This window comes from Acinonyx jubatus, chromosome C2 (genome assembly GCF_027475565.1).
Source record: "Acinonyx jubatus isolate Ajub_Pintada_27869175 chromosome C2, VMU_Ajub_asm_v1.0, whole genome shotgun sequence".
Classification (NCBI taxonomy): domain Eukaryota; kingdom Metazoa; phylum Chordata; class Mammalia; order Carnivora; family Felidae; genus Acinonyx; species Acinonyx jubatus.
In genome coordinates, this window is record NC_069384.1 from 71,179,262 (window position 1) to 71,317,828 (window position 138,567).

At 38.8% G+C, this 138,567-nt stretch overlaps 1 protein-coding gene and 2 pseudogenes across 1 annotated transcript; 2 read left to right on the forward strand and 1 right to left on the reverse strand.

The window, feature by feature from the left end:
- The first annotated feature begins 4,572 nt into the window (after window positions 1-4,572).
- On the forward strand, window positions 4,573-97,797 carry PAK2 (p21 (RAC1) activated kinase 2). The gene is made up of 15 exons (XM_027061119.2): window positions 4,573-4,711; window positions 46,556-46,763; window positions 65,642-65,742; window positions 66,099-66,246; window positions 69,038-69,069; window positions 69,856-69,963; window positions 71,003-71,135; window positions 72,513-72,576; window positions 75,533-75,581; window positions 76,070-76,182; window positions 77,273-77,390; window positions 78,953-79,052; window positions 82,071-82,267; window positions 93,578-93,715; window positions 94,173-97,797. Exons 2-15 carry the CDS (start codon window positions 46,577-46,579, stop codon window positions 94,257-94,259), a joined length of 1,575 nt encoding a protein of 524 aa, XP_026916920.1. The 5' UTR covers window positions 4,573-4,711; window positions 46,556-46,576; the 3' UTR covers window positions 94,260-97,797.
- On the reverse strand, window positions 30,461-35,094 carry LOC106987893 (40S ribosomal protein S21-like; annotated as a pseudogene).
- LOC128315210 (NADH dehydrogenase [ubiquinone] 1 alpha subcomplex subunit 5-like) lies at window positions 46,770-55,418 on the forward strand (annotated as a pseudogene).
- Window positions 97,798-138,567: the final 40,770 nt, after the last annotated feature.

A 138,567-nucleotide genomic window follows, 5' to 3' on the forward strand; every position in this document is an offset into this window, starting at 1 on the left:
GTACCTCTTAAGAGTATATGTGGAGTAGAGGGCAGAGTGTACATATATCTTTATTTTCTTTTGCGTATTAGCACCAAGTTTCATCAGTATTTAAACAAGTTTTCAAGTTAATATTTGAGATGGTGGTTTGGAACATGATTCAGCCACTTACGTATTTATACAGGTATTCAGAAGTGTAATAAAAATGTGAAAGTAAGTGAAGAGTACTTTCATATGACTCTTCTTGCCTAATAAGTGGTTGCTAATGACATTACTTTTGATACAGTGGAACATTTCTGGTTTTGAACTCTTTATATTATCTTCTTTGGATGCTTAAAAAATGAATAAGCACTTTATTTTTTGTAATTAAAAAATTTTTTTAAATTAAGCTCTATTCCCAAGGTGGGGCTTGAACTGATGTCAAGAGTCACATGCTCTGTCTACTGAGCCAGCTAGGTACCCCTAAGCACTTTATTTTATTTATTTGTTTGTTTGTTTGTTTTTATTTTTGAGAGAGTGAGTGAGAGTGTAAGAAGAGCAGAGAGAGGGAGAGAGAGAATTGCAAGCAGGCTGTGTGCTGTCAGTGCAGAGTCCAACAGGGGGCTCAGTCTCACGACCTGCAAGATCATAACCTGAGCTGAAATCAAGAGTCAGAAGCTTAACCATCAGAGCCACCCAGGAGCCCCTAAGGAGTTTACTTTTGTAATCAGTTTTGTAATTCAGTGTATGGTCTTTTTTGTTTAAGCTAAGAAAATAGGTACTGTCCTATTGGTCATTCTGTTCCAGTATCTGCTCCACTTTTATGGTTTAGTTTTCTTAAAGTAATATGTTCTTTTGGATGAACATAACAGAGACGTGGGTTACCTCAACTAAGGGTGGTGATGGGGCAGAGATTATTTGAGAGTGTGTGTGTGTGTGTGTGTGTGTGTGTGTGTGTGTGTGTGTGTATCTAAGCCACTCTACCAAGAATTTACATTATTTAGCTAGATCTCAGGGAAGATGGTATAATATATGACTTGGGAACTGGAAAGATCTATGGCAGCTCTTAATGATTTCAGAATATAATGAGTTTAAGGACTATTCTAGTAAGATATTCTACTTCAAGCTACTCACCTATATTTTCATAATTAGTGCTTATTGGTAAGATAAATTAGAGTGAGGTGACCAACACCTATCTGCATTATCCTCCAAACTTACAAAATATTCATTTGGCAGGTTGTTGAATGTACAGTTGAGAGAATGAAATAATGTGGATTAAGTATGCTCTTCAGGATCATCCTAACCAGTGATAGGATGAGTAGGTTTAGCTATCTATCTGATTTGCATCTTAGACCTTACTTCTAGAATCCGTTTCCTCCTGAAGTGTATCTTTTTAATGAGTTCCTTTAGTAGGTCCCTGTTGTTGACAACATCTTTTTTTTTTTTTTTTTTTTTTTTTTAGTTGAAATATAGTTCACACACAATGTTACAGTTAGTTTCAGGTATACAACACAGCTATTCCACAAGTCTATATTTCATGCTATGCTCACAAGTATAGGTACCATTGTCGCAATACAATGCTACTACAATACCAGCAACATTTTTGTTTGATGATATCTGTATTTTACCCTCATTTGACCAATAATTTTGCTACACATACACTTCTAAGGTTGGTTATTTTATCTTGGTGTAATATTTTGGTAATCTTGGTAAATATTTTTCCATTGTCAACTGGTACGCATTGTTGCAGTTGAGAAATCTTCAGAAGTTTAATAGTTATTTCTTTGTAGGGTAGGTCTTTTCTTTCTAGTTGCTTTATTTTTGGTATTCTGCAGTTTCACATTGACATGTTTGAAAAGATGTCTTTTCTTTACCCTGGTTGGGCTTCACTTTGCTTCCTGAATCTGAAGGATCTTGTCTTTATTCAGTTCAGGAAAATTCTTGGCCATTATCTCATTATATACTGCCTCTTTTGTCTTCTCTCAGAGTTCTTGCTAAGCATATGATAGACCTTTACAATCCATCCCCATGTCTCTTGATCTTTCTTTCATATTTCCCTTGTCTCTGGGCTATTCCCCATAATTTCTTTAGATCTATGGTCCAGTTTAGTAATTCTCTCTTCAATATATAATCTGCTATTTAACTGAAACATTGGCTTTGATTTTAATTATTAAATTCTTTATTTTTAGAAGTTCTACTTGGTTACTTCTCAAAATTTCCTGGTCACTTTTAAAAAAAATACTATCTTGTTTCGGGGCACCTGAGTAGCTCAGTCATTTGAGTGTCTGACTTCAGCTCAGATCATGATCTCATGGTCCGTGAGTTCAAGCTCAGCATCGGGCTTGCTGCTGTCAGTGTAGAGCCCACATTGAATCCTCTGTTGCCCTCCCCATCTTGCATGCTCTCTCTGAAAAATAAACATTAAATAAATAATATCTTGTTTCTTGCTCCTGTATTATTTTGTTTAATCAGTTTAATAAACTCATTTTCTATTCTGTAACCAATAATTCGACTCTCTAAAGTTCAGACTTCATTATTTTGTTCACAGTTTCTGCTGATTCATTTATGGTGCCTTATTTTCTCAGGTATATTGTAGTTATATTTTGGGTGCTCATATTTAGCTTTTGAAATCCTGTTTATCTTTGGGAATCCTTTGAGTCCTGGGTTAAGAGTGAACCTGTGTGGTGAGGATTTGTATTTGTTTCTTCCAGGCCTCCAAGCACTACCAGCCTGGGACTACTTTCTTGTCCTGAAGTTTCCTGGACAGTATAGGTAATGTCAGTTTGAACTTTCAAACACATGTGAGGGAAAGTTTCTGATTATGAATTCTAAAGAGAAATTGTTTCCCCCTCCATACCAAGTCCAGACAAACATACTAATGTCTGCTTGTCTCCCAGGGCTGGTGCAGGGGATATTTTTTATCCTCAGTCTATTCTTGGAGGGCATAGCCCTTTGCGTTTCCCAGTCTTATGCAGGATCAATGTCCCAGCTCTTTGTACAGCCCAAGGCCTTGTCTTTGCTCTTCTGTCCAGCCAGTAAAAAAAACAAAACAAACAAACAAAAAACAAAAAAAACCCAGAAACAAACAAACAAAAAACTATTTTCTGAGATAGGTATATACCCTCAACACAACCATAGCTTCACTGTCCTGCTTACTACTCAGGTTTTTTGCTGTCTCTTTGGGTTGAGTGTGGGGTTTGGAAGACTGTCAGAGGTATTCCTCCTCCTTTCTTGAAAGCTTAGTTATGCCTTCGAAAGGATGTTCTATTTTATCCAGCATTTCGGTGTGTTTAATAATGGGACTGTTTTTCAGGTTATCTAGTAATAGTGTGCCATATTGGTCTTTGATTCCTTTCTCTCTATATCAGTTTGTATTCTACATGTATAGATAAACACAGTCTAGCTACCTTTTTCCAGTTCTGCTTTCTCCTTAGTATCAGTCATGATTACAGCCTTTCTAGTTTATTTCCTTCTATTCTTGCATCTATATACTCCATTCGCCGCACAGCAATCTAGTGATCTGAAAATGTAAGCCAGATAAAATCACTTCCCTGCTTAAAACTCTTTAGTAGCTTCTTGGAATAAATCCAAATTCTTTAGCATGGCATTCAAGATTCTTCTTGACCTGAATCCTGTCCACTCTACTGTTTTATCACAGTACATTACTCTTCTTGCTCTAAGCTCAAGCTACACAGGTCTTCATAACTGACCATAGCAAGTCCTTTTCTTCCTCCTGCCTATAATGCTTTCTCCTAGGGGCTTCTCACAGCTCTCTCCTGTTCTCAGCTTAAATGCCCCCTCCTTAAAGATGCTTTCTCTGGCCACCGGATCCAAAGTAATCTCCCCAGTTGTCTCCTCATACCAGATATCACTAGTTTAATAATTGTGCTTGCATATTTGTAAGCTGCACAAAGGCAATGTGACTCATGTTCACCCTTGTATCCCTGATAACTAAATGTCTGATACATTTTAGATGCTCAAATGTTTGTAGAGTTACTGAATACACTGATGGACTCCACTGTGGATAAAACACGAAGGCCTTGATTTCAAGGAGATGGGACTTATTTTAGCAGCAAGACATAGTAAGAGTTTGTAAGTAAAATGCAAATGGGTAATGGATGAGTTCCCAGAAACAAATGTTCTGGAGCAGGTTTATGTAACAGCAGTGTCAGTCAAGCATCTTTGGTTGGCACAGACCTGACTGGAGACCATGCTAAGTTAAACGAGGAACTGGCTCTCCTTCTCAGTTTAAAGAATATTCCCTAAACCCCGTCCCCAAAAAAAGAAAGAGAAAGGCGAGAAAAGCAGACTGCACGTCTCCAAACTACGACTCCCAGCAGCCCCGGGCGAGCCCGCCCAGCGGGAGGTGGTGCCGGTCTCCACCCCGTGGAGCTCGGTGCTTGGGCCGGCGAGGGGGCGGAGTTCTGGCCCCGCCCCTACCCGCTCCCCGCCGTCACCCTCCCCCAGGGTTGTGGCCACGCGCAGCGGCGGCGGTTGTTCCGCTTCCCCTCTGGCCCGGGCCGTCGCCATTGCCGAAGGCTCCCTATCCTCCCCTCCCGGCGCCCGCGGGGCTCGGCTGCCGCTCGGCCTTGCGGTAGCAGCGGCTGCGCTCCGGCGCGGCTCGTCTTCCCGCCCCGCTTCCCCCTCCCTCCCTGCCTGCCCTGCGCCTTGCGCTTGCCCGGGGCGGTTCCAGAGCCCGCCGGGAGCTCGGACCGAGGCGCCTCGCTGGGGCGGGGACCTTCCCTCGCCTGGGGTAAGTGTGCAGGCGGGCCGGGACGCGGGCCGTCGCTCTCTTCCTCCTTCTTTCTCCGCGGCCTGGCCGGCGCCAGCGGCCCGCGGCAGCCTACCTGCTCGGAGCAGCGCCGGGGCAGCCGCCACCTGCGTGCCTGGAGCCGTGGCTCCCGGGGCGGTGGCTCATTGTCTGCTCCCTAGGGCTGTTTTCTTCGGCTTCAGCCCGAAATGGGAAGCTTGCTGGGGTGGCGAAGTCTGACTCTTCCTGGACCCAACCCTGCCCAGGGCCGTGTCGCGCCACAGGCTCTGCCCACTCTCGGTCTCCCTTCCCTAGCCTTTCAGCTTCCTCCTGTTCTCAGTTTACTTTAGTGTTCGACCTAACGACTCAGGTTTTAGTCCTCGATGATTTTTCCTGAGTCCCAGCTCCTCCTTGCTACCTCTCTGGTCATCATAGTTTCATTGCTTAGGCATATATGGTCTCTAGTCCCTTTACTCTTTTCTAAACTACAGTGTGAAATCTCTTCCATATTTCGTATTGGTAGAAACATAGTTTTCCGAGAGTTTGAGGGCCTCACCTAACAACCGAACTTTTGGGTCTTCTCGTGATTCTTGTTTGATCTTCAGCCAGGAGGTGAATATTTGCTTCTTTAGGTAATTTAGGTGAAGGTTGGCTTTTCACCATGTTTGGCTTTCTTTAAATCAAGACACATACGACATTGCTGCAACATCCTCGGTGGACTCAGCCTTTTCAGTATTTCTTTAAAGTCATCCCAGAATTAAAGTATGAAAAGTAATAATTTCTGTTGTCGGTTGGTGTGGGGCTATATCCTCCTTGTATCTTCATTTTAATTGGAATACTCTAGGCAATTGTGAGCGTGATTTGTTTCCTCTTTGATAAATCATGTACAACTTCCATTGATAGTTATTTCATTTCTCCTTTAAAAGTGATCTATAGTTGTTTTTTTCTTTTTAACCTCTGTAAAAGACAATCAAAATGGTTAGGCCTAAAATTAGACTCCGACGAACTGTGTTTTGGATCAAGGTTGTGCACGTCACGTTTTTTCCCCTGCTCTGTTAGACTCTTCCGCTCTTATAAGTAGGCAGGATATTGAAATGTACAAGAATTTGCTTGGGGGGGGGTTTAGTTTTGTAGAGTTATCCAAAAAAATAACATTAAATAAAATTAGATTGGGTTGAAGGCAGTGAACAGTAATTTTTGAAGCAGGTTACAACTTGTCAACTCTGCCAGAAACTCTGTGGCATTGGTAAAACACACTCATACTAACTTCTAAATGTTTTTTATGTGTGTATATGTATATACACACGCATACACATATTATATACACACTTATAAGTGGAAAGCTTTGTTCATGTTCTATTAAGCTATTAAGGGTATTGATTTAAGGCAATTCTTTCGTCCTTGGCTTTTAAATCTTTCTAGCTATTAATTATACAAGAACACTGATGTACATTGGGAAAAATGAACCTTAAAATGTTTTTGAACTGTAATATATGTAGGTATTAAGCCTACTTCCAGGTTTTGTTGAAAGTGGTTGATGTAAATTCAGCGAATTTTGTTTTCATTAAATACTCCATTTTTACCTAAGTGTTAGTACTGAGCCTTAATGCTGTCATCATTTGATGTCAGTTGTCCTTAACTTAATTGAGAGGTCTTGTTGCAGGTATAAAAATGATAGAGTGTATAATTTGGTGTATAATGCCAGCTTTTCTGCCAGTTTCTATAAGCAGATAGTTGGTTTTTTTTTTTAATATTTATTTATTTTGAGGGGTGGGTGGGCAGAGAGAGAGGGAGACACAGAATCAGAAGCAGGCTCCAGGTTTTGAGCTGTCAGCACAGAGCCTGCTATGGGGCTCAAACTCATGAACTGTGAGATCTGTGAGATCTGTGAGATCGTGACCTGAGCCAAAGTCCAACGCTCAGTTGATTCAGCCACCCAGGTGCCCCTATAAGCAGATAATTTTTACCAAGGAAGAGTTCCTTATTCCTCTTCCCTTAGGGCCTTGATTCCTGGTTTACCATTATTCAAAAGGAGAGTTACTCTTCTCGACTTTGTGACATTCATTACTAACCTTGCAAACCTAAAATTGTAAAGTAATGGTAAGTTTGTACTTGAGGTGTATCTACTAAACAAATGAATTGGGGTTCCTATGGTTCTCTGATCTTTATGATAGGCAGGTTTCCAAGTAGACGTGATTAACAGTGGTGTATATTTCTTTTTTAGTATACTTTTTTAAAGAAAAAAACTTAGAACTTGTTCAGGTAACTAAGGATAAACTTTCAGTTATTTTTTTTTTTTAAAAGAGAACTTGTTCATATAGACTAAAATAAGTAGGTACTTTTAAATCCTTATGTTTATTCTGTCAATATTGATAATTCTAATATTCAAGTATGTTTCTTTTGATTAAAACTTGAAACTGGACCTTGTTGAAGGCTTTAAGCCTTTGGGATTCTGATGTTTGTTTTCAAAAGCCCTCCCAGTTAGAGAGCTAATTCGAGGCCAGTCAGAGGGCTGGTTAAGTTGCTGACAAACCTCGGTTGTCCCTTGTATCCTTCTGGTACCTTGGTAGAAACTGAAAGAAGAAAAAATAGCCCCCTTGGCTTTGAAGAAGTACTGATTGTTTTCTTCTGTGATCAGAATTTTCACTGCTTCTTCATTTTAGGATCACTAACCTATTTAAGAATAGTCATTCTGAACATTCCTGCAGGATTTCAGAGTACTAGCCTATTATTATCTCTGAGGTACATTAGCACTTACCATTTCATGTATCTCAGACAGTTAGATGCTGGAGACCTGGGTTTGAATCTTGGCTCTTCTAGTTGACTCTGGGTAACATATGTTCTCTTTTCAAGATTTGGTTTTCTTCATCTGTAAAATGGGGATTGATAGTAATAATCATATAATACAAATTTCATGGGGCTATTTAAAGTAAATGAGATAATGCAGGTAAAGTACTTTGTGAATGTAGTACTTAAGTCGTTTATAGAGGTTAGTTAATATTCCATTCGAAAATAGGCTTTACATTTAATTTCTTCTGTAACAAGCTCCCAAACTTAAGTTTAAGAATGCTTTCTGGAAGAGGTTGGAATCTCAGGACCAAGTTTCTGAAACCATAACTGTTAAAATTATTTTTTGGGAAAAGTTTTGCCACAGATATAAAATATAGGTTTTCTAAGTACATGCTTTTCAGATTTTAAAAAGTATGTATATTTCTCATAGAAAATTTGGAGAGTAGTGAAGATTGTTAAGAAACAGGACAAAAATCACTTTAGCCTCAAATAACCATCATAACAGACTAGTGCTTTTTCCCTTATTTTTAAATTCCAGAAGCGGTTTTTGCTTTTTATAAAAGGTTCCAGCAACTCTGGGTGGCTCAGTTGGTTGAGCGTCTGACTTCGGCTCAGGTCATGATCTCGCGGACCATGAGTTTGAGCAGTGCCTAGAGCCTGCTTCAGATTCAGTGTCTCCCTCTCTGCCCCTCCCCCGCTCGCATTCCCTCCCTCCCTCTCTCCTTCTCTCTCTCTTTCTCTCTCTCAAAAACAACTCAATTATTGGGGCGCCTGGGTGGCGCAGTCGGTTAAGCGTCCGACTTCAGCCAGGTCACGATCTCGCAGTCCGGGAGTTCGAGCCCCGCGTCAGGCTCTGGGCTGATGGCTCAGAGCCTGGAGCCTGTTTCCGATTCTGTGTCTCCCTCTCTCTCTGCCCCTCCCCCCATGCTCTGTCTCTCTCTGTCCCAAAAATAAATAAACGTTGAAAAAAAAATTAAAAAAAAAAAACTCAATTATTTACAATAAAAAAAAAAATGAACATTACTCTTTCCTCACTTTCTAGTCCCATTCCCTACAGGTACCCCTGCTAACAATTTTGTTTTCTTTATGAAGTTAGGAATAAGCATTATGTTTGTGGGTTTAACCAATTTTTTTAAAATAAAAGATCTGGTCATTATATAATCTTTTCCATCCCAATACACACAGCTGTACTTCATCTTTTTAACAGTCATGGTGTAGTCTGTTGTATGGTTGCACTTTATTCATGGTAATTTATGTTACAGTGGTCCTCCCTTATCCATGGAGGATACGTACCAAGACCTCCAGTGGATTCCCGAAACCAGGGATAGGCTGAACCTTATATATACTATGTTTTTTCCCATGTATACATATCTGTGGTAAAGTTAGTTTATCATTTAGGCACAGTAAGAGATTAACAACAATAACTGATAATACAGTAGAACAGTTATTACAATATGCTATAATAAAAGTTATGTGAATGTGGTATATCTCAAAATATCTCATTGGATTCTACTAACATTTCTTGTGATGATGTGATGATAAAATGCCTATATGATGAGATGAAGTGAGGTGAATGGTGTAGGTAGACACTGTGATGTAGTGATAGGCTATTACTGACCTTCTGACCAAACCTCGGTAGTAGGATCCAGGACTGCGGTTAGACTGCTGGCAACTGAAACTGTGGAAAGAGAAACCGTGGGTAAGAGAAGACTACTGTGCAGATCTTCATCAACTTACAATGGGGTTTTGTCTCAATAAACCCACTGAAAGTTGAAAACATTGTACGCCAAAGCATTATAGCTCAGTCTAGCCTACCTTAAATGAGCTCAGAACACTTAGGTTAGCCTACAGTTGGGCAGACCCCTCTAACACAATGCCTGTTTTATACTAAGGTGTTGAATATCTTATGCACTTTATTGAATAGTATACTGAAAGTGAAAAACAGAATGGTTTTAAGTATTTCAGTTGTTTATCCTCTTGATCACGTGGCTGACTGGGAGCTGCTGCTTGCAGCTACTGCCCAGTGTCATAAGACAGTGTGGTACTGCATATTGCCAGCCCAGGAAAAGAGCAAAATTCAAAATATGGTTCCTACTGAATGTAGAAACTTCACTTTCATACCATCGTAAAGTCAAAAAACTGTAAGTTGAACCATGAGAAGTCAGGGACAGTCTGTATTCTCAATTTTCAGCAAGTAAAACTGGAGCCTTAGTGAACTTACTATATCTTTGTGCACATGTGTGTATACACAAATATTTCCTTAAATAAGATTTTTAAGTGTGCATTTTAAGTTTTGATTGATGCCAAATTGCCATCCTAAAAGGCTATATCAATCTATACTTCTTTATTGAATTGTCGAAGCTTTTCATACATGATAGATAATAATCTTTTACTTTCTGTTTAAGCCCTTTCCCATTGCATGTTTATCAAAAACATTCTTCTTAATTGTTGTATTGGGGTGCCTGGCTGCCTCAGTTGGAGGAGCATGCAACTCTTGATCTTGGGGTCATGAGTTTGAGCCCCATGTTACGTGTAGAGTTTACTTAAATATATAAAACTTTAAAAAAATAATAATTGTTGTACTATCCTTCTGGAATTAGTGTCTGTGCACAATAGGGGTAAGGAAGAGTTTTAACAATGTAAAATAGCTTGGCTATTGAAGTGAAATATGGGCATAGAAAAAATTTTAGGAGTTTTAGGTTGCTGTGAAAATGGATTATAGAGATTCAGGGTGTAATATTGTAATGGTTTTATTGTAAGCATCACATCTGAAAAGCAAACAAACAAACAACCAAAAAGCCCTTTTATCCCCATCTTTTGTCCTCTACTGATTTCATCCTCATCCTTCAAATTTCCACCTGTGTGTGTAGCTCTCTTTGGCAGTTTTTCTTGAGCTCCACTCTGGTTTAGGTATTCTTATTGTTCTTATATATTTTCTTAACATGTTAATCCATAATCTTTATTTGCAGTGTGGGGAAAGCCTGAGTTATTCATCTAGAAATGAGAGTTATTTCTCAATTTTTGCCAGTTGAAACTAATCAAAGAGGGAGGTGTAAGGAAGAACCCACTAGTGTTAGTTAAAAGTAATACATGTACTGGAGCCCCTGGGTGGCGCAGTCAGTTAAGCATCTGACTTCTGATCTCAGTTCAGGTCATGATTTCACAGTTCATGAGTTCACGCCCCCCATCCTCATGGGATTCTGTCTCTTCTTCTCTTTGCCCCTCCCCTGCTTGTGCGCACACTCTCTCTCAAAAATAAATAAACTTAAAAATTTTTTTTTTTTTTTTTTACATTTATTCATCTTTGAGAGACAGAGAGAGACAGAGCACAAGAGGGGGAGGGGCAGAGAGAGAGGGAGACACAGAATCCAAAGCAGGCTCCAGGCTCCAAGCTGTCAGCACAGAGCCCGAGGCGGGCCTTGAACTCCTGAGCCGTGAGATCATGACCTGAGCCAAAGTTGGATGCCTAACCGACTGAGCCACCCAGGCGCCCCCCCAAAAAAATTTTTTAAGTGCTACGTGTACATATGCATGCAGAGCACTTTTAGCTTGCACTACTGAGTTCTTCCTCACATCTTTCTGATCAAGCTATTGGTAATGTTTTTTCATGTGAATGTTTATTTAATAGGTTCTGGAAAGCTAGAAGGTTTCATTTTGGCCTTTTATTTCATTAGGACAAGGTGATTTTAAGGTGTATTCTCAGCTTTGAAATTTTTAATTTCTGTTCTTAATTTATAGGCTTGTGAACAAAACAAAATTATTATATAATAAAAATATGAGCAGCAAAAGGTGGGTAAAGCATTTAAAGAAAATTTCAGGTGCTCTAAAGAGTAAATTATTAAAGAAGGGAAAAGTCACATTGGCACATATAATAGTGGAAATAGAACTAAATGTTTGATACAGTATCTCTATTGTAAATTGTAAATTCTTACTGAACTTTTTTCACCTTCCTGATTAAATACTTGAAAAGAATAAAGTTGCTTTTTTTTAACCCCTTATTCCATTATGTATGGATATCAAAATACTGTTGATATTTTGTTATGCTTCCTGCCACTATATATGTATGTATACATACACACACAAATATATATACACACATATACATACACACATATATATATACACATGTATACACGTACCTATATATGTGTGAGAACAGTTATATATATATATATGTATACACACACATGTATACACGTACATATATATGTGTGTGAGAACAGTTACTTTTATAAAATTGGAATCCTGGTTTTTATAATTTGTTATCTTGCTAAATCTTGAACATTTCCCTTTGTTCTTAAGATCATTTTTTAATGTGGGGCGCCTGGGTGGCTCAGTCGGTTGAGCGTCCGACTTCAGCTCAGGTCATGATTTCGCAGTTCGTGAGTTGGAGCCTGGCATCGGGCTCTGTGCTGACAGCTCAGAGCCTGGAGCCTCCTTCGGATTCTGTGTCTCCCTCTCTGCCCCTTCCCCGCTCATGCTCTGTCTCTCAAAGATGAATTAACATTAAAAAAAAAAAAAAAAGATCGTTTTTTAATGTTTGCCTAACATTCCATTGTACAGCTGTGCTGTATTCTTTTCCTATTGCTGAATGTGTAACTTATTTCCTCTTTCTCTTTCTGCCCCTCCATTGCTGGTGCTCTCTCCCTCTCTCTCTCTCTCAAAATAAATAAACTTAAAAAAATGTTTAAAAATTTTTTTAAAGAAGAGAGGTAATAATTGTCATTCTTAGAATGTCTCTGGTATTTTTACAATTAAGGATGGTGGCAACTGTTGGTTTTAGAGAAATAGTGTTATTTTATTCTGTTCCTACCTTACAACAATAGGAATGGCTTCTGAATTTTAGCAGATGTTTTTATGACACTTTTTAGGTGTTGATAAGGTTTTCCTTCTTTTAACTACAAATAAGTGTACATATCATAAATTTGCTAATAGCCAAAGGTATCCAAAGGGACATGTTATGAGGAACCAAAACCCCACTCATATTAGTCAAATGTGTAGAATTTATTGAAAGAGTAGAAAAGAATCTCAGAAATTTAGTTTAATAGTATACAGGCCACATGGTAACTTACATAGTTAGTTCTGTAGAATCTTGAGGAATCCTTTCTTTTTCATGAGTCAGTTTTGATAATTTGTATTTTCCCATTTTATATTTTTAAGATTTTCAAATTTGTTATATGGATGTATGTAATATGTTATAATTAAAATCTGGTATTTCTACCTTTTTATTAGTGATTTTGTTATTTTTCTTGATTTGATTTCTTTCTATGATTCTTGATTTGATGTTTGTCTACTTAGTTGTTTTTAATAACCAACTTTGAGGTGAATTCTTTTGGTTTTCTGATTTCCTGATTTCTACTTTTCTCATTTTGATCTTCTTCTTTTTTTTTTTTTTTTTTTGAGCTTTTTCTACTCAAGTTCTTAGTTCCTCTTTTTTTTTTTTAATAATGAAAGCATTGATGCTCTTAATTTGCTTTTGAGGACTGCTTTGGCTGCACTCTAAAATTTACATGAATCATGTTCTTATATTCATTACTTTCCAAATAGTAGCTCTAGTTTGATTTCCTCTTTGACTCAAGTGATATTTAGGACAGTTCTATTCACTCTGTTTTTATAGTCTTTTAAATTATTTTTTAAGATTTACTGGGGCACCTGGGTGGCTCAGTCGGTTAAGTGTCTAACTCTTGATCTTAGCTCAGGTCTTGATCTCAGGGTCATGAGTTCAAGCCCCATGTTGGACTCTCTGCTGGATGTGAGGCCTACTTTAAAATTTAAAAAAAATATTTTTTTAATTTACTGAGAGTTTTGTGCATGTGTGTATGATTTAAAGGATAATCCAATTTGGTGAATGTTCTGTGAAACTTAAAAACATTTTCTGTTTGGGTACCTAAGTGGCTCAGTTGGTCTCACAGTTTGTGAGTTTGAGCCCATATCAGGCTCTGCGCTGACAGTGTGGAGCCTGCTTGGGATTCTCTCTCCCTCGCTCTGCCCCTCCCCTGCTCCCTGGCACTCTCTCTTTCAAAGTAGATAAGCTTTAACAAAAAAAAAAACCACTTTCTGTTTTCAGAGTATATATGTAAAACTTTATTCAAATTCTCTTATTTGGTTTATTATTCCTTCTTAATAGTTCTTATTAATTATAAAATTTAGTCTTCATTAATTTTTAAATCTTAATATGTCAAAGACTGACAGGGTAGCATTGTTTTTAAGAGCCTTATTTTCACGTTGGGACTTTTACATTTTTGTTTCTTCTGCCTGAATCTTCATACATTACTGTTTTGAAGGGGCCTTACCTGATCAGTCTACTAAAATAGTCCCCACCTAGCCCACTTGGTATCTGTCTTCTTGCCCTTCTGTGTCTTGTTTTGTTTTGTTTGGTTTGGTTTTTAACAGTAGGCTCCATGCCCAATGTGGGGCTTGAGCTCAGGACCCCGAGATTAAGATTCACATACTCTACTGACTGAGCCAGCCAGGCATCCCTTTTTGTCTTTCTTTATAGCACTTTCATCTGAAGTTATTTGGTTTCTTTTTCTTGTTTCTCTGTTACTTTGCTATTCTACTTAGAACACATGAGCTTGCAGTAAGTACATGTTGGTTGGTTGTCGGTTTCTTTCATTTCTAATGATTTTTAATATTTAAGTTAATAGACTTTATATATCAATTTTAGGTTCGTGGCAAAATTGAGTAAAGAATACAGAGTTGCCATATACCCTAAGCTCCCCTGTACTGCCAGCACTCCTTCCCCGACAGTCAATATCTTGCCATGTGTGGTATATTTGTTATAATTAATGAACCAACATGGACACATCAAACAAAGTCCATAGTTTACATCAGAGTTCACTCTTGATATTGTACATTCAATGGGTGTGGACAAATGGTGGATAATGAAATGTATCCATCAGAAAAACAGAACAGTTTCCCAACCCTAAAAATCGTCTGTGTTCCACCCATGTATCCCTCCCTTCTCCCTAATTCCTGGCAACCACTGGTGCTTCTACAGTCTCCATAATGTTGCCTTTTCCAGAATATCCTATAATTGGAATCATATAGTACGTAACCTTTTCAACTTGGAATATGCATTTAAGTTTCCTTCATATCTTTTCATGGCTTAATAGCTCATTCATTTTTAGCACTGAATATTATTCCATTGGATGTACTACAGTTTGTTTATTCATTTACCTGCTGAAGGATATCTCAGTCGCTTTCACATTTGTCATTTATAGAGTTGCTATAAACATCTGTGTGTATTTATTTACTTATTTTGAGAGAGACAGAGCATAAGCAGGGGAGGGACAGGAGAGAGGAAGAATCCCAAGCAGGCTCTGTGCTGTCAACACAGAACTTGACACCGAGCTTGAACCCAAACTGAGTTGAAACCAAGAGTTGGTCACTGAACCAACTGAGCCATCCAGGTGCTCCTGTATTTGGTTTTTGTATGGATAGAAGTTTTCAGCTGATTTGAGTAAATACCAGGGAGCACAATTGCTGGATTGTATGGTAAGAGTATATTTATTTTTGTAAGGAGCCTTTAAATTGTTTTTCAAAGTGTCTATACCATGTTGCTTTTCAACCAACAGTAGGTGAGGGTTCCTGTTGCCCAACATCCTCATGAGCATTTGATGTTGTTAGTGTTTTAGACTTTAGCTATTTTAATAGGTGTATGTAGTGGTATCTCATTGTTTTGATTTGCAGTACTCTAATGATTGATGTTGAGCATCTGTTTTCTTTTTTTTTTTTTAAGTTTATTTATTTTGAGAGACAGAACGTGAGTTGGGAGAGGGGCAGAGAGAGAGGGGAAAAAGGGAGACTCCTAAGCAGGCTTCAAGCTGTCAAAGCAGAGTCTGACCTGGGGCTCAAACTCATGAAACCATGAGGTCATGACCTGAGCCAAAATCAAGAGTTGGATGCTTTGGGGCACCTGGGTGGTTCAGTCAGTTGAGCATCAGACTTTGGCCCAGGTCATGATCTCATGGTTTGTGAGTTCAAGCCCTACATTGGGTTCTCTGTTGTTAGTGTGGGCCCACTTCCACCCCTCCCCTACTTGCATTTTTCTCTCTCTCCCACACAAAAAAAGTCAGATGCTTAACCGACTGAGCCATCCAGGTGCCCTGAGCATCTTTTTACATGCTGCTTTTCCATCTCTGTATCATTTTTGGTAAAGTACCTCTTCAGATCTTAGGCCCATTTTAAATTGGATTGTTAATTTTTATATTGTTGAGTTTTAAGGGTTCTTTGTATATATTCATTAACTGTCCTTTATATATCAGATGTTTCTTTTGCAGGTATTTTTCTCCAGTCTGTGGCTTGTCTTCTCATTCTCTCAACTCTAATGATTTTTATCATGTATTCTGATGCAGTATTATTTGATGCATGTGTAAGTTCTCTACTGCTAAAGATCTTCATTATAGATTGCACTTAATCAAAAATAATCACCCTGCTTTCTGAGTCTTGTATTTTACTTAAATTCCTGTCTGTCCTAAATTTCTTTGTTCAATAAATTACCCAGCTTTCTCATTCCGTGCCATTTTGTTTTAGTTGTGTCTCCTTTTTTTTTTCTTTTTCTTTTTTCCTTTAAAGTAGGCTCGAACTCAATGACCCAGAGATCAAAAGTTGGATGCTTCACCAACTGAGCCAACCAGGCACCCCTAGCTGTGTCTCTTTTAAATTACATGTGGTTTGTTTTTGTTTTAATTCAAGGTAAATGCTTAAAGTTAGTTTATTGTCATAATGAATTATGTTGGGTGTGTTTCTATTATTTTATTTTTAATGCTTTTGTTTTTAATGATTAATTGCTGCTTTAATTGTTGTAAAATACACATAAGATAAAATTACCGTCTTGACCACTTTATATAAATCTTTGACATTAAGTACATGTACATTTTGTACACCCATCATCACCATTCATCTCATCTTCCCCAACTGAATCTCTTATACTCATTAAACACTAACTCCCCATTCCTCCCTACCCGCAATCCTTAGTAACCTATCTGTGATCTACTTTATGTCTTTTATGATTTTGCCTATTCTAGATGATTCATATAAGTGGAATCATACAATATTTGTCCTTTTGTGTCTGGCTTATTTCACATGCCATGTATAGCATGGATTGGTACTTCATTCTGTTTTAAGGCTATTTATACTCCATTGTATATATATACTTGACCCTCGAACAATATGGGGATTAGAGGTGTCAACCCCCTATACACAGTTTGCATCTCACTTTTGACTCTCCCAAAATTTAACCACTAATGCCCTACTGTTGACCAGAAGCCTTAACCACTAATAATACCCTACTGTTAACTGGAAGCCTTACAAATAACATAAACAATGATTAACACATAATTTACACATTAAATGTATTATATATCTATATTCTTATAAAGGAAGATAAAAGAAAATGTTACAAAGGAAATCATAAGGAAAACATATCTATTGTACTGTACTATATCAAAAAACTGGCATATAGTGCACAGTTCAAACCTGTGTTGTTCAAGGGCCAGCTGTATACCATATTTTGTTTATCCAGTTGTCTGTTGATATTTTCTGTCTTTTGCATTGTAAATTATATTTGGGTTGCTTTTATCTCAGATATTTGGAATTTATACATCCTGTTTTTAAGTCCACTATTTTATAGTTTATATGAATTCAAGTGTAAATCTAGGTTAAAAAAATAAACCTATCTGCTTTTTCAGTCTGAAAAAGAAAATTATACTTTGACTCCTTCTATATTAGAAGACTAGCTTCTCAACTCTTTTTTTTTTTTTTTTTTAGCTTCTCAACTCTTAATCCACTTTCACTTTATCTGTGTTTTCACTCTATGGTGAGCTTGGAACTTCATATAGTTAGTATATTTTTTACCCATTTCATGTTTTTAACTTATCTTTCAAGACTTTTCTCTTAGTAATTACATTGAATGTTAACACAAATTCTTTAAGTTTTGTTTAAATGGAGTTGGTGCTCATTGCCAATTTTCTGTAATTTTTTTTTTTAATGTTTACTTTTGAGAGAGAGAGAAGAGGAGAGAGAGAATGCCAAGTGGGCTCTGTGCTGTCAGCGCAGAGTCCCATGTGGGGCTCAGACTCACGAACTGTGAGATCATGACCTGAGCCGAAATCAAGAGTTGGACACTTAACCGACTGAGCCAGCCAGGCACCCCAACCAATTTTCTGCCTTAACATTTAAGTTGATTGATCATGTATGTCAACCAGAATTTTCAGCTAATATTTTTAGTAAGAGTAACTAGAAGACATATTTAATAATTACTAGATCACTAACATCCTCAAGTTCTGTAGGTGTCGTTCTGTGTTGTCTTGCATTAATCATCTTGCTTCAGAGCTTCCTGTGCCTGGTGGTGATAAAGATTTTTCTTTTTACTGAAATGTTTTGACAGATTATATCTTTTATAAATGTTCATTAATATTGCCTGATACGTTAGTGCCTTATAATCTTTGTTCTTCATTCTTTTTTCATTTCCAGAAATGTTTTTGGTTATTTTGATCTAGTTCTGTTTTCTTTCTTGAAAATACTTGTAATAATTAGGCTGGCTTATCATTTCTGTCTTTTCCATGAGCTTCTCAAAATGTTTGTCCTTATCACTCATTTTATTTTCCTTTATCTCTTCCGATGTAGGCTTTATTTCTGCTATTGAAATTTTAGCTTCTTTACATCCTTTAAAAATTTGCCCTACTCCCTTTTCTTCTACTCTGGTTTTATCATTGTCTTTTCTCTCCATATATGCCTGTTTCATAGAGTTTGCCAAACTGGAAGTTAGTTGTGTCTTGAGGTTATTTACCATCTAAATTAGGCTCTGCTTCTATGTGATGGGTAATTATCTCTTGTGCTACATTATTTTTTGTTGGAACCAACAAAAATTGTTGAATATATTTTCTGCTTCTTCATCTTTGAATTATAACAGTTATATAGTATCAGATATGCATTTGTTAGAAATGTTTGTGAATTATCCTTGCTATAGTTGACTGGGATTCTGGTTGAAACCTCTTCTTAGGTGTATTGCTGAAAGATAACACAGCTCCTAGTCTGAGTTCCAGTGATTAGTAGATACTCATCTAATATGATAGTTCTGGTGGGATCTTACCCTACCCTGGTTTCTAATATGCACTGTTAGGGCTCTTTGTGATTCTAGCATTCTACCTACAACACAACACTTTGCTTATATAGGACTATACCTCCCAGGAAGCCGTGCGCCAATCCGTGTTTCTCTGTACTTACACAGCTCCACCTGAACCTTACATACATACACACAGGCACATAGACACTTCTTGCTTGTTTTCTGGAAGTTGCATGGTAGTTTCCTAAATGCATGTAGAAAGATCAGACAGGAAAATGAATGCTGGCTGCCACAAAACCCACCTCTGCATAGCAAGAAACAGCTTAACTAGACTGGCTGATTAGTTTGTTTGTTTGAGGCCGACTTTGGGTCTCTAAATAAAAGGTGGCTTGCAGAGAGGACCAGATATCTTCATATTTTCTTTTAGGCAGATGGTTGAACTTTCTTATATGAAGCAGAGCATGGCTGGGTCATGAATCTTTTCTCAGTTAAGATTGACCTTATAGCTAGTGGAAATCCTTCAGAGATCTGATATAAATTGTTTTCATGGAAATTTGGGATAGACTACATGGGTGGCTTCTGATTTGATACCATTTTTTATGAGGATAAGCTGGCTCCAATTTTTGTTTAACTTAGATAACCACCCAAGGAATTGACTAAAATCGGTCTGCTATTGGCCATTTTTCAGTAAAAGGTCTTATTTTAGATTGATAGATTATCACTTTGATGGTAGGAAATGGTATCTTGTTCCAGTTTGCATCTCTCTTTTCATATATTTATTGCCCTGCTCTTTTTTTTTTTTTTTTTTTTTTTTGCTATTTGGTGTTTGTGACCAAAACTTTTTTTCTTTTTAAAGTAGTCTTTGTTGTTCCTTACTTCCCCATTCTCTACCTTACAGGCTTTTTGAAGCATTTTCTGAGTCTTGACCCTTCTTTCATGCTTGGTCATTGTTTCACTTTTTTAGTGTGGTGATTGGGTGAAGGCCTGGGGGAAGAAAAAAAGGATCACATTTAGACTACAACATTTCTTTACATCCTGCTTCCTCTGTGTATAGAGACCTTCCTCTCTTTACTTGCCTGGCAAATTTCTTCTCATCTTTCAAAAGACAAGTCTGATTTCTTGGCCTCATTACTCATATGAATGGGAGCTGTGGGTCCTGTTTTCCATTGCATTCCACTCATCCCTATTGCTCTTACCTTACTTCACAGTAGTCATCTTGTTATTACTTTTCCCACTGACAGCAAGCTCAGAGGGGACACTGAATGGTAGTTATCTTTGATCTCTAGCATCTGACACAATGTAGGCACAAAATAAATATTTGAATGACTTAGGAGAGCCTGAGGGTGTTTTTCCTTTAACTGTGTCATTTCCCTGCTTCTAGTATGAAAATATAAAAAACAGGTCTTTCTGGGAAGTGGAATTTAGATTTTATTCTGGTCTGGGTTTTTTTGTAATAATCATGTACTACTTTTGAGAATAAGAGATGAAAATAAAAAATACTTGGTTTTTTTTTAACTCATTTTTTATTAAAATTTTTTTTAATTTTTTTTTTTAACATTTATTTATTTTTGAGACAGAGAGAGACAGAGCCTGAATGGGGGAGGATCAGAGAGAGAGGGAGACACAGAATCTGAAACAGGATCCAGGCTCTGAGCTGTCAGCACAGAGCCCGATGCGGGGCTTGAACTCACGGACCGCGAGATCATGAGTTGAGCTGAAGTCAGACGCTTAACCGACTGAGCCACCCAGGCGCCCCTATTAAAATTTTTTTTAATGTTTATTTTTTTGAGAGAGAGAGAGAGTGTGAGCAGGGGAGGGACAGAGGGAGAGGGAGACACAGAATCTGAAGCAGGCTCCAGGCTCTGAGCTGTCAGCACAGAGCCCGAGCAGGGCTCAAATTCGTAGACTGAGATCATGACCTGAGCCGAGGTTGGATGCTTAACTGACTGAGCCACCCAGGTGCCCCTAAACTCATTTTTTTAAAAGTTTATTTTGATAGAGTATGCATGTGTGAGCAGGGGAGGGGCAGAGAGAAATGGAGAGAGAGAATCCCAATCAGGCTCACACTGTCAACATGGTGCCCAATGCGGGGATCCATCTCATTGTTCAAGAGATCATGACCTGAGCTGAAATCAAGAGTTAGATGCTTAATCACCTGAGCCACCCAAGCACCCCAAGAATAAAAAATACTTAAAACCAAATCTCTCAAACTTCTGGTGCTCCCAGTTGCCCAGCACCTGTGACTTTTTGGCCCCATTCAACAGTCTGACCTTTCACTACTTGCTGCCATATGTCCTCTTGTCTCTTTGCTGTCCCATAAATTAGATCATACTTACATGTTCATACTTGTTCCTTTTGCCTGGAATCCTACCTTCTGAGTAGGAATATGATCTGTTGTAAATTGAGGAATTCTTGTAATAGGGATCGAATCGTGAGAATTTAGACTGTTTAATGTCCTGCTGGTCTTATCCTGAATATATATGGTTGTTAAGGTGAGATTCCTAGATCAATTTTATCAGTTGTGAGGATCAGAATAAATAGAGCGTTTAATTAGTTGTCTTAGTTTTCTAGAATAGTGACCTGAAAGAAGACAGAATAGTGACTGTATCTTCAAATTTTGCTGGGTCCCTTCTAGCCTAAAAAGGAAAAAACCTTTACTTGACTGTGATGCCATCATAGATAAAACTTTCATTGGTTTATTTATTCAGCAATTACTCGTGTAAACAGATGAACTGGACACAATTTTAGGTGATGAGGTGGTCAACAAAATAATGGATCCGTGCTTGTGGAGTTTATAACATAGTAAGGGAAGACACATTAAAAAGGCAAATCCAGTGTGATGAATGTTAACAAACGAGATAAAATAAGATACATGGGATGGGAGTGAAGAGATGTTAGAGAAGGTTTTCTGAGAAAGTGACCTGTATGCCAATACTCGACAGGTGGAGGTGGTAGACAGAAAATAGGCTGACCAACTCAGTTGTAGTTTGCCACAGGCTTTCTTGGGTTTAGTATTGAAAGTCCCATGTCCCAGGAAAGCTCCCTAGTCCCAGGGAAATTAGGATGACTGTTCAGTGAACAAAAAATCTTCCTGGAAGGTCATGTGTGAAGGCCTGAGATGGCCGTTAGAAAAACTGGAAGAATGGATAAAACTTAAAGCCCGTAGAGGGAAAGACTACAAAGAAATGAGTCTGGAAAGTTAGGGACCTTATCATGCATGTATTGTTGGGCTTTATCTTCAGTATCCCACTTGAAGCCTTTAAGTAGGACACTGAAGTGACAAAATTTAATGTACTTCAGGGTTGCTCCCTGCAGTGTGAAGATTAGACTGGGAGGGGCTGAGAGTGCATTTAGGGATAATAACTGATTAAGTCATGGGCTGCAGTGACTTAGAAGTTTTGAGAGGCATGGATGATTTTGAGAATTAGGGTATTATGATAAGAGTGTGAAAGCCTGAAACAAATGATTTTCAAAATTGTTTTCCTCCAAGAACATTAATTTCTTAAAGGAAAAACTGAACATTTTTACTTCCATATTTTTATGTCACCTGATAGAAATTTTACTAGCAGAACACATAATCCAGACAGCTGTTATTTTTCGGTGTTTTTGTTGTTGTTGTTGTTGTTTTGTTACATGATAACTATCAGTCTTTTTCTCACATATGAAGAACAGTAGCATAGAATGTAGGAGGAATGGCTTTGAAGTTACGATGATTCATTTTCTGAACACAGCAAGAAGTGTGACTTTAAATAGTTTTGTCTCCTGGAAAGCTGTCCCATTGAAAGGCTGTATGATCATTCCAGTGATGTTTCTATTCTTCAAATCATTTGTTAGAAATCTTTTTTTTTTTTTTTAATTACTCTAGGAGGCTGCAGCAATTTCTTCAGAGTAGCTTCTTTACCAGAAGTAAACCCTCCATCTCTGCCTCTGTTTCTGTTATTCCCTTTCTGCATCTATATGGCTTCTTTTCCTTTAAATTAAAAAAAATGAAATATAATTCATCTATGATAAAATCCACCCTTTAAAGGGTATACATTTAAATGGGGGTTTTTGTGTGTTATATATTTTAACTGTATTCATAAGGTTACCTAACCATCACTACTTTTTAATGTTTGCATTACCGCAAATAGAAATCTTGCACCTAATAGCAGTCACTTGTTTTACCCCAACTGCTCCCCCCTTGTCCCAGGCAACCACCAATATGTTTTCTGTTTCTATAAATTTGTTCTGGATATGTAAGTAGATTCATGGAAAATGTCTTATGTGGTTGGTTTGTTTCATTTTAGCACAGTGTTTTCAAGGTCGATTTGTAGTGTGTATGGATACTTCCATTTCTTTTTATGGCTAAATAATATTCCATTGTATGGGTACACCACATTTTATTCATCTACTCATCTGTTAATGGAAATAGGGCTGCTTTCACTTTTTGACTGTTAGACAAATAGTGCTTCTGTGAACATTTGTGTATAGGTTTTTGTGTGGACATACTTTCATTTCTTTTGAGTATATACATAGGAATGGAATTGCTGAGTCATAGGGTAACTCCATGTTTAACCTTTTGAGGAGCTAACAGGCTGTTTTCCAAAGCGACTGTACCCTTTTGCAATCCTGCCAGCAGTGTGTGAGAGTTCCAATTTCTCCACATCCTCACTAACACCTGTTATTTTCTTTTTGATAGTAGCCATCCTAATGGGTGTGAAATGGTATCTTGTGGTTTTAATTTGCATTTCTGTGATGGCTAATGACATTGAGTATCTTCCAATGTGCTTATTGGCCATTTTTATATCTTTTGAGAAATATGTATTCAGATCTTTGGGAAAATATCTTGTGTTCAGCGTTGAGTGGTTTAGAACAGTGCCTCTCAGAATGTTTTGGTACTGGACTAACAACTTTTGTAAAATACTATACAATGGAAATGAAAGAAAAATTAGACATACAAAATACAAGCCCTTTTTGTTGTTGTTAGTGTCAATAGCAAATTACTGTGAGAGTTTCTAAATTGAGTTTCTCTCAATTTTTGTATTTCATTGAGTACTGGTAGAAAACAGTTAGCATAACTCTTTTTGAGTGGTACTGTTTTACATTACTAAAAGGCATTTGAAAAGACACGCAACTTTTTCTGTGTTTGAACTCAAGGCAATTGCATGTTTCTTATATTTTCTGTACTTCCAGCTATGACTCCCAATTCTAACTTGCTACTGAGGTAATCCCACAGAGGGTTGGTTTTGAGGCTTGAGGAAAACACGCATTTCATACAGATTTTACACAAGCTAGTTACATTTTACTGGGATAAGCTAGAGTGTACCGTTTCAGCAAAGATCAGGCAAATTAAGTTTGGGGCCAGTGAGGATAGCTTTCTGACCCTTTCCCACTTTCCCTCATAGGACATACTCTCAGTGTTGATGATACTGTGCTTGTTAGAGGGGGGTTTCTGCCAGGTTTCCAAAAGCACAGAGGGCCGCTTTACCATAAAACCTCGTACTCCTTTATTTTACATCCAACCTTATCACCCTGAAATTCCAATGTAGTTATGTTACTTGTTTGTAAATAACTTGTCACTTGGCTGTTTAACATCCTTGTTCTGAGCATAATTTTTTACCTTATTGTTTCCCATTTATACAAAAATAAGCATTATTCATCCTCAGCCTCTTTCTGACCCTGTAGCCATGAAAAGTCTGTGAGCATGAGCAGTTCATATCTCCTATCTTACTGGGCCTAGGAGGTCTAAGCATGTTGGCTGTTCCAGTCTCTGAAACCTTGTAGTCTAGGGACACCAAGGAGTACATTCTAATGCTATCCTGATTATTTATGGTTTGGTTGGTGAAATTCTGAAACCATTGCAGATCATTAAAAAGTGTTTTATTTGTTTATAGCGGTCTTAAACTAATGAGGGTGTATAGAGTATTTATGAATCATGTGAAGTGAGTTTAAACATTTGTTAGTCCCTCTGTATTAAAAGAATTATATTGGACAGCATCAGATTGATGCAGCAAATTAAGAAAAATGTTCCTTGCCAGCCATGAGTTTAAAATCTTATAGAGGGGCACCTGGGTGGTACAGTCAGTTAAATGTCCAGCTTTTGATCTCGGCTCAGGTCATGATCTCACAGTTCATGAGTTCGAGTCCCACATTGGGCTCTGTGCTGATGGTGCAGAGCCTGCCTGGGATTCTGTCTCTCCTTCTCTCTGCCCCTCCCCTGCTTTTGCAGTCTCCCTCTCTCTCAAAATAAGTAAATAAACTTTAAAAAAATATCTTACAGAAAGAGAGAAGAAAAGTTAGATGCCGGGTGATTGAAGTTCAAAGAAGTGTGTAAGTGTAAAACACAGATGGGACTCTATCATTCTGGGTCCAATCAGAAGAGAAACCACAGAATCATTTGAACGTGGAACGAATTATTGATTATAACAAGAGGGTAGAATAATGACGCGTGAGCTAGTAAGAAGTAAATACAAGTCTGAAGAATATAGTAATAGCAGATATAAGGAACAGCTGCTACCTAGGGCTCATAGCTCACTCGGCACCTAGGAAGGAACCCTCCTTCCCCCAGAGCTGAGATCTAGACCTTGTTGGAGACAGCATGCCTATGGATACCTAAATAGCAGTGGTGCTGTGTGGGCAGAACTTGCTGAACATCTGTTCTCTAGGGTACCAGAGAAAGCTGTTGACAGGGAGGTGTTAGTTAACTCCACTACAAAAGCTCCCAAGAAGAGAGTAGGGGGAACTGGTGGCTGCTGGGTATGCTGCTGGTCACCTTGCCGAATACAAGTCTGATGCTGGAGGAGTCTGGTGAGCAAACACACCAGAACCAGGAAGCAAAACTTTTCTCCTACAATGTCTCTCCTGCGCCCTCTACTGATAAAGCTTAACATCGTGCCCGCTGGCCAAGGAAAAACTTTAAAAGTCCCAGGTCTATTTTCAGAATAGACAGACTGGGTGAACTTGGAATTGAGAGGCACTAAATCAGTAACCAGCAAGGGAATGGTATTAGTGCTGTCAGAGCTCATAGGAGTAGAACTTCTATGAGATTATGATAGTTGAAGAAGTAGTAGTATATGAGCAGGGCGCCTGGGTGGCTCAGTCAGTCAATCCTCTGACTCTTGATTTTGGCTCAGGTCATGATCTCACGGTTTGTAGGATGAGTCCCACATCAGGCTCTGTGCTGACAGCTTGGAGCCTGCTTGGGATGCCCTTTCTCCCTCTTTTTCTCTGCCCCTCCCCCATTCTCACTGTTTCTCTTAAATTAAAAAAAAAAAGTAGTAGTATATGAAGCTCTTGTAAGATCAATAGGGTTTTTTTTTAATTCAGCTATGATTGACATACAATGTTATATTGGTTTCAGGTGTACAGTATAGTGATTTGACAATTCTGTATATTACAAAATGCTCACCACAATAAGTGTGGTTACCATCTGTCACCATACAGTGTTATTATTATAATCTGATTGATTGTATTCCCTATACTGTACTTTTCATCCCTATGACTTATTTATTTTATAACTGGATATTTGTACCTCTTAATCCCCTTTACCTTCACCTATTTCACCTAAAGTTTTTATTTTTTTTAATTGAAGATGACAGCTATTATTCCTCATTACAAAAACAGTACATGTTCATTTATAAAAATTAGAATATAGAAAAGTATTTTTCTCCTTGTGTATTGTAGAAACATGGGAAAAACATTCAGGTCTATTACCCTTAAAAAGAATCACTGTTAATCATTTGATCAAATATGGCTAGGTAGAGGAGATAGTTGGGAGGGAAAGCTTTCTGTGGTGGTGCTTGCTGCTGCTTTTGTATATTTGTTTACAGAAGAAATTGGCTTTGAAATATAATAATGCAAAATGATATATACTAGCATTTGGAGGAAATTTATCTTTGGTGTTTATGCAAAATTTATTTATGTAAGTACTTTAAAATTTTTTATTATATTTTTTGTATTATTATTTTTAATTCCAGTACAATTAACATACAGAGTTATATTAGTTTCAGGTGTACAGTATAGTGATTCAGCAATTCGATGTATTACTCAGTGCTCATCACAATAATCCCTTTCACCTACTTTACCCATCCCCCCTGCCCCACCTCCCCTCTGTTGACCATCAATTTGTTCTCTGTGTTTAAGAGTCTGGCTTTTTGTCTGTCTCTTTTTTGTTGTTTGTCTGTTTTGTTACTTAATTTCCATGCATGAGTGCAGTCATAAGGTATTTGTCTTGTCTGACTTAGTGTACTTAGCATTATATCCTCTGGATCCATCCATGTTGTTGCAGATGGCAAGGTTTCATTCTTTTTTGGGGGGGTAATATTCCATTATATTTATATACCACATCTTTATTCATCTGTATAAAAAAAATTTTTTTTAATGTTCATTCTTTTTTTTTTTTAATTTTTTAATGTTTATTTATTTTTGAGAGAGAGAGAGACAGAGCATGAGCCGGGTAGGAGCAGAGAGAGAGAGGGAGACACAGAATCAGAAGCAGGCTCCAGGCTCTATGCTGTCAGCACAGAGCCTGATGCGGGGCTTGAACTCACAAACTGTGAGATCATGACCTGAGCTGAGGCCGGACGCTCAGCTGACTGAGCCACCCAGGTGCCCCAATGTTCATTCATTTTTGAGAGACAGAGTGTGAGCAGGGAAGGGGCAGAGAGAGGGAGATACAGGATCCGAAGCAGGCTCCAGGCTCTGAGCTGTCAGCACAGAGCCTGATGTGGTGCTCAAACCCACAAACCGTGAGATCATGTGCCTGAGCCAAAGTTGGATGCGTAACTAGGCACCCCATTCATCTATTGATAGACACTTAGATTGCTTCCATAGTTTGCTATTGTAAATAATGCTGCAATAAACTTAGGGGTGCATATATCTTTTTGAATTAGCATTTTTTATATTCTCTGGGTAAATACACAGTAGTAGAATTGCTGGATCATATGGTAATTCTGTTTTAATTTTTTGAGGAATCTCCATACTGTTTTCTATAGTGGCTCACCCAGTTTGCATTCCCACCAGCAGTGTACAAGGGTTCCTTTTTCTCCATTCTGACAGGTGTGAGATGGTATCTCATTGTGGTTTTGATTTGCATTTCCCTAATGAATAATGATGTTGAACATCTTCATGTACATCTTCATGTGTTCTTTTGTTCATGTCTTCTGCCCATTTTTTAAATTGGATTATTTGGGTTTTTTTGGGTGTTGACTTACATAAGTTCTTGATATATTTTGGATACTAACCCTTTATCAGTTATGTCATTTGCAAATATCTTCTCCCATTCTGTAGGTCATCTTTGTTGTCTTTTAGTTTTGTTGTTTCCTTTGCTATGCAGAAGCTTTTTATTTTGATGTAGTATTTTTGTAACTTTTTATAGAAGCTTGTCAAATAGACAATCTCTAGACATTACTTTGGTGTTCTTTAAATGACCATCAGGAAGTTAATCACATTGTAGTTGCAGTGTAATCACATTGATGGAATGTTGCATCTTAGAAGTCCATCATGCTTTTCTCCTCTTTGCTCAAAGATTTTCATATGAATGCACTTCTTAGTAAACAGGGTTCTGGAGGACTTAATCTGGGAAAACAAATTGAAAACTGAATTTTGCCCTTGTTGAGATATAGGAAGTAATCCTTGCCTAGATGTCAAAGACTGAAGGATTCTCATGAAAGAAAGCCTTTATAATTCCATATCACTGTTTATTGGCATTTACACTTTAAAAGTTGGACAGTAATTCTAAAGAATGAAAGCAAAGTTCTTGGGTGTTAATTCACAACTGGGCTTATATAAATAAGTGGCCAGGATATATAATGTTAGGCCCATTTTCAGAGATATATTCTATACTACTAAATCTAGACTGGTTCTTGTTGACTTGTCAGCCTTTTAACCAAGTTGGTACAGAAGTGAATTGTTTGCTTTCCATTTTTGATAAACTTAAGGAAAACATTAAAACTTTATACTAAAGTTTAGTTTTTGAACCTTTTCGGTATAATCTTGACTTAGAAATATCTTAATATTAAAATAACCACTCTTCCTCTGACTGTATATGAGTGGTTGTATAGAAGGATTTAGAATAGTGCTGTTCAACTTGAACTTGTTGCCATGATGTAAATGTTCTATATCTCTGCTGCCCAATATGGCAGCCACTAGCCACATGTAACCACCGAGCATTTGAAATATGGCTAGTATGACTAAGTATCTGAATTTTATTTCATTTTAATTAAATTTAAATAGCCATATATGTCCAGTATATCCACCCATATTAAATAGCGCAGTTTACAGAATGGTATGTTCATACTGAAACAAGTTTTATTTACTTTTTTTAAAGATTTTATTTTTTTAAGTTTATGTATTTAGTTTTGGGAGAAAGAGAGTGGGGGAGAGGGACAGAGAGAGTCCTAAACAGGCTCTGTGCTGTCAGTGTAAAGCCCCATGAGGGGCTAAAACTCACAAACTGTGAGATCATGACCCTAGCCAAAATCAAGAGTTGGCCGCTTAACCAACTGAGCCACCCAGGCGCACCAAAGTATTTAGTTGTTGTTGTTGTTGTTCTTTTTCTTTGTTTTTAAGTAGGATCCACATGCAACATGGAGATTAATTTCACAACCCTAAGATTAGAGTCATGTGCTCTATGGACTAAGCCAGCTAGGTGCCCCTTGAGTGTTCAGTTTTTTAAATCTCTGTATGTAATTTGATACTGCTTAGGAATATATATGTAATATATATATTATGTATATCTCCATAATTTTTCAAAAACATTTTAAAAAATTATTTTTTTTAATGTTTATTGTTGAGAAAGAGAGAGAGAGACAAAGTGTGAGCAGGGGAGAAGCAGAGAGAGAAGGAGACAAAGAATCTGAAGCAGGCTCCAGGCTCCAAGCTGTCATCATAGAGCCAGGCAGGGGGCTTGAACCCACGAACCGTGAGATCATGACCTGAGCCGAAGTCGGACATTTAACCTACTGAGCCACCCAGGAGCCCCAAAAAACATTTTTCTTAAAGCAAGGAGATATTTTTTTTTTGTCTGTCTTTGCTGGATTATTTTATTTCATACCCTCCCAGAAGTGGAATGCAGCCTCAGAATTCTAATCACAGCCTACAGGAAGATGTGGCAGCCAGCCTCTCAGGATCATTCACAGTCAGTCTGTGAGGTGAAGCGTGTTCACTGTGATCTATAGGTAGTACTGGAGTATCCTTCCCCCATTTTTTATCTGTGGAAACTGTCTATCTTTTATGTCATTTATCAAGTCAAAGTCATGCACTTTCACAAATCATTTTGAGATGGTAAAAATGATCTCTTATTCCTCTGTACTCATGCATTCATTCAACAGATATTTATGGATTGCCTTGCATGTGGCAGGTTTTGTTGAACCATGAGTAAGGTATGTCACTTGTGGACTGAGACAGTTAAAAGCCCACATGCTCCCTTAGTCTCTCTCTTCCATTTCGGTGACAACTTGTTAAGATGGTAAACTTTAGAATCACAGCAGCCTAGATCCATAAATTATCTTAAGGAAAAATAACTTCCTCAAGCTTAGTGTCCACTAGAAATAAACCTTCTTTGTGTTAAAACATTAAGATTTTGCAATGTTTGTTATCAGCACACAGCCTGGCATATAAAGGGTTGTTTTTGGTCTTTTATTGGTATAACAGTACTACTATAAATATTCTTACAATTTGCATATGTGCAAGAGTTTCTTGGATTTATATCCAGGAATAAAACTGCTAAGTTGCAGAATGTAAAGGCAAACAACTTTACAAGCTAATACCAAATTGTTCTCTGAAGTAGTTTTGCTACTTTGCACTCCTGCCAGCAGTTATAAAAGTTCTCTTTGCATCTTGGTAGCATTTGATTTTGGTCAGCCTTCTTAATCGAGAAGATGTAAAATGGTATCTACTAATGGCCTTAACTTACATTTCCGTATCTACTACTGGCCTTAACATTTCCATGATTTTTTATGAGGTTGGGCATGTTCTCATGTATTTTATTCACTTGTCATCTTCCATGAAATGCCCATTCATGTCATTTGCCCATTATTTATTGAGTTGTCTTTTACTTATTTCTTTTTTGGGGGGGTGCTATTTATTCATGACAAGTATCTCACATCCATGATCTTCTTTAGTCAGAAGTTCTTTGAAACGATGCCATCGGCCTTGACCAGAGTGGAGTTGTTTCTCTCACCCATCCTGTGAATGGCGCCACAGATAGCGTAGGTTTTAAACTGGCCATTGAACCTGCCCGTCACCTTGTCAGCTTCAGCCACTTTCATGTGAATGGATGCGTGGTCCTTGGTGCCGATGATGCAGTTGCTAGAGGAGCATTTTCACAGCACATATAGGTTACGAACTCGCTGGCATCATTTTGCCTGCCAAGGGTGCACCTGCTGCCACTGCCACTAGCGCAAGTACAGAACGTATTTCTTTATAAGAATTCTTTCTATATTCTGGATACAATTTTTGTCAACTTCTGTTGCAGATATCTCCTGGTTTATGGCATGTCTTTTTATAGTATAGAATGTAGTCTTATTTATCATTCTTTTCCTTTAGAGTCACAAAAGGTATTCTTCTACATAAAGATATCCTCCTATATAATTTTCTAAAAATGAGAATTTTACGGGGTGCCTGGGTGGCTCAGTCAGTTGAGCATCTGACTTCGGCTCAGGTCATGAACTCACTTTCGTGAGTTCAAGCCCTGCATCAGGCTCTGTGCTGACAGCTCAGAGCCTGGAGCCTGCTTTAGAATCTGCGTCTCCCTCTCTGCTCCTCCCCTTTTCATGCTGTCTCTCTCTCTCTCTCTCAAAAATAAATACAGATTAAAATAATAATAATAATAAAAATGAGAATTTTCCTTTCACGTTAAATCTTTAATCCATATAAAATTTTATTTGATATGACATAAGGCAGGGATCTTTCTTCGCCTGGATTCACCAGAAGGCAGAGCTTGCAGCAGAAGGCTTATGTATCTTTTCATTATTAGGAAGAATATATCCCAGGGAGCAGAAATAATGGGAAAGAGGGAGTGGAGCATACGTAGAGTGGTAGCCCATATGGAAGTGTAACTGATTGCTCAATCCCATTGTACTGTCCTCCAGGAAGTTATAGAAAGTTTGTCACAGGATCATCCAACACAGGATAGAAAAAGGATCTGTCTAATGAGATGGGATGTCTTCTCATCACGGATAGTTATAGGTTCACCCCTGCACTACCAGATTGCACGTGGGTGGGTGGCAATGTACGCAGCTCAGGAATGAAGTGAGGCATTGTTATGTATGCATTTAAAAAATGGCCACGTCCATTCCTCAAAAACCTAAAAATAGAACTACCCTACAATCCAGCAATTGCACTACTAGGCATTTATCCACGGGATACAGGTGTGCTGTTTCGAAGGGACACATGCACCCCCATGTTTATAGCAGCACTATCAACAATAGCCAAAGTGTGGAAAGAGCCCAAGTGTCCATTGATGGATGAATGGATAAAGAAGATATGGTATTTATATATAATGGAGTATTACTTGGCAATCAAAAAGAATGAAATCTTGCCATTTGCTACTACGCGGATGGAACTAGAGGGTAATATGCGAAGCAAAATTAGTTAGAGAAAGACAAAAATCCTATGACTTCACTCATATGAGGACTTTAAGAGACAAAACAGATGAACATAAGGCAAGGGGAAAAAAATAATATAAAAACAGGGAGGGGGACAAAATAGAAGAGACTCATAAATATGGAGAACAAACAGAGGGTTACTGAAAGGAGGGTGGGCTAAATGGGTAAGGGGCACTAAGGAATCTACTCCTGAAATCATTGTTGCACTATATGCTAACTAATTTGGATGTAAATTTTAAAAAATAAATAAAATTTTAAAAATGATAAAAAAAAAAATAAAAAATGGCCACATCCAGCATAGAGCTGGTTGCTGGAGTAGCAGCTTGAATAAGAGACAGGTGAGGCTAAAAGGATTGGAAAGGATGCATAAGTGGTGTGGTATCTGGTACAGGATCCAATTTCTTAGATAAAAAATGTTTATAGCAGGGCAGGTCTCTCCACATGATTCTATTTTGGGAGTGTCTTTGCTACTCCTGAGCCTTTGTTCTTCTGTATAGATTTTAGAATTAGCTGTCTAGTTTATCATAAAACCCATTTGGGATTTTGATTAAGATTACTTTGGTATTTTTTGTTTTGTTTTGTTTTTAAATTAATTTATTTTAGAGTGAGTGCATAAGCAGGGGAGAGGAGGGGGGAGAGAGAGAATGAATGAATGAATGAATGAATGTCCCATTCAGCATGGAGCCCCACACAGGGCTCAATCCCACAACCCTGGGATCACAACCTGAGCTGAAATCAAGAGTCAGACGTTCAACTGACTGAGTCATCCAGGTACCCCTGATTAAGATTACTTTGAATCTATAGATTAATTTGAGGAAATTTGGCATCTGTACAGTTTTGAGTGTTAAAATTCATAAACATTAGTATCTCTCTCCATTTATTAGTTCTACTTAATATCTTTGAGTATATTTCCCCTCTGTGTAAACGTTCTAATTACATGGTTCCCAAACTGATACCCCACTGAGCTCAGAGCCACCATGGGATTTTAAATATTAGAGGGTATCGGTGATTGACATCTGTTGAGCACTGTGTGGACTTTGAGCTCTTGGGAGTTCACAGTTTCAACATTAAGTTGTGATACATTTGATAATGTCTGTCTTTATGAAGCAATTGCTGAGATTAAAAGTACAAAGATCAGCATGGAGCAGGAAATGAGTGTGGGCAGTGTCTGAGGTCTTGAGTTGTGCAGTGCCCATCAGGTGCATGTTTCCCAAAGTTGTTTGGACCTAACTACTAAATAAATGAAACCATTTGGAATTTCTTTTGTCATTGTTGAATAATTACTGGGAATAACAAGGGCACCGTGAGTTGAGAAGATTTGGGAACCAAGTTCTAGGAACTTGGTATTTTTTTATTATGTTATAAATGGTATCTTTTCCCTTTCCCATTTCACTTTGGGAAATGCAGTTGAGTTTTGTATATTCCTCTTTATCTTGGCAAAATTTGTGTTTACCTTAATAATTTATCATAGTTTTGTTGGCATTTTGTAGACAATCTTTTTAGTTGTGATTAATAACACTTGTTTCTTCTACCATAGCAAAACCATTGGAGGAAAAGAACTAAATGGTAATAAACCCAGATAAAAAAATTTTCAAAGCATTTTTCACATCCTGCAGTCTCCTGTCCCCAGTCACTTCAAAAATAGTAATTCAGGTATTAATACATTTTATAGGTAATTGAATTGAAGGACTAGAGAGATAAGTGAATTGTCTTTCAGTAGTCAACTTGATTAGTTGCAGTAGTTTACTTGCCTAAACTGGCTAACATTGTTTATGTAGGTGAAAAACACATTTTGGTATTCTACGATGTTGACATATACGTATATAACACTTTGCCAGGTGCTGTTGGGGAGTAAAGAGAGAGAGATAAAATTAGTACCTTCTCACAAAGGGAGTTTGGTAGAGGAAATATGATACATCATAATAGTTCATAATAGAAGCAGTGTCATAACCTGGTTAATGAGTATTTGCTAAATGTGTAACACATAGTGAAGTTCCCATTGTAGATGTTGTAACCCCGAAAGATGTAAGAACAGAAGAAAATGGGAATTTTTAGCCTCTGCCAAATTGCATTTAATTTTGTACAGTGGTCTTTGTTTCACTTAATAGTAAAGCTAAATAAGTTTCACGTATTGTCTGTGAAGTGAAAAATGCGAGGACATTTTTAGCAGCCAATGGATTATTAGATTGGGTCTCTGTGGTATCTTATTTATGTCAAGTAGTGGTATTCATTCTACTTTTGTTGGTAATTTATTGAGGGGGAGAGAGAGAGAGAATCCCAACCAGGTTCTGTGCTGTCAACTGTGAGATCATGACCCAAGGCAAAATCAAGAATGTGCGCTTAACTGACTGAGCCACCCAGGTGCCCCAGTCCCCCCCTCCCCATTTTGTTCCCTTCCTCCCCCCCACAGTAACCAATCAAAGCTTTATCCTTCGATTAAAAAGATAATAAGCATGTGTTAGTGCATATGTGCATGTCTATGTGTTGACATGCCTTTTCTTTCCCCTTAGATAAATGGTAGCATATGATACTTCTATTTTTCTCCCATCTTTGATTTTCATTAGTAGCATACCCTGAGATCACTCCATGGGGTAGAGTGATTTTCTCATTCATTTTCACATATAATACTTTAGTGGGTGATACATATAGCTAATTAAACTAGTCTCCTATTTATTACTATTTGAGATGCTTCCAGTCTTTTGCTGTTACAGGTAATACAACTCATTATTTATATATAATAATGTATATTTATATTTTTTATATTTGTTTATTATATTCATTATAAGAAATAAAAGGAAAACTATAATACACATTTGTAAATAACTTGATCACAGCTACTCAAAAAATCAGCATGAAGTACCTGTATCTATCTGTTCATAGGCTTGACCTAATGCAATCTCATGTAGATGTACTGCCATTGATTACTCATCCAGCATGAGCATGTTGCTTTAAGTGATATGATATTACAGATGGTGAATAAACATCTCAGTAAAAGTGAACTGAGCAAAATGAAGGTCAAGGTCCTCTTGGTTTCATAGTGGTTGCATGGCTGGAAAATTCAGTGAGAGTTAAAACTGTAAAAAATATATTTTAGGGGCACCTGGGTGGCTCAGTCAGTTTAAGCATCTGACTTGGTTTGTGGGTATGAGCCCCACATCGGGCTCTGTGCTGACAGCTCAGAGCCTAGAGCCTGCTTCCGATTCTGTGTCTCCCTCTCTCTCTCTGCCCCTCCCCTGCTCAGGTTCTGTCTCTCTCTGTCTAAAATGAATAAACGTTAAAAAAATTTCTTAAAAAATATATTTTATATATAAAAATATATTTTTATATATAAAATATATTTTATATAGGTTTATATATATATATACACACACACACACACACACACATATATACGTATATATTTTTATATATAACTAAACCATTGCACGGTGGGACATTCAAGAGTTATGAGGACTTGCTGGCCCATTGTGAAATACTGGTTATCTGTGATCTCTGCTAACTACCAGTAGAACTCCTTTTAATTCCTATGAGTGTTTATAAAGTAAAACTTCAGAACTCTAAGTGTCCTTAAGTGCTTTAATCACATCCGGCAAGTGTGTGTGTGTGTGTGTGTGGTAAAATATACATAACATAAAACTTAACATTTTCAAAACTTTTCTTATCCCAGACAGAAACTCTGTACCCATTAAACAATAAGTGCTCATTTCACTCTACCGTCAGGCCCTGGTGATCTCTATTATTTCTGTCTCTATGAATTTGACTACTCCAAATGCCTCATGGAAGTGAAATTATACACTATTTGGCCTTTTGTGTCTGGCTCATTCTACTTAATGTTTTCAAAGTTGATGCTCATTAGAGCACATATCAAATGTCACTTCTTTTTTATAGATGAACATACTCTACAGTAGGTATATACCACATTTTGTTTATCCAATCCTCTAAGTTTTGGTACGTAGCTTTGTCACTCTCATTCAGTTCTAAGTATTTTCTAATTTCCATTATATCATTTCTTAACCGTAAGTTTTTAGAGATGTTTTAAAATTTCCAAAACTTAAGGTATATTTTTCTGGTTTTCTTTTTGTTCTTGATTTCCAACTTGACTGATTTTGGTTAAGAGAATAGTGGAATTCTAATCTTTTGAAAATTTTCTTTGTCTCAAATTATTTTTATTTTGTCCTCATTCTCAAAAGAGTTTTGTTGAATCTGAAGTACGTTGGCACCTTCTCTCTGGACATTGAGAATGTTCCAGTGTTTTTTGGCTGTTGTTGCTATCAGGAAGTAAGCTAAAGTCCAATTGCCCTTTTTTCTCCTTTGGCTGATTTTTGGAACTCTTTGCTCTTTGATCTTAATTTCACTCTGATGTGTCTTTACTTTGGTGTGTGTAAATTACTTTTATCCTGCTTTTGATTTATTAAGTTTCTTCATCTTATGGATTTTGTGTCCTTCATCACTTCTAGAAATTTCTCAGCTACTAATTTATCTGGTAAACCATTCCTTCATTCATTATGTCCTTTCTTCTGAAACTCCAAATAGTTATATCTTAGGTCATCCAACCTACTCATCTTACTTTTCTTTCATATTTTCTGTTTGTGTCTATGCAGCATTCTAGTTACTTTCTAAAGAGACCTACCTTACCCAGTTCACTAATTCTTCCTTCCACTAAGTCTGCACTCCTTTTTACTTCAAATGTCAAATTCAAATATTCAGGTATTATGGGTTTTTTTTTAAGTTTTTAAATTTGAGATTGAGAGAAACAGAATGGGGGGGGGGTGAGTGGGGAGGGGCAGAGAGAGAGAGGGGGGAAAAAGAGAGAATCCCAAGCAGGCTCTGCACCGACAGTGCCTGTTGAAGGACTCAAACTCCCGAATCATGAGTTCATGGCCTGAGCCAAAGTTGGACACTTAACTGACTGAATCATTCAGGTGCCCCTTTCCAAAAGTTTTGTATGGTGGTTTTTCATATTTGCTTTTTTTCAAACTTCTGATACATATTCTGTGTCAAATCATTCTACATCTATTTCACCAGTCCGTTTTGGCTAGTTCTGTCATGGTGCTTTGTTTCGTTTTCTGAATTTTCACTATGAGATGTTCCTTTTCCTTATAATTTTATCTTTGGGTATTATTTGAGATCTGAGTAGTACCCAAAAAGATCTAAAGTTCTTGTCATTTGATTTTACCATTCACTAGCATGACCATATTTAATTAAACCTATTTGGGAATTTGGGGGACCTCAGAGGTGGGATGAATTCATACCCAAAAACGTACATTTTGTTGTTAGGATTCCTCAGAGAACCTCACCTCCAGCCCCTACTCCACAGTATCACTGGACTCAAAATACTGAAGGTTTTCTTGTTCCGTTTGGCCCAGAGGGATTCATTCCTGATTTACTCTTGAACAGATTATACTTTTTAGGTCCTGGTCTTGTGTGGAAGGGGCTTCTATTAGATTTTTCAATTCAGGCAGACGGCTTTATCACCTGTCCCCTGTGACAGCCATCAAAGTGGAAATTTAAGGTCTCCAAGGGTTAGTCAAAAATCCTTCAAGAATAAATGGATTGGTAACTTGCTTACTCTTTGTTCTTGGTTTCACTTTGCTTGGGCTCTATGGAAACATCCTTTTCATCTTAACTAACCTATCCTTACATTTTTATTGATTTGATATATTATCCACTCCTTCATTTATTTGAGTTTGAATCAGAGTTTCTTTACACTACTTTATTCTTTTCCAGTGCCCCAGTTGTCTTCTGTATCTCTTCCCCACTTTCCTTTTCCTTTCTGGCTTTGCTACTAACAGACCTGATGTTATGGCCATTGCCACCAAATAAAAACACTCCTTTCCTTTTAATTTGTGAACTTGCCTTCCATAGCGTGTGTTGTACATTTGAGGTGATTAGTGATATTTTTAATCGACACTTTCTCTCTCAAAAGCTTTTGAAGCTTTTGTGAGGTGGGAAGGGAGGAGAGGCCAGTGTTTTGGGAGCTCTTATAGCTTATTGAGAGATTGCTAGAAGTCTATCAAATAGTGTTAGATTTCATTTTTAAGGTACTGAAAACTTAAGATTCATTTATTTATATAAAATGTAAGTAAAAAATATAAAGCAAGTTGTGCTTTTCAAATCATTTTTAGTAGTGTATGGTTTGTACATTAAGTACCATAGTTGATCCAAGTTAGATTATAAAAAATGTAATGATTTTTACTAGTTAAGACTAGTTCCAGACACCACTCCTTTTTTTCATTTCTGTCGTATATTTAGCTTCCCCTGGTCTCCTTCAGTAGACAATTGAGGAATTGTTTGTTTTTGAGTCGTGTCACAATTAAACAATGGGCCTGTTAGAAGAGTACAGTGTGTTTTGGGGCTTTTTGTTTCGCCTACTTGTTTTTCACTGAAAAGTAGCAAAAAGTGAACAGATTTAGAGAGAGGCATTATTATCATTTTTTTTTTAAGAAAACATTTTTGGGTAATGATGGAGCAAAACACTGGTAAATCAGAATTTTATCATGAATTGTTTTTATATTGTTTCTGGCTAAAATATAAGATGTAAAGAACCTTATCACATCGTCACTTAGCACTTTTTAGGCATTTGACACCATCAGTAGAAGCAACACACAGAAAAAAATAACATTGTTTTATGGAAAAGGATTAAAGACTAACGCCATGAATTAGCTATTAGAGGAAAAGTGTAAATCTTTCCAAAGATATTTTTGTTAATATAGGGTAGTTTATATGTTGTGTAGTGAAATGCTTTTTGATAGAGAACTAATAAATTTGGGAAGAATATTTCCTCTGGTGACAGAGTATATAGTACCTTAAATCAGTAACTATTACTGTCTTAATACATGCAAGGATCTGTGTTAAACATTAATGCCTTAATACATGCAAGGATCTGTGTTAAACATTAAAGGAGACAGTACAATATATAATAATAATAGTGGTGGTGGTCCTTTCAATTGCTTGAAGTCTTGAGCAGGAAAGATACCTAAAAGAATAATTAAGGATGCACAGTTGCAACTCATTGCCAGAGTCCTTTAAAGGTTTTGTTTTTAAGTAATCTCTAGGGGTGCTTGGCTGACTTGGTGGAACTTGTGACTCTTGATTTCGTGATTGTGAGTTCAAGCCCCACGTTGGGTGTAGAGATGACATAAAAAAATCATAAAGTCTTAAAAAAAAATCTTTACACCTAACGTGGGGCTCAAATTTGCAACCTGGAGATCAAAAGTCCTATGCTCCACTGACTTAGCCAGCCAGATACCCGAGAGTGATTAACATATATTAACATGATTAAGAAAACAACAACATGAGATTGAGTTGTTACTGGTCTTGAATTCTGGTCTTAGTTTGTTAGTAATTAAATTCAGCCTACTTATTTTGGGGGGTGTTGGTCCTTCGCATAAAATAAGAAAGAGGGGCGCCTGGGTGGCTCAGTCGGGTTAAGCGTCCAACTTCGGCTCAGGTCATGATCTCGCACTCTGTGAGTTCGAGCCCCGCATCAGGCTCTGTGCTGACAGCTCAGAGCCTGGAGCCTGCTTCGGATTGTGTGTCTCCCTCTCTCTCTGGCTCTCCCCCCATTCATGCTCTGTCTCTCTCTGTCTCAAAAATAAATAAACGTTAAAAAAAAAAAAGAAAGAAAGATGGACCAGGTTAATTCTAATCCAGCTTTATTACTCTCTGAGTTAGTTTTCCTGTGTAACTTGTATTCAGAGGATGTGAGGGGCCTGTGTGGAGGTGGGGGGCGGGGGTCAGTCTTGTTCAGAGGATTTGAAGGATCATTTTGAACAAGGATAGACAGGAATGATCTTACATAGGAAATAATTCTTGCTGAACATTGAAAGATTTGGTTAGATACAGAAAATACTGAAGAAAGTTTAAGAATGGAGAAATTTATACACAAAGATGAGTTAGGCCAGAAAATTCTTTGGTGTATTTGGGTAAAATGATGCATATGATTTATGTGGTGCATTCATGATATCAGATCAATTCAGTAGTAAATGTCCCTAAATATCAGAGTTTAGTCCTCAGTCTGTTGCTTATGGGTAGCTCTAAGTAAAACCTGAATGCATGGAAACTCTTTAGGAAGCTGGTTAAAGCTCCTAACCTCTTCCTCTGAGCAGCAGTTGAAGACATAGATACTGGTTAGAGAAATCTTGAGATGAAGTGATGAAGTCCTCAGCTAAGCTGATGTCATAGTATCAAGGATTGTCATGCTTGTATTTACTAAGATCTAATCACTTATGAGGCATATTACTTAGAATTGTTGCTGTCATATTTGTCATCTTGAGTAATTTCATTAAGGATATCTGTGACCCATACGTTTAATGTTAAATTTGGGGGTTTATTTAGACATGTGTTGCCTGTAAGGTAATAACATCATGTTAATTGGGATTTCCTTGAGATAGCTAATTCAACTTTACCTGTAATGTATAATCACCAAGAAGAATGTTGTGAAACAAATAATGTATTAGCTCCTCTTTAGTTCTATTGGACTGAATGTATGCAGCAAATTAAAAAGCTACTGTGCAGTATATTAAAATAGAGCAGTAAAGAAAATTTTTTGGGTGAACGAAGTACTGTATATGGAAAGGCTGTGTTTTGAAAGAATGAATAGATATGTGTCTTTTGCCACCTCAGTAAAACAATAATTGGCGTATGAGGGTGAAGTGTAGAGCTGGGATATACTTTAAAGCAGCAGTTCTCAGTGTGGTGTGTGGTACCACTGGGGTTTATGAAGTCAAAACCTATTTTCATAATAATACTAAGATACTCTTTGCCTTTCATACTGTTGACACTTGCAGTGCTGACAGGTAAAACAGCCTGTATTTTGGCACAAATCGAGGCAGTGGCCATACACTTGGAGGGGTTTTTTTTGTTTTTTCTTTAAAACCAGTTTCACTTAAGAATGTACTTCGCATTTGCAACTACGTAGGATGAACTGGAGGGTATTATGCTAAGTGAAATTAGAGAAAGACAAATATATGACTTCACTCGTGTGGAATTTAAGATACAAAACAGATGAACATAAGGGAAGGGAAGCAAAAATAATATAAAAACAGGGCAACAAAACATAGGAGACTCTTAAATAGAGAACAAACAGGGTTGCTGGAAGGGTTGTGGGTGGGGGGATGGGCTAAATGGGTAAGGGGCATTAAGGAGGACTTGTTAGGATGAGCACTGGCTGTTATACACAGGGGATGAATCACTGGAATCTACTCCTGAAATCATTATTGCGTACTACATGCTAACTAACTTCGATGTAAACTTATAGATAGATAAAATTTTTAAAAAATGTACTTCATGAAATCAATAAAATGTTTAATTTTGTTGTATCTCGTTTTTTATTTTTTTAAAAAGTTTTTTTAACTTTTATTCATTTTTGAGAGACAGAGACAGAGCATGAGTTGGGGAGGGGCAGAGAGAGAGAGAGGCACAGCATCCAAAGCAGGCTCCAGGCTCCAAGCTGTCAGCACAGAGTCCAATGCGGGTCTCTGACCTGCGAGATCATGACCTGAGCTGAAGTCGGCGCTTAACCGACTGAGCCACCCAGGTGCCCCTCTCTTATTTTATTTTTGTTTTTATTTTTGTTTTTGTTTTTATCTGGGGAAGGGGGGCAGGAATCTCAAGCAGGCCCCACGCTCAGCATGGAGCCCGCCCCATGGGCTTGATCTCATGACCGTGAGATCATGACCTGAGCTGAAATCAAGAGTCAGAGGCTTAACTGAGCCACCCAAGCACCCCTGTATCTTTAATTTTAAGTTCACTTTTAAAGTATTTTATGTAGCAGGGTGCCTGGTTGGCTCAGTAGGTTAAGCGTCCAACTTTGGCTCAGGTCATGATTTCATAGCTCTTGAGTTCAAGCCCCGCATCGGACTCTGTCTCCCTCTCTCTCTGCTCCTTCCCCACTCGTGCTCTCTCTCTCAAAAATAAATCATTAAAAAAATTTTTTTTTAATTTGAGATAGATATTCACATAGCTGAAACTTATCATTTTAAACTGTACAATTAAGTGGTTTTAAGATATTAAAAAGGTTGTGCAATGTCTGATGTCTAATTCCAGAACATTTTCATGAAATGGCGTTCAGAAAGAAACGCCATACCCATTAGTAGTCACATCCCATTCCGTTCACCTCTTAGTGACCACTAATCACCTGCTGTCTTTGTGGAAATATTTGCATGTTCTTGACATTTCATATAAATGGTATCATATAGTATGTGGTCTTCTTGTGTCTTTCTTTTTCCACTTATGTTTTAAAGGTCCAGCCACGTTGTAGCCGGTATTAGTACTTCACTCCTTTCCGTGGCCAAATATTCCATTGTTATAGCTATGCTACATTTTATCTGTCCATTTGTTGATGGATATTTTGGGTGTTTTTTTTTTTTTAATCTTTTGGCTATTATGAATAATGCTATGAACATTCATATGCAACTTAGTTGTGGACATATGTTTTCAGTTCTCTTAGGTATATACTGGGAGTGGAATTGCTAGGTCATATTGTAGATAATTCTATAACTTTTAAAGGAACTTATTACATAATTCATTTTGAAATAGACTTTTTATTGTGGAATAATTTCAGATTTGCAGAGATAGTAGATTTCCTGTATAGCTATCCCCTATCTTCTAATGTTAACACAAACCCTGAAATGTCTGTCAAAGCAAAGAAGCCAACATTGGTACATTACTGTTAATGAAATTCTAGGTTTTATTGGTATTTCACCAGTTTTTCCACTAATGTCCTTTTTTTGTTACAGAATATAACATTGTCATGTCTCTTTAGACTCCTCTGCTCTGTGAACAATTTCTCAGTTTTTCTTTGTTTTTCATGTCTTTGATAGTTTTTTTTTAATTTTTATTTTTTTAATGTTTATAATGAGAGAGAGAGAGAGACAGAGTACAAGCAGGGGTGGGGCAGAGAGAGAGGGAGACACAGAGAATCTGAAGCAGGTTCCAGGTTCCAAGCTGTCACCACAGAGCCTGACGTGGGGCTGGAACCATAAACCACGAGATCGTGACCTATGCCAAAGTTGGATGCTTAACCAACTGAGCCACCCTGGTGCCCCTTTAAGGAGTATTGGTCAGGAATTTTTGTAGAATGTCCCTCAGTTTGGGTTTATCTGATGTTTTTCCCATAGTTAGACTGGGGTTATGGAATTTGAGGAAGAATACCATAGAGGTAAAGTAGGTTTCTCATCACATTCAATCAGGTGGTGAGTGACGTCAGCATAACTTATTACTGGAGATGTTAACCTTGATCACTTGGTTAATGCAGTGTTTGCCACATTTTTCCACCATGAAGTTATTTTTCCCTTTCCATACTCTTGGAAATGAGTCACTAGATCCAGCATATATTCAAGTGGGGAAGGAAGTTAAGTTCCAACTCCTAGGAGGGGATGTAGCTACAATTATTATTTGGAATTCTTTTATAAGGAAGATTTGGCACCCCACCATTTTATTTATTCATTTGTACTGATATGAACTGTATATATTTATTTTTCACTTTGGGTTAAATATAATGCTACTTTATTTTTCTGCTCCATTCATTCCAGTATTGGCTTTTGGGAACTCTTTCCTGTGTCCTTATCCTTTTTAAGTACTTCTTTACCTTCTGACAATATAAGATACTCTAGGCTCATCCTTATTTTCCCTGTCCCAGGCCTAGAACCAGCCATTTCTTCAAGGATCCCTGACTACAGTTAAGTAATTTAATTTGCCCAAGGTCACACGCTTAAATAAATGGTGAAACCAGGATTCTGACTGAGGGAATTTGATTCCTCAACCCATGCTTTCAGCATGCGGCTGAAGGTGCACTGGCAGTTTCTAGTCATGTTCCATCTGTGAACCAGTCTTTTTTTTTTTTTTAAGGTTTTTTTTTCAGTTTTTTTTTTTTTAATTTTACTCATTTTTGAGAGAGCATAAGCAAGGGTGGGACAGAGAGAGAGGGAGACACAGAATCTGAAGCAGGCTCCAGGCTAAGCAGGCTCCAGGCTCTGAGCTGTCAGCACAGAGCCCGATGCGGGGCTCAAACTCATGAACCATGAGATCATGACCTGAGCTGAAGTCGGACACTTACTTAATCGACTGAACCACCCAGGCCCCCCAAGTCTGTGAGCCAGTCTTAAGGATACAGTTGATAGTCATCTCACCCTAAATAATTATTAAGCCCTGTTTTATATTGATTTTTTTTTTAACCACAGCTGTGATGGTTGTAATCAAGCTAAAAATTACTTGTTAGGCACAATTAACTACTGTTAATATTTTGGTACATTTCTTTCTTTAAATGCATGCAAATGTATTTTGAGATTTTGTTATATTATCCTAATTTTTAAATATGCACAAATATGAAGCATTTACAGTGTAACCAGAATCTGAATGTGCCATGTCTGTTTTAAGTGGTGATTAAGATGAAAGTGAGCTGCTATAGAGTCATTCTGTTTTGCCTTGATGTTATGGTCACATAAGAGATAAACATCTGTCTTGATTTATCAGGTTCTCAAGTAATCCTCCAAGTGTTGTTCCTAAGCCTTATCTTTCTTCCATTTCTAGCAACAGATAAGTCCTCTCTTGTGATGCACACCTGACAGTCCACGCTTAACAGCCAGTTGCATCTCACTCCAAAGCAGAACAAACCCCACATGTTGTGATCACTTGGTTTGGAAGAATCATCTGACTAGGTCATCTGCGTGACATTCTTAGATTCCACCCCCATTTCTTCTTTTGACCACCAATATTAATTTCAATTCAGGAAGTCTTTCTCACACACACAGATCTTTTTTTACTCTCTTCTCCCTGCCATTCTCTAGCTAGTTATCCCCAGAAAAGTTTATTTTCCCCCTTTACAGTCTCTCCTTCTTCCTCTTTTGTAGGCTGAAAAGTAATTGTCATTATGGAAGACAAAATACACAGTGGTTTTGGGGATGCCTGGGTGTCTCAGTCGGTTAAGCGTCCAGACTCTTGATTTCCACTCAGGTCATGATCTCACAGTGTCTTGAGTTTGAACCCTACATTGCGTTCTGTGCTGACTCTGCAAAGCCTGCTTGGGATTCCCTCTCTCTCCCTCTCCCTCCCTCCCTCCCTCTCTCTCTCTCTCTCTCTCTCTCTCTCTCTCTCTCTCTCTCTCGCGCGCGCGCGCCCCCCTCCCCTGCTCATGCTCTCTCTCTCAAAATAAATAAACTTAAAAAAATTATTTAAACTATTCTCTCTCTCTCTCTCTCTCTCTGCCTGTCCCTCTACTCCACTTGTGTGTGTGCTCTCTCTCTCAAATAAAAGAAATTTTTTATTCATTTTTAATTTTATCTAACTATAGTTGGTATTCTTTACATTGTATATATACAAAATTTTATTCACTTAAATGCAATAAGTAGCTATAATAAAATCAGGATCTAATTACCAATTGAAATCTTGTTTAGTGAGGAGATGTGTTGTTTCCTAATATATACTTTTGTATCAGACCTCATCTGGAAGTTAGGCATACCCTCCCCTTTACTGCTGACTTTAAATGTGTATAATCTACTTTTTGTAAAAGGACTAAAATATATAAATATATATGTAAATATGTATGTAAATAAGGTTTATGTGATATTAATGTTTATATATATAAACAAGGTTGATGTTTTCTACTGAATTAGTCATGTGGATTAAGAGGGGTTACTTGACTGCCTGGACAGGGCATCACATGATGACAGAAACTTGAGATTTGGCCATACTCTGGTTTTGAGCCAAAATCTAGATTTACTTTTGAACTAGATCAAGTTTTATGGAGCTGTCTGCAAAGCTTGCAAGAGACTAACACATGTAGTTAGAACGTCACATTTTCAAAGAAACTATATATTACATCAGTGGCACATTCTCATCCTTTAGGAGAGTTTATATGAAGGCTAAGTTGTAATCACAAGGCTAGGGAAGCATGGACTCAGATTCTTTGTTAGGAGTGGTGTTGGTTGATATATTTAATAGCAAGCATTCTATCTTTGCTACAGAAATGGACCTGTCAGGCACCTATTCTTTGGCTGGTTAGAACATAATCTTCCTCTTTGGAATTCCCTTTTTTTAAGACTCCATGTTGTCTGTCTTTTCATTGGAATATTTACTCTTAGAATCAACTGATTAGGTGAATATCTTTTGATACGTTATTATCATCATGCTTTCCCAAAACTTACCCTAGTCCTCTTAACTGGACATGGCTTTTCAAACATTCTCTCAGCTAACCATTTACCACCTTTGTTACGGGAGATTACCTATATTAATAACCAGTTTTGTCTCTTATTCATTGAATTTTATAAATTTTGCAAACTTCTCTCTAAATGGATAACATTTTCTAATTCACAGTTGAAAAGAGGACAATTATTACTGTTTCTGCTTGTCTGTACTATTTTTTACTTTGTTATTGACTGTATGATTTTTGCCTATCTATTTCAGGCCACATCATAATTCCGAATCATGTCTGATAACGGAGAACTGGAAGACAAGCCTCCAGCACCTCCTGTGCGAATGAGCAGTACCATTTTTAGCAGTGGAGGCAAAGACCCTTTGTCAGCCAATCACAGTTTGAAACCTTTGCCCTCTGTTCCAGAGGAAAAAAAGCCCAGGAATAAAATCATCTCTATATTCTCAGGCACAGAGAAAGGTAAATAGCTATTGTGGCTTCAAGAGTCTCGGTTATTATTATTATTATTTTTTAATGTTTATTTTTGAGAGAGAGAGAGAGAGTGTTGGGGGATTAGGCAGAGAGAGAGAGGGAAACAGAGAATCCAAAGCAGGCTCTGAGCCCAACATGGTGCTTAAACCCATGAACTGTGAGATCCTGACCTGAGCTGACATCAGATGCTCAACCAACTAAGCCACCCAGGTGCCCCATGAGTCTCAGTTGTATTTTATGTTACCAATTTTGATATTTTTTCTCAATTATGATCTCTTTTTAATTAAATTATAATAATAAGTTGATATTTTATGGTGAGAACAATAACAGATCTAAGAAAACAATTGATGGTGGTATATAGGCACTATTAGAAAGGCTAGTTTCTCTTAACCTCTGATAATAAAGAATAAAACTAAGTTTTTACTCATATACTTGGTATATCAAATGAATTTCTCTAATCCTCTCCTTCATTTTCTAAGACATGAGCTTCCCAACGTGAATGAGATTTGGAGATTTGAGAAAGAACTCATTGAGAGAGTTTGTGATTTTTCAGTAGTAGTAATACTTAGTACTATTTTTTAATCTTGTATTCTGTTAATGCCCTCCAAGGCAGCACTCCGTGATTAGTAAATTAATGTGTCTTCTGCAAACATGAGTCTGGTCCAAGGTTTGTCAGTCTCAGTAAGATTGACATTTGGGGGCCAAATAACTTTGATGCAGGGATTGATCTTGTGCATTATAGAACATCCTATAAGCCGTTCCTAGCTTTTACCAACTAGATGTCAGTAGCACCTCCCACCCAGCTATGACAACTAAAAATGTCTCCAGACATTGCTACATATCCTCTGTGGAGCAAAATCACCTCCAGTTAACAACCACTGGCCTAGTCATACAAGCTGGGATAAAAACTATAAATAGTCATCTCCTATAAATTGAAGTCACTAAATTTGTTTTGGTGCCAAGCCTCAGGAAAGAACTTGTGGTTTTCAGAGCTTTTTGGATTTTAGAATTAGATAGGCATTATGGACTGGTAATGGGTTTTAGAGTAAGAATTAGGGATTAGTTTATTTAATTACATTAAGCATGGCTATATGGCTCTGATAGCTAATAATAGATATAAGTGTAGATAAGGATATATTTCCACTCATAGATAGCCAAGTTAACATGGTGAAGGAAACCCAAATGGAAGAGGAGTAGTGCTTTATATATAATAATAAATATACAAGGGCCCGTTGGCGTGGCCATGGCAGGTTTGCTGAAGAAGACCACTGGCCTTGTGGTTTTGGCTTTGTGTAAGTCCACACAAGAGGCTAAGAATATTGTACACAATGATTCTTGATGTTCTTGAGCAAATTCCTAAAAATGCAGCAATAGAAAGTATACAGAACAGATTACAAATGAGAAGTTGAGTATGGTTAAAGTGTAACCAGATGTTAAGAAATTAGAAGACCAACTTCAGGGTGGCCAACCAGAAGAGGTGATTCTTCAGGCTGAAAATGAACTAAGTCTGGCAAGAAAAATGATACAGTGGAAACTATGGGAGCTTTTAGTGGAAGAGCCTCCTGCCAACCAATGGAAATGGCCAATATAATCATCATTAAATGACTGTTGTGTTGATGGGGAGCTAATACAATTAAATTTTCTGTTATATTAATGTTTCCATATTATTGACATCTTAAAATCAAGAAAACATACAGGACATATTTAGGAGACTTGTTAAAATTGATGACTATGGTAATAGGGATTTGTGACTCCATTTTTTATGTAAAGCATTCACTTGAGTTATTTCAAAGATGTTTTTGGGGGGGGTTGTTATTTATTTTTTTAACAGGTTAACAGATTTGAAAGTTAATTGGAAAAATTCCTGTAGATTTTCAATGCAGAGGTCATAATCAAAATGTGAAGTCATTTTAGTGTTTCTATATCATTTAATGTTTTTTATCCTGAAAAAAAACAGGAAAGGAATTTAATTATTTTTTAGACAGATTTATAGGTCACTGAAGTGAAGTAGTAAGAGTAAAAACCATCAAATGATAAGGTGAAGAAATTGATTTGGTGTTTCAAAGAAAAATTTCTTATTTGCAGTGGTAATTGGAAAAACTTTTCCTTTTGTCTCATTTAAAGAAGTTAGCTTTCTGTTCCTTAGCCTTTAGCTTTCTTGATCAACCAAAGTACATCAGGATAGAGATTGAATTTATGTAAAAGAAGAGACAGCAAAAGTTTAAAATTTATCTGATATGGTGGATAGGCTTATATTCAGAACATCTTTGTCATAGGGTTGTAACTTCAAAGTAGAATGGTAGTTTTCACTAAGTTTCGAGTATGAGTGCAGTTGGGTATAAAACCGAAGATAAATACTATTCAAGGAAAGAAACAGTTGGCATAAATTACTTTTCATGTGTCCTCACCCTTCCTTCCTAGACCCTGTCATTTCTAAATACTTAAACTTGATATTTTTTAACTTCAAAGATAGTACTTTTGTGTGTGTCTGTATGCGTGTGTGTGTGTGTTGCTATCCCTTATTGCAAAGCAAAATCCAGAATTTTCAGAATGAGAGAATTGTGTTTTTTTCCAATATATTTCTCCCCTTACAGAGCTGTAAATTGAATGGTAACTGAATATTAAATGAAAAAATAATACACATTTTACTTGAGAGTTAAGAATACATAATCAATGAAAATTTACATAGATTGAAATGTACAGAAATTAACTGTACAGTTTGACCAGTGGGTACACCTGTGAAAGCCATAATCGTTACATCACCATATCACATTATACACCATTTTTATTTCCCCAGCCTAGAACTTTACATAACCCAGCCTAGAATTTTATCAGTACCTCTGAAGCCCCCATCTGCCACACCCAATCTCTCTTTTCTCCACCTCCCACCAATATCTACCATCTTAAATTATGCAGTTTTTTTCCCTTGCTTTTTATTATAGTTTTACAACATAATATCTCCAAACAACGTATGGTTTAAGCTTGCCTATTTGGGAACATTTTATAAATGGAATCATAATGTATGCATTTTTCCAGGACTTACATTTTACATTTTTCACTCAACTTTATGCTTTTGAGATGCATTTTGGTATACATAGCTATAGTTCATTTTCACTGCTGATGTTGTTATATGCAGCTGTGTTTTGTTCATTTTCACAGATGTATACTAGTACACTGTATAAATATATGGCAATTTAGTTAGCTGGTCTCCTATCAAAAGACATCTGGGTTGTTTTCATGAACAGTGCTGCTCTATGGGTAATCTTGAGGGCTTGTGCAAGTATTTCTCTATGGCAGTGCTTATTAAGCATCAGGTGACCCATTAGTTTAGTTCTTGATTCTCATTGCTTATTAGAATCTCTTTTTGTGGGGGGAGGGACTTAAAAAAATAAATCTATGTCCAAGCTCCATCTCAGACCAATTGAATCAGTCTTCAGGGACTTACCTGGGCATCAGTTTTGTTCTTGTTTTTAATTTTTTAAATACCTCTGGTGAATCTAATGTGTATCCAATGTCAAGAACCACTGCATTAGTGTCTTGTGAAATCTATATAGTAGGTATAATGTTAAATGAAATAGAAATAATCAGAGTATGTCGCACACTGTGCAAGAGTTGTGTCATGGGGGCATCTGGGTGGCTCAGTCAGTTGAGTGTCTCTCTTTCTTTTTTTTTTTTTTAGTATTTATTTTCGAGAGAGAGAGTGACAGAGCACGAGCAGGGCTGGATCAGAGAAAGAGGGAGACACAGAATCTGAAGCAGGCTCCAGGCTCTGAGCTGTTAGCACAGAGCCCAACCTGGGGCTTGAACTCATGAACCATGAGGTCGTGACCTGATGAAGTCAGAGGCTTAACCAACTGAGCTGCTCAGCTGCCCCTAGCATCTTACTCTTGATTTAGGCTCAAGACATGACCCTAGGGTCATGGGATGAAGTCCCAAATTGGGCTCCGTGCTGAATGTGGAAACTGCCTGGGATATTCTCTTTTTCTCCCTCTCTCAAAAAGAAAAAAGAAAAAAAATGTTTCTTTCATGAATTCATGAAACTTTTGTTTCAGTTATGTGTGTATTAGGTCAGAATGTAAACGTATTGATGTGGGTCTTGGCCAAAGATTTAAAAGTTGCTCTGAGATGTATACTTGGGAGTAAAATTGTAGGGTTACAGGGTATTCCCATGTTTGTCTTGAGTAGGTTTGTCAGATTGTTTTCTGAAGTCTTTTTAGTGTTCATTCTTACCCACAGAACATGTATGTTTGCTGAACATCCTTGCAAATTCCTGTTTTACAGGACTTGAATTTTTGCCACCTTGGGAAGTATGAGATAATATCTCATTGTGGGTTTAATTTCCATTTCCCTGAAGACTTGGGAAATTATTTTTTCATATGTTAATTTACCAGTTATTTGTGTTTTCTGTTCCATCCATTCCTCAGTCCATTTTTCTGTGGAGTTGCTTTTTCCTTCTTTATTAATAAACATTTCTTATTGTCTATATACTAATCCTTTGTCAGCTAAATGTTATTAAATATAGTTTTCCAAGTGGTGATTTGCCTTTTCACCCTCTCAGTGATATCTTTTGTTGAATAGAAGTTACTAATTTTGGTGTAGTTAAATCTATCAATCCCTTTATCAAATATGAGCTTTTTGTGTTTTAAGATTTAAATCTTTGCCAAACTATGGGTCAAAGATGTTTTCTTATATTTTTCTAAAGGTTTAACAGTATGCCTTTTATAATTTAGACCTTTGAACTGTCTGGATTTGGTTTTTGTGCATGTATAAAGAGAGATCCATTTTCACTTTTTTTGAACCAGTGTTCCCAACCTTTCATTGAAACTTTTGTCATTTCCCCACTGACCTGCCATACTAGCCCTTATCTGTCAGGTTTCCCAGTATGCCAGGGCCTGTTTCTCTATTGTCTACTTTATTGCATTGGCTTATTTGTACCTGAGCTAATACTGTACTGTCTTAATCATTATAGCTTATAATTCTTAATACCTGAGAGAGCAAACCTGCTACCAGGTTCTTCTTTATGATCTTTTGTCCTTTTGCTCTTCTCTTTAAATTTTAGAATTTGTTTATCACGTACTTTAAAAAAAAAAAAAAGAACAAAACAACCAGGGGCGCCTGGGTGGCTCCATCGGTTGAGCGTCTGAGTTTGGCTCAGGTCATGATCTCACTGCTTATGGGTTCGAGCCCTGCATCAGGCTCTGTGCTGACAGCTCAGAGCCTGGAGCCTGCTTCGGATTCTGTGTCCCAGTCTCTCTCTCTGTGCCCCTCCCTCGCTCATGCTCTGTCTCTCTCTCACGAATAAATAAAACATTAAAAAAAAATTTTTTTTTAAAAACAACCTGCTGATGTTTTCATTAGATTTGCATTGAATTTGTAGAGTGAGATGGGAAGAATTGCATTCAGCTTTATTGTTAAGTAAGAGTAGAGCTCCTGCAGTCTCTGTGTAGCCTAGTTGTAGAGAGAGAAGGAGAAAGAAAGATGGAATGTTTGGAGGGTAGGGTGCTCTTAATTCTTCTCATTCTCTGGGGTTCTTCCCTCCCTTTCCAACCCAGCCTCCCTGCACTTTTGTTTCTTCCTAGAAGTTGTCACCTCCTACATTAGTGTGACCTGAAACTTTGAGGGTTAGGAAGAAGGGAGAACCCTGTGTGTGTATATGTGTGCGTGTGTGCGTGTGATCATGCTTCTATGAACACAGAGATCTTACCTGCTTAACTAATCCTGACATTTCTGAACTGGCATTCTCCTGCCTACATCCTGAGTGGCTGTTTCTCTCCCATAGTTTTATCTGAATTGCTTTTCATCTTTAGGCATTCCTCACTGATTTTGTTCCATGATAAATAAAGAGATTTGACCAGGAAGGGGAGGGCTACAGTATGTGGTTAGTCTTGAAAACAGAGTCTAGAAGGGAAAAATTGTATTTTTATTTAAAAAAATCATAATTACTGTAAGATTTTTGCCATCTCTAATGTCCTAATCTAGAAGTACTCATTTTATTCATTTACATCCCTCATTGGTGTCCTTACTAACAGGCAGCTAATGTTTTCATTAAAAAAAAAATAAAACAAAACGCTGGCCTGTTCTCAGTGATTCATTATTGGTTAATCAGTGTCACTGGAAGAGTTAAGAAAATTAGAAATTCTACTTTTTGCTACTTTTTTTTTTCTAAAATGTTTACTCCTTTTTGAGAGGGGGAGAGCCCATTCAAGTGGAGGAGGGTGGGGAACAGAGGATCCGAAGCGACAGCAGCAAGCCCAGTGTGGGACTCAAACTCACAAACTGTGAGATCATGACCTGATCTGAAGTCAGACGCTCAACTGACTGAGCCACCCCGGCACCCTTAGAAATTATACTTTTTATGACAACTTGATTGAACAGATCTCTTCACATTTTGATACATACATATCATATGTACCCTGTGAGTCATCAGAGATAGTGATAAGCAAAGCAGATGGTATCCCTGCTCTCATGACATACCAAAAACTATAACATGAACTTACAAACTATGAAAGTGGTAATAGGATTAGTATAAGACATCTGTCCTCTCCAGGAAGGCTTCCTAAAGAAGTGACAATAGACCTGAAGAAGACTAAAGAATGAATAAGTGAAAATAATTAGGAAGATGTTGATAGTTAAATGTGTGTTCTGTGCCTAGAAAAGAGTTTCAGACGGATCATAGCATATTCATGGAGCTGAGTACAATGCAGTGTGACTCTAAAGCAAAGAGAGGGAAAGAATTCTAGTATGATGTATGGAAGAAACTACAGACAGCAGAAGCAGCTGAAGAGGTGGGCAGGGAACAGGTCATAAAGGGCCTTATATTCCATGCTATAGAGCTCAGATTTTATCCTGTTTCCTAGGGAACCATTACAGAATTTTAAACATGGGAAAGACATGGACACATTTCTGTCTTAAATAGGAGAGACTAGTAGCTGTATAGAAAATAAGTTTTGTTGGAGGCCTAAGACTGAAGTTGGAAGCTAGTTAGGATTTTGCAGTAGTCCAGGTGAACAATGGCTTAACAAGTCTGGTAGTTTTGTTAATAAAAATGGCAATGAGCCACTGTCTTGGCTTATTTTTAAAAGCTCTATTCAGTTAGTTAGTGTTGAATGGTATGGTATTTATTAACCAAGGCAATTTTCTAGTTATTCAGTCTGTATGCACCTTTACTTCTGGACAGTGATGAAGATGATAGAACTGTGAATATCCCTTCTGGTTCAAAAATTGAATTCTAACTTTAACAAGAGTCGTCCATACCCATCTTCCTATTTGCTAGAGAATACTCTTCTTTGTCATGAAATAAAGTTGGTTTCACTAATTTGAAGTTGTTCTGGGTCAAAGGAACAAAAGGGTAATCACTGATTCAGTTAGAGTAGAAATAGAAGAGTCTCCCTTTTAAGGAGATGGGGGGGTGGGGCGGTGTCCAGCCTTATATTCTAGCTCAAATGTAGCCTAAAAGGTGGTGGCCTTAAAGAATGTGGCAGTGACATACTTATGACTCTTTTTAAGTACATTCTGTGTAACACATGACTCAGGGGCCCCACCTTTTGGCCGAAAGTTGCTGCTGGCCTGCTTGTTTTGTTCTATAATGATGAAGTTGTGGGTTTTATTTCTGAGAGAAAAGAGTTTCTTTCCCTGATCCATCACTTCCAATCTAGTGATTCAGTTGCTTGGTGGATATCTGTAGATAGAAGATGGTGGGGGGTTTTGGTGGTGGTGGTGGTGGTCCTTGTAGTTCTTGGTTTCCAGAGTTATAAAGGAATGATTCTGTTTATGTAACAATATCCTTCTGGCACATTGTTTGATTTGAAACATGCTTCACTATCTTTTTTTTTTTCTTAGATATTTTTTTAAGTCTCTCCTTTCCTTTCCTGAGACAACTAAAATACAGGAAATACATGTATGTATGTATGTGTGTTATATAAAAACAAATGGAATTAAACAGATTTTTAGGGTATTGAGTCATTTCTTTTATAGTGGATTAATGTATGTAAATGTCTTAAGTTCTGCTTGTTTTTATTTCTTTAACTTTTTATTCTGTACTCCTAATACATATGAAACTTTCTTTAATGTGTGTTTCTAAACTCAACATTCTCGGGGCACCTGGGTGGCTCAGTCGGTTGAGCGTCCGACTTCAGCTCAGGTCACGATCTCGCGGTCCGCGAGTTCGAGCCCCGCGTCGGGCTCTGGGCTGATGGCTCAGAGCCTGGAGCCTGCTTCCGATTCTGTGTTTCCCTCTCTCTCTGACCCTCCCCCGTTCATGCTGTGTCTCTCTCTGTCTCAAAAATAAATAAACGTTAAAAAAAAATTAAAAAAAAAAATAAACTCAACATTCTCAAATTAAAAAATATGGCTGGGTCTTAGGCACAAATGGAACCAGCAGTCCTCTTCCTACATGTCTTTCTTTATTTTGTTTTAGAGAGAGAGTCCAAGCTAGGGAGAGGGGCAGAGGGAGAGAGAGTTTTAAGCAGGCTCCACACATAGCACGGAACCCAATATGAGGCTCAATCCCACAATCCTAGGATCGTGACCTGAGCCAAAATCAAGAGTCAGACGCTTCACTGACTGAGCTACTCAGGCACCAGATTTTTTTTTCTTAAATTTTTTTTTAGTTTATTTATTTATTTTTTGAGAGAGAGAGAAAGAGGGGAGGAGGAACGAGCAGAAGAGGGGCAGAGAGAGGGGGGGAGAGTGAGAATCCAGGCAGGCTCCTTACTGTCAGCCCAAAACTTGACATGGGACTCAATCTCAACAATTCTGAGATCATGACCTGGACGCCTAACCGACTTGGATGCCTGACCAACTGAGCCACCCACGCGACCCTCTAAGCAGATTTTTTTAAAAGAAGAGGAGGGGCACTTGACTGGCTCATTCAGAAGAGCGTGCAACTCTTGATCTTGGGGTTATGAGATAAAGCCCCATATTGATTGTAGAGATTACTTAAAATCTTTTTTTAAAAAGGAGGTTTTAAAAGGAGAAGAAACAAGTACTTTGTAGTACGTGAAATTATGTGTTTTGCTGTCATCAATTCAGAGTCATATAAAAAGTAAACTATTGGTTTATAGTTGGTTAATAAATATTTCTTCTGTATTCAAGATACTTAGTTAGAAATCTAGGGACTTCTGAAGAGTCTTCTAAAGAGAAATAGAGGGCATAACCTCAGAATACTCATAGTGTAGTGGAAGATGAGAGGTTTTTGGTTTTGGGGGGTTTTGGGTTTTCTTTTTCTTTTTTTTTTTTTAATGTTTATTTTTTTTTGAAGGAGAGAGAGACAGAACGTGAGCGGTGGCGGGGCAGAGAGAGAGGGAGACACAGAATCCAAATCAGGCTACAAGCTCTGAGCCATCAGCACAGAGGCCAATGCAGGGCTCGAACCCACAAACTGTGAGATCATGACCTGGGCCAAAGTCAGACGCTTAACCGACTGAGCCACCCGGGCGCTCCGGGGTTTTTCTTTTTAAGTTTATTTATTTTGAAAGAGACAGAGCATGGTGGGGAGGGACAGAGAGAGGGAGAGAGAGAATCCCAAGCAGGCTCCATGTTGTCATTACAGCCCAATGCGGGGCTCCATCTCACAAGTTGCAAGATCATGACCTGAACCAAAATCAGGATTTGAACACTTAACCAAATGCTTAACTGACTGAGCCAGCTGGATGCCCCAAGAGGTTGTTTATGATAGATGGGGTTGTGCATTTCAGTAAGGAGAGCAAAATTTATACTCGGCTTTAACAGTTCCATTTCCCTCTGCTCCTTGCCACATCTAATGTGCCCTGCCCTCTTAATATAGTAAGATCTCAGGCACCTGGGTGGCTCAGTCAGTTAAATATAGTCAGATCTCTTGTAAATAAGTATTCTATATGTCAAGGAGACCTAGAAAGGAAATGGACATTTGAACACAAATCTGTCATCACTAGTCAAAAAAATATATGTATTTCCTTCTGATGCTAGGTCAGTAGCGTCTTGTAAACAAAGAATAGTATATAGTAACATTCCAATTGTAGATATGCAGACCTATCAGACAACACAACTTTTAACTCTTTTATACTAGAATTTTCTGGTTAACAAAGCAAATTGACCACATCTTGCTGTCCCTCCCCCGACCCAAATAAAGTGATAGTTAAAAAAAAAATTTTAAATATCATAAGGGCAAAATGAATAGGAGACAGTAGTGTACAAAAGATTTCAATACATATTTGGAAGATGAAAGGGTGGAAAAATGGCAGCTGAGTAAACTGAACAGATAAAGACCTATCCTAAGCATTTGCAGAGGGAACGTCTATGAGAAGTGAACCAGTTTTCGTGTAAAAATCTCAGAGGCTTAGAATTTAGAGGCACACATCATGTGTGTGGTGGGGTGGGAGAGCTATAATACACAAGTTGAAAATGGGTGGGTGGGAATTAGTGGAAAATCTATGTAGGAGGTGTCAGGCCCCTTAGGATTCCTTCTTTATCCCATTCAGCCAATGAAATGCTGTAAGTCCCATCTTCTGGTAGAACAAAAGAACAAACTGATGCTGATATGCATTCAAGGAGAAATTAAACCTCAGAGGCCCCTCATTCTTGTTGGAGGAGTCAGTGAAAGATGTAGCACTAAAATAAGAAAAGCAGATTCAGTGTAACTTAATATAATAAACTTCTTTTCTCTACCCTGCCTTCAGAATACTTAGAGCTTGACTCAAAGCCCTCAGACTAGAGATTAGAAGATTTTTCAAAGTGTAGGTACCCCCCATCCCCATCTTTAATGAAAAGGCTGACTTATTTCCCAGTTAACTTTTTAATACTTTGCTATATGAAGAAAACCAGCCTATACACACAAGTGAACTATATATAATCTTCAAGAAGAAGATAAGTGGCATCCATGAAACAAGGAAAGTATTCTCAGAGAAAGATCAGAGCAGAGAACAATGAGAAACAATTCTTGGAAAATCAACATTTAAGATTACCAAAACAAACAAAAGATATCAGTAGGTGGAAGATTGGAAGATAGTCAAGAAAATTTTCCCAGATTATTAAAAATGCAAAGATGAGAAAAATATAACAGTTACAAGATCAGACCAAGATGGACTGATGTAACTAATAATGAACAAAGAAAATAAAGTGAAATAATCCAAGAAATAATAGAAAAGTTTTCCCAGATCTGAAGAATATAATTTCCAGACAGAAAGGATGCACCGAGTACCCAGCTCAATGAAAGAATAAAGACCACCTCAAATCATATCATCCTGAAATTTCATAATAACATAGCTAAGACAGCAAAACCTGTTGTATACACAGTCCAGATGGAGTAACAGTGACCAGATTTACCCCTCCACCTGAAAGAACTGAAATAGAACTGGGGGGGAAATATGCAAAACAGCGGTTTTCATGATATTGTCCATCAAATAATGAAGAAAAGCAATCCCTAAGAGATAGGAAATGATTGAGGTGAGCCCTACAATTGATCCAGCTTACTTCCTGGCAAGAGTTCCCAGGCTGCAGCACAGGGAGGGACAATTAGGTGGTCTCCTAGAGCTAAGAAACAGAGCTGGGAGCTGGGAGATGTCAAGGCAGCTAGTTTGTATACACACACCAGAGAGGGAGAAAGATCTGTAGAGATCCCCCTTGAGTCTTCAGTAGCACATGCATGTGAGTTAAGTACCCGGAGGTGGAAAAAGCAGCCACTGGAAATGATGAGAGGAAGCTGTCCTCAGTGCTCACACAGGGCCCAGAATATTTCCTAGTCCCACCATTCAGAATAAGAAACAGAGAGAGGTCTTGCCTCAGTAATGGGACAGAATTAACTCTAGATTTAATGTTGCTCCAATTTTGCCTAACAAAACTTTAATTCCTAAAAGGATCAGCTCTTTCTAAATTTGTTTCTTTCCTATATAAGTAAACAGCTTAGAATCACCTATGTGTGTCTCAAAACAAAGCTCACCAATATTGATAGGAATACAAAAATATCAGGTACCTACCACGGAAAATTTTTGATGTCTGCCATCCAGTCAATATTTTCCAGGCATGCAAAGACCCATAATGAGTAAAATCAATCCAGAAATGACACAGATGATAGAATTAGTAGGCAAGGACATGGAAATAATTATATTCTATATGTTCAAGAACCCAAAAGAAAGATTCAGCATATTTAGAAGTAGCGATGGAAGATAAAGAAAAAAATTTTAGAGATGGAAAATACAAGGGATAAGAATCACAGATTAGGCTTGCAGAAGAAAAGATTAGTGAATTTGAAGACCATGGCAATAGAAACCATCTACAACAATATTTTAGAGAGGGGCACCTGGGTGGCCCAGTATGTTAATAAGCATCTGACTCTTGATTTCAGCTCAGGTCATGATCTCACAGTTTGTGGGTTCAGGCCCCATATCGGGCTCTCTGCTGAGGTTCTCTCTGTCTCCTCTCTATCTGCCCCTCCCCTGTTCATGTGCACGACTGTGCATGCATGCTGTCTCCCAAAATAAATATTTTTTTTAATAAAACGAAAGAGGAGAAATCTGAAACAAAAGTGAAGAGCTGTGGGATAACTTCATGCAGACCTGATACAAGTGTAATTGAAGTCTCCAAAGAATGGGAGGGGGAAACAAAAAAAAAAAGTACTTTTTAAAAAGTGGCTGAAAACTTTACAAATTTAATGAAAATTATAAACCCATAGATTCAAGAAGATAGTGAATTCCAGGCACAAAAAATATGATGAAAACTACACCCTGGCACATAATCAAATTGTTTAAAACCAATAATAAAGAGAAAATCTTAAAAGCTTTCAGACCTTGGCTCAATTTTCTATGAACCTAAAACTTCTCTAAAAAATGAAGTCTGTTAAAAAACAAAAAAGCTTACTGTTGTAAGCCGAAAAAATAGCTGCCAGAAAGAAAAGACACACATGTATAGGAACAAAAAATGGCAGCGGACTTTATGGAAGTAATGGTGCATCCCAGAAGACATGGGGCAATATCTTTAAAGTACTGAAAGAAAAAAGTCTGTTAACTTGGAATTCTCTGTCTTGTCAACGTATCTTTCAAAAGTGAAGGGGAAACAGGCTTTTTTAAATGTGTAAAGGCTGAAAGAATTGATCACCAGCAGGCCTGCACTGTAAGAAATGTTAAACCAAATCACTCAGGCAGAAAGAAGATGTTGTCAGATGGAAATGTGGATCTGCATAAAGGAATGAAAATCACTGAAAATGTTTTTTCTTGTCTAAATCTCTGAAAAAATAATCAAGTGTTTAAGAAACGAAGTACTGATACATTCTATCACAGATCAACCTCAGAAACTAAGTAAAAGCCATTTACACACATGTTGTATGGTCCTTTTTCTTTTTTTAAGTTTGTTTCTTTTGAGAGTGACAGAGACAGCACAAGTAGGGGAAGGGCAGAGAGGGAGACAGAATCCTAGGCAGGCTCCATACTATCAGTGCAGAGCCCATCACAGGGCTCAAACTCAGGAAACTGCTAGTTCATGACCTAAGCTGAGCCAAGAGTCAGACGCTTAACCAACTGAGCCACCCAGGTGCCCCCATGTGGTCCTATTTATATGAAATGGCCAGAATAGGCAAATGTGTGGTGACCAAGATTAGTGGTTGTGTAGAGCTTGGTAGGGGGAGAGGGATTAATGGGTAGTGATTGCTGATGAGTACAAGGTTTCTTTTAGGGATGATGAAAATGTTCCACGGTTGGATTGCAGTGATGGTTGCACAACTCTATATATAAATAAAACCCAGATTAACTTTATGGCATATAAAGAGTTACCACTTAAAAAACCAACAAAGGAGGGGCTCTGGGTGGCTCAGTCGGTTAAAGTGTCCGGCTCTTGATCTCAGCTCAGGTCTTGACCTCAGCGTTGTGCGTTCAAGCCCCATGATGGGCTCTGCACTGGGTATGAAGCCTATTTAAACAACACAACAACAACAAAGGAGATAAAAGGGAATTATAAAAAATACTTAGTTAATCCAAAAGAAGAAAAAGAGGAAAATGTAAACAAAGAATAGAGACCATTAGAAAACAAATAATAGAATAGTGGGTTTAAACCCAGCTGTATAGATAATCACATTAATTGTAACTGGTCTAGACACCCCAATTTAAAAGCAGAGTTTGTTAGGGGCGCCTGGGTAGCAGTTAAGCATCCATCTTCAGCTCAGGTCATGATCTCACAGTTCACAAGTTCAAGCCCTGCATCGGGCTCTATGCTTACAGCTCAGAGCCTGGAGCCTGCTTTGGATTTTTAAAGTATGCTAACGGTGAAAAGAAAACCTGTACTGACTGATGTTAGATAAGGTAGACTATAGAGCAAAAAATACTGCTCTAAATATTTAAGGGATAAGGATAAGAAATAGGTTATTTTATAATGGTATAATGTCAGTTCATCAAGAGGATATAATAGATGTAAACATTTATGCACTTAATAATAGGACTTTGAAATACATGAGGCAAAAACAGATAGAATTTTAAGGAGAAGTAGATAAGTACACTTACAGTTGGAGATTCCAGGATACTTTTATCAATAATTGATAGAGCAAATAGATAGAAAGTGCTAAAACTTATCAGTCACCTTGACCAGCTGACATTTGTAGAACACTCCACCCAGCAGAATACATATTCTTTTCTAAGTGAACACAGAACACATCCTGAGATCATATTCTAGGGAGATTTTTAAAACCTAACAATTCAGAAGAATTTAAATCACATGAAGTATATTCTGTGCCCACAATATAATTAAATTAAAAATCAGTAACAGAGAAATTTCTGGAAATATTTCAAAAGTAAAATAAGAACAAAAAAACCTACTTCTAAATAAAGAACTCAAAAGATATTTAGGAAGTATATTAAACAATGAAAATTCAAAGCATCAGTATCTGTATGATGCTGCTAAGATAATACTTAGAGGAAAATTTATGCCACTAAACACCCATATGAGAAAAGAAAAAGATTTCAAATCAACGACTTAAGCAAAGCTGTCTTAATAAACTAGAAGGAAAGAGTGAGTGAGATCCAAAGTAGTAGAAGAAAAGAAGTAACAAAAATTAAAGTGGAGATCAATAAAATAGAAAAATCAGTGAAACCACAAGCTGACTTATTGAGAATATCAATTAAATGAATAAACCTCTAGGCAGACATAATGGTGAGTAGGGTGGGGAGAGAAGACACAAATTACCAACATTGAGAAAGAAAGAGGTGGCATTTAAAAACAATTTTTTTAATGTTTATTTACTCAGAGAGCAAGTAGGGGGGAAGGGCAGAGAGAGAGAATCCCAAGTAGGTTCTGCACTGTCTGTGCAGAGCTGGATGCAGGGCTCGATCCCATGAACCATGAGATCATGACCTGGGTTGAGACCAAGAGATGCTCAGCCGACTGAGTTACCCAGGAGCCCTAAGAGGTGGCATTTTTACAGATACTAAAAATGATAGGTAACAAATTCAACATGTTAGATAAAGTGGGTAAATTTCTTAAAAAACACAAATTTTCAAAATTCATTCAAGAAGAAATGGGTAACCTAAAAACACTATCTCTTAGGAAAATTTAGTTTGTAGTTATTAACTGTCCACAAAGAAAATGTCAGACCCAGATGGCTCCATTGGTGAATTCTACCAAACATTAGGAAGAAATGTCAACATTTCTACATAATCTTCCAGAAAATTGAATGAGAAGGAATACTTCCCAACTTATTTTATGAGACCAGCGTTACTCCGATGCCCCAACCAAAGATATCACAAAAAAGAAAGCAATGTTTCTCATTAACATAGATGGAAAATCTTAGCAAGATTTTAGCAATTAGAATCTCACAGTATATGAAAAGCGTAATAGTACATACTGTCCAGGTGGATATCATGTCAGGAATGCAGGGTTGGTGCAACATTTGGGAATCAGTCCATGTAATTTATTATATTAACAAAATAAGAAAGATAAAACATGCTCATCTCAGTAGTTACAGAAGAAGCATTTGACAGAATATAATATTTGTTTCTGATAAAAACATTCAGCAAACTTGGAATAGAAGGAAATGCCCTTAACCTGATAAAAAGAGCATCTTTGAAAAACTTACACTAGTGTCAAACTTAATTGTGAAAAAAAAAAGAATGTTTTTCCTTTAAGACCAACAGTGTACTAGAGGTTGTAGCCAGTGGGGTAAGATGAGAAAAAGAGATGAAAGGATGTCGGAATGAGAAAGAAGTAAACCTTTATTCACCAAAAACATGATTGAATTTTAATATGAAATCCTGTAATAGCTACAAAGCTGTCACTGGAACTAAAAAGTAGACATTGTAAAGTTCCAGGTATAAGCTCTATATCAGGGTTTCTCTGTGCTGTCAATGAACAGTTGAAAACCAAATTTAAAAAGCTGTACCATTTGTGGGGTACCTGGCTGGCTCAGTCACTAGAACATGTGACTCTTGATCTTGGGGTCACAAGTTTGAGCCCCATGTTGGGGATAGAGTTTACTTTAAAAAAAAAAATGTGACCTCTGACTAAGTGCTTTTACATAAAGATGCCTTAGCAGGAGAGAAAGAGTATTTTTCACTGGTAAAACATACTATCACAGTTAACCAGAAAACCTTTTCAAAGTTCAGTAAGTGCTAGTATCTTGCATTGTAAGAACACTCCTTCACTAACTGGCTTTGCCATTAAAGCCACCAATGCCTGGAGTTATATAATAAATAAATAAAAAGTTGTACTATTGCAATTGCAACAGAAATTTTTAAATACTGAGGCAGAAATCTGACAGAAGCAGTGACATCTATACACTGGTAACTGAAATATTGCTGAGAGAAGTTAAAGAAGTCCTAAATGAATGGAGAGATTTGTTGTTTTTCATCAGTTAAAAGATTCAATATTGTTAAGAAATCAGTTCTCCCTGAATTGATCTGTAGATTCAGTGCAATTCCAATCAAAATCTGAGGAGGATTTTCTGTAGAAATTATCAGGCTCATCCTAAAATTTGCACACAGGAATGCCTAGGTGGCTCAGATGGTTAAGCCTCTGGCTCTTGATTTTGTCTCCGGTCATGATGCCATGGTTTTGAGATCAGGCTCTGTGTCAGGCTCTGGCTGATAGCTGGGAACCTGCTTGGGATTCTCTCTCTCCCTTTCTGTCTGCCCCTACCCCACTCAACACGCATGTGCACTGTGCTCTCTCTCAAAAATAAAAAATAAATAGGGGCGCCTGGGTGGCTCAGTTGGTTGAGTGTCCCACTTGACTTAGAGCGTGATCTCACGGTTGGTGAGTTTGAGCCCCACATCGGGCTCTATGCTGTCAACACGGAGCCCACTCCAGATCCTCTGTCTCCCTCTATCTCTGCATCTCCCCTGCTTGCTCTCTCTCTCTAAAATAAAACATTTTTAAAAAATGATTATTCCATTATTTTTGAGAGAGAGACAGAGTGCGAGCATGGGGGAGGGGTAGAGGGAGAGGAAGACAGAATTTAGAGCAGGCTCCAGGCTCCGAGCTGTCAACACAGAACCTGACGCGGGGCTCAAACTCACAGACTGTGAGTTCATGACCTGAGCCGAAGTTGGACGCTCAACCGACTGAGCCACCCAGGCGCCCCTAAAATAAAACATTTTAAAAAATTTTTAAATAGACATTTAAAAACTTAAGTAAAATTTGCATGGAATTGCAAAGGACTTAGAATAGCCAAACAACTTTGAAAAAGGAAAAAGTGGCAAGGCTTATACTATGTAGTTTCAAGTGTTTATTTTTAAACTACAGTAGTCAAGGCAGGCTGGTATTGGCACAAAGGTAAAGAGATCATTGCAACAGAGTTGCGCATCTAGAAATAGACTCAGGCATATTTGGATAGTTGATTTTCCACAGTGGTTCAGAATGGCATTGGCCTTCTAAATAGCAACGCTGGAAATTAGAAGAAATTCCAAGGGGGGGGGAACATTTTCAACCTAAATATATATAGTCAAAAATTATCAAGGGGTAAACTAAGAAGAAGGAAACAGAATAATCCAGAAAATAGATTCTAGCACAGGGTAAAAGTTTAGGAATGTCCTAGGACAATAGCTAGGCCAGAAGCCTAGGCATAAACTGCAGATTAAAGCAGGATATGAGAGCAAGGCAGGTGGGAGGTGGGGGGGTGGCAGGGGTAGGGAGGAACAGATGTGTTTAAATTATAGAGAATATTTTTTTTAACATTTTTTCATTTTTGAGAGAGCATGAGTGGGGGAGGGGCAGAGAGAAAGGGAGACACAGAATCCAACGCAGGTTCCAGGCTCTGAGCTGTCAGCACAGAGCCTGACACTAGGCTTGAACCACGAACCATGAAATCATGACATGAGCCAAAGTCTGACACTTAACCACCTGAGCCACCCAAGCGCCCTAAATTACAGAGAATATTACTGATGTGTGTCAGAAATGTAGCAAAAATAATTGGTACAACCACAGAAACACTGGAAAGTGTTAAGATGTAACAGTTATTAACCTTATAAAAAGGAAGGGTTAGTGTTGCACAAGAGGCATGTGCATAGACTCTTTGTCTATACCATCATAATAATGTTAAGTTCTTTTGGGATGAAGATAGCCTGATGGAAATAGACATTGTTTTCTAGTTTGCTCAGTGAACTGAAGTGTAGGCTTTTATGAGAACCAGTGTTCTAAAGGGCTGTGTCTTCTGCCCTGTGCTCTTTTATTCAGGCCCAGTGCTGGGTCAGTCTTTGTACCTCTTTAATCAGGCCATTGTCTGGTTGTCCCCACCTCTGCTTGATGACAGAATAGGTTACTTTACTTCTTTTATCAGTTTTCTATCAGCCAGTGTCTTTAGGGGAAGTCTCTTCTAGAATAACTTTGTTCCTAATCTGGTTTGGGGAAAAACCTGATTATGAGTACCTTTATTAATCTTGTTTAAATAGACTGATTCTTTTTTTAATGCCCTCTAGGAAGTAAGAAGAAAGAAAAGGAACGGCCAGAAATTTCTCCTCCATCTGATTTTGAGCACACCATTCATGTTGGCTTTGATGCAGTTACTGGAGAATTCACTGTAAGTTTACCAGATTGGGACTCGTTTATGTCCCTGCACTTAAACCTTTCCTTGCATCATTTATGTTTCAAGTTAACTTTTCTGTCCACATGTTAACTGTGAACTTTTAGTGCTTTTCTCTTATGAAAGTGTTTGTGGTTGGATGTATCTTTCTTCTAGGGAGCTGAGCTCATTAGTTAAAATTATGCAAAATAGATTTAGAAAAATTGACCTTTAGAAAAATAAGACCTACAATTTAGTCAGGCCTGCAGTTATGTAGATTGACTTGTTTTTTATGTATCTTGTCATTTTCCTCTGGAAGTTGATTTTATTATTGCAACTCAAAACCACTTATTTCTTAATATCTTTTTTGTTAGGGCATGCCAGAACAGTGGGCTCGATTATTACAGACCTCCAATATCACCAAACTAGAGCAAAAGAAGAATCCTCAGGCCGTGCTGGATGTCTTAAAGTTCTATGACTCCAACACGGTGAAGCAGAAATATCTGAGCTTTACTCCTCCTGGTAAGATGTCCAGCAATGGTAAAAGGCTGATTCAAATGGGATTGCAGAATTTTGAAGCACACCTAGATAAAAAGATTGCTTCTGGAAAAATAAAAACCTAAGCTATGGTTCTTGTCTCTACTTTTTCCCCTGCTCTAGAACTGCCTTTTGTAAACTGATTGGAGCAGCTCTCATGCATAATTTGGAGTCTGGGGAGTATGCTATTCTCTTAGTTTTGACAAAAGTGGATGTTTTGGCCTATTGTTTGTTTTTTCTTGTCACTGCTTTTGAATGACTCCCAGCAATAGAAGAGAAAGATGCTGATTTATAGGCATGTTCATACTAGAAATATATTTATTGTCAGTGGGACAGGAGGAGGGTTGTTTTCCTATATTAAACACACAGACTATGAAGTAAAAAAATGTTTAAGTCATTCAAAAATTTGAAATTGGTTCAAAAATATATGAATATAAAATAAGCATTAGAACTTAAAGATTTTATACCTTGGAATTAAAATCATTTGGTAAGAATTGGAGTATAGTGGATTTTTAAAAATACTTTATTTGTTCAAATCAGGATCAGAATAAAGTCCATACATCACTGTATCTTTTGAATCTCTTTCGATATTTAGGCTTCTTCACACTTATTCTTAGATTCTCTTTTCCTTGCATTTTATTTGTTGAAGAAACAGGATCATGGGTCCTATTTCCTCCAATGGATTTTGCTAATTACATCCCCAGGGAGTCATTTAATATGTTTCTCTGACCCCTAAAGTCATACATGTACTTTTTAAAATTTTTTTAATTTAAAAAAATTTTTTTTAATGTTTTATTTATTTTTGAGAGAGACAGACAGAATGCAAATGGGGGAGGGGCCGAGAGAGAGGGAGACACAGAATCTGAAGCACAGAGTCCAGTCTCTGAGCTGTCATCTCAGCACAGAGCCCGACGCAGGGCTTAAACTCACAAACCGAGAGATTATGACCTGAGACAAAGTCAGACGCTTAGCTGACTGAGCCACCCAGGCACCTCCATACATGTACTTTTTAAAAACATGATTGAGCTAAAATTCACCCATGTAGTTTTAATTAATTGTACTTAATTTGATTGCATTTTCACAGAAATAAGGGCTATGTTCAAGGAAGAAATAGAGACCACTTGGCCAAATGATCTTGACTTTTTTACCTAGATCTCGACCTTTTTATCCTTAGCAAAAGGTCAGACTTGTCCCTGGAACTTTTGTATCAGCTAGTAAGTCTGTGTAAATTAGTATTTTTTTAAATCAGTGTTTGACCAGAAAATGGTATATTCTTTTCACCCTATATATATCTTTAATATATATGTTAAAGTCATGTTAAATATATACCTTTAATATAATCACATTTATAAGTTACACTTATTTATATAATATATAAGTATGTTTTGTATATTATGTTAATTTATAATGGTAATATATTAATATATGTTAAATAACATGTTAATATATGCATAATGTGCTCACATATTATATATTATTACATATGCATATGTATAAAAAATGTAAATTTCCCTGGGCCTTTTGAAAAGTAAAACAAAACAAAACTTGCTTTTCTAAACTCCAGAATGAATATTTTGACATTTAATGTTAATGAACTGTGTTTTGCCTTCAGGAATATGCTTTCTCATTTTTAAAAAAATTTTTTTTTAATGTTTATTTATATTTGAGAGAGAGAGAGAGAGAGAGAAAGAAACCATGCATGAGCGGGGGAGAGGCAGAGAGAGATGGAGACAGAATCAGAAGCAGTTTCCAGGCTCTGAGCTGTTAGCACAGATCAACACATGAGCCGTGAGATCATGACCTGAGCTGAAGTCAGAGGTTTAACCAACTAAGCCACCCAGGCGCCCCAAAGGAAAATTCTTGACATAAATTTTGGTCAAAAAGAAAGCATATTCCTGGGGCACCTGGGTGGCTCAGTCAGTTAAGCGTCTAACTTCGGCTCAGGTCATGATCTTGGAGCTGGTGAGTTCAAGCCCCCAAGTGGGGCTCTGTGCTAACAGCTCAGAGCCTGAAGCCTGCTTTGAATCTTTGTCTCCCTGTCTTTCTGCCCCTCCCCTGCTCATTCTGTCTCTCTCCCTCTGTCTCAAAAATAAATAAACATTAAAAAAAGAATTTTCCTTGGGGTGCCTGGGTGGCTCAGTTGGTTGAGCCTCCAACTTCCGCTCAGGTCCTGATCTCGTGGTTTGTGGGTTCAAGCCCCGTGTTGGCTCTGTGCTTGCAGCTCAGAGCCTGGAGCAGTTTCAGATTCTGTGTCTCTGTCCCACTCTGCCCCTCCCCCACTTGTGCTCTGTCTCTCTCTCTCTCTCTCTCTCTCAAGAATAGTAAAAAAAACATTAAAAAAAAAATTTCCCTTTGTACAACTGCCATTGTCTGAATAGTAGCTTTAAGTTTCTGATAGTTTACTGAGGAAAGTATTGCTATGAATAAATTTGTTTTATTTTAATTACACTTTGACAAGTTTAGTTTCAGATATGTTTTTAATAACTTTATTAAAATCATAGTTCACATGCTATAAAATTCACCCATTTGAAGTATATACATCAGTGATTTTTAGTAAATTTACAGTTCCATTAAGATTTGAGATTTTTTTAGCACAATCTTGTGTAAATTCTTATTTGAATATTGATACTGTCATTTTTCTGAAGACTTAATTCAACTTGAAATCAGTCTAAGAACATTTTACTTGCTCTGCTTTGTATTTTCTTTCTTTATTATATAGAAGTTGTTTTATTTTTTGAGTTTGTTGACTTAGCATTATTTTCTGTTCCACATTCAGAGAAAGATGGCTTCCCTTCTGGAACACCAGGAGTAAGTTAATACGTTACTTCTTGTAACTCTTTTTCTAACTTAAGTTACCAAAAACAAATGTCAGTTTTTATTTTGCTTTCTAAAATAAATTACAGCCACCAGAAAAAAAGAACTACTTAACATGTCTTATTTATTTATTTATTTATTTATTTATTTATTTATTTATTTATTTATTTATTTTAAATATGTTTTAAGCTAGATGCTTGATTAAGCAAATAAGGAAGCCATATTAAGTAAATAGAATTTCCTCAATTGGGAAGAAACAGTCTCCTAGAGTTATGAAGACTAAATGAGGTAATATGTAAAGTACCTACTTAGCACATATCTGGCATATAATAATAAACTCTGTATAAAGGTTATCGTCTTCCTTTATTTGATTAGCCACCATTTTTTATGGTGATAATCTGGCTGTTTAAAATGACCAAAAATGACTCTGACTTATGTAAAGCCTAGAGGATCTTTGTTTTTGGTCTTAACAAATAAAGTGATTATTTCCTTTTAGGACTTGTTTAAAGGGTGTAAAATTCTTCATATAAAAGGTATAAATTTTCTTCTAAGAAAACTTGATATTTACTGTAAACATTTATTTCATAAACTCAATTTCTGTAAGTTATAGAATTGCCTTTACTCTTTAAGTGATTATATTAGAACCAGTGAGGTTTTATCATTTTGAAATGAGGTGTTAAAGAAATACATTTTTTCAAGTATGTTAAAAAGAGAGTCCTATTTTAACATATTGTTGTATTTGATGTATCTTCCTTAACTTTGCTCATGTGATTAATACAGCTGAATACCAAGGGGTCAGAAACATCAGCAGTAGTAACAGAGGAAGATGATGATGATGAAGAGGCTGCCCCTCCTGTTATTGCCCCACGACCGGATCATACAAAATCAGTGCGTGTCTGATTATTAATTGGACTGTGGGTGTCTGGGCATGTGTGTTTAAAAAAAAAAAAAAAGGCAGTCTGTATTTGACTTCCAGTGATGAATTTTCAAAAGCCCTCAGTATGGGGAAATTTGACTAGGAGATCTTTACCTAAAATCCACTCATCAAAAAACTGATTTTTTTTGAAAACTTAAATTGAATGACTTCCTTAAAAGTTAAAATACTCATTGTTTTTTCTTTCTATATTACACCTTCTCTTCCAGAGAATTCATCTATTTCCCTTTCTCTGTTTATTTCAATGCAGATAACTACTGTATCTAAAACCTAACTCTTAACTTCTTACCCAGATTGTGTACATTATCTCCCATTTTACATTTCTCTCAAGGTCTTGATGTCATTCAGGAGGCTGCTGTGAGTGAAATTCCCTACCGGATATGGGAGAATTTAATGACCTCAGATAGAGGCAGAAAGAGTCCTTTGCCTCCCCCTATACTAACACAAGGGAAAGTGTGGGGAAGGTGCCGTGTTGTGGAACGCTGGCACACTTGGCAGGAAGGACTCTGAGGACTGCCACTGGATCCTGATCTAATGAGAGAGGCCTCTGATTTCTTTGTTGACCTCCTAGAATCGGCTGCTTAAAATGAAATAGTAGAAATCATCTTTGGGTAAAAGTTTTTGTGAGAATTAGTAGTTACTAAGACAAATCTGAAAATATTCTCATTGTTTAGAACAACTGGAGAAAATTAGTTTTGGTTAGAAATCAAAGAATTGAGGGGCACCTGGGTGGCTCAGTTGGCTGAGCAACCGACTGGATTTTGGCTCAGGTTACGATCTTGCATTGGGCTCCATGCTGGAGCCTGCTTAAGGTTCTCTCTCCCCCTGCCCCTCTCCCTTGCTTGCTTGTGAATGCTTTCTCACTCTCTGTAAAATGAAAATAAAATAAAAACAAACAAAAAATGTATCTTAAGTCAAAGAACTGAATAGTGTGCCAGTAAGAATACCTAAAAGTATTTTTCCTCAGATCTCCGTTATTGACTCTCTCTGCAGATTTATACACGGTCTGTAATTGACCCTATTCCTGCACCAGTTGGTGATTCTAATGTTGATAGTGGTGCCAAGTCTTCTGACAAACAGAAAAAGAAGACCAAAATGACAGATGAAGAGATTATGGAGAAATTAAGTATGTTACCTACATTTTACATTATTCTTAAATTGCTAATAGTTCTTGAAACATTTGGCTCAGATGGGTTTTAATTTATACCTTATATTTTGGCTTAAGACATAAAAAATAGTTTTCTTCTAGGAACAGTAGCTTTAATTAAAATCTCCTGAAGCCAGTCATACTCTAATTTGCTTGTTTATTATGTGTTGACTATTGAGTAATGTCTTTGCAATGGTCAGTACCTTTGGGAGCAGTACTTTTTCCCAAAGAGCCAAATCTAAGGCTCATGATTAGAGACCTTATTGAAAGAAATTTGTCTATGTTTATGCATACTTCTAGCTTCTCAGTATGAAAATACAAAATGTTCCCAAATAACTAAACAATATGGCATTCCTGTATAGATATATGTGTAAACATTAAATATATTTTTTTCTCTTCTCCCTTTAAATCCATCAGCTGCCATTGGCCTGAATCAACCATTGGAAATAATGAACACAGTGCCAGGGAGAGGGTAGCAGTAATGTCTGGTCGCAAGTCTACAACAGCTGTAGTTATAAAGAGCACTTTATATAGAGAGGGATCAAGGAAAAATACTACAGCTATAGTAGCTCTAGACCTAAGATTGGGTACCTATATAAAATTGGATTATTTGTGTGAGTTTCCTTGATATGATCCTATCTCCTTTTACCTTAAGCAAGTGAAGACTTTGTGTGGTTTTCTCATGTTTTGACTTAATGATAGTAAGAATATAAATTATAGTTTTATATCCAAATCCTGATTTTAAAACTGTTCATTAGTTGTGACTTTGTGAACCTTCCTAAAACAGATATATGATTAGTTCATACTAAAGTAATCTTTATAGTAATAAGTGGCTTTCTAAATATATTGGAAGGTAGAAGATATATGGGAAGAGTCAGAAAAGCCATTTAGGTTTATTCACTTGGATATCATTTATGTATTATTTCTGATAGTAAGTAGTTTCATAACTTATCATTAGTTTAATACATTTCAGTGTATTAAAGGATACTCATCCTTACCCAAGAATTTTCCATTTAAGACTGAATTCCATTAAGACATCCTGAAAACCTTTTACATTCTTAGGCAGACTAACACAGTTGGTCATTTTAAAGTGTGTTTATTTTTGAGAAAGTGATAGGATAATTAAGACATTGGTTAGGAGGTCCAACCTAATGTAAATAATATGTTCTTGCTTCTGATAAGTTTCATTAGTGTTTTGCTTTTGAAACATACATTATTTTTAAAATTTAGTGTTATGTTTGAAAGCTAATGTTCTAAAATCAGTAGAGTTTATTAGGAATAATGATGGAATTAGTTTACAAATTTAAAATACTTGACTGAGTTTCCAGTGTTTTGTTTGTTTTTTGTTTAAAATAGGAACTATTGTGAGCATAGGTGACCCTAAGAAAAAATACACAAGATATGAAAAAATTGGGCAAGGGTAAGTATTCATGAATATATTATACAATATTTAATAATTCTTGGGTATACAGTATGATACCTCTTTTTTTTTTGCCTGTTGACATTGAACACTTACAGTATTCTGTGAGTGGTATTCTTGTAAGTAGTGCATTTATTTCTACATGCTACTAAAAACTTGTGCCGTTTAGCAATAATCTTACATTGCTTTTTCTTGAATGTTATTTCCCATTGGTTGTTAAGAGATTAGATGGGGAAATTGCCCTGCCCATCAAATACATTTAAAAGATAATAAGAACATTTACTACAAGATTATAAGCAATAAAAGCATGTATTTAATCACATCACTGAATATTGGTTTTTGAGTCTGATACCCTGATTTTGTCCAGTAATTTGTCATTTTTACATTTTTTTTAATGTTTATTTTTGAAAGAGAGCATAAGCGGGGGAGGGGCAGAGGGAGAGGAAGACAGAATCCGAAGCAGGCTCCAGGCTCTGAGCTGTCAGCACAGAGCCCAATGCCAGGCTCAAACCCACAAACTGTGAGATCATGACCTGAGCTGAAGGCTGGCGCTTAACTGGCTGAGCCACCCAGCCGCCCCCAGTAAGTTGTATTTTTAAACTATACTTGGGACTCCTCAGTCGGTTGAGCACCGACTTTGGCTCGGTTCATCATGATCTTGCAGTCCGTGGGTTCCAGCCCTGCATCGGGCTATGTGCTGACAGCTCAGAGCCTTGGAGCTGTTTTGGATTCTGTATCTCCCTCTCTCTCTCTGCCCCTACGCCACTTGCTCACAGTCTCTCTCAAAAATAAATGCCAAAAAAAATTTTGTTTAAACTACACTTTTTTTCTGTTGCTTGGGAGCAAATGACCATCTTAAATTTTTAATTTTTTTTAATGTTTATTTTTTGAGAGAGAGAGTGCGTGTGCATGAGTGGGGGAAGGGCAGAGAGAGAGGGAGACACAAAATCTGAAGCAGGCTCCAGGCTCTGAGCTGTCAGCACAGAGCTCAATATGGGGCTCAAACTCACGAACTGTGAGGTCATGACCTGAGTGGAAGTCAGATGCTTAACCAACTGAGCTACCCAGGTGCCCCAACCATCTTCAATTTTTAATGTTATTAATCACTGGAAAAGTATTCTGTGAATTTAGAAAGAGAACTTAAGTCTTTTTTGAAAACTTACTTATGAATCTGTTTGTATATATGAATTTCTTTTTAAAAGTTAAATTTAAGTGGTGCCTGGGTGGTTCAGTTGGTTGAGTGAGTGACTTGATGTTAACTCGGGTCATGATCTCAGGGTTTGTGGGTTCCAGCCCTTCATGGGGCTCTGCACCGATAGCTGGAAGCCTGCTTGGGATTCTCTCTCTCCTTCTTTCTCTTCCCCTTCCCCTCCCCCACTTGTGTGCACACATTCTCTCTCTCTCTCTCTCTCTCTCTCTCTCTCTCTCTCTCTGTCTCTCTCTCAGAATAAATAAACTTTAAAAAAAAAAAAAAGCTAAATTTAGGGGCATGATCCCAGAGTAGTGGGATCAAGCCCCATGTCGGGCTCTTCACTAAATGTGGAGCCTACTTAAGATTCGCTCTCTCCTTCTGCCCTTCTCCCCTGCTTATACTCTCTGTCTAAATTATTTTAACAAACACAACTAAATTTAGTTGCATCACTGGTTTAATAACAAAAATTGAAAATCATCTTAATATTCTTGAGCATGATAATGGATAAATTATATTGAATAATATAAATAATTATTATTATGAATGAATAACACCTATCCCAAATCCATTGTTGAATTAACGTTAAATCACATGGGGCACCATGGGGGCTCAGTTGGTTAAGTGTCCAGTTTCAGCTTACATTATGATCTCACAGTTTGTGAGTTTGAGCTCCCCATCAGGCAACTCTGCTATTAGCTAGTGCAGAGCCTGCTCTGGATCCTCTCCCTCCCTCTCTCTCTGTCCCTCCCCTGCTCATGCTCTTACTCTCCCTCAAAAATAAACATTTAAAAAATTTTTTAAAAATTGCAGAAAAATCTATAAAATTAAACCCTTAATAAGAAATTTAAAAACTATGTTAAATGTATTTTATAGTGATACACACCTATGTCCTTTATAATTAAAGTGTAGGAATGTGCTTGGAAATGGTGCACATCAAATACAGACTACTTTTGGGAGAAAGGAGGATGCCTTTGTAAAGTGCACACAAGGACATTACAAATTTATTTGTAGTTTTTTTGTTTCGTAAGCAGGGAAATGGATCCATGAGTATCTATCACTTTTATCTTTCTTTTTATGACAAATTTCTAACATAAGTTTTGGCCACAGGGATTACCTTTTTCTTATTTTTCCCCCTTTTGTTTTGCTTTTACTCCTGTTTAAACATGTTAAGTCTAGGGGCGCCTGGGTGGCTCAGTCGGTTAAGCGTCCGACTTCGGCTCAGGTCACGATCTCGCGGTCTGTGAATTCGAGCCCCGCGTCGGGCTCTGTGCGGACTGCTCAGAGCTTGGAGCCTGTTTCAGATTCTGTGTCTCCCTCTCTCTCTGACCCTTCCCCGTTCATGCTCTGTCTCTCTCTGTCTCAAAAATAAACATTAAAAAATTTTTTTTAAAAATAAATAAAAAATAAACATGTTAAATCTTGGGGTGCATGGGTGGCTCAGTTGGTTAAACATCCTACTCTTGATTTCAGCTCAGGTCATGATCTTATGGTCATGGGGTTGAGCCTGGCCGGGCTCTTCACTGACAGCACGGAACCTGCTTGGGATCCTCTCTCTCTCCCCCTCTGCCCCTCCCCGGCTCGTGCTCACTTATGTTGGTGTGTGTGCGCTCTCTCCCTCTCTCAAAATAAACAGATAAATAAAAGATGTTTAAGTCTTAAGTGTACTTTAATCCTTTTGTAATTGTTCTGAGTATAAAGTTTTTAGATATATAAATGACAGTGATTTAGAAACCTTAAATCTGGTTGTGTCTTTTTCCCCCCTAGGGCTTCTGGTACAGTTTTCACTGCTACTGATGTGGCATTGGGACAGGAGGTAGTTTCTTTTTCATACTTTGGGTGTTACAATTAGCTTTTAGTGTAGGAAGAAACTAGACACATCTGTGAATAATCAGTAGGAATCTTTTTTTCAGTTGAATATATTGGAAGAATTACTTTATGTAATTTTGTAGCACTTTTCTTAATAGGGAAAAAAAGAAGGAATTATGCATTGAGTTTCATAAAGGAGCAAATATTTTAAAAATTATTTTCCCAGCTTGGAAAGAAAAGAGGATTCATTCCTGGCATTGGTATGACCTTGGGCTGATTAATCAGGTTTAGAGAAAATACAAAAGTAGTTAGGTTCTGTGTATTACAGAGCATTGTGCATTGCCAGTGTGGAAGTAAAAGTACTACCTGTGAGTAAGCTCACTGATAATATAATAGATACACAGTAAATTAAATTATTACCTGATTGGTGTTTGTAATTTTCTAAGAGAATTAGAAAACTTTTTCTGATTTTTCTTGTTTCTCTTTCCATCATAGGTTGCTATTAAACAGATTAATTTACAGAAACAGCCAAAGAAGGAATTAATCATTAATGAAATTCTAGTGATGAAAGAATTGAAGAATCCCAACATAGTTAATTTCTTAGACAGGTAAATATGAGTATTTCAAGTCTCCTGGTGTTGGGGGCTAGCCCCTTGAGTTAAGACTGAGTAGAATGTCAGTGTTGAAAAGTAAGCTTGAAGGAGGAGGAGAGGTAAAAAATAACACATTGTAGTTTAGCAGGCCTTTTTCTACATATATCTCACTTGGCAAGTTAGAGAAAGCAGTTAAATGAAGGACATTGCTGCTGGTGCTTGTATTAATTATAAATGATCACAAGCAGCAACATTAATGGAATGAGTTGTGATTAATGTGTTGACTAACAGGGGTACCTGACTACATGGTTTCTAAACTTACATCAGTTTTTATTTTAAATGCTGTCTTTCATGGGCAGATAGTGTGTTAAAACCTCATTTAATTTTGGAGTTGATGTTAAATAGCAGAACAGAAAGCAGAATAGAAAATTATATATTGTACCATTATGCAATTACATATATGTGAATGAAAGAAGAATAATAGAAAAATAAACAAAAATTAAAATAGTGATTATATTGGAGATAGAGGATTATAGATGACTTTCTTAGTGCCATATTGAAGTTTGTTTAGACTGGGGAAAAGATAACACATTTTTAGATTTCAGCCCTAGTAATAGGGGACATGTTCATAAAAATCCACTTCTCAGGTATATTTCCCTGCTTTTGGAAATACTGTTTCAAGTCAGTCTAGCATGGCAGGTAAGATAAGCCATAAGGTTTGGAATTAGTTACACTTGGCTTCAGATTCTAGTTCTGTCACCTACTAGCTATGTGAACTTAGATGAGTAGCTTCTCCAAGCCTCCATCTCTTCATCTGTAAAACAGGACTAATAATTACTGCCAAACAGTGTCATTTTAATTGGAATGATCTATGTATACACTCAAGTCACAATTGGGGGCAAACTTTCAAGTCACTCAGGAAAATCATAATGACCCTCAGTTAATTTTCTGTGCTGTTTTCTCAGCTTGCCAGTTTTCTCCCTGGCTCTCAAAACTTCCAACTTTCTAGTTTTGTTATTAGGGTGCCTGGCATTTGAATTCTTCAACACAGAGTGGTGGTGAAATAAAAATGTGAGTGTATTTTGTGTGTTCATAATAATTTTAGCTACCTGATGGGAGATGAATTGTTTGTGGTAATGGAGTACCTTGCTGGGGGATCACTTACTGATGTCGTGACAGAAACCTGCATGGATGAAGCACAGATTGCGGCTGTTTGCAGAGAGGTGAGTGTGTCCCCTTTTGGATAAGTTACAGCAATGTGTGGTTAAGCAGGAGGTAAAAAAAAGGGGGGGGGGGGCAGGAGCTTTTTGGACAGGTAATTTTTACTACGTGAAATACTCCATGTACATTATTCTTTGCAAGCGGCAAGCGTCTCCATACCATTTTATCCTACATGAGAGTTTAAACCCTTTCTTATGTATAAGATAATTCTGAAATGGCGCACGGTTTGTTGAAGAGCCCAGCTCACAGGTAAATTTCAGCAGGGTGATCATTAAAATTTAGCATCCAAACAGGGTACTTTTAAGAGTGCAAGGGAGGGCCAGTCAACAGTAGAAACATGGACTGTCTCAGGCAAAGCAAGACACATGTTTACCTTAAGTGTTAAGTTTGCTTCTGGCTTTATAAATTTCATCGAAGGTGAAAAACTGGTTGTTTCTTGATATTCATTAATGAATTTTTAGACATACTGTTGCTTCAGCCAATAGAATTCTGCCAAATTGCCCAATAAGTCCAAGCCTTTGGTTGTTTCAGGAGGAAAGGAAATAAGAACTCTTTAATAAGAACTCTATAATATAAATATTATATTTCAATAATATGATATCTCTAACAAAGAATGTTTGATCACTTAAAAGCTAATAAAAACTTAAGAATTTATCTATTTATGGGGCACCTGGATGGCTCGGTTGAACATCTGACTTTTGATTTCAGCTCGGGTCATGATCCTAGGGTAGATTCAAGCCCTGAGTTGGGATTCTATTTATTCCTCTCTCTCTGACCTTACCCCACTCATACTCTCTCTCTCAAAATAAATAAATAAACTTAAAAAAAAAAGAATTTGCCTATTTATATATAATTTGTTTCTCTAATTTCTTTTCATAATTGTTTTAAAAATTATTTTAGGGGTCCCTCTAATTGGCAACTTAGAGAAAGCAGTTAAATGAAGGACAAATTTGTTTCTATTCATTTGTACCAGTGTTATGGGGAGGATTTGTTCTTTTCAAGAATCTGCTTAAATGCTTGGTAAATGTAATACAGTATTACACAATTTATCTGTTTTTCCTTGAATGAATAGTAGAATATTTTGAATGAGATTTTTAGTTGTTATTCATAATGTACATCCTTTATTTGTTGTTTTCCTCTTTGGGGGGTAAGAAATAAAAACAGCTTTTTCCATGTTTATAATTTATACTCAGTTTATATTCAAAAACATAGGGGCAAGCAGATTTTAAAACTCTAATGTTCCTGTATTTAAGGAAGGAGTAAGTTTTTCCTCACTTCTGACTCCATGCTTTCTAACATAGCATAAGAGGAAAGTTATTCTTTTATCATTGGTGTCTAGGTTGTGGATATAGCTTTATGTAAAATCCACTGTAAAAGAAATGGGAGAAAACATCTTACATCACATCAGTGAGCAGCTGGATGGAACTAGACCTCCCAGGATCTTACCTACTTTTCAGTGGCTAGATTAGACTTCTGAAGTCATGCTCAGGCCATAAGTACTGTGTGTGAACTTCCTTTGGACTTTTCAGGGACTGTTTCATTGATACGTGTTTTTCTTGTTTAGTGTTTACAGGCATTGGAGTTTTTACATGCTAATCAAGTGATCCACAGAGACATCAAAAGTGACAATGTGCTTTTGGGGATGGAAGGATCGGTTAAACTTAGTGAGTAACAAATGAAAAAATAACATTTATTTGTTATACTTCTGCCTTTTGTTTAAGTAAAAAAAAACAAAAAACCTATTGGGGCACCTGGGTAGCTCAGGTGGCTGAGTGTCCAACTCTTGATTTTGGCTCCTTCACAATCTCACAGTTCGTGGGTTCAAGCCCCACATTGGGCTCCATGCTGTTAGTGAGGAGCCTGCTTGGGATTCTCTCTCTCCCTTTCTCTGCCCCTCCCCCACTCACTCACTCACACTCTCTCTCAAAGTAAACTTTAAAAAATTAACCTATTAATATTTTTATGACTTAATATATGGAGGAGGACAAGGGAAAGAATGGTAAAGAATATGAGCTCTCAACTGGACAGCTTGGGTTTAAATAGCAGATAAGCTACTAGTTGCTGACTAATTTGGGGTGAGTTACTTAATCTCTTTGTGTTTATTTTCTCAATTATATGATAAGGAAAATAAGATTAAGTATCTGAGAATTTTTCTGAGGATTAAAAATGTAAAGCACTGAAGAAAAGTGCCTGGGACTGTTGTAATGTTGGTGCTGCCTTCCAAAGATAAACTAAAATTTTCTCTGTTGTCTGTTAGGGTAGATCTTTCTTATTAATGCTGTTCAGCTTTCTTTGGATTTGGTAAAGCATGGCCTAATTGAGGGAGGGCTATATGACCCTGACCTGAGAGATGACAAGGGAAAAAAAACTCTTATAAACCTCTTTTCCTAATTATCTTCTGTATCAGACATGATAGAGTCATGGAGGAAAAAAATCCTAGACTTCCTTTTCCTCTGTTGGCTATAATCTGTCAGTTTCATCCAGGCCCTCTGGAGGATTCAGGAACAACTTCTATTGAGTTTCCTGCAACTATGCAAAATTCAAGGCATTTCTTGGATCAAGAAATCAAAAAGTTTTCCTTCTGTTCTGCTAGAATGTTTGGCTCCTTTTTCAACATCTCTTTTTAAAGATACTTCCTCCAGGGGCGCCTGGGTGGCTCGGTCGGTTGAGCGGCCGACTTCAGCTCAGGTCATGATCTCGCGGTCAGTGAGTTTGAGCCCCACGTCGGGCTCTGTGCTGACAGCTCAGAGCCTGGAGCCTGTTTCAGATTCTGTGTCTCCCTCTCTCTGACCCTCCCCCGTTCATGCTCTGTCTCTCCCTGTCTCAAAAATAAATAAAATGTTAAAAAAATAAAATTTTTTTTTAAATAAATAAATAAATAAATAAATAATAAAGATACTTCCTCCAGAGAGTATTCATCCACAAGAAAGAGGGTTCTGTTAGATGGTCAAAAATATAAGATTACTAATCTTAATCAGCAGGCAAATTACAAATGGACATTCTCCTACTGTTTTGGTGGATACACATGTAAACTGAATTAGACTTTTTTGGATAATATTTTATCCTGGCTCTTCCACATACTAGATGAATGATCTTGAGCAAGTTACCTAAAAATATGTATGCCTTACCCAATTTGTAAAATGAGAATAATATTAATAAATATGCCTATCTCATAGAGTTATCATAAGGATTAGGTATGTTAATTCTTATAAGATACTTGGAACAGTCCCTGGTTGTTAGAAGTACTCATTTTAGCTATAAATATTACGATTTGATGGAACAATTGCTTTTAGGATTCTTTTCTATAGGTTTACTGAATATAAGCACAACAATAAACACAAAGTTGTTCTCTGCAACACTGTAAAAAAAAAAAACCTTAAATGTCAAGGAGCATAGGAATGATAAAATAAATTATAAGCCTTTTTATTTTGTAATATTGCATATTTACAGTAATGAGGTAGATCAGTGTACAACTATGGAAAAATCTCTCAAAATAAATTTTAAGAAACAATATACTAGAACACCTGGCTGGTTCAGTTGGTGGGGCCTGTGACTCTTGATCTCAGGTTTGTGAGTTAGAGCCCCACATTGGGGGTAGAGATTACTTTAAAAAAATAATAAAAAGCACTTTACAAAGCATCCTAACTTAGATAAAATAAACCATGCAGTTCATGGTAATTTTTGTACCTATGTAAATTCATAACAAGAAGTCTAAAGCTTAAGAACTTAAATGTTAATAGTTACTTTTTAAATAGAATGGGTCTGTAGAAGGGAGGAGAAAATTCTAGATTCTCATCTTGATATTCCCACTAAATAAACACTGAGTGCTAACCTAGGCTTTCTGCTCCTGTTGTAAAATAAGGTGGTTGGAGTGGAGTGATGCTGGCAAGGACTTTGTTAGGTATGGCCGTAGTTAAAGCTGTTCCTTTTCTAGAAGTCTGCTAAGTCAGATATGTAGTAATTCTACCTTCTGTTTATTTTCTTCAAAATTAGTTCCCACCTCCTGACCTTTACCTGTTTTATAGAATTTAGTTTTGTTCACCTTTGATACCTTTTCCTTTTAGACCTTTTTCAACTTCTTTAAAATTTTTAGGATAAAAGACCTGATAATTTGTCCTTTGCTTGTGGGAAGTAAAAGTAAACAAGTGAAGAGTATGTAACATCATCAAAATATTTGTAAACCCATTCTGGTTTAGTTGTTGTTTTTTGTTTGTTTGTTTGTTTGTTTGTTTGTTTTAATGTGAGCTCTGTGCCCAATGCGAGGCTTGAACTCACAACCCCAAGATCAAGAGTCATATGCACTACTGACTGAGCCAGCCAGGTGCCCCTGGTTTACTTTTTTTAATACAGTCTTTAAAAAAAAGAACAACAAAAACTGGGGTGCCTGGGTGGCCCAGTCAGTTAAGCAGCCAACTTCAACTCAAGTCATGATCTCACAGTTCGTGGGTTCAAGTCCCATCTGTGCTGACAGCTCAGAGCCTAGAGCCTGCTTCAGATTCTATGTCTCCCTCGTTCTCTGCCCCTCCCCCACTCGCACTCTGTCTCAAAAATAAATAAACATTAAAAAAAAAAAAGGCTGAACAGTCCATTGTAATTGTCATCTATCATGACCTCTTAGATGGAACTATCCATGACACCATTAACTCTAGATACGGTTTTTTGTGTTTTTTTTTTTTTTATAGCTGACTTCGGTTTCTGTGCCCAGATCACCCCTGAGCAGAGCAAGCGAAGTACCATGGTTGGAACGCCATACTGGATGGCACCAGAGGTGGTTACACGGAAAGCTTATGGCCCTAAAGTGGACATATGGTCTCTGGGTATCATGGCTATTGAGATGGTAGAAGGAGAGCCTCCATACCTCAATGAAAATCCCTTGAGGGTAAGACCAATTAAACACCAGCCTTATTTTTAGGAAAATACATTTCTTTAGAACATTTATTTAGAATCTGATTGTGCCAGTCACTCGCCAAAAATTTAATATACAAAGTTGATATAACCTGGTCTCTCCCCTCTGTATCTAAAAATTATTTGCTTCTGGGTTATTGAGTTGAATGTGTGAGGTAAAGAGTTTGTAGAGTTTTAGAAGCTGTATGGTTTTAAAGTTTACACATAAGAATTTGCTCACTTTTGTACAAGTGTCCCTAGATGTACCCTTCAGATTGTCAACTTTGAACCTTGGCTTCTGTACCAAGTGCACAGGAGAGGAAAGCAAGATGACATCTGTGAGAAAACTGTGTAGATGGTGATGTTAAAGGTCACATTCAAACAAAAGAGTTAGGGTCCTGAGTTAGAGATGGGGTCAGTAGACTTTAAACAATTAGATATTCCAGGAGCTGAGGTGAAGAGTTTTGGAGTTTGTTTTTTCCTTCTTTCCCCCTCTCTGTCTCTCTCAGGTGAAGAGTTTAGGAGTTTTCTTTCTTTCTTTCTTTCTTTCTTTCTTTCTTTCTTTCTTTCTTTCTTTCTTTTTTCTTTCTTTCTTTCTTTCTTTCTTTCTTTCTTTCTTTCTTTCTTTCTTTCTTTCTTCTACTTGTAAATTACCATATATGGCTCAATATCATTAGTTATTAAAGAAATGCAAATCAAAACCCAAACAAGATACCACTTCACACCTTCAAGAATGACTATAATCAGGTCTCCTGGGTAGCTCAGTCAGTCAGGCACCCAACTTTGGCTCAGGTCATGAACTCATGGTTTGTGGGTTCAAGCCCCACATTCATTGGGCTCTGTGCTCACAGCTCAGAGTCTGGATCCTGCTTCAGATTCTGCATCTCCCTCCCTCTCTGTCCCTCCCCTGCTCATGCTCTGTTTCTCTCTCTCTCAAAAATAAATAAACATTAAAAAAAAAATTTTTTTTTAAAGAATGATTATAATCAAAAAGATGGACAATAAGTGTTCGTGAGAATGTGAAGAAATTGGAACCCTGATATGTTGCTAGTGGAACTGTAAAATGGTGCAGCACTTGGAAAACAATTTGACAGCTCCTCTAAAAGTTAATGTTGAGTTATCATATAACCTAGTAATTCCACTGCTAGTTACATACCCAAGACAATTAAAAGGCACCTGGGTGGCTCAGTCAGTTAAGCATCTGACTCTTGATTTTAGCTCAGGCCATGATTTCACAGTTAGTGAAATTGAGCCCCAAGTTGGATTTAGGACTCCAGACTGACAGAGTGGATGGAGCCTGCTTGGAATTCTCTCTCTTCCTCTTTGCCCCTCCCCAACTTACCCACACGCATTCCCTCTCCTTCTGCCTCAAAATAAAAATACTTTTTAAAAAAAAAGTTTTTATCCACATAAAATCTTGTACACAAATGTTCATAGCAGCATTATTCATAATAGTCAAAAGGTAGGAAAAACCCATATGCCTATCACCTGATGAATGAATGAACAAAAGTGGTATCCCACTACAATGGAATATTATTTAGTCATAATAAAAGTAGTGAAGTACAGGTATACGCAACATTAAACATGAAAGCATTTTGCTAAATGAAAGTCATACACAAAATGTCATATATTGTAGGGTTCCATTTGCCATCGATTTTTGTTATTCAGGTTTTGCAAAGCCACAAACACTGAATTAACAAATTCTGAACTGTATTTTTAGGGGAGATACAGGGTTGGGTTCTTGCAAGCCTTTGGTCACATTTCTGTCAACAGATCAATACATAACCTTGCTTTTTGTGTGTTTCTGTTTAAAGCCATTTAAAAAAACATTTTTTTTTGAGAGGGAGTGAGCGAGAGCCACGAGCGCATGCACACAGAGATGGGGCAGAGGGAAGAGAGAGAGAATCTTAAGCAGGCTCCATAGCCAGCACAGAGCCCGACTTAGGGCTTGATCCCATCCATGACCCTGGAATCGTGACATAACCAAAAATCCAGAATCCTTAACTGACTGAGCCACCCAGGTGCCCCGTGAATTGTACACTTTAAAAGAGTGATTTTTGAGGCACCTGGGTGGTTCAGTCGGTTAAGGATCTGACTTTGGCTCAGGTCGATCTCATAGTCCCTGGGTTCGAGCCCTATGTAGGACTCTGTGCTGACCCCTCAGAGCCTGGAGTCTGCTTTAGATTCAGTGTCTCCCTCTCTGTCTAACCCCCCCCCCCCCACTTGCACTCTGTCTGTCTGTCTCTCTCTCTCAAAACTAAACATTAAAAAGAAAATAAGGGTGATTTTTATAGTATGTGGATTGTATCTCAATGAAGCAATTTTTAAAGTTTTTAAGTTACCATATGAGTATAGGCTTATTGCCAGAAATTGTTCTTTTCTAATTTTTTTCCAAATAAGTTGGGCTTGTTATAAAATGGACTCCAGAGGCCAAGGTAATGGGTATTTGTAGGAGGGGCCCTGTCTGGGTGGCTTTGGATTTTGACGTTCTTTTTTCCTGAATGCTTTTGCAACGATTCCAGTTCAAGCAAGCAATTACAGTACTTTAATAGAAGTGATTAATTTTAGAACACTTTGGAACAATTTTTAAAATCCTCTAATTTCATTCATTTGTTTAACAAATATTGATTCAAGTACCTGCTCTGCGGTAGGCACTATACAAGGTGCTGTCTACCGACAAAAATTCCTGCCTTCGTAGAAGGTAGAAAGAAACAATAAAATAAGTAAGAATAGTATGTAATATATTAAATGATAGAGTCTAAGTGCCCTGACTGGTAGGAGGGATTCAGGATTGTTTGATTTCACAAGAGTGCTTGAGAGGGCTTCACTGAGGTGACATTTGAACACAGGAGATAAGAAACATAGGAGGTACCTAAGGGAAGAACATTCTAGTCAGAAAGAACAGTACATGCAAAGGCTGTGAAGCCGAAGCATTCGTGGTATATTCAAAGACCATTTAAGATTCCTCCATAGCTAGTGTGCAGGGAGCACACAGTAGGAGAAAAAAGATAGGTGAAGAAATGGGACCAGACTGTATAGTGCTTTATTAGGCTTTTATAAGAATTTTGGTGGCATTTCGGTGGATCAGTCAATTGAGTATCCAACTCTTGATTTTGGCTCAAGTCATAACCTCATGGTTCATAAGTCTGAGCCTCGTGTGTTGGACTCTGCACTGACAACCTGCTTGGAATTCTCTCTCCCTCTCTCTCTGTCCCTCCCTGACTTGTGCATGTGTGCATGCACTGCCTCAAATAAACATTAAAAAAAAAAGAATCCTGGCTTCTTCATAAGCAAGACAGCCAAACCATTGTAGAGTTTTGAGCAGAGATGTGAAATGGTCTTACTGACATCTTAACAAGATCACTCTGGCTACTTTATTGAGAAAAGATTTTCAAGTGAGGTAAAGATAGACACAAGAAGACCAGTTAGAAGGCTATTGCAATAATCCAGGCAAGACATGATGGTATACTAGACCAGAATGGTATCAGTAGAGGTGGGGAAAAGTAATTGGATTCTGGATGTATTTGGAAAGGAGAGCCTATGGCGGGGGGGTGATATGACCCAAGAATTTGGCCTAAACAACTGGAATGGTGAAATTCAAGTTCACCTTAACTGAAATGGGGAAGACTACAGGTAGAGTGGCATGTGGGGTGGCAGGTGGGAGATCAGGAGGTAACATTTTAGCATATTTTAGATATGTTCTATTAAGACATCCAAGTGGATATGTTGAATAGGCTGTTGGATATGCCAGTGTAGGATTAGGCCAGAGGTGTAAAATTGAGACTTAGCTATAGAAATTATTTAAAGCTATGCAGCTAGATAAGATCACCAGGTCAAGTGGGCATAGACAGACAATAGAAAATTTTCAGCTTGCATCCTGAGGCATTTGTTCCATAGTTAACAGTTGATGTGGCAGACCAGCAAGGAATGGCTGGAGAAGTACATAAAACCAAAATAAACACATGCCCTTGAATCTTCACGCAAAAAGTGGGGGAGGCATCAGCTTATCAGAAACTACAGTTACGTCAAGTAAGATGAAGACTAAGACTTGATCATTCAAGTTGGCAATGTGAATGTAATTGATGGAAACTTGGCAAGCAGGAACTTCTCCTGTCAACATGGAATAACAGGTACCAGATTAACCACCCTTGCCAAAAGGAACAACAACAAAAAAATGAGAATATATGAAACAATGGTTTGCAAGATGCTGGACATCAAACAATGAAGAACAGTGATCTCCAAAAGTGGAAAAGGCTTGAGGTGAGCCCTGTGACTGCCTCCAGCTTAATGTCTTAAGAGAATTTCTAGGCCATGTACAGGGAGGAAGGGCCCAGGTGGAGCACAGTGGTCTCACTGAGAGTCTGGGGAGAATAAGGCAGCTGGAGTTTACAAGACAGAGAATGGGAGAAGAGAAAGCTTCATAGAAGATTCTGGAGATCTGTGAAGTCCCCTTTGAGCATTCAGTAGAGATTGGTGCATCTGTGTGAAGAGTCTACCCAAGGTCAGGGGACCCATCTGGTAAGATTGGAGTAAACAGTTGCTTGGTGCTCACACAGAGGCTGGGAATGGTTCCTGCTTTTGTCAGCCACAGTGGAAAACCTTGTAATTCACAGGATATGGAATGGAAGACTCAAAAGAGTCCTGCATCAGTGATGGGAAGTAATTACCCCTAGACTAAATGCTGCTATGGTCCCACCTAACAAATCTTAAAAACAAGACCCAAAGAGATCTTGTTCCCAAGTAACTGCGTTGCAGAGCAAAACTCGAATATTTATAGGAATACAGAAATATCCAGCACCCAACAAATGCTTAAATATCCAGTCAGAGTTCATCAGAGAGGCAGAAGAGCAGGAAGGTGCAACCCATAATGAGAAAAATCAATCCATTGCAACAGACCAGAACTGACACAGATAAAAGAGTACATAAAAGCATTAAAGCAGTTTTTAAGAGCAGAAGCATTTTAAAAGAATATTTTTTCAAAACCCAAATTGAAGTTATAGATAGAAACTACAGTGTAGTTCGAAGGTTTATAGTTTGAGATTGAATTAATAGCAAGTGATACATTGCAGAAAAAATGATTAATGATAATCATAGACCAAGTAATAAAAAGCTATCCAAAATAGAAATAAATTTTTTTAAGAAATGAAATAGCAATAGTGAGCTGTGAGATAACTTTAAGTGTTCTAATGTATGTGAAATAAGTTTTGGGGAAAAATCAGACAATCAGGAATTCTGCAGCCAATGAATATCTTTTTAAAATTAAGGCAAAATAAGGATTTTTCTCAAACATAGACACTGAAAGAATTTATCACCAGCAGATCTACACTACAAGAAATAGTAGAAGAAATCTTTCAAGCAGAAAGAAAATGGTAATATGACTCCACACAAAGAAATGAGGAGTATTAGAAATAGTAACTGTGAGTAAATAAATCCAATTTTTTTTCTTATGTAAATATCTTTAAAAGATAAAACTGTTGGGGCATCTGGGTGGCTAGTTAGTTAAGCATCTGACTTCAGCTCAGGTCATGATCTTGAGGTTCGTTTGTGAGTTCGAGCCCTGCATCAGGCTCTGTGCTGACAGCTCAAAGCCTGGAGCTTCAGATTCTGTCTCCATCTTTCTCTGCTCCTCCCTCACTCACACACTGTCTCTCAAACATAAAACATTTAAGTAAGTAAATAAATGTTAAAACTGTTTACATCAAAATAATAATGGGAAGGGGAAGAAAAAAACATGTGTACAGGTAAAATGACAACAAAAGCATAAGGCTGAGGAGGAGAACCATAAGATTGTCGTAGTCTGGTGTAATATTGTGATGATTGTGAAATTGAAAGATGTATGCCCCTTACCTCTTAAGCAAACCCTAAAATACTGAAAGAATTACACCTAATAAAATTCAACTAAGGAGATAAAACAGAATTATAAATAATTCTGAGTTAAAGAAAAGACTCCACATGGATCGGTTTGTCAAAGGGGTAAGGTGCCAATGAAAAGAGCTCCAGTGGCCAAAGATGCAACAATTTGAACAAAATAAAGTTGTAGGGGATAATAATCCAAAGTATAAGATAATATTTATGTGTCCTTGCTGGTATAAGTAAGTAATTGAATAAATAAATCGGCAGGAGAGACAACTCTTATGCAGAAAATTTTCAAATAATTTGTGTGGATGTTCCACCCTAAGGGCAATGGAGCATAACTCCGTACTCCTTAAGTATAGACTGCACATAGTGATAAGAGCACAGTAAGAAAAGAGAGGAAAACAGTAACTTTGCAGTAGAAAAACCTGACAGGCACTGCCTTAGCCAGCTGAAAAGGTCAACATCAACAGGCATAAATTATGTTGATAGTATGTGGCACTCTAGATAGAAAGTGGCACTCTAACTGTGATGTTGCTTCCCAAAGCACATATTCTCATTCTAATCATGAAGAAAACATCAAATTCCAGTAGAAGGCATTGTGTGAAATTAAACCTGAGCAATACTCCAAACTGTCAAGGTCATCAAAAGCAAAGGAAAGTCTGAGAAATTTTCACTGCCAAGAGGAGCCCACAGAGACATGACAACACGATGTAATGTATAATGAGTGTCCTGAGACAGAAACTAGGGTGGGAGGAGGGGTGAAATAGGGAAATCTATAGTACGAATGCTGGAAGCACTAAGGGCCTCTATGAGGTTAATGATGCCAGTCCACAGGGATCTATTTCTTCTGCTGTCCTTAGCTGTGGAGGTACAAGCAAAGAGCAGGCAAAGCTTGATATGTAGCAAAGTGATTGCTATGAAGTGCAAGAGGGTCGAAGTGATTATATGGAAGGAATGATGAACAACTGGAGATCAATGGGATTTATTTAAGTTTAGTGGAGTCAAAGGATCACGGTGTTGGGGGTGTTCACAATGCAGAAGGTAGGAGGTGGACAGCAATAGTGATTTCAGAGTTGCAGTCATGGGTACTGATGAGGCACAGGCTGTGACCATGAGTTTGTGTGACCAAGGGAGGCCAAAGCACAAAAGCATGGGAGAAGAGGAGGTCAAGGAACTGTTACTGGCATCTCTGTAGCTACTGAAATCGCTCTGAATTATGAGCAGTGTTAGAGATGATAACAGTGTTTGGTAGATACTTGAAACAAAGTAAAGTAGATGTGAGTTTGAAAGCCTGGGACTTCCAGAAGAGGGAGGTAGATATCTCCGGCAATGAGGAACCACCAGGACACTCCTTCTCTAGGTACAGTGGTACAAAGGGCTAAGAGGGACTGGCCTACTCCTAGAGAGCACTGTGGATGAGGCAGTTCATCAGGGGAGAACAGTTCATAAACGGAGGGGCAGTGGTGGATGAAGAAGTGAAGGTGGAAAGGGGAGCATGCAGAGCCAAATGGGCATGAGAGTACAGAAGCTGCGGGAACAAGCAGTCCCGGTCTCCTTGTAATCACTAGCATAAATGCAGATACAGAGGGTAATAAGAGTTATTTCAAGGTAGAAAAATGGCTGTTAAGCGTTTGGAGAGAAGGCATACTTGACAGGAGTGCTTGTTTTTATGGGCTTCCCTCTTAACCCCTTCTAATGGAGTATGGGGCTTAGCAGTCTGAGGATCTTCACTTGAATTGCTATCTCAAGTAATTTCTTAGCATGGCATTTGTAAATGAAAATTTTATCACATAAAGAGAAGTGAGCTCAGGTGGCAAAGAAATGGGCACACTCATGTCCTGATTTTTTGAGTGTCAGTATCCTTTTTTATGGCATTTTGGTGATACAGCAGAAACGTGAAATAATTCAGGAAAAAATTTAGGTGACCTTGGGTTTGGCAGTGTTTTTAGATAAAACATCAAAAAGCATGATCCATAAAAGAATAAATTGGACTTTATTAAAGTTAGAATCATCCTTTCTGACAAAAACACTATTAAGAGAATGAAAAGATAAGTCACTTGCTGGGAGAAATAATTTCCAGAACACCCATTAGATGATCAAATGTTGTCCAAAATATATAAAGAACTCTTCAAACTTCAACAATGAGAAAATAAACAACCTAATGCAAAAATGGACAAAACATCTCCACAGACAGCTAAAGAAGATACACACTTGGCAAATAAGCATTTAATAAGACGTTCAACATCGTGTTTATTAGGGAACTGCAAAATTAAAACAAATGTATATACCTATTAGAATGGCCTTAAATTTTTTTTTTTTTTAATGATGATACCAAATGCTGATGAGAATGTGGAGCAGTAACTTTCTTTTGTTGCTGGTGGGAATTGAAAATGATACAACCACTTTAGAAGACATGATTTCATCTATAGAGTTAAAAAGATCAGTGGTTGCCAGGTGTTTGCAGAGATGGGATGGGGAAGAAGAATGGGTGGAGCACAAGAGATTTTTAGGACAGTGAAATTTTTCTGTAGGATACTATAATGTCAGAAACATGACCATGTGCATTTGTCAAAATCCATACAACTATGCACCGCAAAGAGTGGACCCCAGTGTAAGTCATAGACTTTCATTTAGTGAAAATATATCAGTAGTGGTTCTTCACTTGTAACAAGTGTATTAATTTAATTAATTAGTTACTTTGTTGAGTGATGTAATTAATTGATTGTATTAATGTAAGGAACCATCCCCATTATCAACATCCCTCACCAGAGGGTACATTCCACAATCCATGAACCTACATTAGCACCTCGTTATCACCCAGAGTCCATAACATTAGGGTGCACACTTGGTGTGCAATTTTATGGGCTTGGACAGATGTATAATGAAATAGTAACATATGTCCATCACCAACATAGTATTTTCACTGCCCTAAAAATCGTCTATATTCTGCCTGTTTCAATAGCTTTATAGATACAGCTGGTTTAAAAAAAAAGTTTTCAGACTTCAACCTATATTACAAAGCTGTAATCATCAAGACAGTATGGTACTGGAACAAAAACAGACACTCAGATCAATGGAATAGAATAGAGAACCCAGAAATGGACCCACAAACGTGTGGCCAACTAATCTTTGACAAAGGAAAGAATATCCAATGGAATAAAGACAGTCTCTTCAGCAAGTGGTGCTGGGAAAACTGGACAGCAACATGCTGAAGAATGAACCTGGACCACTTTCTTACACCAGACACAAAAATAAACTCAAAATGGATAAAAGACTTAAATGTAAGAAAGGAAGCCATCAAAATCCTCGAGGAGAAAGCAGACAAAAGCCTCTTTGACCTTGGCCTCAGCAACTTCTTACTCAACATGTCTCCAGAGGCAAGGGGAACAAAAGCGAAAATGAACTATTGCAACCTCATCAAAATAAGCTTCTGCACAGTGAAGGAAACAATCAGCAAAACTGAAAGACAACCTACCAAATGGGAGAAGATATTTGCAAATGACATATCAGAGAAAGGGTTAGTATCCAAAATCTATCAAACTCAACATGCAAACAACAAATAATCCAGTGAAGAAATGGGCAAAAGACACGAACAGACACTTCTCCAAAGAAGACATCCAGATGGCCAACTGACACATGAAAAGATGCTCAGCATCACTCATCATCAGGGAAATACAAATCAAAACCACAATGAGATTATCACCTCACCCCTGTCAGAATGGCTAACATTGACAACTCAGGCAAAAACAGATGTTGGCAAGGATGTAGAGAAAGAGGATCTCTTTTGCACTGTTCGTGGGAATGCAATTGGTGCAGCCACCACTCTGGAACAGTATGGAGGTTCCTCAGAAAATTCAAAATAGAACTACCCTATGACCCAGCAATTGCACTACTAGGTATTTATCCAAGGGATACAGGTAGACTGTTTCAAAGGGGCACATGCACCCCCATGTTTAGCAGCACTATCAACAATAGCCAAAGTATGGAAAGAGCCCAAATGTCCATCGATGGATGAATGGATAAAGAAGATGTGGGGGGTGTGTGTGTGTGTGTGTGTGTACACAATGGAGTATTAGCAATCAAAAAGAATAAAATCTTGCCATTTGCAACTGTGTGGATGGAACTAGAGGGTATTATGCTAAGAGAAATTAGAGAAAGACAGTATCATATGACTTCATTCATATGAGGACTTTAAGATACAAAACAGGTGAACATAAGGGAAGTAAAAATAATATAAAAACAGGGAGGGGGACAAAATATAAGAGACTCTTAAATATGGAGAACAAACAGGATTACTGGAGGGGTTTGGGAGAGGGGATGGGCTAAACGGGTAAGGGGTATTAAGGAATCTACTCCTGAAATCATTGTTGCACTATATGCTAACTAACTTGGATGTAAATTTTAAATAAGTAAAAATAATAAATAAATAAATAATAAACTGAAACAAAGTTTCAAGAAATCCTGTTTTGAAATCTGATGTGACTTGAGAAAAAAAAGCTTGAGAAAGGTAAATGGATGCTATATGTTGATATTGGAATTGTGCTCATTTTTCTTTCTACCCTTATGTATTATAGTTCTTTTATCAATATGTATTACATTTAGTATAACCCCTCTCCAAAAAGATGAAGCTAATTTTTGAAAAAGAAATTAGGAGGGATACTGGAGTGGCTCAGTCACTTAAGCATCCAACTTCGGCTCAGGTCATGATCTCACAGATCGTGAGTTCAAGCCCCACATCGGGCTCTGTGCCAGCCCAGAGTCTGGAGCCTGCTTTGGATTCTGTGTCTCATTCTCTCTCTTCCCCTCCCCCACTTGTGCTCTGTCTCTCAAAAATAAATAAACTTTTTTAAAAGATGTGAAAAAGAAATGAGAATACAACAACTAAAAATAAAGGGAAGGGGCGCCTGCGTGGCTCAATTGGTTTAGCGTCTCATATGAGATCGAGCACCTTGTCAGACTCTGCACAGGGTGTGGAGCCTGCATGGGATTATCTCTCTTTCTCTCTCTGCTGCTCCCCGTGTGTGCTCTGTCAAAATAAATAAATAGACATTTAAAAATAATAAAAGCTAAGGGAGAATATATGAAACAAATAGGCAGAAATAATACTAAACCTTAATTTAGTGTTTCTGGTGATTGTCTTCCCCCCACCCCCGCCCCAAGAGACCACACAGGGGAGGGTCAGAGAGAGAGAGAGAGAAAACAGAATTCCTAGCAGGGTCCCAGCTGTCAACACAGAGCCAGCCCTACATGGGCCTCGAATTCACGAACCCTGAAATTATGACCTGAGCCAAAATCAAGAGTCAGACGCTCAACTGCCTGAGCCACCCAGGCACCCCAATAAATAAATCTTTAAAAAAAAATTAAGCAAAAGATCCATAAACTTTTATAAAGTGGTGTCTCACTTTGTTGCGCTATCTTAAGTATGTCAAAAATGTTCTTCTGTTTTTAGGCCTTGTACCTGATAGCAACTAATGGAACCCCAGAACTTCAGAATCCAGAGAAACTTTCCCCAATATTTCGGGATTTCTTAAACCGTTGTTTGGAAATGGATGTGGAGAAAAGGGGTTCGGCCAAAGAATTGTTACAGGTGAATTTGGAAATAATACTATTTTTGGATAAAGTTGACTTTTTTGAGTAAGCAACAGAAAGTTTACATAGGGTTAATAATTACCATTTTGCTCTTCATTTATCACCAGCAACATTGTAGCTGCTGCAGTTTAGGATTGTATCTGCTAGGAATAAAATAGCTATAACACTAAAATTAGGTATATGAGTTTTTGCATGCTGTCAGTTGTCAGACAAGTCCATTGCTGGTGTGGGTATCTGGGTCATTTAGGTGAGCTTTTATAATATTAAATAGACTAAAAAGACTGATTTCAACTATAAAAGTGATATATTGATTATGTTGACTTTATACACATACTGAAATATGTGTTTGTTAAATAAATTTTAATCCATAAAATAGTCTTTGGGGTTTAATTGAAAGGAAATTTTTAGCTTCTAAACTAGTGACATTCATGCATCTTTCCCCCTCTTTCTGGCAGCATCCCTTCCTGAAACTGGCCAAACCATTGTCCAGCTTGACGCCACTGATCATGGCAGCTAAAGAAGCAATGAAGAGTAACCGTTAGCATCATTGCTGTGGCCTCGTATTCTTTCTTCCATTTTCTAAAAGAAATCTTTTAATATATGAAAATTATTACTCTTTGGGGCTTAAAGAAATGGTCTGTATAACATGGAGGAAAAAGCAAACTACTGCTTCCTGAAGACAACCAAGAGAAAATTACAAAACAGAATGAAAACTTTCCATTGAATCCCTTCTTTATAGGGTCCAAAAGGAATTATGGACTGAATCACTAGCCATCTTTCAGCAGACAGCCCATCAGGGCCATTTATCATGCTTGAGATTTGCATTTAATTTTGCTGATTTCACTGTAATGGATCCCATTCATTGTCCCTTTTGGAGGGGGGGGAGGGTATTTTCAATACTTGAATGGCAGATTCGAGTTTTTCAAGAGTATTTGTTTCATCTGCTAGTCTTTTCTCTCCATAGCCTTTTTTCCCCTTGACATGCTCTTTTTGAGTTGCTTTGAGAAATTTTTCTCAAGCCTAAATTTGAGGCAAATGTAATAAAATTATGTAGTTCCTTATATTGGCAAAGGAGCTCAAAATCGTTTAGCTTTGTATAGAAGTTAGGGCCAGCTATTATTACACGTAGTATTTCAGTTCATAATTTGAACTGAAGGAAGGGAAGAAAAATATGTGATTTTTACCTTTTTTAATAATGTGAAAGTCAATTTTAGAAATTTCATGGTAGTGAGTTGTTTGGCATTTGTTACATGTATAATAGAGAGACTAATAATCTATATTTATAACTAAATCATTGAGACAGAAAAAGAATCCCATTGACTATACAACCTTACAATTTAATTTCCTTTCTAAGTGTATCCTCTTCAGATTGGGTTTTAGGAACCAAAGTTATTTGCTCTTTCTTGTTCCAACTTGGGCTTTGTGACTAGTTGGTATTGCTACTCTGCCCTTCCCCCTTTTTTCCCTTCATTTTGGAAATAAGTTTCTGTATATGTTGTAATTTTAGTTAGTTTGTTTTTTAATTAACCCTCGCACCCTACTCCACCCCTCTCCCTTTGGTAAATAATATAATAACCATTGAATTTTCAGAATTTAAAAGTTAATTTTTTTCCCATTTAAAGAAGAAAAATACTCGGAGCTGGCAGAAACAAAGCGAGAGACTAGAACTCTAAAATAATTAGGTAAGATTATATTCATGTAAGAGAAATGACGGTTACATAGAGATGCGGCTTCTGACCAGTAAACTGTGGAGATTTGTTATAAACATTGTTCCCAACCCAGTACCAACATTTTACTAGCAATGAGAACTTAACATGACAAAGTTCTTGATAAATTCATTGATTATTTGAGATGTTGAGTTACTCTAGATTTTTTTCAAAAAAAATAATGTGTAAAAAAAAAAACTAGAGAAAGGAAGAAAAATGAAATATCCTTGTTGATAGCAATACTTTTTTTATTTTAAAAATTTTAAGAAGGTCTGTGACCTGTAGCATTAATTATGAGAGTGCCCTCTCTTCTCCCCTCCCCGTTCTCTCCTTATTTTTTATTTTCTTATGGAAGCAGTGTCGTCCCTCAAGCCACATTAAAGAAAACAATCTGGTTTGGTTCAGGCATTTTGTTCCCACCACCACTCTTAATTAACTTCCCACCTACTTGCCGTCAGTAGTACAAATCATGAATAAAAATAATTTTGAGTACATTAAGGGAACTAATAGAATTTTATGTCCTATCATTTTCATCACATCTATGTTAAGATATGAGGATAGAATGGCTGTTTTTTATTGATAATGCAAGGTTTTCACAAAATGTGTAAAATAATTAGTGGAACTTTTACGTAGAGCACTTAATGATTTCTGTTTTCAGTTTGATTTTTTTTTAATTAAAAAGTTTTTTTTAATGTTTATTTTTGAGAGAGAGACAGACAGACAGAGTGAGCAGGGGAGGGGCAGACAGAGAGAGGGAGACACAGAATCTGAAGCAGACTCCAGGGTCTGAGCTGTCAGCACAGGGCCTGACGTGGGGCTTGAACTCAAAAATGTGAGATCATGACCTGAGCCAAAGTCAGGCACTTAGACCGACTGAGCCACCCGGGCGCCCCCCAGTTTGATTCCTGATTTCATTTTTCTTTGGATTATATTGACCACCTACAGCTATTACTAAATTACCTTACAGAAACAAGCTGGTTTATTTCTGATGAAAATCTACAGTGCCTCTTGAGTTTCAGATTCGAACATTCTGTGTAAATAGTTGTTTGGATGGATTACGATAAAGAAGATGCTACCAATGAAATAGAAAACCAACTAGATGTTAAGACTGTGATCCTCATGACCACTCTAGAAGGCCCTTCCATACATATGTCATAAAGACCATATTCCTTCAATTTAGTGCCAATGCCCCATTTTTATGCCTGTGACTCAACAAAGGTCTTTTCAATTTATAGAAGCAGTCTGGGATTTGTATTTACAACTTCTTTGAGGGTTACCTGCATGTCCATTGCTGGCAACGGACTTTGTCATTAAAACCTGACTCCTAGGTTAAGGGAGCTACACTGTGGTTTATTCTTTACTTACTTGGATAAACTAACTTGTAGTAGAAATATACTTTGGTTAATTCTGAAATGTGTCATTTTTAAACAACGTAATCCTAAAAGCAATATGGAATTGTGATTTATTAGTTAATTTTAAATTAAAATGTTCAGATCTTGTTGAAAGAAAAATTATATCTGAATCAGTTCATGTTTTTTTAATAACTACCTTTTGTAGTCACCCTTTTTGTCCTCACTTTAGAATGAAGATTCCCATTTAAATCTAAAAGTTACCTTAGTTGTCCTCTTGTATTATTAAAACAATATTACTATAGTACTTATTTATTATATTTCAGATTTTCTGGTGGTCTTAAAGTTTCCTTCTCCTCTTGTTCCTTTTGCTGCTTTAAAGGGACAGTTAAAACCGGGAAACCATGAAAATATTGAATTTTTTAAACAGAGTGGTTGTGATAGCGTAAGAAACCAAAGCTAACACAACTGTCTTCGTGTGTTGAGTGCCTGGCACATAGAATAAATTCTCTTCCCTTCCACACACACACATTAAGCTGCTTAATAATATGTGTCTAGTTACCACCAGTCCTAAATGAAACTGTGCCTTTCATAAGCAATTTAAAACTACCTATATGAGTATTTCTTTATAGGGCTCACATAAATACATGTCTGTTTCTATATGCTGTATTCTAGCCAGAACAATTTTAGATCTGATTGGGCTGTAGGTATAGTTAGAAAAAAAATGAGAATTTGCATCAGTTTTCTTAATTTAAAAACTTTAAATATAATGAGATCCATATCCAGTGAAATGTCAAAAAATCATTATAGAATTATAGCTAAAATCCAGATTCATATTCCTTTTGGGTTTTTTATAGTAGAATTTCATAGTTAAGTAAAGTGAAGATTGTCTTCGGTGTTTCCATTGCTTCCACAATAGATAAGCTAAACAATTAAAATTCATTTTCCCTCAGTGTATGTATATGTGTGTGTGTGTAAGAAAGGAAAACACACACACACACACACACACATACTTTTTTTTTTTTTTTTTTTTTTTAATCACTCAACACATTTACTGACCACTTTGGCAAAGACACTGTGGTATATATTGTGGGAATTACAAAGGAGAATCAAGCACTGGACTGGCCTGGAGAGAGTTGAAGTCCTTTTACTCACCATTCTGGAATGTTGCCAAATGAAAGGGAGAAAGAAATGTATAATTCTGTCAAATTTTCGTTCTGTATTAAGAAAAGCAAAGGATTATATTTGGAATTGGATGTCTTTGATAGGAATGTGTTGCCTTTCCCCCCACCCCTTATTTTGATAGATAGAAATGGAATTCAGTGAAAGTAGCTTGTCTTTTCTGTTTTGTCTTCAAATTTTATATTGACTTTTATTTTTAATTTAATCCCGTTCAATTATTTAATTGTTACATTGACATTAACTGCTGTATTTGATGACTTTGTTCAATAATTTTGTTCTTTCAGGGCTAGAAATAAACATTTTTTTATGTTCATTTTCCCCTTTCCTAAACTTCAGTTCTTTCTTTAGATCAGAATAGTTTAAAAGAATAATAGATTTTCAAAAAGCATTCTAATATTTTTAAGGATAAGTGTTTTTTAAACATGGCACCATTCAGAATGTATTACAGAGCTCCCAATTAGAAAAGTTTCCGGAAATGTATGGCTAGTAAGCATGAACCTTCTCTCTTTTAAGTCAGGTTTAGGATACGTTTCTTTTTAAGTTTGTTTATATTGACAGAGAGCAGAAGAAGGACAGGGAGAGAACAAGCAGGCTCTGCTCTGTGAGCACAGAGCCCAACATGGGGCTCGAACTCATAAACCGTGAGATCATGACCTGAGCTAAAACCAAGAGTTGGATGCTCAACTGACTGAGCCACCCAGGAGCCACTAGAATACATTTCTTGTAAGTGTTCAGGCTCTCAAACCCAGGGAAACATTTCTTACCCATCTTATTCTATAACTTGGCCTGAAATTCAAATGCTTACCTCACTGAAGTAATAATATTACCAGCATTTCTGTGTTAAAATACACCAAGAGATCTTTTTTTATATATAAGTTTATTTATTTTGAGAGAGCACATGTGCTCACGTGGGCAGGGAGGAAGGAGCAGAGAGAGAGGGAGAAAGAGAATCCCAAGGAGGCTCTGTGCTGTCAGTGCAGAACCCAACTGGGGGCATGATCTCACGAAGTGCAAGATCATGACCTGCGCCAAAATTAAGAGTCAGATGCTTAACCAACTGAGCCACTCAGGTGCCCCGTTTTTTAGCATAGGGTGGGATATAGGTAATGACTGCTTAAAATATATTTGTTATGGGGCATCTGGGTGGCTCAGCTGGTTAAACATCTGGCCCTTGATCTCAGGGTCATGAGTTCAAGCCCCACATTGGGCTCTGCACTGGGTGTAAAGCCTACTTAAAAAAAAAATTATATATATATATATACACACACACACACACACACACACACACACACACACACACACATATACACACACATACATATACATACACACACATATATACATATATGTATATATATTACACTATAAAGCTGTTTAGTGCTATTCTAACATTTGTATATCTTTTAGCAAATGTTTAAAACATTTGCCTAAGAAAGGTTCAGAAATGCCTGGATGACTTAAAAAGCACTATTCTTAGGAGGGGCTTGTGGGTAACTCAGTCGGTTTAGCGTCACAATCTCACGGTTTGTGAGTTCGAGCCCCATATTGGACTCTGGGCTCGGAGCCTAGAGCCTGCTTTAGATTTTGTGTCTCCCTCTCTCTTTCTCTCTGCTCCAATCCCGCTCGTGTTCTGTCTCTCTCTCTAAAAAGTAAACATTAAAAAAAATTTTTTTTAATGAAAAAAAAGCACTATTTGTAAAAGCTTCATGCTTTACTACTACCTTGATACTTTTGATATTTGGCTTTTTTAATTAGAGAGTTATTTTTTTATGCTAAATTAATAAGTTTCATCTTTCAAAAGGAGAACATGAAGGGAAATGTCTTTTTAGGCCTAATTATTCTAGGTTTTTAACAAAGCAATGTACATAGATTAAAAATCCAAATAAGGGAGTTGTAATAAATAGTACCAGTCCCCAGCTTTAAACTCCCCATGGCCAAGTCCAGCTCCATGAGAATTCCACTTTTAACTCTGAGCTGTTTGTAGCAGGCATCAATCTTCACATTTTTAAATTATATACTTCTGCAAGTATTTCTTGACATTTCTATATTTTACTTTAGCAACTTATTAACGCAGTTGAGAATTTGGGTACTGTCATACCAACTTACTGTCCCATTTCACTGCATCTAGTCTCCCATTTAAGAGAGGTAGCAATTTTCTCTTAAGTTTACTTATTTCTGAGAGAGAGAGAAAGCATGAGCAGGGAAGGGACAAAGAAAGAAGGGAGAGACAAAATCCCAAGCAGGCTCCCCACTGTCAGCACAGAGCCCGACTCAGGGCTCTGTCTCTCAAACCTTGAAATCATGACCTGAGTTGAAATCAAGAGTCATGCTTGACCAACTGAACCACTCAGGCACCCCAAGAGGTAGCAATTTTTGTTTATTGGAGTAGCAGTCAGTTTTTACCTTATGACTATGTGGGAATGTTGTTCACTTAAGTAATTTACTATCGTCACATACCATTTATTGTACAACTCTTTGCTTTTCCTGTTGTTCATTTTCTTGTCTTACTGTGTCCTTTGAAAGTTTCCTGTGTTCCTATTAACTAAGTTATCCCAAACTCGCCACAAAATTGCAAAACCCCTCTGAAGACTATTTTCTGTGCAATTAGGCATCTCAGGCAATGACAGTTCCTTTTTCTTTCCTGGAACTTGCATGTCTGAAAAAGTTTCACATTTAATTGATATACAGAATTTTAGGTTAGAAATCCTCTTCCTTGAGAATTTTGAAGTCACTACTTCATTGTCTTATAACCTGACATTTCTGATGTTTATATGTAATCATTTTTCTGCTTCTTGTTCTAAAATTTTACCATTAAGTGCCTTGGTGAGGGTGTATATATTTTCATTGGCTTTGTGCATATGCCAAGCCATCTTGATAACAGACTCCTTTCCTTCAGTTCTGGGAAATTCTTGTATTATTTATTTAAAAATTGCTACTTTTCCCCCTGTGGTTTCTAGAATTCCTGCATTATTTATCTTTTTCTTACCTTTTACTTCTTTTTTTCATAAGTTATTACTTTTTTAATGTTTTATTTATTTTTGAGAGTATGAGTGGGGGACGGGCAGAGAAAGGGGGACAGAGAGGATCCGAAGCAGGTTCTGCAATGACAGCAGTGAACCCAATGTGGGGCTCAAACTCACAGACCTTGAGATGGTGACCTGAGCTGAAGTTGGCCGCCTCCCAACTGACTGAGCCACCCAGGCGCCCCTAACTTTTTTTTAATGTTTATTTTTGAGAGAGAACGAGACACAATGCAAGTGGGGGAGGGGCAGAGAGAGAGGGAGACACAGAGTCCAAAACACCTCCAGGCTCTGAGCTGTCAACACAAAGCCTAACTCAGGGCTCAAACTCACGAACCTGTAAGATCATGCATGACCTGAGCCAAAGTCAGATGCTTAACCGACTGAGCCACCCAAGCACCCCAACTATCAGATTTTTAATTTCCAAAAGCTCATTCTTTCTGATCTTTGTTTTCATAGCCTTCTGCTCTTATTTCATAAATTTAATATCTTTCCTAAAGTAGTGTGAGTTTTTAGTTCAGGCTATCATAAAATATGATAGCCTGAATGATTTAAACAACAGAAATTTATTTCTCCCAGTTCTGGAGGCTCAGAAGTGCGAGACTGAGATGTTGGACAAGGTAGGTTTCATTCTGAGGCCTTGGCTTCTAGGCTGCCACCGTCTTGCTGTGTTTTCACAGGACCCCTTCTTTGTATATGCACGTGGGGAGGGAGAAATCTTTCTGGAGTCTCTTTTTAGAAGAACACTAATCTCCTCATGAGGCCCCATTCTCATGACCTTATCTGACTATAATTCCCTCCCAAGGTCTCCATCTCCAAAATACCAATACAGTGGGTGTTAGGACTTCCAACATTTGAATTGGGGTATTACAAACATTCATGCTGTACTATCTCTGGATTGTGTGTTTTTGCTGGGTTCTTTTTTGCTTTTAATTCTTTCACATAGACTTTTTACAGATGTCTGGTACATATTTGCAGATTAATACTATTTGTGTAGCAACCCTAGGATTGTGCTGTCTGGCACTGCACTAAATACTCATTTACACATTAACTTTTCTCAGTTCTCAGCTGGGCTCTCCTTGATGTTCGATCATTCATTTTAGTCCTAGATCCTTTTTTTTTTTCTTTTTCTCCAACCTAGCTCATGATTCTCAACCCCTTTATCCCACCACCTCAACACTTTCTTCCACCTTACTGCTGGAATGTTCTTGGTTTCTATCTTTGACTTACTTTTGGTCTCAGTGCAGGATGTTCTTCCATCTCCGCAGCTAACCTCACTAAGGACCTGTTTCCATATTTCACCCCCTGCCAGGTCCTCAGTCCCTCTGACTTATCTTGGCTCTCCTCTACCTGCAACCTGTAACCCTCAAGCATACTTGCGTATCCTCCTTTTAAAACAAATTTCTTTTGATTTCTCTCAGCTAAACTTCTAGAAAGAGGAAACTAAACTTACTGTTTTTCTCTTCATTCTCATATTACAAATGCTCTCAACATGTCGTTGAAACTAAATATCACCAGTAACCACTGAATGTCCAGGCAATTCTCACAATATCAAAAAAAAAAAAAAAGACCTCTTCAACCGGTAGCTAGTGTGCCTGCTGGGATTTTTTGAGAATTCCTAAAATTCTACTTTTTTCAGACTTCCTCGTTGTAGGATAGAGGACTTTTATTCCTAGCTTTTAAATGCTATGACCAGACATTTATTTTGGGCTAAGGTCTAGAATATAATGTAGCTATGGATTTGGTAAACTTCTAGTCAGTAGGAGTCTATTTTTGCCAGTGAATATATAATATGCAAGAAGCTCTTGAAATTATCTTTAAAATCTACCATTTATAATAGACCAAATGTATGAAGTATCTAGAAATAAGTAATACCAAAAAATTTTTATAAAGACAAAACAAAGATTTTATTGATAGATTTTAAATTTGGGTTGGGAACTGCTTTATGGATAGGATAGTTTCAAATGTGCACATTGAAAAGAAAAAAAGTGTGAAACAATTTGATCCAGTTTAACCCAGATTGATGAAACTTTGGTTCAAAGTCAGAAATGCATATTCCCCTGAATTTTGGTATAAGGTGACACTTCTTAGAAGCCATCACGTGGCTTGTGTAGTAATCTAGCCCTTTTGTATAGTAGTTTTGGTTTGTGTATGCTTCCAGCCTAAGGAATGTACCCACCCATTTTGTGTTCCTGTTCTTGGGGGAAACTGGTTTCTGCAGAGCTACATTTTGTTGACTGCTAACCATCCTTCCAGTCAAGAAACTTGATTAAATTCTGGAAGCCTCTTTTCACTAAGGCCCTGAGATGACCTTTGGCTAAATAAGGAGAGTTGAAGGAATGATTAATGAAAAACAATTGCAGATATTTTCCTCCGGTGTGGGAGTGTTGAAATTATGTCCCAGTACATTTAATGAAGAAGATATTTGCTTAGATTATGAGCTTCTCTTTGTTGCAAATATCCCCTGAAGGATTTAGATCCTTTTGGTGTAAATTTCACTAATCCATTAATCTAAATTCTAGTTGAACCTTCGTTAATCTCTCAGAGGATGGATGAAAAGAATTGTGGAGTATGAAAGGTCATCAAGATAAGGAGGATCTTGACAGTGCTGGGTGTAAGTCAGAGGATGAACACAGGACAATATTTTTGAAAAATATGACGGGATTGACCAATTTTGCTTGCTTCTTAAATTTGCTTAGGTAGGATCTTGGCTTGGTGTCAACAGTTTTTAAAATGGGAATACTTTGAGAGGTTGTAAATTTCAGTCTCTCCTAATTCAGACTGCCATGCTATTCAGGTACTGCCATGCTATTGCTGAGAGGGAGAGTAAAAGAGGAGTCAAGTCGGGATGAAGGATGTATATCACTCCTCCCTGCCCTCCTTTCAGGATGATTTAGTGCAAACTTTTAATATTTCTAGTTCAAAAGATCTGTAGTAATATAACTCCTAAATGTGCTAAGGGCCTGTTGCAATACTTTAGTCAGCATTGGATTAGGGTGGATTACTGGATAGCGAAGGATAGAACAAAAGGCAGATTTTAAAAACTGACCCTGTTCAGGATTGCAGAGTACCATGGACTTCCATAATGAAGATCTTCTATGATTAAGTAGACTCAACTTTTGGAGAGAGATGAACTAGAAAGGGATAAAGAAAAGCATGGCTTGCATATTGTTGCAAATTGACCTAAGCCAATTTGTTTGTGTACTACTCTTAGGTTCTTTGGATAAAGCTAGCCACCCAAAAAATTTGAAGTGGTAAGGGGTAACTAACCTCACCACCAGTCTGGTGGCCAAATTGTAAGCAAGTCTCAAACCAAGCTGTGCCATGCATCTAGAAGCTAATTAAGCAAACATTTATTAGCAAAAGCATTCATTTAGCCTGTTCTACAGTTCATTGTAATCCTTGCTGTCTGTCCTGTTAAGTGCTCTGTCCACACCTTGCATGAAAGGTTTCACTTCAGGCAGAGAAGGAAACATTCCAGAGAGCAGGACTCTGTTACCCTTAAAGATGCCATCATGGAACCAGACATCCTCCTAAACAGTGTTCATTTAGAGGTAGAGCTTTGAGGGCCACCCTTTATTTTTTATGTTTATTCATTTTTGAGAGAGACAGACACAGAGTGCAAGTGAGGGAGGGACAGAGAGAGAGAGACCCAATTTGAAGCAGGCTCCAGGCTCTGAGCTGTCAGCACAGAGCCTGATGTGAACCCACAAATCGGGAGATCATGACCTGAGCTGAAGGACACTTAACCAACTGAGCCACCCAGGCGCCCTAAGGGCCACCCTTTAAAGACTCAGGTTGCAGTCCTCATTAGATTCTTTTTCTTTTTTAATTTTTTTTTATTTTTGATAGAGACAGAGCACAAGTGGGGGAGGGGCAGACAGAGAAGGAGACACACAATCCGAAGCAGGCTCCAGGCTCCAAGCTGTCAGCACAGAGCCTGACGTGGGGCTCAAACTCAAAAGCTGTGAGATCATGACCTAAGCCGAAGTTGGACGCTCAACCGACTAAGCCACTCAGGTGCCCCAGTCCTCATTAGATTCTTAAACCCTGTTCATGCAAGGCTGCAGTTCCTCTTAAATTACTTTAGCCAATCCAAATAGCTTGATCACCCTTAATTTCACTGATAAGAGCCCATTGCTAACTACCAAGCAATGAATTTCACAGAGAAACACCCATCTCTCATCTCCATTTGACTTGTTAGCAGAGCTTTAGGTGATGATTGAGATATGGATACAGAAGTGCTTGTAGGGGGCACCTGGGTGACTCAGTTGGTTGTGTTGGACCCTTGGTTTCAGCTCAGGTCATGATCTCACAGTTGGTGAGTTTGAGCCCTGTGTGGGGCTCTGCACTGACAGTGTGGACCCTGCTTGGGATTCTCTCTCTCCCTCTCTCTCTGCCCCTCCCTTGCTCACTCTCTCTCTCTCTCTCAAAATAAATAAACATTAAAAAAAAAAAGAATAGGTGGAACTAGAGGGTATTATGCTAAATGAAATTAGAGAAAGACTAACCATATATCATATGACTTCACTCATGTGGAATTTAAGATACAAATGAACATAAGGGAAGAGAATAAAAAATAATATAAAAACAGGGAGGGGGACAAAACATAAGAGACTCTTAAATACAGAGAAACAGGGTTGCTGGAAGGGTTGTGGGTGGGGGGATGGACTAAATGGGTAAGGGGCATTAAGGAAGACATCTTGTTGGGATGAGCACTGGGTGTTATACACAGGGGATGAATCACTGGAATCTACTCCTGAAATCATTATTGCACTATATGCTAACTAACGTGAATGTAAATTTAAAAAAACAACAACAACAACAACAAAACGTGTTTGTAGTAGCTGTCCATAGAGTATGACCTTTCCGACTAGGAACTGACCCCACCTTGTGTGTGAATGTCCTATTAGAACAACACACACTGTCCTTGCTAAAACATTTTAAATTACAGATGTTGTGATACAGATAAAGTTCTTGACATATACAGTTTAATATTTGTGAATTTAAGTGCTAATTAGCAGTCATCTATGGTTGCTCATCATTTCACTAAAGTAAAATGACTAGAAGGCACAGGAAAGAGGGGCATTTGGCTGGTCAATGATTTTAGTCGGTCACTCTTTATCCACATTTTCTAACTGGCATGGAAGCACTAACTTATATGGCTAAAAGGGGCCACTTAAATTTTCAGTTCTACTTTAGTGCTTTTTTTATTTTTTGAGGGACATTATGCTATTTAGTGCTGTTTGGGAATTTATGATGATATCAGGATGTCAGAGATTTACTGCACTATGTAATGTTGCCTATGGCAGATTGTGCCTCCAGTCTTAGTCCCAGAAGTCCAGTCAGGTGTCATTTCCACTGAATGCAATTCCGGTACAGTGTGACTGAATCTACATAATCATATCTCGGGATCCTTAGATGTTGCTAGATAGTTATTGGAGGCATGGAATGCAACCCAATTAAAAGTTCCACAAGGCAATGAGAGCTTTCCCAAAGACAGAATATTCTAATGACTGGATTCTTTAGAGAGTTTTAGTTCTGCCATAGTTATGTCCTAGTTAAGTCTACCTTTCAAGTTCATGCTTGGGATGCCCAATATAGGACCTATCCACTTTTGCCTACATACCAATCTTAAATCTCATAGGATATAGGGAAGAGGAAAGAGCTTCTACACCTTCTCTTTCCTTTTGTTAATAACCAGCTAAATTCTACTTTCTGCAGGGCATGGGGAAAGGACTTTGCAAGAAACTATCTCCCCATGCTCACTCTTTTCCTGTTCAATGGAGTATTCTGATGCACTGTTAGTAGAATGGCCTAAATCTTCTTCCTACACCTGTAAAATGGGGTCAATAATGCTGACTTCGTGGATTGTTGTGAGGATTATTTGAAATAATTCACTTAAGGTGCTTAGCACAGTGCCTAGCACGTAAAAATCCCTCAATACATGTCATTATTTTTTTTAACGTTAAGATAACTTTAGGTTTGCAGAACAGATAGTACAGAGATCTTATTTACCGTTCATTCAGCTTCCCCTAATACCGTTTTACTAACCGTCGCACATTTGTCAAAACCAAACAATTTGGTACGATAATGTTAAACTACAAGCTTTATTTGGTTTCACCAGTTTTTCCATTAATGTCTTTTTTCTGTTTCAGGATCCAATCCAGAGTACCACGTTGCATTTAATATTATGTGTTCTTTTGTTTTTTGTTTTTGTTTTGTTTTGTTTTTTTAGAGATAGAAAGCACGTGAGCAGGGGAGAGGGGCAGAGGGAGAGAGAGAGAATTTTAAGCAGACTCCACACCCAGCACAGAGCCCAACCTCACAACCACGAGATCACGACCTGAGCCAAAATCAAGAGTCAGATGCCTAACCAACTGCGCCAACCAGGCACCCCGATAGTATGTTTTTAAGTAAGAAGATTTTCTTTTCTCAGCTCATCCTGATTCTCAGGTGTTCAGCATTGTAACACCATCAGGCCCCTGGGAGGCATTCAAGATATTCACCTTAGGGGTGCCTGGATGGCTGAGTTTGTTGTGTCTGACTTCAGGTCATGATCTTGGGGTTCATGAGTTTGAGCCCCACGTCGAGGTCTGTGCTGACAGCTCCGAGTCTGGAGCCTGCTTCAGATTCTGTATCTCCCTCTCTCTCTGCCCCTCCCCTGCTCGCACACTGTCTCTCTCTCTCTCAAAAATAAATAAACATTAAAAAAAGAAAAAAGATATTCACCTTAATTTTCTGGGACTTCCTTTGGGCCTTCATCCACATAGTGTAACTCTTCCACCCAAACAAGCTAGGTAGATGTGAGGAATTGTTTTATTCACTGTGATTCTCGAGGGCCTTTGAGGAGATTGTCTCAGATGCTGAAAGAGCTCAAGGCTGGGCAGGGGCAAAATTCCAGGATCTGGCCTGGGGGTTGGGGTGAGGAACTATTTGTTTATGGAGCTGTGGTAGCTACAACCAAGGGAGCAGCATGGGCAGGAGTGTCTCACAGAAGTGTCATATTAGGGCCGATTAGCTAATGCAAAACTGGGTCACTAGCCCCCAGTGGTTAAGAGGGGATGTCCAAGTACAAAGAAGAAAAACATAGTTCAAAAGAACTTTTGAGGGGTGCCTGGGTGGCTCAGTCAGTTAAGCATCCGACTCTTGATCTTGGCTCAGGTCATGATCCCAGGGTTCGTGAGATCAAGCCCCATGTCAGGCTCTGAGCTGAAAGTGAGAAGCTTGTTTGGGATTCTCTCTCTCCCTCCCTCTCTGCCCTTCACCCACTTACATGTGCTAATAAATAAATAAATTAATAATAATAATAAATAAATAAATAAATAAAACTTAAAAAAAGAAAATATTTTTGAGATAAATGAAAGCGAAATCAGAATATATCAAAACTTACAGGACATGACTAATTCCATGTTTAAAAGGAAATATATAACTATAATGACCATATGTGCATGTGTGTGTGTGTACACGCACATACATATATATACACACACATATACATATATATATACACATGTATAAGTTTACTTATTTATTTTTAGTAATTTCTACCCACAACGTGGGGCTCGAACTCATGACTCCAAGACCAAGAGTCACATGCTTTTCTGACAGCCAGCCAGATGCCCCAATGGTTATATATATTTTTTTTCCTCTCTAACACTTTTTTTTTTAATTTACATCCAAATTAGCATATAGTGCAACAATGATTTCAGGAGTAGATTCCTTAATGCCCCTCACCCATTTAGCCCATCCCCCCTCCCACACCCCTTCCAGTAACCCTCTGTTTGTTCTCCATATTTATGAGTCTCTTATGTTTTGTCCCCCTCCCTGGTTTTTTTTTTAAGTTTTTTTAATTTATTTATTTTGAGAGAGACAGGGAGCATGAGAGAGTAGAGGAGGGGAAGAGAGAGAGACTGAGAGAGAGAGAGAGAGGATCCCAAGCAGGCTCCACACTGTCAGTGCAGAGCCTGATGTGGGGCTTGATCTCACGGACCAGGAAATCATGACCTGAGCTGGAATCCAGACTTGGATGCTTAACCAGCTGAGCCACCCAGGCACCCCTCCCCTCCCTGTTTTTATATTATTTTTGTTTCCCTTCCCTTATGTTCATCTGTTTTATCTCTTAAAGTCCTCATATGAATGAAGTCATATGATCTTTGTCTTTCTCTGACTGACTAATTTCACTTAGCATAATACCCTCTAATTCTATCCATGTAGTTACAAATGGCAAGATTTCATTCTTTTTGATTGCCGAATAATACTCCATTGTATATATATATATACCACATCTTCTTCATCCATTCATCCATCGGTGGACATTTGGGCTCTTTCTATACTTTGGCTATTGTTGATAGTGCTGCTATAAACATGGGGGTGCACGTGTCCCTTCGAAACAGCACACCTGTATCCCATAGATAAATGCCTAGTAGTGCAATTACTGGGTGGTAGGGTAGTTCTATTTTTAGTTTTTGAGGAGCCTCCATACTGTTTTCCAGGGTGGATGCACCAGCTTGCATTCCCACCCAATGGCTATATTTTAAAAAAAACTCAAATCAATAACCAAACCTTCCATCTTAAGAAACTAGAAAAGTCATCTAAATCCTAAGCAAGCAGAAGGAAAGAAATAATAAAGATTAGAACAAAAATAAATGAACTAGATAATAGAATAGAGAAAATCAACAAAACTAAAGGTTGGTTCCTTGAAAAGGTTGACAAAATTGACAAATCTCTGTGTAAAATGACCAAGAAAAAAAAAAGATTCAAATTAGTAAAATCAGAAATTAAAGAAGGGACATTACTATTATCCTTACAGAAATAAGAAGAATTATAAGGGAATACCATGAACAATTGTATGCCAACAAGCTAGATAACCTAGACAAAATGATCAAATTCCTAGAAAGATGGGTTGGTCTAACAAAAAAATCATTCAAATTCATAGAATAAATATTAATAGAGCAAAGTAACAAAACCACATTGCAATAGATGCAGAGAAGGCCTTTGACAAAATTCAGCATCCCTTCATGACGAAAACACTAAAAAAACTAGGAAAAGAAAAAGGAACTTCCTCAACCTGATAAAACCATTTATAAAACCCACAAATAATATCATACTTAATGGTGAAAGATCAGGAACAAGACATAGATGTCCATTCTTGTCATTTCTATTCAACATTGTACTAGATGTTCTAGCCAGGGTTAGAAAACTATGTCCATTCTCAGATGACATGACCTTAGAAAATCCTAAGGAATTCACACCAATACAAAAATTTTATTTTATTTTATTTTTTTAAATTTTTTTTTCAACATTTATTTATTTTTGGGACAGAGAGAGACAGAGCATGAACGGGGGAGGGGCAGAGAGAGAGGGAGACACAGAATCGGAAACAGGCTCCAGGCTCTGAGCCATCAGCCCAGAGCCCGACGCGGGGCTCGAACTCCCGGACCACGAGATCGTGACCTGGCTGAAGTCGGACGCTTAACCAACTGCGCCACCCAGGCGCCCCAAAAATTTTAGAATAAATGAGTTCAGCAAGGTTTCAGGATCCAAGAACAATATGCAAAAAGGAACAGTAATCGATAAAGTGCGGTAATGGCATAAAAATAGGCAAAAGATTAATGGGATAAAATTTAGAGGCTACAAATCAATCTTCACATTTGTGGTCAATTGATTTTTGAGAAGGATGCCAAGACAATTCAATAAGGGAAAGAATAGTCTTTTCAACATATGGCACTGGAACAACTGAATATCCATGCACAAAAGAATGAAGTTGGACCCCATCTGTACACTATACACAAATATTAATTCCAAGTGGATCACAGATGTATGTGTGAGAGATAAAACAAAAAACCTTTAAAAGAAATAATAGGAGGGGTGCCTGGGTGGCTCAGTCAGTTAAGCATCTGGCTTTTGATTTTGGCTCAGGTCATGATCTCATGGTTCATGAATTTGAGCCCCACGTTGGGCTCTGTGCTGACAGTGCAGAGCTTGCTTGGAATTCTCTCTCCCTCACTGCCCCTTCCTTGCTCGCTCCCTCTCTCTCTCAAAATAAATAGATAAACTTTAATAAAGAAATAGAAGAAATAATAGGAATAAATCTTTATGATCTTTCAGTGGAGCAATGGTTTCTTAGATAAGACTACAAAAGCATGTGGGGCAATATAAAATAAAAGGATAAATTTATTCAAAATTAAAAACTCTTATGCTGCAAATGATACCATCAAGCCCACATAATAGGGAAAATATTTGCAAACTGCATATTTGATAAGGTATTTGTATCCAAAATATGCAATTCAATAAAGCTATTGTAAAGAAATAAGGCTGGCTCCAGACTTCTTATAGCAACATTCACCACTAAAAGATTGTATTAAGTCCCTGAAATCCTTAGTGTAAGAAAATGTCACCCTAGGATTCTATACCCAGGGAAATTGTGGTAGGGTCCCTCCCTAAGGAAAGAAAAAAAAACAAACAAAAAAAACCTCAAGGTAACCTGGTTATATGCTCACGGGACAACATCCCTCACAATCTTATAACATGAGACCACTTAATCAGGCTACATGTTTGTATGTTACCATATATGGGAGACAAAGAAGTGGAAAATATATAAAAAACTATACCATGTGACGTTCGGGGACTCAGTTCTTCAGGTAGGAACCCAACTGAGTGGTGATGGCCTCCGGAGTAAAGTTGCTTCCTGGAAAGAAAAGCCTCGGTGTCAGGACTCTCTGTGTGAGAATCCTGCTACATTACTTGGGGGCTCGTTTGGGGGCTCGTCTGGGATTTGGAGCTGGTGCATTTCCATCTCCTTTGCCACTGGGGATACGAACCTCAGGGCACTTGGAGAGGCAGCTCACCTGATGGGCCAGCTGACCACTTGATTCGCAGGAGACTAGCCGGGAGTGAGGCTCGGGTGAGGACCCCATGTGTTCCAATGGAACTGGTGAGGCCCAGGAACCAGCTCAGACAGCGCCGCCCGTCAGACTGGTAAGAACCCGGGTTTGTTTTGGCAAACCTGCCCCTAAGATGCAGAAGGGGAGCCTGATCACTTCCCAGAGTTGCTGGAAAGAAGCTGCAACTCTAAGGAACTGGGTGCTGGGCAGTGGGTTGGAGTCGCAGTGTGACTGTGTGTGGGGACTTGTCTAACATTCATTGCCTCGGTCAATGGACTATGGTAATTAGAGCCAACTGTCTCTGGTTATTCTACCTCAGAACAGGGACTTTAAGGAATATTCCCAAGCAGCTGCCGGAACTCCTTTTGTTTCAGAGAAATTCCCTGCCTTCTTCTGACTGACTTGGGACTGCCTAATGCCACTAGTGGAAAACAAAACAAAACAAAAGAAACCTGGAATCTACTCCTCTCTCTGAGCTGACAAGATTTAAAACTCAGAATTCTCTTTCTCTGCCTTCTACTGACACCTCTCCTTTTCTGCCTTCCCTCCCCGCCCCCCTCCTTTTCTGCACCACCTGGGGGTGACCTGCACCACTGGCTCCTCAATGCCTCAGGTACCATCAGCTCCTCCTCCCACCCTAGAGGTCAAGGACCACGAACTTCGGATTTCCCCACCAATGTCCCAGGTGAAAGTTAACCATGGGGAACAAATTGTTTGAGGTAGACCCAAGTAAAAAGTATTCAGTGTTTAAGCTACTTTAAGTTTGATGGTTTGAGACAGACAATGTTTATCAACATTAAAACTTTTATTCTACCTAGATTTGCTGAAGGTCAAATAAACTCAGGTTACCTCTGTGCCAATTTGTTAACAAAAGGATGACTTAAACTAATGGTTTTTCTTTGTCTCATAGTTTTTGGGGGGGGTGGTAATTGTTAAGATCGCTTTCAAAGTCTCTGTTAACCTAAAATGTTAAAGTTTTTACTTGCATAATAAGTTGGGATTAAATTCATTGGCTATCTAACAAGATAAGAGGCTAGAGCACTAATTATTAGATGTAGGTCTGTGCTTTTGACTTATTGCAAAAAACTAATGATATTTGGATCGGTTGAAAAACATGGTTTGTGCTTAATGGATTCATAAGTTTGCCATCTAAAATAATTCTGATGTAACATTGAGTTCACAAATGGTTACTACTTAGTTTTCACTGGAGACTAAGGTTTCTAAGAGTTAAAATTCTGCTAAGTGTAGTTAAAACTTAATAAAATAAGAAAAACAACTCTGTATGCTGTATGCTCTGTATGTAGAAAAGTAGGAGATATGAAAGATATCAAAAAAATAGAAATATATTTTTGTTAAAGGTAGAAGAAGGTAATTTTGTCCTAAATGAAACTTGTTATTTGGAGAGAAATGGCTTGGGACAAAATCTAAATGCAAAGAAAAGTTGTAGAAGGTTCGTGAAGGAAGTATTTAAAAAGAAATTTTATGTGTGGTCAGGATGGACTAAGGTGCATAAATGGATTTTAAAGGTGCACTGGGTTAAGATTAAAATTCCTTCTACTTTGATCCAAAGACTGGGAAAATGATGGCAATACCCTTGGAGCCGGCCTCCAAATCCTCCACATTTGTGTTGTTCCTGTTTAGCAGAGGAACGGATGCCTCTGCCATATGAGGGATGGATGGTATATAAAGGGCTTTTACTAAGATACATGGGAGCCATTTTACTAAACTTAGCCCATTGTGTGCCACAAATGGATATCCACATGGCTAAAACATATTTATGTGGGCATTGTTGAAAAAGGCAGAATAGACCTAGACTTTGGCCCTTTAACTCCCTCCCTCTATGGCCAATGATCATTCTTTTTTTTTTTTTTAAATATGAAATTTATTGTCAAATTGGTTTCCATACAACACCCAGTGCTCATCCCAACAGGTGCCCTCCTCAATACCCATCACCCACCCTCCCCCACCACCCCCCATCAACCCTCAGTTTGTTCTCAGTTTTTAAGAGTCTCTTTTGTTTTGCTCAATGGCCAATGATCAATATGTAAGTTACTGTTGGGCCAAAATAAAATTAGTGCAACCTACAACAACCAGGAAAGTCTTGCTTGGTCACAGTCCATACCCCCAAAGTCCTGCAAGTGAGAAACGGAGGGGTAAGAAAAAATAGGAAAGACCAGGTCAGCTCTCGGAGGTAGGGTCAAGCCTGGGTAAGAATGACTACTCCCAGCACCTCGCAAGACTGACAGGGCTTTTGGCTGTCAGTCCCATACCCAGCCAAAATGCACGGGGCCAGGAGATGAGGTTTCTCCTGGCCAGCTCTAGGAAATTGACATAAGAGACAACTTTCTTCCTTTTTCCTATAGTTGGGTAACTCCCCAACCAAAGCCATTACTCCTTTGGAATGCATTATGATTCATTTTCTTTTGCCCAAAGGCTTGGCCCCAATACAAATTGGAAGAGGGAACCTAGCAGCCAGAGGGAAATATCAGTGACAGTATTATCCTATAATTGGACTTGTTTTGCAAATGTGAAGGGAGATGGGGAGAATTCCCCTATGTTCATGGTTTTGGGGCCTTAATAAAAAAAAATCAAGATATATGTAAGCAATGTAAGATGGATGCTAATTTAATGGCAACTCTTTCTAAAGTCCAGCAATCAGGAGGGAAAACAATTAAGGGCCCCTTACCTGTATCCAAAACAGACCCAGAGAAGGAGGAGAGGGATCTTCATACTCCTCCTCCTCGGGTCCTCAATCTATATATATAAAAAATTACAATTTTGCTCCCTGCTACCCACCTTATCCAGGCCCTCCCCATAATGTAACAGGCATGTTTCCCTTATAAGAAGCTAGAATGCCAGAAGAAAAAACCTTATTAAGACAGGTAAAAGGGGATCTAGGTAAATTTTCTGATCAGATAAGTATATAAAGGCTTTTCAGAATATTACGTATGTTTTGAGTTGACCTGGAAAGATATAATGCTTTTGTTAAATTAGACCCTTAGTGAGACAGCTGTTTTGAAAAAAAATTAAGGAAATCTAAGATTTAGCCCTTAAATTATGCTAAATTAGCCACTATTTTACAAACACAAAATGAGAGCCTAATGGCATTCCTGGAGAGGTTGAGAGAGGCTCTCATTAAATATATGGTTATCTCCCCTGAGACTCCTAAGGCTGAGATGATTTTAAAGGACAAATTTATCACTCAATCAGCCCTAGATATTCAGAGAATATACAAAAATTGGTTGTTGGCCTTGAAGGGACACTGGAGAAGCTCTTAGGAGCTACCAAATGGGTATATTAATGAGAAGAAAAGCTAGTAAAAACAAGATAAAAGGGGCCAGCCAGATGCCCGAGGCTGCATACTTTTGGCTTCTGTAATCTTGTTTGCCTCCTGTGTCCACCAACCGCCCGGATAGCACCACTGATAAAGGCCCCCTCCCCTTTTTCTTTTGTCTCTCAACCCCCAACCATCCCAGCCATAAAAGGAGGCCGATGCCAAGGTTTGGGACTCAGCCTTTGGAGGTGACTCCCCTGGCCTGGCACTGGTGTGCAATGAACAGTCTTTTCTGATTCCCTGAGTGCATATGGCTTGTCTCTTCCTGGGTGCCAAGTACTTGCATTTGGTGCATGGGCCGGAAAACTCAACAGCCACGCTGGCTCCTTGAGCCACCGTTGTGGGAGGCCAGCAGAGAGTCCAATCTTCGAGGGCCCTACAATGGAAAGGAAGGCATGCCATGTGATTTCACTGGACCCTGACCCTCGCTGGGCTTGGCAATAGTCAGTCCCTGCTGCACTCGGATGGACTCCAAGGGGAATCAGAAAATTCTGCCAGGATGGGACATCGGATCGGGTAAGTGTCCCCAGGGACCCAGGACAGAGTTCAGGCCCACCCTAGAGGCAGAAGAGGAGTCTGATCACCTCCTGGGCGACACAGTCACCACATACGACAAGGAAGTCCTGGGTGGAAGCCTGCAATCTGTCTGAATGTATGTGTGAGTGCCCATGCTCCACCGTCTCGGCTATGGAGCTTGAGTGGGTCCTATCTTGCGATTCTGATTCCTTGATGACCTCATACGGCTCAAGGCAGAATCAGGTCCTCAGAGGACTGATCCAGGTCAGGGGTTTATACTGACCTGCCAGTGCTAAAGGGTGTCTAAATCCCTGAGAGGGGAGTGGCTAGGCAGAAAAAGTGACCTCTTCCCTCATGTTTGTCCTACGACACTGTACATTGGGAGGGACCTATCTAGGATACCACGATGGAGAGAGTTCCTCAAAACCAACTGTTTTGGAATGTACGATTAAGAATTTTAAAAAGGGATTTTCAGGTGACTATGGGGTCAAATTGACCCTGGGGAAGTTACACACCCTCTGTGAATTAGAATGACCCACGTTTGGTGCAGGCTGGCCCCCTGAGAGCACCCTAGATGTCCCCACAGTTCAAGCTATTTATAAAGTAATTAGTGGAGACCCTGGCCACCCAGATCAATTCCCATACATTGATCAATGACTGGACATAGCCTAAGTCAAGCCTCCTTGGGTCCAGTTCTGCATTAATAGTAAGGAACAGTGTAGGGTCTCAGTGACACAGGCCAAGAAGAAGACTTCACAGCAGAAAAACTGCCCCCCATCTTCCAAGAAAATTCAGAAGAAGTCCTTCCATTTCTGCCACCATATGCCCCCAGCAACCCATCAATCGAGGGAAGGGAACCTCGCCTGCCTGATAGTCCACCTCCATCAGTCATGCCTCTGCCAGCAGCCAGCCTACCCCAACCAGGGACACCTGAACCAGTAGAAAGATGCCTCAGGTCCGAAGCTCAAGGTCCAAGGCCCCCAGTGGCAATGCAGATGCCATTGTGGGAGACAAGTGGTCCCCAGAGAATAGGCCCCAATGGGACCCTACAAGAGGGGGCATCGGTTTTCTACTAACAACTGTTCTCCACACTGACTTCCTCAACTGGAAACAACACACACCGCCCTACTCTGAGAAACCGCAAGTGATGATAGATCTCCTAGAATCTATAATTCAGACTCACCGTCCTGCCTGAGTCAACTGTACGCAGCTTCTTCTTACCTTTTCAACACAGAAGAGCGCTGACAAATTGTCAGCGAAGCCAGCAAATGGCTCCAGACTCAGGCACCAGATGGGAATCTAGACGTTGAAGCTTGGGTACGGGAGGCTATGCCCGAAGAGGAGCCGCGCTGGAACCCCAACACAGAGGTGGGAAGGGCCAGATTAGAAATATACCGACTCGCCTTCCTCCAGGGGGTAAAAGCAGGGGCCAAAAAGCCCACTAACATGGCAAAGGTATCTGAGGTCCTACAAAAACCAGAAGAGAGTACGGCTGATTTCTGTGAAAGATTATGTGATAGCGTCAGAGTTTACACTCCATTCTACCCAGAAGCCCCTGAAAATCAGCACATGGTCAATGCTGCCTTTGTGGGACAGGCCCAAAGTGACACTAGACAGAAGCTCCAAAAATTGGAAGGATTCACTGGAAAAAAAGTCGCTGAATTATTGGAAATCGCCAACAAGGTTTTTGTAAACCAGGATCAAGCTGCCAGAAAGGAGGCAGACCAAAGAATGAAACAAAAGGCAGCTCTCCTGCCACTGCTTTGGGGCGACCACCCTCTCCAGAAGGGCCCCCACAGAAACCATGACAGAGTCAAGAACAAAAAAGAGGGGTGCCACTGGGATGTGATCAATGTGCCTACTACAAGGAATGTGGACACTGGAAAAATGAATGCTACAACCACCAAAAAGGGAAAGCAAAAACCACTCCACCCAGCCATTACCAACCAGGACCACCTGAGGCTGACCTGATCAAACTGGAGTGGACTCCAAACTAGGAGTGGACTCTGATTAGGAAAGCCCAGGCTCTATCCAACTAGGCCCCCATGAGCCCATGGTCTAAATGAAGGTGGTGTGGGGGGGGGGGTGGTGGTGAGGGGGCCAAACATTAGACTTCCTGGTCGACACTGGGGCCGAACACTCTGGTGACACACAAGGTAGCACCTCTGTCAGGTCAAGAAGTCACCATTGCAAGAGCCACAGAGGCACAAACCTGAAGGCCATTTTGCGGTCCCTGACAGTGCCGGCCCCGGGGGGGGGGGGGGGGTGAGGGGGTGGGGGGGGGTGTCACCAAGTAGTTCACGAATTCCTGTATCTACCTGACTGCCCGGTCTCACTGTTAGGTAGAGACATCCTAGCCAAGTTGAGGGCAGAAATAGCCTTCTCCTCAGAAGGACAGACACCATTGTGCCTAAACAAAAAGGCCCAACCCATGATTTTGTCCCTGACGATTCCATGGAAGAGGAATGGAGATTATATACTTCCCCTCCCAGTGAGCCAACTGTGGCCCCAAGGCTAGAGGCTGAATTCCCTTCAGTTTGGGTAGAAGGGAAACTCCCTTGGTCTGGAAAAAAAACCACCCCCTGATATTAAATGACCTAAAGCCTGGATCTCAACCTGTCGAAATATGCCAATACATGGTCCCATGGGAGGCACACCTGGGGATCCAGACACATTTCAACAGGCTACACTCTACTAGGACTCATACCCTCAGAAGCAGGATGGTTCACATGCCTAGATTTAAAAGAAGCCTTCTTCTGTCTCCAGCTAGCATCTAATAGCCAACCCCTATTTGCTTTTGAATGGGAAAACCCTGCCACAGGGGCAAAGGAACAGTTCACTTGGACTAGGCTGCCACAAGGATTCAAAAATTCACCAGCCTTATTCAGTGGGGCGCTGGCATCTGATTTAGCCAGATTTCTGGGATGGGACCTAGGATGCGTCCTCCTCCAATATATGGACGATCTTCTGCTAGCCAGTCCCACAGGGACCCCAGTGCTAGGAGGGAACCAGGGCCCTACTCAGGCTACTAGCAGAGGCAGGATACCGGGTGTCAAAGAAAAAAGTACACATTTGCCAACGGGAAGTTAAATATTTGGAATTTAAAATTACCCAAGGCAAACGGATGCTGTGAGCCGAAAGGAATCAGGCAGTCTGTGCCATTCCGGTTCCCACTACCCACCAGCAGATCCGAGGGTTCCTGGGAGCAGCGGGATTCGGTCGAATATGGATCCCACGGTTCTCGGAGTTAGCCAGACCTCTATACGAGGTACTAAAGGGGCAAGAGAGAGCACCCCTTTTCTGGGGCCCTAATCAAGAAACTCCCAGATGTATCATGAGATTTCAACCTGTTCGTACATACAGAAGAATGGGGTGGCCCGGGGGTTTTCACCCAGGAATTTGGACCTTGCCAAAGACCAGTGGCATACCTTTCAAAGCAGATTGACTCCGTTGCGGCAGGATGGCCACCCTGTCTGAGGTCACTAGCAGCCACCACACTTTTAATCAAAGAAGCAGACAAACTCATGTTGGGGCAAAATCTAAATGTTAAGGTTCCCTGTTCTGTTATTACCTTGATGGAGGCCAGAGGGCAACACTGGCTAACGCATGCTTGGATGTTACAATATCAGGAACTGCTCTGTGAGAACCCACGGATAAGACTGGAAGCTGTAAAAACTCCAAAGCCTGCCACTTTCTTGCCTGCAGCGGCGGGGCTCCCAGAGCACAATTGTCTAGAAGTACTTGATGAAATCTATTCTAGCCAACCCGACCTATCAGATAGGCCCTCGCAAAATCGTGACTTCATCCTGTACACCGACAGCAGCAGCCTTCATGAACGAAGGCAAAATATATGCTGGTTATGCAGCAGTCTCTTACTTTGAGGTCACAGAGGCAAAAGCCCTTCCACAAGGATGGTCAGCCCAAAGAGCAGAACTGTGGGCCCTAATTAGAGCACTAGAACTCAGTAAAGACAAACGGCCGACATACACACTGACTCGCACTATGCCTTTGCCACTCCACATGTACATGGGGCTCTATACAAGGAGAGAGGACTTTTGACCGCAGGAGGAAGAGAAATAAAAAATCAGGAAGAAATCCTAAAACTATTAAGAGCAGTCTGGGAACCGAGGGAGGAAGCAGTCATTCACTGCAAGGGACACCAAAGAGAAAGGACTCAGTGTCAGAAGGTAACTGATGAGCCGACGCCACAGCTAAATAAGCAGCAGGAAAACAAGCAACACCCTCAAAAATCATGCTGGCCCCACAACTGCCAACTTGCCCAAAGTGCACAATCCAAGAAACAAAATGGGGCACAATAGGAAAAAGGAGGCCAGACAAAAGAAGGATGGTGGGTACTTCCAGACCAAAGAGCTAGTCCAACAGGTGGCTCTCCAACAGCATGAGTTCACCCACCTAGGAAAAACTGCCCTTAAAAGCTTATTAAGCCATTACTATGTAATTGCTCGACTCCCATCCCTCTGTGCCTCAGTCTCTCAATGATGCCTCCTCTGTGCTCAAAATAACACCAAGCAAGGCCCCACTGGGCCCATGGGAATCCAACGCTGTGGTCAGGCACCCTTCGAAGATTTGGAGGTAGACTTTACTGAAATAAGACCCAGTAAAGGATATAAATATCTTTTGGCATTCATCTGCACGTTTTCAGGCTGGGTTGAAGCCTATCCCACACACACTGAAAAGGCAAGAGAAGTAACTAAGGCCTTGTTAAGGGATACCATTCCCAGACATGGTATGCCGTTAACCACAGGCTCAGACAATGGCCCAGCTTTTGTGGCCGAGGTGGTGCAGCAAGTAGCCAAAGTCCTAGGCATCCGAGGAACTTACATGCAGCCTTCCGGCCCCAGAGTTCAGGGAAAGTGGGATGTTTGAAACGGACCCTTAAATCAGCCATGGCAAAACTATGTCAGGAAACTAACTTGCCCTGGCCAGATATACTACTCCTAGCTCTTCTCTGAATACACTGAACACCCTGGGCAAAAATAGGATTCTCCCCCTTTGAGATCCTATGTGGAAGACCTCCTCCACTAGTCAAATTCAAGGGGGACCTGACAGAGCTAGGGAATTTAGAAACACAAAAACAACTACAAGGACTGGGGAAAACTGTATTTGAGATACATAGATGGGTGACAGACAGGATACCTATTTCCCTAGGAATACCTGTACACCCCCACAAACCTAAGGATCAGGTTTGGGTAAAAAATCGGAAAAAGGAACCACTTAAACTACCTGGAAGGGACCTTATTTAGTTGTGCTAACCATGCCCACAGCTCCCAAGGTTGCAGGTCTAACTGCCTGGATCCACCATTCTTTTTTTTTTTTTTTTTTTTTAATGTTTTTTAATTTATTTTTGAGACAGAGAGAGACAGAGCATGAATGGGGGAGGGTCAGAGAGAGGGAGACACAGAATCTGAAGCAGGCTCCAGGCTCTGAGCTGTCAGCACAGAGCCCGACGCAGAGCTCGAACTCACAGAGTGTGAGATCATGACCTGAGCTGAAGCCGGACGCTTAACCGACTGAGCCACCCAGGCACCCCAAGGATCCACCATTCTTGAGTAAAGGCAGCCCACCTGTCACCTGACAACCACTTGAAATGGAAAGTAACTGCTAACCAGAATAATCCTCTACGAACCATCCTTAAGAAGATAGCAGATGATAAGCGGTCTGCAGCCAATACCTGAGAACACTCTGTAACCAGAAGCTTGAGGAAAATCATGAAGCAACTTAAATGAACCATAACAAATTATTCTTTTTCAGATTTCATTGCCATCCCCTACCTATTTCTCTTTCTATACTTCTTGCTATACTCTGCTGTCAGGCTGGACCTGCTAACCCCACGAAAGGAGAGGACTGTCTCTTCCTAAATGAAGAATATTGCTTAAAAGTCAATCAACCAGGGATAGTCTGAGATACGGTCCAGCAAGTAAGGGAGTGAATCAACAAACGAAGACAGGAACAAATGAAGACACACTGGAACTCTTGAGGCAACATAAGAATAGGGAATCTTGACTCCTCCCTTCAGTGGGTCCTCTCCTAATGCTTTTCATAGATTGGTCCTTGCATTCTTTTTTTTTTCCATATATATATGTTTTATTTTTATTTTTGAGACAGAGAGACAGAGCATGAACGGGGGGAGGGCCAGGGAGAGAGGGAGACACAGAATCTGAAGCAGGGTCCAGGTTCTGAGCTGTCAGCACAGAGCCTGACGTGGGGCTCAAACTCACACTGCGAGATCATGACCTGAGCCGAAGTCGGACGTTTAACTGACTGAGCCACCCAGGCACCCCGGTCCTTGCATTCTTAATGTGCCAACCAGGTTTGTTTCCACTCATCTAGAAGCTATAAAACTCCAGATGATGCTCCAGTTGGACCATTCTAGCTGTCGCTACTCTCCTTTGGATGACGAAGAACCCTAGCTGCCTCACCCCTCCCTTCGACATCCCTGTCCAGCAGGAAGAAGCCAGAATGGTCTTCACCCCTCCTCCCATGGCGGCAAAGGGTTCCCTGGCCCCCACAAACTGATTCTCTCTATGTCTGCCACAGCAGCTTGAGAATCAAGAGGGGGGAATGAGAAGAAAAGCTGTAAAAACAAGATAAAAGGGGCCAGTCAGATGCCCAAGGCTGGATTCTCCCCTTGCATACTTTTGGCTTTTATAATCTTGTTTGTCTCCTGTGTCTACCAACTGCCCAGATAGCATCACTGATAAGGGCTCCCTCCCCTTTTTCTTTTGTCTCTCAACCCCCTACCATCCCAGTCATGAAAGGAGGTACCAAGGTTTGGGGCTCAGCCTTTGGAGGTGACTGCTGGGCCGACACCAATGCGCAATAAACAGTCTTTTCTGATTCCCAGAGTGTGTGTGGCTTGTTTCTTCCTGAGCCTGAGCGCTGAGTACTTGCTGTAACATTACAACCAAGATCAAGAGGCGAATAAAACAAACAAACAAACAAACAAACAAACATATAAATGAAAAAGAGGCTTAAAGAAAAAATCTGAGGCCTTAGTTGTGGCCTTACTACTATGTCAGACCAGACTTCCTGAGGTCCTGGCACCAAGTGCCATTTACATGACCATTCAGAGCACTAAAATGAGAACGTCCTGAGAGAGGACAACCGAAATTAAAACCCCATAAGCCTTGCCCTTATGTGGAGACAATCACTGGAAATCTGAATGCCCTTGGGGACCTCTATCTGTGAGGGCTCAGATAACCAATGTCCCTGGAAGGGACTAGCGGGCCTGGGGCTCTTCATGGTGGCTCCCCTAAACCAACTGTCTATCAGAAACTCAGAGCCTTGGGTAACTCTAAATATAGAAAGAAAACTGGTTGATTTCCTTCTTAACATCAGAGCTACCTTTTTGTCCTCCTGTCTACCCCAGGCCAACTCTCCAAATGCAGCATGACGGTTAGAGGCATCTTCAGAAAACTAAATTTTTCTCTCAGCCCCTGGGATGTATATGGGGAAACCTAATGTTTTCTCATTCTTTCCTGATAATGTCAGAGAGCCTTACTCCGTTTCTAGAAAGGGACATTATAACTAAATTAGAGAGACTATGGTGGTGCTAACGCCAGGACAGAAAACATTTATGTGAGTTTTTGGAAATTACTGGATATTGTAGGCTATAGTTACCAGGGTTCAGGAAAATAGTTTGCCTGCTATATCATTTATTAAAGGAAACTCAATCCCACCTACTCTCCCCTCCCCCCAAAATAAACTGCAGTCTGACTCATAGACACTATTTGCAGCCCTTGGAATGATTACAAACAGAACAGGCCAGTTACTATTACCAAGCTCACAGAGCTAAAAGATCATTAAAAGACAGCATCAGGCCTTTTATTTAGGGAGGGACAAAATGTATCAAATGGTCCAAAGGATGTTTACTGGAAAAGAATTTGTCAAGGACAGTTCAGCAAGTAGTATCAGCCTGTGAAGTATGTCTTAGAAACAATCCTCTCAACCACAAACTTGCTCTCCCAGGCAATCAAGAAACTGGAGGCTATCCAGGAAAGACTAACAATTAGGTTTCACTCATTCAAGGTCAAAGAGATTCCAACATCTGTTGGTATGGGTTAATACTTTTACTAATTGGGTAAAGGTCTTCCCCTACAAAACAGAAAAGGCACAAAAAGTAATAAAAATTCTGCTTTATAAAATAATACCCGGGGCGCCTGGGTGGCTCAGTCGGTGGAGTGTCCGACTTCGGCTCAGGTCGTGATCTCACAGCTCATGGGTTCGAGCCCTGCGTCAGGCTCTGTGCTGACATCTCAGAGCCTGGAGCCTGCTTCCGATTCTGTGTCTTCCTCTCTCTCTGCCCCTTCCCCACTCGCATTCTGTCTCCGTCTCTTTCAAAATAAATACACATTAAAATAATACCCAGGTTTGGCTTACCTAAAAATTTGCAAATTAATAATGGTAAATGGCTGCCTGACTCTTTCTCTAGTAGAACTCCAGGCTCTTGGAAAAGTTTTACACTTCAAAATAAAGCAAACTGTCTGCTTATACTCAGCAAACCTCTAAATAATAGCTAACAAGCATTAGATGCTTAAAACTTTCTTTTAATTAAGTTAGGGCCAAACTCTTGGAAATAGAGCCACCATTGATTACTTACTGCTCCTACTCCTCCAGCACCTGGGGTACGAGAGATTCCCTGACATATGTCACTGACAAAGTCAGGGTCTCTCCTAGATTGTTTGACAGGTTTAAAAACTGGAGACATTTTAAGGTGCCATCTTGTTGGTCAGTATAATCTCTACTTTGTGTTTTTCTCTTTGTGTCTGCTAATGTTTATGCCGCCTCATGCCTGCCAGCCTTCCTGTAGAACCACACCGTGGGCCACTCGACTGACCCTAGGGTAGACTCTAACTGCTGTATCCCCACACCATCCCTTATCAGCTTGAAGGAGCCAATACGGTCATCGTCCCTGTTCCCTAATAGCAGTTACAGGCCCTATTCCAGGGGAGAAATACATAAGAAAAGGGTTAACATTAGGCAGGGAGAGATAGGGACCTTCAGGGAGGCAAACTGCAGCTGTAAGTGGGAGGCTAAAGAAGCAGATGGGATTCTCCCTTTATAAAATCCTTTATGCGTGCCCTCCCCCCATTATCAAGGGCATAATGGGGGGGCATCTAAATGAGATAGGCAAATTAACCCTAAGGCAACAGATGCGGGCCTTGGCTCTACCCTAACCACCTTATACCACTGGGTCAGGGAGCAGTTACCTGTGAGTCTGACCACAGACGCTCACCTCTTTAAACCAGGAGATGCTGTATGGGTGAAGGAATGGAATGTCCAACCCCTAAAGGGGCCTGTTCACTGTCATTTTGTCCATCCCTACTCAGTAAAGGTAGCCAAAGTGGGTCCCTGGATTCACTACAGCAGAGTAAAGCCGGCATCTCGAAACTGGGAGTGCATTCCTGATCCATCAACGCCATGCAAGCTGACCATATGGGAGAAGCAGTCTGCAACTCCAGAGGCTCCAGGAGACTGCAGCCTTGCTTTAGTCACTCCAGAAGCTGACTAATCTACACGTGGCAGGAGCTTGACAGTTTCAAGCTGTCCGATGAAACAAAAGACTGTCCTTATTTTCTATATGTTTCCTTACTGTGATGCACTGTCGCGCCTTGTTTCTCGTTATTATTATGATTCTTGCTCTACTCTTTGCCATAGGATTGGCCAAGGCCACCCTGGCTGGCTAAAAATGTAGTGAGAGGTTTCTGTTAACACTCAACTTCTTTTTGTGGATAGGATACTTCGTTGGTACCAACATGGGGAAACAACGGCCATAAGAGACTAGAAAATTAGATCCCCACAAACCTTATGGTAAAACAAAATACCCCAGTCCTACTACTGGGGTTTGGCTTCTCAAAAGCTCAATTATTGGGAAAAACTGTTTTCCCTAGCAGGGAAAAAGTTCACTGTTGTCTTTGTTAAAAACTTAACATGCCTAGGCCAAAGATTTTATAACTCAACTGCCAAAAAACCCCGATGGTGGGGGACCCCAGATCACCTTGAGCCAGATCTCCACCCCTTGTCTAACTTCTCTCATCTCTAAGAGGCCTGGAACAATGTCAACGCAGCCATCAAATGGCAGGCCCCAGGTGGACCAAACTAATATGTGGAAGGACAGCCTATATAGTACTTCCCTCAGTCTGGTCAGGATCATGCATGTGTGCTGGAAACTATTCGTCCATCTTCCTGCTCCCACTTGCCTGAGGGAAACATTTGGGAGGCTTTTTTTAAAATTTTTTAAAAATTAAAAAAATTTTTTTAAATATGCAAGAACTCTATTTTGTTCTTATAAAATCTTCCTATTTTTTTCTGTAAAAATCGAAGAGTAGAGCTTTCCAGTAAAACTTTCTGCAATGATGGAAATGATTTATATTTTTGTCTTCCATTATGGTAGCCTTTAACCACATATAGTTATTAAGCATAAAAAATGCACCTAGTGTAACTGGGGAACTGAATTTTAAATTTTATTAGTTTAAATTAAAATAGCTACATGTGGCTGGTGGCTATTTTTTTTATAATACACTTGTAGAGTATTTAACCCTAAAGGGAAAGCAAACTAGTATTTTTTTAGGGACTTTAAGATCGGATGGATCCCACTACATGGCTCTCGTGCAAGTGTATGGGGACAGGGAGACTCAAAAAAAGCGGCATGCCTTACAAATCGGCAATTAAAAAGATGATAAATAGCCTCCAGAGCATATAATCCAATATTATGGCCCTGCCACCTGCGCAGAGGATGGGTCCTTGGGCTACCGCACTCCCATTTACATGCTAAACCTCATAATCAGACTACAAGCAGTTATAAAAATTATAACCAATAAAGTGCCAGAGCTCATAACTTACTAGCCAAGCAACAAACCAAAATGCGCAATGCTGTCGATCAAAATCGCTTGGCCTTAGATTGCCTACTTGCTTCTGAGGAAGAAGTTTGTAAAAAGTTTAACCTAAGCAACTGCTGCCTACAGATAGATAATGAGAAAAAAGTCGTAGAAGGTATCACAAATCAAATGAAAAGAATTTCTCATATCCCTGTCCAGACCTGGAATGGTTAAAACCCCAGGCAGTTATTTAGAGAATGGTTTTCAACTTTCAGGGGATTCAAAACTCTCTTAAAAATTATCCTGGGAGGTTGCTTAATCTTACCTTGCTTAACTCCCCTGGTTGTATGGTCTGTCTTGTCTCATTGAGGCCATAATTTAAAAAGAACGGCCACTCAGGTAAGTCTGTTATAAAAATATAAACTCTAAACCAAGATGATGCTCTTTGACCCAAAATAGAGGGGTCAGAGCATCAAAGAGGAGAATGTGGTAGAGACCCCTCCCTAAGGAAAGAAAAAACAAAAAAACAAAAAAACCTCAAGCAACCTGGTTATATGCTTCCGTGACAACAGCCCTCACGACCTTGTAACATGAGACCACTTAATCAGACTACATGTTTGTATGTTACCATATATGGGAGACAAAGAAGTGGAAAATATATAAAAAAAACTACACCACATGGCATTTGGGGCTCAGTTCTTCAGGTAGGAACCCAACTGAGTGGTGCTGGCAGGAATAAAGTTGCTTCCTGGAAAGAAAAGCCTCAGTGCCACGACTCTGTGTGAGAATCCTGCTACAAAATCATTATTTAAAAATAAAGGCATGCGGGGCGCCTGGGTGGCTCAGTCGGTTAAGCGCCCGACTTCAGCTCAGGTCACGATCTCGCGGTCCGTGAGTTCGAGCCCCGCGTCAGGCTCTGCGCTGATGGCTCAGAGCCTGCTTCCCATTCTGTGTCTCCCTCTCTCTCTGCCCCTCCCCCGTTCATGCTCTGTCTCTCTCTGTCCCAAAAAAATAAATAAACGTTAAAAAAATTAAAAAAAATAAAAATAAAGGCATGCAAAAAATTCAAATAAAAAAATAAATATATCACAGATTTTTTTTAATGTTAATTTTTGAGGTAGTGCAAGTGAGGGAGGTGCAGAGACAGAGGGGGGCAGAAGATCTGAAGCAGGCTCTGTGCTGACAGCTGAGAGCCTGATGTGGGGCTCCAACTCATAAACCCCGAGATTATGACCTGAGCCTAAGTCAGACATTCAACTGACTGAGCCACTCAAGTACCCCAGATCACAAAAATTTTTAAAATATGAAGAACTCAAAGTATTTTGTTCTTATAAAATCTTCCTTTTTTTTCCTATAAAAATCTAAGAGTAGAGCTTTCCAGTAAAACTTTCTGCAATGATGGAAATGATTTATATTTTTGTCTTCCATTATGGTAGCCTTTAACCACATATAGTTATTAAACATATGAAATGCATCTAGTGTAACTGGGGAACTGAATTTTAAATTTTATTAGTTTAAATTAAATAGCTACATGTGGCTAGTGGCTATTTTTTTATAGTACAGTTGTAGAGTATTTAACCCTAAAGGGAAAGCAAACTAGTATTTTTTTAGGGACTTTAAGATTGGATGGATCCCACTACATGGCTCTAGGCCTATGACTAACTCTACCTTCCGTCTTTTCATTTATAAAAATAGAAAAATCCCCATATCAAGGGTTTGTTGTCAAAGTAAAATGTTATATCCATAAAATGTTGAGTACATGGTAAGAGCTCAATTATGGTTATTATTTTTTTTAATCTCCTAAAAAGTCTACCAAATCATGGATGGAAAAATTATGCAGAAGGGTTTTGTAGTGAGGAATGAATCTATATAAATGTCTAAGTCTAAAGAAATGTGAGGATTTTGGTTATAAACTGAAGGTATTACTTATACTTTGGGCATTGTAGACATGCTATAACTGAGTTTTACAAGTGACTTTTCCTTCCAAATAGGACATAGTAGGTTGTAACAGGACAATTTTCCTGCTACAACAACCTTAGAAAATGCAGAATAAGTTAAAAATATCATAGTTTAAAATGTATCAGAGAGCTGTGAAGTAAGAAGGACTTGTTATCTAACTTTAGGTAAACAAAAACTCCAGAGAGGGGAGAGCCCTTGTAAGGTGAGTTGATAATCACTAGCTGTTTTTTTTTTCTGGAAACATTTGCTGATTTTAGGGACAGGCTGGGAATCAGTCTTAATCTAGGCAGAGGCAGCCTATGGGGGCAAAGAAAACCCAGAGGAACTTTCAGTGGGCTACTGGGACTGACTGAAAGCAGAAGCGCCCCCATGCATACCTAGTTTTCCATGTAGGGCATTTTCTGAGTTGAGACCTGCTTGGGAGGCTATGGGACTGAACCAAAACTTAAAAAAAAAGTCATGGTACTTAGGAAACCATACCCCATTAGAGGGACAAGGCCTCCTCAAACACATGGCTAATTTCTCTCTCTCTCTCTCTCTTTTTTTCCAGCTCAGCAAGACATTTCTCATATTTTGAAGCACAATTGGTTGGAGGCTAAAGAACTAAGCTCAAAGCCCCAGAGGAATGAACTGGAAGTACTATAGTCTTTTAGGGCTGAGGAAACAGATTTTCTATCAAAAACTTGAGCTACACCTGAGGGATGAACAAGAGGTAGAATGAGTATAGGAAGACAAACTTGCCAAGACCCGTCTCAATCCCTGATTAGACTCCAAGGACTAGCCCCTCTCTACCAACCTAACAGAGGGAAGGGGGAATCTTCACCAGTAGATGATATCATGTGGTGGCTCTACAATCCTTTTATGTACACAAGAAAATAATACCTACCGAGCATGTGAAGTGGCAGGAAAATATGACAGATAATTAAAAGAGAATAATGAATCACTGAACTAGACCAAGGATGATCAAAACATTGAAGTTAGCAAACAAGGACGGAGGGAGGAAAAAACAAACAAAACATGATAAAACAGAAGGAATGATGAACAAAATGAAAAGCTGGAGATTTTCATCAGATATAAAATCTACATAAAATGTATAAAACAATCAAAACCCTGAATATACATTATTAAAAATTAAGAACTCAGTCTATAGATTTGACAAATGACTGAAGATCACAGAAGAGAGAATTAGGAAACTCAAAACAATAGGACAATAGAAAACATTCAAATTGAAGCATCAAGTGAGAAGAAAGATGGTACAGAGTGTTAGAACACATGATGTACAAGGTCAAATAGTCTTACACATGTAATTGGAATCTCAGAGGAAAGGAGGGAATGAAGCAAAAACTCCAGTTGAAGAGACCATGCCTGAGAATTTCCTACGGGGCGCAGGGCCCCAAGCACCCCACCCTTAATACTCATTTGTATCCACCTCCATTCTATTCCAAATCGAATGTCCAAAATGGAATTCACTTTCCACTATACATCTGCTATATTTTCTGTCTAGACATTGTATTATCCATTTACGACTCCCCACAATTAGATTGAGGGCTTGCAAGATAAAGACGTTAAAAAAAATGTTGAGTGACTAGTGCCTCAGTGTTCCAGGCTGAAGCCACTTTTCTCTCTTCATAAGAAATAAAGTAACAGTTTTACTGAACACCTACTAAGCAAGCACTTGTAGGCCAGACTGTTCGGTGCTGGGGCTATAACGTTAATAAGACCCCGGCTCTCCAGGGGAAGTGTTCCCTCAGAGGCGGAGCACAGATGAAGAGGCACATTACTATACCAAGGGGTAAGATCACGGAAAAACCAGAAAAGAAAAGCTTGGGCCACGCCTTAAAGTACATCCAGAACAGGAATGTGGTCTTTCGCTTTGGGCCAAAGGGAAAAAGGGATTAGCGGAGGGAGCGGCCATATAGTAGTTGTGGTCTGCCTTGGCCCTTTTGGGGTTATAAAGGTGCGAGGGGGCTGAACAGAAAAGTCTCAAAGCAGCCCTGCCGAGCCTCTACAATTTCCAGGTACTGTTTCTACCAAACCCCTCCCTTGCAGAGGGTAAGAGTCCCCGTGGCGCGGCAGGACGCTTCAAGCGCACGTCTCGGGGGGCGGGGAAACGCGCCGCCGGAAGCGGAGGGAAGGCGGAGCCACGCCCCCAGCGCCAGCCTGCCACTCTCTCTTCCGCTCCCTGCACGGGGCACGGGCGGGGCTGAGGCGGAAGGGCACGGAAGGAGGTGACGATGTAAGTGAGCGCCGGCGTCGCGGCAGAGGCTGCAAAGGAAGCTCGGTGGCCGTGGCCGCTGTGAGCAGGCCGGACACCTCCTCACTGTCTGGGGTTCCCTAGAGCTGGCGAAGGCGGGGCCTTAGTCTGAGCTGCGGCAGTATCTGAACCCGCGGTGGGGCAGGTGCCGGCAGCGAGCGACGTAGGTAAGTAGGTGCCCGGTGTCAAATCGGGATGACTTACGGACCGGGCTTGCTGGCCATTCCCGCGCCAGAGCGCGCCAGCTCAGCACCCCGGCCTGGAGGCCTCGAGCGCTGCCCTCCCCCACGCCCGAACCGGAGGCAGCAAATTTCTCCTTGAGCGCTGCTCTGCCTTTCTGGGGGCCGGAAGGGAGCTTGTCCCGAGGGACCTCTGTCCTCCCCTTTTTCTTTCCAGTTTGAACTGTACGACGTAGAAGCGGAGAAAGCTAGGGCCCCTCCTGAGGCCGGGGAAAGGTTTGAGAGGAAGAGCTGCTGTTAGAGGTCCTCCCGCTACTGCCGTTTTGAAAGCCGAGAGTTTATGTTTGTTCGGACAGTTCTGCTTCCTTCCTGCCTTTGGTTCCTTCCCCCCGCACACTCTTAAGACCCTGTTGTAGCGAATGTGTGTGGCACAATTAAACATTAGGATGGTGGGAAATCTGTTTTCTATGAGGCTTTCTGTTTTTCTGTCTATGCTGGGCAGTATCAACCCCCTTTCCACTGGGCCACTCTGTTGGGGGAGGAGAGACGCCGAGAGGATGTGGGAAATGAGGGTTTTGTATTTAAGTCGGAAGAGCGGAGTTAAAATCCTAGCCTGCCATTTGTTAGTGGTTTTAATCTCGTGTTAGACACTTAGACATTTTTAACCACATGTAAAGCGGAGCTTCTTATACCTACATAAATACCTGGGAGAATGAAGAGAAGTGAAAAAAGCAGAACATCAGCCATTAAACGTTTTGGATTTAAGAATATCCTGGACATTTAATGGTAGGTTCTTAATTACATATTTTACTCAGAATAACTACACTTGCTATGGAGGAGGGGACCAGAGGAGAAACTAGTATCTTATGTGGTTAGAACCTAACTGTGGGCTCTACTTTGGGTTGGGCAGCATTAGGACGAGGTCAGACTCTCCTAGCCAACCAGATGTCTCATGTTTAATGATAAGCATTATTGGTATATGAGGAATAACCTAAATCAGTTTTGCTCCTTACTCAAGATTGTTTTGTCCAGTGGGCCCTTTCTAGGATAAAAAGCTGGAAGGGCTTTATTTACACCTTGGCCTGCTTTAGAAGAAATTCTTTGCACATCTTTCTGAGGACCCCTCACTCTGCCTCTAAAACACTTCGTGTTAATTGAAAATGTGCAGAGAATAAGAACAAGAACTTGACCTTTTGAGTGGCTGGACGTTACAGTCCTGAGTTAATCTGAGGAGTTGCCCTTTCTCTGTATTGGAGAGAGTAGAACATACCCCACTCTGAGGTTTAGTTTTTCTGTGTTTTATTTATTTTTGAGAGAAAGTGTGAGTCGGGGAGGGGCAGACAGAGAGGGAGACACAGAATCCAAAGCAAGCTCCAGGCTCTGAGCTGTCACCTCAGAGCCCGACGTGGGGCTCGAACCCAAGAACCGTGAGATCATGACCTGAGCCGAAGTTGGAGGCTTAACTGACTGAACCACCCAGGTGCCCCTGAAGTTGAGTAGACCCGAAGTTAGAGAAGTGTTTGGGGAGGAGCGAGCGGCTATGCAGCCAAGTGATTTGAGTAAGTTGCACCTGTTCTTACAGTTGCTTGCTCAGACAGATTAAGGATGCTTCCTTTTCCTTAATGGAACATGACAATGGCTGCCATGCAGTATGTAGCCAAGTGCACTCTTCAGTTCCTTTGACACAGAATTGTCAGTTGGGAATTTTAGCTCATGGACACGAAAGGGACCTTGAGGGTTATCTAATCCAGTGGTTCCAAACCTGGCTGGGCATCGGCTGGGGTAATTAAAACAAAACCCCAGGTGCCTGGGTGGATCTGAAGTGGCACATGGGTATTTGTGGTCTTTAAATAGCTTCTCAGGTGATACTCAAGTTTTGAAAACCCAGATCTAGAGCAGGTTTCATATATTAGTTTATAAACAGGCTCAGAGATGAAATGTAATGTCCAACTAATTTGTTGCCTTCTATACCTTTTTAATTTTTTTCTTTCTCTTCCTTTCCTTAACAAATCACTTTACTTGAATCAGTAGTACTCTTTTGTACCACCTTGAGCCCAGAAGATAAGTCCTTTAAGTCAGTGGCTCAGTATAATTCTGTTTTTGTAGTTTCTTATGCATTAACACTCCTTAAAGCTCTTTGATGAAAGTATTAACTTTTACAATAAGTTTCTTACTAAATGTTGCTTAGGTTTGTTTTTTGGCGTAATTATATAAAGGTTATATCACTTTGTAAATCAGCTTTTTAGTAGGCTTTTATGCCAAGCTTTCACAAACCATGGAAAAATTCTATTTAAGAAAATTTTGCTGTTCTCACTTATCATAAACCCAGTCAACTATACACAGACTTTTTTTTTTTAAACCCCTTCGTCTATCCTCATATGTACTCGTATATATGACCACTCTGTATCGCTGGTCAGCTTCCAGTGAAACACAGTTTGAGAACTGGGCTCTAAACATCTCTAATTGCCTTATAAACACCTAATTTAACTAGAGGCTCTTGGTATTTAAGCTTGTCCATGAATTTTTAGTCCCTTTTCTTTTCTTGGTTAAGTTGTAATGTGTCACTGGTTTAAAGAATTTGATGGGGTGCCCAGGTGGCTCAGTCGGTTGAGTGTCTGATTTCAGCTCAGATCATCCATGATCTTGTAGTTTGTGAGCTCGAGCTTGGCATCTGGCTCTCTGCTCTCAGCTTGGAGCCTGCTATGGATCCTCTGTCCCCCTCTCTCTCTGCCTCTCCCCAACTCACTCACTCTCTCTCTCTCTCTCTCAAAAATGAATAAATATTTAAAAATTTTTGATAGATGCCTGGAAAGGGTCAACTGATTAGGCGGTAACAGTATTTCATGTGTATTTTTCTTATAGTGAAAACCTCTTGACTATTTATTTTTTGTAATATTTTCAGAATTGCTAAGGTAACGAGGCAGAGTTGAACATTCTCTTTTAGGGAGATATACTCATTCTCAAATTATTCTTCAGTAACCTCATTGCTTTAGTATTCCTGTTCTGTGTTAGTAGGAGAGCCACAAATAGACCCTACATCACAAGTCCATAGGATGCTGAATTATTTTCTAAAAGTGACCCTGTTTATTAGCATGTTAACTTCCTACAACCAGATGACAAAGGGCATTCTAAGTTTGCTAATTAAAAAAAACATGTTAACAGGGGTGCCTGCCTGGCTTAGTCAGTAGAGCATGCAACTCTTGATCTTGGGGTCATGAGTTCAAGCCCCACATTGGGTGCAGAGATTACAAAAATAAATATTTTTTAAAACCCCCAGGTTAACAGATATGTAGTCTGTGAATTCAAGTCTAGAGAAACATGATATGTGTCTGAGATGAAAAGCCGTTACTGAGTCTCCAAATTTTTTTATTTTTGTGGCTGAAATACCTTAATTCTGAGGTTTTAAAAATTGTTGAATTTCATATTTTTACAGCAAAATTTTCAAGTTAGAGGTACTTAAAAAGGATAAATCTGAACCCATGGTTCCAGTTTTAGTCTAAACTGATATTACAGGTTTAACATAGAAACCAAGGCGGGCTGAGGGTAATAACAACTTGAAGACCCAGTGAAAAGTGGAGTTTAATAGAAGTCATTTGCTGGTCTTTGAGGCAGTCTTCTATGTCTGTGAGGACTTGAGAGCATAATGGGATACCATTTGTTTTAATTAATTAAAAAAATTTTTTTAATGTTTATTTTTGAGAGAGAGAGAGAGCAAGCAAGCAGGGGAGGGGCAGAGAGAGAGAGAGAGAGGGAGACACAGATCTGAAACAGGCTCCAAACTATGAAATGTCAGCACAGAGCCCAGTGTGGGTCTCGAACTCGTGGATGGCAAGATCATGACCTGAACTAAGTCGCATGCTCAACTGACTGAGCCACCCAGGCACCCCTAATTAATTTTTTTTTATTTTGAGAGAGAGTGAGCAAGGGTGGGGGAGGGGCAGAGAGAGAGAAAATATCTCAAGCAGGCTCTGCACTTCTGCACTGTCAGAGAGGAGCCTGATGCGGGCTACAACCTACAAACTGTGAGATCATGACCCGAGCCAAAATCAACAGTTGGACGCTCAACTGACTGAGCCACCCAGGCGCCCTGAGATTTGTCGATTTTAGAGCACACTGGATGGACTCTTATTAGAGAACCTTCAGTAGCAGTATCTTTGGCTTTCCTTTTGAGCAAGTTCGATTCCTCAAAAAAGAATCTTCAGGGGCACCTGGTTGGCTCAGTTGGGGTCGTAAGTTTGCAACTCTTGATCTTGGGGTGGTAAGTTTGAGCCCCACAGTGGGTACAGAGATTACTTAAAAATAAAATCTTAAAAAAAAAAAAATCTTCAGATCTCCTGCTTGGAGCTTTTAAGCTGGCTGCCAGCAGTCTGGTAGCTAACCTGAGTGAAGGGATAGAGATTTTAGCCCTTAGTGTGTAAACTCTTTATGTTTGGTTAACTATTTTCAGTATGATACCCATATTCTTAACTGGGCCAGGAATCCATTGTTTTACCTTCTAGAGCTGCAGTGTCCAATATGGTAGCCAGTAGCTACATGTAGCCACTTAAATTTAGTGATTAAAATTAAAGAGTAAATACCTCATTTGAACCAGACACATCTCAAGTGGTCAGTAACCATATGTGTCCAAAGGCTACCATGTTGGATAAGGCAGATATAAAATATTTCTGTCATTGCAGAAGTTTCATTGGACAGCACTGTTCTCGTATAGAAAATAATTCTCCATACTTGTGTAAAGGTGAGATAGGGGTAGTTGGCTGGTTTTGTGGAGAGTAGGAGGTTATCTAAATGATTTGGTCTCATTTTTAGCACCATGTTTACACCTCTCTCATAAAACCTGATGCTGCCAATTCCTGATCTGTTTTGAGGCACTGTTGCATAAACTGGATTGCTTCCCCTTTGCGAACTTGAGATTAACTTTTTTCAGTCTTTAAGTCAATCTGCGTTCCAAGTTCCAAAAGGTTTTGTTGTCCCCTCTTCCATTTTGTGTATATATGCTTTAAAAAAACCCAAAACCTTTTTATCTATACATTTCATTGTATATAATTCATATTTTAAAAAATAAAGTTAAAATAATGTTTTATTTTCATTTTAATGGGATTTTGGAGGGAGTAAAATGTGTTCAGTCTGCCATCTTTTTCCATAAGTATAGTATGGAGCATTCATATATGAACAACTGTCTCCGTTAAAAACAAAACAAAACAAAACAAAACCCCCTACCCTGTCTATCTCGTATTTACTTGGGCTTCTTGGGCAGTTTTATATATTGTCTTCTTCAATCCATCTTGGTTTTTGTTCTCTCCATTCTATTAAAATTTGACTTACAAATGTCATGAAAATCAAATGGAGACTTTTTAATCCTTATCTTGCCTTTTTTGTTTTGTTTTGTTTTTTGTTTTCTAAGTAATCTCCACACCTAATATGGGGCTCAAGCTCACAACCAAGATCAAGAGTTTCATGCTGTACTGACTGAGCCAGTCAGGTACCCCAGTCCTTATTTTGCTGGAGCTCTCAACAGCCTTTGACCATTTCTCTTCTTCTGGAAACTTTCTCTAGCTTTTCTGATACCACATTAACCTGATTTTCTACCTATTTCTCTGATCATTCCTTGTCATTTTCCTTTGCTAAGCAGTCTTCCTTTATCTCACTCGTACATCCCAGAGTTCCTCTGAATACTGCCCTAGGGTGCATTTGCTTCTACCTTTTACAGAGTCTCCCTAGGTGAGTTTATCAGTTTCTGTAGCTTTAGTTATTATAAACTGATGGCTTAAACTATAATTCCTGTGGTATCCTTTTTTTAGACTTCCTGACCTGTATATCCAGCAGTATACATCCAGATGAATTTCCTACAGTCACCTCAAGTCTACCATGTCTAAAACTAAAGACATAGCCAGTATAACCTTCCTCCAGTCTTTCTCCATTTGTTCCATGTAAATTATACAGCCATCTACCCAGTAGCTCATACCAAAACTCTTACTCCTCTCCCTCCACACAGTCTTCTAAAAAGTCTCAAGATTGATTCACTTTGCTGTTTCTTTCCATTGTCTCTTAATCTGAGTGACTTTGCACCTTGCCTATATTTACCTGCAACAGCCTCCTTACAGGTTTCCTTTGCTGTGGCCTTCTCCCAGCCATTCTGTACACGGCAGGTAGAATGATCTTTGTAAGTATACAGATCAGGTCTTGTACCCCTCTTTATATTTTAGTGGCTTGACACTACCTTTATGTTAAGTAGCAGCACCATTAGTTTACATTTTCTATTCTCCAGGTCCTCCTCCAAGTGATCCTGAAGTTTCTTTCATTTCCTTTGAATACTGCATTCACTGTACTGGGCTTTTGTTGATCTGTTCCCTTTGCCTAGTAACCATTTATCATCCTTTGTCTCAGCTTAAAAATAATTTCTTCAGAGAGGTCTTTCCTCCTGACCCTTTGCCAGAATAATACTCTGTTGTTGTTGTTTTTAACATAGAGTGCAAGTGGGGTGAAGGGGAGAGAGGGAGAGAGAATCCCAAGTAGGTTCCATGCTGTCAGTGTGGAGCCCGATGTGGGGCTTGATCTCAGGAACTGTGAGATCATGACCTGAGCCAAAATCAAGAGTTGGATGTTTAACTGACTGAGACACCCAGGTGCCCCTTCCCATAATACTCTCAATTTGACCTTCTATTCATTACATTTGTGAATACCTGTTCAAATGACTCTCACATTAGACTATAATAATTTTTTGAACACTCATATGTCATCATATTTGTAAAGACTCACTTATTGAATTGAAATTTGAAAGATGTTTGTATATCTTTATAACTTCAGCATTATTGGTGATATAACCACCACCAAGAAATATGTTAGATTAACTTTTTAAGGTACAGTTCAGATAGTTTCTCTAATTTGGGCAGGACTTTTAAGATCTTAATTATACATTTTTTTACCCCCTTCTTCAGTCTAGATTTGTTATGGGCTCATAATTATGTAGCTCTGTGTGTGTTTTTAGAATAAAAAACATCTTATGGGGTGCCTGGGTGGCTTACTCGGTTAAGCACTGTTGATTTTGGCTCAGGTCACACTCTCTCGGTTTGTGAGTTTGAGCCCTGCATCAGGCTCTGTGCTGACAGTGGAGAGCCACCTTGGGATTCTCTCTCCCTCTCTTTCTTTCTCTGTCCCTTCCCTGCTTGTGTTCGTTTTCTCTCTCTCTAAATAAATAAATAAACAGACAAACATCTTATTAAGATTTCCTAGTGATTATTACATTTAAGTATTAGGAAGAGTAAATTCCAGATCTCCTTTTATTGTTGGTAGTGCACAATGAGAATGTATTTGAATATCATATTAAGTTTATTTTAATTTCTTTTTCCATTGATAAAGGGGCACCTGGGTTGCTCATTTGGTTTAGCGTCCGACTTTGGATCAGGTCATGATCTCATGGTTTGTGAATTTGAGCCCTGCATGGGGTTTGGTGCTATCAGCACAGAGCCTGCTTCAGATCCTCGCTCTCCTTCTCTCTCTGACCTGCCCCACCACCCAAAAAGAAATAAAACCTAAAACAACAACAACAACAACAACAACAACAAAAACCTTAAAAAAAAAAAAAAAAGTAAAATATAATACCCTAAACAGAGGTTCCCAAACTTTCTTT

Bases quoted from the DNA above. Each gene is read 5' to 3' on its own strand.
- PAK2 (XM_027061119.2), top strand. From the start codon at position 46,577: ATGTCTGATAACGGAGAACTGGAAGACAAGCCTCCAGCACCTCCTGTG. The intron at 46,764-65,641 runs GTAAATAGCTAT...AATGCCCTCTAG, and splicing joins ATTCTCAGGCACAGAGAAAG to GAAGTAAGAAGAAAGAAAAG. The intron at 69,070-69,855 runs GTAAGTTAATAC...TGATTAATACAG, and splicing joins TCCCTTCTGGAACACCAGGA to CTGAATACCAAGGGGTCAGA.